We start from the raw sequence: 144,179 nt of genomic DNA, 5'->3' as shown, positions 1-144,179 counted from the left end.
TTGCTATGTGGATTGTTGAACAAGCTAGTAGTGGTCTACAATCAGTTATTATTTCAAACTCACCTCCATACAAGCAGAGATGAAAGTGTAAGATATCCAGAATCAGAATCATAGTATTGTTACAGCCCAGAAAGAGGCCATTCAGCCCATTGTGTCTGTGCCAGCTCTCCGCATGATCAATTCACCTATATCCACTCCCCTGCCTTCTCCCTGCACCCTGCACACTCTTCTTTTCAGAAAACAATCCAATTCTCTCTTGAATGTCTCAATTGAATCTGCCTCCTTTACATTCTCAGGCAGTGCATTCCAGATCCTAACCACTTGCTGCATGAAAACGTTTTTCCCTCATGTCGCCATTGCTTCTTTTTTGCCAATTGCCTTAAATCTGTGCCCTCTTGTTTCCAATATTTCCATCAATGTGAACCGATCATTTTTTATCTACTCAGTCCAGACCCCTCGTGATTTTGAATCACTTTATCAAATCTCCTCTCAACCTGCTCTTCTCCAGGGAATACAGCCCCAACTTCTCCAATCTATCTACATAACTGATCTGCTTCATCTGGGACCAATCTTGTGAATCTTTTCTACACTCTCTCTAATGGCTTTCACATCTTTCCTAAAGTGTGGTGCCCAGAACTGGACACAATACTCCAGTTGAGGCTAAACCAGTGTTCTATACAAGTTTAATGTAACTTCCTTGCTTTTACACTCTATGCCCCTATTAGTAAAGCCTAGAATACTGTGTACTTTATTCACCACTCTTTCAACCTGTTTTGCTAGCTTCAATGATTTATGCACATATAAACCCAGGTGCCTCTATTCCTGCATCCACTTTAGAATTGAATCCTTCTTCTGTAAAGCCTGTGTATGTGACCTAGTCCACTCCCACTTGATGGTCTCTTTGGTCAGATTGGTGGAAGATAACACAGCGAAGTCAGGCATGAAGTGACAACAGTGTAAGATGAGCCCTAGTAGACTCTGGACTTCCTGCACATTTGAAGGATCCTCAATGGATTCAACTTTCCATGGATCAGATGATACTCCTTCACTGTTGAACACATGACTGAAGAATTCAATTCTGCTTTCGTTGACCAAACACTTAGCAGTGTTCAAGGCGATGTTACATAGGCATGCATGTGGGTGTGCCATGAATTCATCTTCAGTACGACCATAGGTGAGAATATCATCATTGATGTTCAGCGTGCCTTCAAGTCCTTGAAACACGGACTGAATCATGTGCTGAAATTCCTCAGCTGCTGAACTGACTCCAAAGTTGACCCTCTCGATTCAAAAAAATCCAATGTTAGTGGAGAATACTGCAAGATACCAGATTCTTCTGAAAGCTCGATTTGATGGTATTCTGTATTGAGGTCAAGTTTAGAGAAAGGTTTAGCACCATGCACTTCCTCTATGATCTCATTGATTGCTGGTGACAAGTGTCTATCTTGGTGTCGGGCTTGGTTGGTGACTACATATCAATGCGGATTCTAGTCTAGTTCTTGCTCTAGGATTTCTTGAATACTTGTGTGGGTGAGATCAAAGGGGTAGGCTCATCCCCAACTTTCTCAATAATGTTAGCTCTGACAGCTTTCTGTCTTTCTCGAGTGCTTTGCAGCATAGTTGACTAGAAAGACAACCTTTGATTATCGGTGTTTTGATTTCTTGCTTGACATGTTCAACATTACCGATGCTGCATTTGGTTGCTAGATCTATCAGTCGCATGCGATATTGATCAATTGTCTCGTTTGCTTCTTGCTTGGTGCATCAGGAGCCAATTGTTAAGTATATTATATTTCTCTTGGACACAAAATAGGTTGTTAGTACCTCTGTAGCTGAGTCATAGTCATTTTGCTCAGGTGTAAGTGTTTCAAAAATATCTTCCAATTCTTCGCCTCTATAATGGAGGAGTAAGGATTTTATCCTTTAGTTATCTGATCACAGAACCTGCCACTGCTCCTTCAAAATGCCACAGCAACTTCTGTCACTATGGGAATCCAGATGATGTCTCCGAATGCACATTAAAAGGTGGTAGATTAGCAGCGACAATGCCATATTGAGCAGCAACACAGGAAGTGTTTGATCAAGAATCGGGGAATGTGTTTCTTCCAAAGACAAACATCACTGTAATGATCTGAAAATGATTCCTCTCTTTGATTAGATGGCTGTTTTTACGATCTCAGTGTTGTATGTGTGTGTGTGCGGGATGTGTGTGTGGGGGGTGTGTGTGTGTGTGTGTGTGTGTGAGTGTGTGTGCATGTGTGTGTGCGTGTGTGTGTGGGTGTGTGTGCATGTGTGTGTGCGTGTGTGTGGGGTGTGTGTGTGTGTGCGTGTGTGTGTGGGTGTGTGTGCATGTGTGTGTGCGTGTGTGTGTGCGTGTGGGTGTGTGTGCGTGTGTGTGTGCGTGTGTGTGCATGTGTGTGTGGGTGTGTGTGCGTATGTGTGCGTGTGTGTGTGTGTGTGGGTGTGTGTGCGTGTGTGTGTGTGTGTGTGTGCGTGTGTGTGTACGTGTGTGTGTGTGTGTGTGTGTGTGCGTACACCATGTGGATCTTCCTGTTGCTAACCCTCAGCCTCAATGTGTTCTGTAATTTCCAATTTAAAATGCTGTCTGCTGAAAGTAGACAAACACCTTCCAAAAGTTTCATCCCTGAATCGGCCCAGATCTGCACAAAGTGCGGTAGCGAGCGGGAAAAGGATGTTTTATCCACCGGCCGGTATGCCAGTTTTTCACGCCGTCTAGTCCCACCTCATTAATTATGCATTCATGGAGAACATGCCAGGTCGCTGCGGGCAGCCTCAGAGTAGCCCACCACGCCATGGCTTTAGCGATTCCTCAATCCGGGCACCATATTTAAAACACACCAGAGCACATGCCTACTTCATGTCTCCAGACCAGGACTGCTCCAGGTGACAGGTGGCCCTGAAAACAAAGGAGACGACTGTCCCCAAATTTAGTGACGTCTCTCTGGGGCACCTACTGGACGCAGTGGAAGGCCGCTGCAATGTCCTCTGCCCTTGTTCTGGCCGCAGGAGGTCCACCAGAGTCACCAATCTGGCCTGGGAAGCAGTGACAGCAGCAATCGCGGCCACTGGAGCACAGAGGAGGTCAACCATCCAGTACAGGGAGAGGATGAATGGTCTCATCCGTTCCGGCAGGGAAAGTCAACCACCTCATCACTCAACTCACACACTCCCAAACCCATTACACATCCACAGGGATCTCACACCTCAAGGGACAACACCACTAATCCTCAAATCTCTAACATCTCACGCTCAACTGTGTCCTCTGTCACCACAGTGGGAGCAGCTGGCCCACAGGAGGACAGCCAAAGCAAGACGGGGCCCTCAAGGCCTCGGCTCTCCAGAGGACCCAAGTCAAAGGCATCAGAGGCAACAGGGCCAACCATTGCACAGGCTGTCTCCCCACCTTCCTAAAGATGTCAGGGCAGCACCTAGAAGAAGTGGTAGGCCTAGGAAAGTTAAGAATTTCTGAACACAAGTGGTTGCACGGGTGAACACATTTTGTCACTTTATAATCTGAAAATATATTCACGTTCACTGAATCATGTGTAATGGTGTCTTTCAACTTCATTGACAGGCTTTGCGAGTCCTCCCACTGCATCCATCCCAACTAGCAGTTCAGCTGCACACAGCCAGCCCACAAGTGATTTTGGAAGGAGAAGTGTGTGTACGATAATTACTACTGAATTGGTTCTGACATTTTAATTTTGAAAATGCAAAAGTTCCTTGCCCTCAGACGAAAGTTAGTGTTGAATATTATTTTCCAACCTTTATTTTGCTTTCCGTATGTCATTTAGATCTAATTTATGCTTCCTGTTTTATGCATCCCGGTTTAGACACGGTGGGCAGGATTGTACCAATTCCATGATGGCGGAATCGGAAGGGGTGGAGAGGCTGGTAAAATGGTGCCGGGCTGGATCCTCAACGTCGTCCTGACACTGGCCAAACTTCCCAGATGCAGGTTGGCTCCACGAATCAGCCTTATGCTGGATGCTGGTGGGCAGGTAATTCAGGCTGTTAAACAGGCCACTTATCCGCGATTTGCCCAGCGATTTGGGTCTCGCAAAGGCAGCATGGGTTGCGCTGAGTGTCTGTGGCTCACCTCCTCAAAAGGGGTGAGAGCTCAGCAGCAAGTGAGTGGTGGATGGACGTGGCAGGCAGTGTTTGCCGAAGCAGGCAGGCTGGGTGGCGAAGGAGTGAGGGCTAGCAAGTCTGGCGCTGGTGCACAGGCTAGGGCCAGAGTGAAGGGCTGCTCGTGGAAGGGCGTCTCCCAGGTTTACTGCAGTGGCTGGAGGCAGGACCAGGTGCTCGAGAGTCTCATCGCCTTAACTGCTTCATTTTCCAATGGGGGCTCTGCATTCAGAGTTTGAATCTTCCCCTGAGAAGCAGAGTGGAAGGGAGATGGACATGCAGCCCTATGGAGCTAGCTGTGCAATGGCCAGGGGAGCTCAAGCGGCTTGAGGAAGTGATAGGATGTGGATGGAGAGGGCACCTCATGGTCGCAGGGGGTGCTGCCCAGGTGAAAGAATGTACCATTCGAGGCTCAGCTCGATGGAGATGCCTGAGCACCAGCGTCTCCGAAGGCTGCGCCTCTCCAGGCAGTTTGGTGGACCTTTGCAGAATGCTGGAGGAGGAGTTGACCCCATCGGGATGTGGTGGACCCCTATTACTGCCTGCAGCGAAGGTCACAGTGGTGCTAAACCTTTTCGCCTATGGGTCTTTCTAGGATTGGCTGGAGATATATGAGGCACCTCTCAGTCAGCAGCCCATTGCTGTATAAAGGAGGTGATGAATAATATGTATCGTAGGCCTGGTGAATATATCAAATTTACCATCGACCAGGCCAGTCAGGTAGGAAGGGAGGTCGACTTCAGAGTCATGGCTGGATTCCCTCCAGTGCAGGGGGTCATTGACTGTCCTCATGTGAAAATCAAGGCTCCCAAAGAGCAGCCAGGTGCCTCTTGCTGAATGTTCAAGTCTTCTGCGACCACTGTCAGCAGTGTCCACAAATGAGCATGAGCTGTCTGAGAAGCTGCCATGGTGCATTCATCCTTAGAATGACCCAGTTGCCTCAGTTTTTCAAGCCACCTGAACGCCTTCATGGCTGGACCCTGGGGGGCAAAAGGGATACACTGGGGACATGACTGCTGACACCTATACTCAACCGCAACACACAGGCAGAGAACACATACAACCCCTGCCATGTCAACACGAGGGCCACCACTGAGCAGCCATTGGCCTTTTGAAGATAAGTTTTAGATGCCTCCACAGATCTGGGGAGCCCTGCAATATGCCCCCTCAAGGATATCCTGCAACATTGTCATCCGTTGCACTTTGCATAATCTGGTGCTCTAGAGGGGAATAGCAGTGGACCTGGATGACCACAATGAGAGTGTCACCTCTTCCTCAAAGGAGGATGAATTACAGGAATTACATTAGCTATTCACCATTCCTCTGGCACTACACCTTTTTCTAAAGAATTATTAAGTACGAATAGTAATGCCACTGCTATCTCTTCCCTAGATTCTTTTAAAAATACGTGGATGCAATCCATGCAGACCAGGGCGTTATCATCTTTGAGTTTATTTAGTTTATTCAATACACGTCCTTTTTATTTTAAATGCACTTAGCTCATCGCTCATCCCATCATTCAGTGTCATGTCTTCCTGTTCCATCTCCCTGGTAAAAGCCAAAGTGAAATAATTATTTAATATTTAGTGATTTATCTCATTCCTGCTTGTGAAACTTTATTATGGTGAAATTGGATTCTGCGTTATCTACTTAACAGTGACTACACTTCAAAATTACTTTGTTGGCTGTGAAACACCTGGAGATGTGACAGCAATGTGAAGATCACTAAATTCTTCCTATATAGAGACTAGTAGATACACGGGTATGTAATCTGTAATCATTGTTTTTCTTTTAAACCCACTTATTTACTCACATCTCTCTTTTCATTCCTTGACCTAATCGGGTGCTCATTGCTGCTACACTTCCTCCTTCACCTGGACTGGGATTCGCACCACTTGTGACTCCTCAGGTACTGAAGCAGTCCATGTCCACATGCAGCAAGACCTGGGCAATATTCAGACTGATAACTGGCAAATAACATTTACACTACATGAATGCCAGGCAATGACCATCTGCAACAAGAGAGAATCTAACCTTCTCCCCTTGACATTCAATGGCATTACCATCGCTGAATGCCCCACTATTAACATCCTGGGGGTTACCATTGACCAAAAATTGAACTGGACCAGCCATATAAATACTGTGGCTACAAGAACAGTCAGATTGAGGCTGGCAATTCTGTGGAGAGTAACTCACCTTCTAACCCCACAAAGTCTGTCCACCATCTACAAGGCACAGGTCAGGAGTGTGATGGAATACTTTGCCTGGTTGAGTGTGGCTCGAACAACACTCGAAGAATTCAACACCATCTAGGACAAAGCAGTCCACTTGATCGAACCCCATTCACCAACTTAAACATTCACACCTTTCACCACCAACACACAGTGGCAGCAGTGTGTATCATCAGCAAGATGCACTGCAGCAACTGTCCTTCAACCATACCTTCCAAACCAGCGACCTCTAGCACCCTAAAGGATAAGGGCAGTAACTGCATGGGAACACCACCACCTGCAAATTCCCCTCCAAGCCACTCACCATCCTGACTTGGAAATATATCACCGTTCCTTCAATGTCCACTGGATCAAAATCGGAATGCCTTTCCTAACAGCACTGTGGGTGTACCTACACCACATGGACTGCAGTGGTTCAAGGCAGCGGCTCACCACCACCTTCTCAAGGGCAATTAGGGATGGGCAACAAATGCTGGCCTAGCCAGCGATGCCCACATCTCAAGAAAGAATTAAAAAGAAGACCGGGCCCCAGATTTCTCCTTGCCCAATTTCACTGTGACACTCTGCTTGGCTAACCTTGCATAAGTTTCCAGAGGGATGTTGGGCATTTTTCTTCTCCCGACCAGGTTTCACGCTTATCCCTACTTCATGGATTCTCATCCCAAAAACAGAAGGCAAAACACATCCCGTTTTCAGGCTGGACGCCAAGTCTCCATCGCAAGAGTTAGCAGAATCCTTCAGGAAAACACTGTAACATCATTACTTTCATAAGCAATTGATGGTGTGTTCACACCATGTGACTGTACCGTGGTGACTTGTAATAGACTACAATAGAGTACAAAAGCAAGGAAATTATGCCCAACCTTCGTTAGACTTCAGCTGGGGAACTCTGCAATTCGAGGCACCGGAGAGGGTGCAGAGGGGATTTGCTAGAATGGTACCCTTAGTAGTCAGGTCAGGAACCAGACCACACAGATTTAAAATAATTTGCAAAAGAACTGTAGGAGAAATGAGGAGATTTTCTTTTCACATAGTGAGTTCTTACAGTGCACTGCCTAAACGGCTGGTAGAAGTGGATTCAATAATAACTTTCAGAAGGGAATCGGTTAAAGGCTTGAAGTGGAAAAAACTGCAGGGCACTGGGTATTGGACTGGAGCATGGGACTAATTGGATAGTTGTTTCAAAACGCCAGCATAGGGTCAATCTCCCCCTTCTGCCCTGCATAAATCTATGATTTTATGATTCTGTGAAATGCTAAATGTATGTTGTTGGTTAAAAAGCGTTTGCTAAAGCTGACCTGCCTTAAAAGCAAAAACAAACTGCTTTATGGCCAGCTCAGTGTTTTCCCATCAGATGCGAGGCATACAGCAAGCAGCTACTACTCATTGTTTATTCTGAGCATTACATTCTGATCCCATTATGTCAATACATAATCACATACCATAGCTGGCAAGTGGCCAAAACCAAAAAACAATAAGGAAACACACACAATTTCTTTTTCATAAAAGGCCTACCTCAGCCTGGTGATTAATGCTACTCTGTAAAGCTGAACAGCTGTGAAGGTGGTTTTGCTTTCAGCATGCAGCCATATATCTTGAGAAAGCTATGTTGTAAAGATGAAAAAAACCTCTTCCCCTGTTGCTAATCTTGACTCCCCTCTTCGCGTCATTGAACAGGACGCGACTGGTCACGTCATTCCAAATAGATCTCACCCTACCTCAAATACATATAATGGATAAAATACCAATTAACCTAATTAAAACTGGGTTTTAAACATTTGTCTCAAAGCCTGGGTATATATCCTTTAAAATGGCGTCATAATAGTGGCTGCCGATCTGGCTCAGAGCAAGGATTTCAAAGTCCAAGGCAAAGAACTGCCACACCAGAGGAAGTCCAACCTCTTGGTCACTTCTTCCCTTATTGAGAGGAAATCCTACAGCTCTTGGGGCAAATATGGTGGGATCAGCAGGACACGGTGTTACGAGGTAAAGTGGCAACTGTAGGTTGGTTGTTAAACTTCTCACATCATCTTTAGTCCTTTTATGATTCTCTTTTGCAATTGTCCATTGATGTTGCCTAAAAGTTACCTATAGCATGGAAACCTGTTGCCATAGTGACATTTACTACTCCGGCAGTGTCTCAAATCGAGGTGTGTTCCACCTCTTCCGGTTCCATAGAAGAGTCATATTGGACTCGAAACGTTAACTCTGTTTCTCTCTTCACAGATGCTGCCAGACCTGCTGAGTTTTAACTTCCTGTTTTTAATTCAGATGTTTAGCATCCACCGTATTTTGATTTTATTTTAGAAATATGTTCCACATCTGGTAGCACAATTTGGAGAGTTGGTGGTGTAGTGGTAATGTCTCTGGATTCATAATGGGTTTAAGTTCGCATGGGTTTAAATCCCACCATGCCAACTGGTGGAACTTAAATTCAATTAACAAAATCTGGAATTGAAAGCTAGCCTCAGTAATAGTAAACATTTGAAACTGTAGTTGATTGTCTTAAAAACCCATCTGCTTCACTAATGCCTGACAGGGAAGGAAACCTGCCCTCCTTGCTCTGTCTGGCCTACATGTGACTCCAGACCCATAGCATGTGATTGACTCTTAACTACTATCTGAAATGGCCTAGCAAGCCACTCAATACAAGGGCAATTAGGGATGGGCAACAAATGCTTGCTGTTCTAGCGACACCCACAGCCCATGAAAGAATAAATTAACTTCATTATATGTCAGTGGACGTCTGGCTCACGGCCAATGCCACCCATGACCTCAGGATAGTCGTACTTGACCTCGACGTCATACTGGGTCTTGGCGTGGCGCAGGTGCGCGGTGGTCTCCCGTCTGAACTTACCCCAGGTTCAGACAGAATTCCACATTGGTTCCAAATCCCGAGCCCTCCCTCGGGATCTGGTACCCCACATCCTGAGTTGCCTCTTGGAAATGCCCTCTTTGCTCTTTAGCACGGAGCGGAGGAGTTTCCTGTATGGGCTGCTGCTGCACACCCTTCACTTCCCTCGCCCGCCACCTGGACACGCCCTAGCGTGCCTTGTTGCCGTCCAGCAGCGGAGGTCCCCAGTGCGGGGGGGCTCTCTACATGGGAGTCCTACCCTTTTCCACCGGGGGCCTGGGGTGGAGGGTGTTGCATGCAGCAGTCCCGTATAACCGTAGGATGTGTTGGTTCACAGACTCCCAAGATGCCGGCGTCCTTTGCGGCTTTGTGGTGTCCGTGGACCACGCTTATGTAGGTTGTTGTAGGCTGCAGCCCCTTTTAAGTTACTTGAGAAACCTTTTACTGCTGTTTTGGTTGCACTTCAGTCCCATGCTCCTGATCTATGGGCACCCGTAATGCGGAGGGGGAGCTGGGAGGGAGGAGGACCTCCCCCTGAAGCTGCTCCTGGACCTGGCCAAGTTGGCCATGAACAGGTCCAGGCAGCGGGTGATCGAAGGGGTCATCCGGCCCGAATGCCTGCCCCTCTTCCGCGGCTACGTTCGTGGCCAGGTGTCCCTGGAGAAGGAGCACGTGGTGTCCACTGGCACCGTTGAGGCCTTCCATGCTCAGTGGGCACCGTGGGTACTGGGGTGTTTTATTGACCACCTTAATCACATTTTGATTTAATGTTGGTAAGTTTCCTTTACATTTTGTCTTTTGTTTTTGCAGTTTCCTGTTAAGGGGCTGCCTTTTGATTTGCCCACCGATTTGTCAATTTAGTTTATTTAGTTTGACTCGGAAGAGTTACACCTATATTAACAAAGATGTGGGTGGGTGGGGCTTGTGGGCCAAACACTGCCTGTGATACCCAATCTATCAAAGCCCCTAGAGAGAATCATAAGAGAGAGAGGGTAACCCTGAGGTCATAAAGAGTGAACAATGTTTAGTACCAAAATAACAAATATCTTCTTGATCTTTGAATCCACTTCGACCTGGAAGGTGCCATTTCGTAACCCCGAATATCTCTTAACTGGCGTTTATTTCAGGAGGCTGAACATGACTGTGAGGGAAGTCAACGTTCAATCTTGGTCCTACAGAATGGGCTTTTGATCTTCAATAAGAATTCTCTGTGTATATGAGAGGCTGAGGCATGCTTAATGGTGTGTTCAGAGGATATTTGCAAACACATAACAATTATATATTAGCACAAAATAACTGTAAAGTTCTAACAATGAAATAAAAACAATGTGTTGAAGTCATTTGCTCGATGCTGCATTCCATGCAGAGAATGCACTGACCTGACTTCAGGACAGTTTCTTCTTGTCTTAACGCACAAATAGCTTGGGCTTTTCTGATCAGTGGAAGGCACGATTTGAACCACAGATATAGTTTTATGAAGTGAATCACAAATGGACCAAGCTAAACTGAATTGAAACAAATTGAAATGATGAGCAGTTGGAGAGAAAAGGAAGAGTTTGTTCTCATTGTGTTTATTTCAGTTTTCTCTCCTGTATTGTGCTGGGTAATGACTGTGTACAATTCCATTGACATTGTGGGCGAGATTTAATGGCCTTGCCTGTGACGAGTTTGGTGAGTTTGGGGGGGCATTTAATCAGGTGGGAGTGCGGTGAGTGGGAATCCCACACCCTTTCCGCCCTGCTGCCAATTAAGGCCTTTAAGTGGGCCACCGCCCTGCCTTTGCTGTCGACCCCTCTCAGTCTCCATGACCCCTACCCCGTGACCCCCATTCTGACATCATTCACCTGTGGCCTGCGTCCCTCGCTGATCTTGGGCCTCGGGTGGAATTACCTTGGGTGGAGGGTGCGGATGGAGCCAGGGAGACTGAAAATGAGTGACCCGCCTCGGCTGGCTGCCTGTCTGCCAGGTTCCATCGGGCGTTCTGGACACTTGGCGCCAGCCTCCCCCACCCTGGGTAAAGTCCCAGCGATGAATGGGAGGAGGCCCTCAATTGGCCATTAATTGGCCTAGGGGTGAGTGGGCCCCCTGAATCTTTCCCCACCACTGGTAAAATTGCAGTGTGGTGGGAAGGGGCTGCCATGGCACCCGATTTTACTCTCCCTCACTGCCCTCCCCACCCCCGCATGCCATCTGATTCCGCCATCATTCTGACTTTCGCTCATGCCACCAGACTTAGACTCCAAAACAGAAGGTTCTGGTCCATGCTTCCATCCTCATGCGGCCAGTTATTGAGCGGTGACATTTCACGACCATTAGCAGCTGGGCCACCTTCAAATTGCAAAATGTGTTTGCTAGGCCAACAGATTGAAGCGACCAGTTACGCTTTACCATGCAGCAAGAGCTACTCAGCATCACATCGTTAGTGGTATTAACATGGGAGACACCGGAGATACAGGTAGTGCACACTGATGATGTGAAAGCATTAACATCCCCACAACCAACAGATCATTTCAAAGCTCTGCAGTCCTACCACATTTAATCATGAATAGTGATAGGCAATTAAACAACTAACAGGAGGATGTTGTGTTGTTATAATGATATAATACCTTGAGCTATTTTACTGTACAAGACATAAGGCACCAGTCGCTCATAAGGGATTTGGTAAACACGTTGTGGGTTCATTTATTAAGACTAGGCACATGAGAACAGTTATACATAGGAATAAAGCTTGAAGATATCAGGGCTGTGTGTGTGCACTCTGCTCAAAGCAAAAGTGAAACTAAGACTGGATCATGTGACACATTTCCCTTGTATTGATGTCATGCTGATATCCCTTAAAGGCATATTCAACAGAGGAGACTCCATGAACACCTCCACTCCTCAATGTGAGTGCAAAAGACAAGGCAGAAGTGTTTGCAACCATCTTCAGCCAGAAGCGCTGCTATGGACGGTCCTTCTCAAAATCCTCCTAAGGTTCCCAGCATCACAGATGCCAGTCTTCAGCCAATTCACTTTCTGTGACGTCAAGAAACAGCTGTGTACACTGAACACAGCAAAGGCCATAGGTCCGAACAACATATGTTGTGCTGAAGACTTGTGCTCCAGAACTAGCTGTCTTTTAACCCAACTGTTCCACCCAGTACAGCTACAATATTGGAATCTCCCCAAAATGTGGAAAAATATGTTCTGTTCACAAAAAGCAGCACAAATATAATCCAGCTAATTACCATCTTACTTTATTTATTCCTGGGATGTAGGCGTTGCTGGCTAGTCCAGCATTTATTTCCCTTGAGAATGTGGTGCTGAGTCACCTTCTTGAACCACTCCAATCCATGTGGGCATCCAGGCATTTAAGAGTCAGCTACATTGCTGTGGGTCTGGCGTCACATGTAGGCCAGACCAGGTAAGGATGGCAGATTTCCTTCCCTAAAGGACATTAGTGAGCCAGATGGGGTTTTACGACAATCGAACATGGCTTCATGGTCATCATTAGACTTCTAATTCCAGATTTTCATTGAATTCAAATTCTATCATCTGCCCTCATTTGACTCAGTATGGCAACAAAGGGCCCTAGTAAAAATTGAAGTAGATGGGCAACAGGAGGAATCCTCTCCCATGGCTGGAGTTATGCCCAGCACAAAGAAAGTCAGTTGTGATTTCTGGAGGCCGATCATCTCAGCTCAAAGATATTACTGCAGGAGCTATTCAGGGCAGCATTCTAGGCCCAAACATCATCAGCTGATTCATCAATGACCATTCCTCCATTGTAAGGTCAGAAGGTTGTTTGCTGATGATCTCAATATTCAGCTTTGTTTGCAATTCCTTAGATAGTGAAGCAGTCTGTGTCCACTTGAAACAAGACTTAACTCAGCATTCAAACTTGGGCTGATAAATGGCAAGTAACATTTACACAGCACATGTGCCAGGCAAAAGAGAGTCTAACCACCTCCCCTTGACATTCAATAGCATTACCATTGCCGAATGCCACACAATTGATATCCTGGGGCGTCGCCATTGACAGGAAACTGAACTGGACAAGCCACATTAACACCATGGCTACGCGAGCGGGTCAAAGGTTGTGTATTCTCTGGCAAGTTGTTCACCTCCTGTCTATCCAAAATCTCTCCATTACCTCCAAGGTGCAAGTGTGATGGAATGCTCTCCACTTGCCTGGATTGCTGCTTCTACATCAAACACTCAAGACCTCAAAACCATCCAGAACAAAACAGTCTGCTTGATCAGCACCCCATCCACCACCTTAAATATCCATTCCTTCCACTGTGCGTTCTGTGGTTGCACTGTGTGCTGTGTGCACTGCGGCAAGCTGACCCAGCTTCTTCGAGAACACCTCCAAAACATGGAAACTCTACCATTTAGAAGGGCAAGGATGGCATCTACATTTTCCCTTAAGTCACACAACACACCAACTTGGACAAATATCACTGTTCCCATATCGTCGCAGGGTCAGGATCCTGGAACATCCTGCCTAACAGCAATGCAGAAGCACCTTTGCCACATGGACTAAGATGGTTCAAGAAGAGGGCCCACCACTGCCTTTTTCAAGAGAAACTTTGGATGGGTGACAAATGCCAGTTGCCAGTGGTTCACATCCCAAGAATGATTTGTTTTTAAAAGGATCCCAAGGGCTCGTAGTGAATGAGGGGCGAGCTACAATAAGTCCCCAAGCTGCAATAAAGCCTTCTGTGCAGCCAACCAATATACTCCTACCAACATGCCTCAGGAGATCCAGCACTAAGGCACTGCACACGCTGATACACCAACCAGAAAACCAGAACACAACAGATTGGGCTGGAACATTTTTTACAGTGGCATAAGGGGAGCAAATTTATCTTCACACATTTCCTCAAAGCTCAAGCAAGGAGCAATATTTTTGCAATGTTTCATGCAATCCTATTGCAAGCCAGGGAAGAATATATGTGGGTGGGAAGCGTGATGGGAGCAAAATGAAAAGGGTAAAAGCAGATGACTGCTGGAATGGGCCTGAAATTTTAACTGTAGCAACTCACCATGACAACAAGTGGGCACCTGAACCTAGGCTCCCCCAGGGAAAGCATTTATTGATTCTTGTAATGTACAAGCCATGATGTTGTTACCCATGAGTGGTGTTTATATAATTCCTTTTTTTATCACACTTAAGGCAGAACACAGGCAGTACCCATCTAGTTATTTATCTGGATGCAGTTGGTGAATTAGAGATGAACATAGTGGGCATTCATTGTAACAGATTCTGAGTGTGATCCTGTCATTATGATGGACTTTAAACTATACAGCAATCAAATCATTATATCAGAATTAGATTGCTGTTGTTGCAGTTTGATATGCACTGATTACAAATACTTTCATTGTGACAGATTTGGTTGAAATTCTACTGTGGCTCAGTAGTAGTATTCTTGCTTCTGAATCAGGATGTTGTGAGATCAAGCCCTACTCCAGGGGCTTGAGCACAAAATCTAGGTTAACATTCCAGTACCGTACTGAGGAGGTATTGTCAAATGGATGAGTCCTTAAACCAAGGTTGTGCGTGATCTTATAGCTTGACACAAGAGATCTTCTGGCACTACATTTTGAAAAAGGGTAGTGGAGTTCTCCCCGGTGTCCTGGCCTATATTTATACCACAACCAACACTAAAGAGCTAGATTATATGGTCATTATTGTTGTCATGAAGTTGCTGCTCTTTATTTTTTGAAAAACGATTTTTAAAAACCTTCAACTGAAATTCTGGAATTTGAAATGAGGACAAACTGCTTTAAAATGTGAGGCCATCTTCCAAGGTGAAGGTGAGAAAAGCAAACAAGACATAGCCCTGCCCCCAAGGGACTGTGAAGAGAGAGACATTTCAGATAATCTACAGGCAACAAAACCCAATACTAAGGAAGATATTAAAAATGCAAAGTGCTGAACTTTAATCAATTGTGATCCTATTAAGACAATGAGGAACTGCGAGCCAGCCAGGATACAACTTGCACTCCACCCAAGTGGGAATAGACACTCAAACCAACCCTGTGGAGTCTGAAAGACCTCCATCACCTATTGACTTTTACTATCTTAAAGCATGTCAAAAGGTTCCTGAGATGAAACATCAAAAAATGTGATTACCTGTTCTACCATAATGACTACAGCAGACATGGTAATCAAATTCCTGGAACATACAGGCAGCCGGGCTTGCTTCAGTTCTGCCGAAGGGCCATGAAGGCTCGAAACGTTAACTGATTTCTTGTCCGCCGATGCTGCCAGACCTGCTGAGTTTTTCCAGGTAATTCTGTTTTTGTTTAGGAACTGGTTTTTTGCCAAGCCAGAGGCAGACACCATCAGACAGATTGTTTAAAAAGACTTCAGCAGAAGAATGGGCTGAAGAGATCTCTCTATTTTCTCTTTACTGGAACAAGTGCAACACTCGGTTGCATACCAAAATCTACCAATGAACCGGGACCTTGAAGGATTGCAACATCTTCTACATCTGACCACCTCCAAAGAACCAGATAACTTAAATCAGCCGCAACATTTAACAATCTACATCTCAAGGGCAAGCCAAGGACACTTAACCGTATATTCTTTTAACTTCTTAACTGGACCCTAACTTTTCTTGTTTCTGATACCTGTGTGCGAGTCCTTTATTATTTTTTCCCTTGGGTTAGTAGCTAATAGATTTGTTCTTTCTTTGGCTCAAGAAAGCCTCGTTTGGTTGGCTCCTTAATGCTCACTGCGTAGATAGTAAAAAATACATTTGGATTCGGAAAAGACATCCATGTGAAAAACAAAGCGCAGAGCTGCCTCAGGCGAATGAAGAGTTTGGAAAATTAAAAATAAAGATTTTTGAAATGTTAAAAAACATGTCCTCTCATGTGGCTCTGTCACATGAGCAGGGGCATGTTAGAAATTAGCATGAATTTTTTTCTTTTAATAATGGATCGAAACCTCATCCTGCCTGTGGATGAGGTTTCGCAAAAAATGCAAAGGTCGCTTGGCCTTTTCGCCTGCCCGCCAACCGTAAGGTTGGACGGGCAGCAAAAAATTTGAACCAATTACATTGTTAATGGGCCTGAAATGTCGCGCGAGTGCGCGATGACGTCGGGAAGCTTGCCCAATGTCATGGCGTGTCATTTTACGCTCGAGCGGGTCGGGCATGCGCTCGCCCACTCAGCGAAAAATCCTGCCCATTATTTTGTTCTGACCAACTGAGGAGGCTGAACAGAGGGGAGCCAACCCATTCCTCCTCATCTGGTCATAACATTGTAGAGTAAAGGGTTTAGCTCAAATGATAGCTACTGAGCAGGACGTAAGGAGCTATGTCGTAGTGATGTCACTCACTGAGAGGAGATGAGTGTGAAGCATCTCAGACAGTAGCTCCAGCTATGGCTTGGTCTTGTTTAACCTTTGTAAATAGTCATCATGTAAATAAATGCTTTTGAACAAAAGGCCATTGCCTCTGGCAAGGTCTCTCCTAGAGTTAGATGCCAACGAATCCCGAGATAAACCCATAATAACAGAATTATCACGTGATTGTTTGTAGGATCTTACTGTGAGCAATCGTTTGCTGCATTTTTTTTTTATTCATTCACAGAATGTGGGCTTCGCTGGCTTGGCCAGCATTTATTGCCCATCCCTAGTTGCCCTTGAGAAAGTGGTGGTGAGCTGCCTTCTTGAACTGCTACAGTCCATTTCCTATGTTAAAATAGCGGCTACACTTAAAAGTACTTTGTTGGCTGTAAAGCGTTTCTGGGAGTCCTGAGGTTGTGAAAGGCGCTATATAAATGTAAGTCTTTCTTGCTTTTTTATATTAACTAAAGTGGATCACTTTGGTTAAACCAATAGCAAATGTAAAATCTGCAATAAGAGCCAAACCCTCACAGTGTGCTGAAGTCTAGCTGGATTTATTCTCTTTATGGAGCAACTTTGCCTTATGCTTAAGTAAGCCCCATTCAAAATGAGCAGAAAGAAACACCAGTAAAACTTGGAAATGAAGGATACCAGTAAACCTTGTCCAAACTGGTCTTGTATACCTTAAAATGGGACTCCAGTGTCACTGGTGCCATTATTAGTGATTTTTACTGGGATTCGAACATTTTGAACTGGTTTTTACATCTGATTTTATTTTTGGTATTTTTTTGGAACTCATCCAGCTGAATACAGTTGCTGCCCTCAGGATATCAGGAATTCACATGAGCACATCATTGCACGTCACTGTATCCCCGTTTTCATTTTCTCTTTTGCACCTCAATCATGTTCTTATTTTGGCTACATTTTGTCAGCATCAACATCTATAGGTCTGCTATAGCATGAGTAATGGAGTTTTCTCTGCACTGCCCCAACAATCTGCCTTAATCCCAGCTTCAGAGGAACATCCTAAATTGCGTCATTATTATGTTTATCCATCTTCTATGCCAGCCAGCTCTGAGTGAGCCTGCAGTGCATTCAGCGCAGCAGGCCCAAGTCCTGTAGAAACTGGGTTGTGCACTCTACCTCGTAGAGGCTGAGCGTCAACTCGCAGACACTTCCTCCTACCTCTCCCTGGACCATGACCCCACCGCTGAACATCAAGCCATTGTTTCAAGGACTGTTACTGACCTCATCTCCTCTGGAGATCTTCCTTCCACAGCTTCCAACCTGATAGTCACCCAACCTCGGACGGCCCGCTTCTACCTCCTACCCAAAATCCACAAACAGGACTGCCCTGGCAGACCGATCGTGTCAGCCTGTTCCTGTCCCATGGAACTCATTTCTTGCTATCTTGACTCCATTCTTTCTCCCCTTGTCCTGTCCCTTCCCACCTACATCCGTGATACCTCTGACACCCTACATAATATCAACAATTTCCAGTTCCCTGGTCCCAACTGCCTCCTCTTCACCATGGACGTCCAATCCCTCTACACCTCCATCCCCCACCGGGATGGCCTAATGGCTCTCCGCTTCTTCCTTGAACAGAGGCCCGAACAATCCCCATCCACCACTACTCTCCTCCGTCTGGCTGAACTTGTTTTCACACTGAACAATTTCTCCTTAAACTCCTCTCACTTCCTCCAAATAAAAGGTGTGGCTATAGGTACCTGCATGGGCCCCAGCTATGCCTGTCTCTTTATGGGGTATGTGGAACATTCCTTGTTCCAGTCCTACTCCGGCCCCCTTCCACAACTCTTTCTCCGATACATCGATGATTACTTCGGTGCTGCTTCATGCTCTCGTCTGGACCTGGAAAAATTTATTAATTTTGCTTCCAATTTCCACCCCTCCATCATTTTCACATGGTCCATCTCTGACACTTCCCTTCTCTTCCTTGACCTCTCTGTCTCAATTTCTGGCCATAGACTGTTCACCAATATCCATTACAAGCCTACTGACACCCACAGCTACCTCGACTACAGCTCCTCACACCCTACTTCCTGTAAGGACTCCATCCCATTCTCTCAGTTCCTTCGCCTCTGTCGCATCTGTTCTGATGATGCCACTTTCAAAAACAGTTCTTCTGACATGTCCTCCTTCTTCCTTAACCGAGGTTTTCCACCCACGGTGGTTGACAGGGCCCTCAACCGTGTCCGGCCCATCTCCCGCGCATCCGCCCTCACACCATCTTCTCCCTCCCAGAAACATGATAGGGTCCCCCTTGTCCTCACTTATCACCCCAGCAGCCTCTGCATTCAAAGGATCATCCTCCGCCATTTCCGCCAACATGATGCCACCACCAAACGCATCTTCCCTTCACCCCCCGGCAGCATTCCGTAGGGATCATTCCCTCCATGACACCCTGGTCCACTCCTCCATCACCCCCTATACCTCAACCCCCTCCCACGGCACCTTCCCATGCAACCGCAGAAGATGCAACACCTGCCCCTTTACTTCCCCCCTCCTCACTGTCCAAGGGCCCAAACACTCATTTCAAGTGAAGCAGCATTTCACTTGCACTTCCCTCAATTTAGTCTACTGTATTTGTTGCTCCCAATGCGGTTTCCTCTACATTGGAGAGACCAAACGCAGACTGGGTGACCGCTTTGCAGAACACCTTCGGTCTGTCCGCAAGTATTATCCAGACCTCCATGTCGCTTGCCATTTCAACACTCCACCCTGCTCTCATGCCCACATGTCCGTCCTTGGCTTGCTGCATTGTTCCAGTGAAGCTCAACGCAAACTGGAGGAACAGCACCTCATCTTCCAACTAGGCACTTTACAGCCTTCCGGACTGAATATTGAGTTCAACAATTTTAGATCATGAACTCTCTCCTCCATCCCCACCCCCTTTCCGATTTTCCCCCTCCTTTTTGTTTTTTCCAATAATTTATATAGATTTTTCCTTTCCCACCTATTTCCATTATTTTTAAATGTATTTCCATCCATTGTTTTATCTCTACCTTTTAGCCTTTTTCAATTCCTTCACCCCACCCCACCCCCGCTAGAGCTATCTGTACCTTGCTTGTCCTGCTTTCTACCCTTAATTAGCACATTCCTTAGATAATATCACCACCTTCAACACCTCTTTGGCCTTTTGTCTGTGACATCTTTTGGTTATCTCCACCTATCTCCGGCCCTCTATCCAGCTCTTCTCCCGCCCCCCCTTTAAACCAGCTTATATTTCACCCCTTTTCTATTTTTCCTTAGTTCTGTTGAAGAGTCATCCGGACTCAAAATGTTAACTGTGTTCCTCTCCACAGATGCTGCCAGACCTGCTGAGTTTTTCCAGGTATTTTTGTTTTTGTTTTGTGTCACAGGGCCCTTAGAGGAGACTTACATTCAGTGTGGGATGGATGAACTCTGCTCCCAGAGATAAAGTAAATGTTAACTCATTGTGTATCATCCAGCTCTCCTTCCCCAACCACCAGCACACCTCATCCCCTAAACCTCAGTGCCAGGAACCTCCTGCGAATTGTGCCGTATCCTCTGACTACACTTAGCTCTGTTGTGAACATACCATCTCTTTTACTCCCCTCCAGTAACATAATATTAGGAAAGTCAAGTATAAATGAACCTTTTCCAAAATTCTAAACAGCATTTAAAGAAAAGCCTGAGGTGGTTTCCTTCCAAAATGGAAATAGAAATGAGGGATCAGCTCCAGCGTTAGAGTTACTATCTCAGAGTACAACCTGGACATAAGAAATAGGAACAGGAGTAGACCATTTGGCCCCTCAAGCCTGCTCCGCCATTCAATAAGATCATGGCTGATCTTTTTGTGTTTTTATTTCCGCATTCCCATCTAATCCCGATAACCTTTGATTCCCTTGCCTAACAAGAATCTATCTACCTCTGCCTTAAAAATATTCAATGACCCCACCTCCACCGCCTTCTGAGGCAGAGAGTTCCAAAGTCACGCAACCCTCTGAGAGAAAAAAATTCTCCTCATCTCTGTTGTAAAAGGGTGATCCCTAATTTTAAAACAGTGACCCCTAGTTCTGGACTCACCCACAAGAGGAAACATCCTTTCGACATCCAACTTGTCAAGGCCGTTCAGGATCTTATATACTTCAATCAAATCACCCCTCACTCTTCTAAACTCCAGTGGAAACAAGCCCAGTCTGTCCAACCTTTCCTCATAAGACAGCCCACTCATTCCAGTAAACCTCCTTTGAACCGCCTCCAATGCATTTACATCCTTCCTTAAATAAGGAGACCAAAACTGCACACAGTATTCGAGGTGCAGTCTCACCAATGCCCTGTATAACTGAAGCATAACATCCTCACTTTTATAAAGGCTAAATACTGCAGATGCTGGAAATCTGAAACAAAAACAAAAAATGCTGGAAAAGCTCAGCATCTGTGGAGAGAAAGACAGAGTTAACGTTTCGAGTCAATATGACCCTTCTTCAGAGCTAAAGAGAAGTAAAAATGTGATGAAATATAAAATGCTTAAGGGGGTGGAACAGGTGAAGCTGGATAGAGGCAAAGGTGGAGGCAAAGGAGAGATTGCAAAATAAGTCATGAACAGAAGGTCAAAGGGTTGTTAATACTGGCTAAAGGAGGTGCTAATGGTGACATTAAGAGTGGAAAGCAGAATGTGATAATGGCCGGACCAGGGCAAGCACTCTCGAAAGTGATCAATGGCCCTAGTGGGGGTGGATGGGGGGAGGGGGTGGTGGTGGGAAAAAAGATTGAAAATAGGCTAAAAGCTGAGGATAAAACAATGAATAAAAATGGAAATAAATTTTAAAAAAAAATAATGAAAATAAGTGGAAAAGAAATCCATCTCCTGCGCCTCTGCCCTCAAACCTTCCTCTCCCTCCCAGAATCATGATAGGGTCCCCCTTGACCTCACTTTTCACCCCACCAGCCTCTGCATTCAAAGCATCATCCTCCGCCATTTCCAGCATGATGCCACCACCAAACACATCTTCCCTTCACCAACCACCCCTGTTGGCATTCTGTAGGGCCCGCTCCCTCTGGGACACCCTGGTACACTCCTCCATCACACCCAACACCTCAACCCCCTCCCACGGCACCTTCCCATGCAATCTCAGCAGGTGCAACACCTGCCCCTTTTCTTCCCCCCTGCTCACCATCCAAGGGCTCAAACACTCCTTTCAAGTGAAGCAGAGCTTCACTTGCACTTCCCTCAATTTAGTCTACTGCATTCGCTGCTCCCAATGCGGTTTCCTCTACATTGGAGAGACCAAACGCAGACTGGGTGACCGCTTTGCAGAACACTTTCTGTCTGTCCGCAAGCAAGACCCAGACCTTCCTGTCGTTTGCCATTTCAACACACCATCCTACTCTCATGCCCACATGTCCGTCCTTGGCCTGCTGCATTGTTCCAGTGAAGCTCAACGCAAACTGGAGGACCAGCACCTCATCTTCCAACTAGGCACTTCACAGCCTTCTGGACTTAACATTGAGTTCAACAACTTCAGACCATGAACTCTGTCCTCCATTCCCACCCCTTTTTGATTCCCCCCGCCCCCCTTTTCTATATTCATTTTTAGGTTTTTATTTTTATTTATTTTTTCCACTTATTTTCATTATTATTTTTAAAATTTATTCCCATATTTATTCATTGTTTTATCCCCAGCTTTTAGCCTATTTTCGATCTTTTCTCCCCCTGACCCCACCCCCACTAAGGTCACCTGTCACTTTCGAGAGTGCTTACCCTGGTCCGGCCATTATCACGTTCTGCTTTCTACTCTTAATGGCACCATTAGCATCTCCTTTAGCCTGTGCCACTACTATTAACAACCCTTTGACCTTTTGTTTATGACATCTTTTGCAATCTCTCCTTTGCCTCCACCTATCGCTAGCTTTCTTCCCAGCTTCACCTGTTCCACCCACCTTAAACAGTATATATTTCATCACATTCTTACTTCTCTTTAGCTCTGAAGAAGAGTCATACAGACTCGAAACGTTAACTCTGTCTTTCTCTCCACAGATGCTGTCAGACCTGCTGAGATTTTCCAGCATTTTTTTATTTTGATCCTTACTTTTATGTTCAATCTGTCTCATAATAAAGGATAGCATTCTATTAGCCTTCTTCAGTGAAGGAACGTCATTATATTTCCAAGTCAGGATGATGTGTGGCTCGGAGGGAACTTGCATCTGCTGCCCTTGTCCTTCCACGTGTTAGAGGTTGTGGGTTTGGAAGGCACTGTCTAAGGAGCCTTGGTGAGTTGCTGCAGTGCATCTTGTGGATGGTACACACTGCTGCCACTGTGCATCGGTGGTGGAGGGAGTGGATGTGGAAGGTGGTGGATGGGGTGCCAATCAAGCGGGCGGCTTTGTCCTGGATGGTGTCGAGCTTCTTGAATGTTGTTGGAGCTACACTCATCCAGGCAAGTGGAGAGTATATTGTTGTTTGTATTTTGTTGCCAATTCTCTCCAATGCTTTTTCATGAAGACAGTGTTCCCTTGGAGAGTGAGTTTTACTCTCAGTGCCACTACAGAGATTGTATCGAGTGTATAAATCACTATCCATTTTACCATTACCATCCTATAGGGATCTTTAAAGTAAATTTTTATTGCCAACTTAAAGATCCATTTTCTTTCAGGTTTTATTGTTAGTGGGAAAAATATAGGCCACAAAAAGCTGAGGTATAAATGCAGAAAACCAATTAGTGGAAAGAATTACTATTTTGAACATCACCAACACTCAAGTCAAGCCAGGGACAGAAAAGCTAAATGCAGGCTATATTTATCCATATAGTTAATGGAAGGGGCTCACCATCAATCAACCCTTAGATAGTCACTTTTTAATTTAAATTAAAACTGCAGAACATATGTTTACTGTGGATACAACCATATACCTGCCACCTTGATGGTGACTCACTAAAAATTGTTGGCAATAGGGAGGTAGCTGTGAGTTTTCTTTTAATACTTAATGTCCTGGTCGAATCAGCCTTTGATCTGTGACTGCAGTCACTGTACCAGTGCACTGCAATCACTTTCTACACACCTAACTTGGGAATGAGAGCCTGACATTGTCTGTTGGATATAGGATATGCATCCAACAGCAGTGCTACCAGGTGATTCAGGTCCGAATGACAATCAGTCATTTTTCTGTTGAGGCGCACACACATCACATAAGTGACCTGAGCCCAGTAGTACATATAACACAGTGTGCCTGCTCATCACGTGGGTGTAATTCATATACCTTCCAAGGCCTGACTTTTGTAAAAGGAACAATAAGGAAATTTGGGGGGAGTTTTGTTTTCATTCCTTGTTATAGCATACAAAATATATGGCCAGTTGCAGCTTATACCGAAGATCTGCAGGGAGATAATGTCCTCTTGTTCCACCAATGTGTGTAAAGCTACTTATATAACACACTGCATGTGACAATGTAGCATTAATGTCTCTCTATGCTGATTATCTTGACAATGGCAGTAAGATAACCTCCAAGTGACTGCTTCTCGTTGCCATGGGATGCTACCACCTCTGGCAGCTTTCATCCCATAACACACAGTGTATTGCTGAAAAGAGACACATCCGGCTGAAGCTTTCCATCTTGCACACGCCAGAACAAATGCAAGAACCCCAAATTTCAAACGATCATAACAATTTATACTACAGGAGGAAAGAGGTACTGATTGGCCAAGGTGTTGCTATGGAGAAAGCAACGGGCAAACAAGCTTTCGTGAGTTTGTAGAGTGTCGAGGTTCAATGTGCCAAATCACTTGCTTTATTCATTGTTACTGAAATACTGTGGAATAAAAGAATCAGAAAATCATTATAAACACCAGTCCTATTGACAATGGCGTGTGTTTGTCTTCATCAGTGCCAGGGCTTTTTATTCAACACATTTTGTTCTAAATTGTAAAACAAAGTAAGTAACATTTCAACATAGCAACCCCTATTGTCTGCATCCTGTATTGTGCTCCCTGCTGCCTGCATCCCAGCAGAACACCCACTACTGCCCATTCCCTGGTACAGTGCATCCTACTGTCTGTTTGCCAGTACATCACCTCCAATTGTCTGTGTGCCAGTACAGTATCTTCGACTGTCTGTGTGTCAGCACAGTGCCCTTACTATGTGGCAGTGCAATACCCCTGTCTGTGTATCAGTCCAGAATCTCCTATTATTTGTGTGCCAGTACAGCACCCTAGTGTGTCAGTGCAGTATCCTTGTCTGTGTGTCAGTACAGTATTCCGACTGTGTCAGTATCGTATTCCTGTTTGTGTGTCAGTATAGTACCCCTGTCCGTGTGTCAGTGCAATATCCCTGTCTATGCATCAGTGCAATATCCCTGTCTATGCATCAGTGCAAAATCCCTGTCTGTGTATCAATACAGTTTCCCTGTATGTATGGCAGTACAGTAACCCTGTCTGTATGTCAGTACATTATCCCTGTCTTTCAGTACAGCATCTCTGTCTGTGTGTCAGTACAGTATCCCTGTCAGTCCAGTATCCCTATCTGTGTCAGTACAGTATCTCTATCTATGTCAGTGCAGTATCCCTGTATGTGTCAGTACAGTATCCCTGTCTGTGTGTCAGTACTGTATCCCTGTCTCTGTGTTAGCACAGTGTCCCTATGTGTCAGTGCAGTGTCCCTGTCTGTGTCAGTACAGTATCCCTGTCTGTGTGTCAGTACTGTATCCCTGTCTGTGTGTCAGTACAGTGTCCCTTTCTGTGTCAGTACAGTATCCCTGTCTGTGTGTCAGTGCAATATGCCTGTCTGTGCATCAGTGCAGAATCCCTATCTCTGTATCAATACAGTATCCCTGTGTGTGTGTCAGTACAGTATCCCTGTCTGTATGTCAGTACAGTATCCCTGTCCGTGCCAGTTCAGTATGTCTGTCTGTCTGTATAGTATCCTTGTCTGTGTATCAGTACAGTATCCATATCTGTGTCAGTACAGTATCCCTGTCTGTCAGTACAGTATGCCTTTCTGTGTGTCAGTGCAGAATCTCTGTCCGTGTGTCAATACAGTTTCCCTGTGTGTATGGCAGTACAGTATCCCTATTTGTATGTCAGTACAGTATTCCTGTCTTTCAGTATCCCTGTGTTCCGGTACAGCTCCTCTACTTTTCATTGGACTGGGGTCCCCAAAAGTACCCCTGTCTGTCAATACAGTACCCCTGTCTGTGTCATTACAGTATCCCTGTCTGTGTCATGACAGTATGCCTGTTTGTGTGTCAGTGCAGTACCCGCTATTGCCTGTGTTCCAGTACAGCTCCTTTACTTTTCATTGGACTGGGGTCCCCAAAAGTGATTAAATAATACTGTACCACTTTTAAACAAAAAATTGTTAAAAGACCGTATGCGATGCATCCTCAGCTCAGTAGAGATATGCCTTGTTTCCAGTCAGATTGTTTTTTTACAAATATATTTCCCTTTGATATCATTATTGACACTGTTGGATGTTCTCATTGAGCAAGTATTGCAATTGACAGTGGTTTTGGTTCATGGAGATTTCAACAGAAGAGAAAAGTTGGTTGTCAATGTGAAACGTGCACAATTAATGTTGTAAAAAAGGTCTGGGCTGGTTTCTGGGAGGTGTGTTCCAACATCATCTTCTTGTTAGCCAGATGCCGAGTTGCTAAGTTCTTGATGGTAGCTCGGTCCTCATTCCTGACCATCCCAATACCAGGCCTGTGCTTTATAGGCTGTCACAGAAAGTCTACAAAAAAACAGCTATGAAAAACTGGAAAAGGGTCAAAGAAGTTACAATTCAGAGACACAATTAGACTCTGGTGTGTCTGCAGGTCCTGGTGGTTCCTGACGCGGTCGCAGAGGTCGAGGTCGAAGGTGACTCATCGTCTCCTGTGTCACTCTGATCGTCCTTATTTAGACCTTGGCTGCTGATGTGGCTCTGGAGAGCTGCAGGCGTGAGCCATTCCTTGGGAAGGCAACTCTGGAGGAATGGGATGCAGGAACTAAAGTATGCCAGCCTGTTCACCCAGCGGGGAATCTCCTTCCCACAGAGAATCTGGAAGACAACAAGAATGGCCTCAGACAGCGTAAACCACCTTTTAACCACACCGTGGGCGACAGAATGAAATTCTGAGTGCAGATCGCTTAACAAACTTACAAAAACAAAGGGAGCATCTCTTCTCTAAAAATAGTTTTTAGTTCATTTATGCTAAGGTAAGAAATGTAAGTCCCGAAGGATTTCAGGATATCCAGTATCAGAGTAAACCATTCAGAGTTCCAAGATTTAAAAAAATCTCATAGACCTAATTTTGATCGTTTTTTTAGCAGTTTGTGGATTCTGAATCTCTGCTCCACACACACACATGGTATTAAGCTGGATCTCACTTTTACAGGCACTGTCCCCCTGAAAGAATGCAATCAACATAACATATCTTCTTTTGCATGTCTTCATGTTTCTTTCTCCCCTGGAGAGAAAGGTTTTTAAAAATTCTTTCATGGGATGTAGGCATCATTGGCGAGGCCAGCATTTATTGCCCATCCCCAATTGCCCTTGAACTGGGGCAGTGAGTTCAACTGCCGTGGCCATTTCAGAGGGCAGTTGAGTCAACCACATTGCTGGGAGAGTCAGTGTAGGCCAGACCAGGTAAGGATGGCAGATTTCCTTCTCTAAAGGACATTAGTGAACCAGATGGGTTTTTACAACAATCGATGATAGTCATCATGGTCACTATTACTGAGAATAGCTTTATAATTCCAGATTTATTAATTGAATTCAAATTCCACCAGTTGCCATGGTGAGATTTGAACCCATGCCCCCCCTCTGCAAAGTATTAGCCTGGGGTTTCTGGATTACTAGTCCAGTGACATTACCACTAGACCCACTTTGCAGGCTGAATACCAGCCTATTGAATTGCATCGTGATCAAACCAGGCGTAAACCCAGGGCAGTGGTTCAGAGGCAGGAACACTACTGAGCCATAAGACCTCCACAGCATAGCTGATTCTAAAATATACAGCATAATACATGGAATTTGTAAAACTGCCTGTGATATAAATCGGAGCATCCTTCCGAGCTTTATCATGACGCAGTGTGAGCATAAATAGATGTCGCCTTACTTCAGAAAGTGTTACTGGTTCATGTCAGTTTTGAGTTAGCTTTATATAGATAGTTCCTCAACAATCTGACAACGTAGCAATTAGGCAGAAGTAGTGTCGCAATTAGTCCGTCTGCAAGGGTAGGAAGTGCATCATGAGTTGTCTAATGCAAACCATTCACATCAAAGCTTTTGACAGCAGTGTCTAAGGGAAAGCACTTCACCAACAAACAACAAATAAATGAAAAACAATTGTCAAACCTAAATTAACCAGTCAATCTTGCACAGTTACAGAAATGCTGCTGCATGTGAAGTTATCTTGAAGCCAAATAAAACTGTTCCATTAACATTCTGTCTTGACACCCCATCCACCAGCTTAAACATTCACTCCCTCCACACCGACGCATAGTAGCAGCAGTGTGTACCATCTACAAGATGCACTGCAGCAACTCACCAAGGCCCCCATAGACAGCACCTTCTAAACCCACGACTGCTACCACCTAGAAGGACAAGGGCAGACATATGGGAACACCACCACCTGGAAGTTTCCCTCCAAGTCACTCACTATCCTGACTTGGGAATATATCACCGTTCCTTCACTGTCGCTGGGTCAAAATCCTGGAACTCCCTTCCTAACAGCACTGTGGGTGCACCTACACCACATGGACTGCAGCAGTTCAAGAAGGCAGCTCACCACCACCTTCTCAAGGGCAATTAGGGAAGGGCAATAAATGCTGGCCTAGCCAGCGATGCCCACATCTGGTGAACAAATAAATAAAATAAATGCCTGTTTCAGGGTTTGGGAAATCAAACTGGACTGAGACCACGTACAGGCAGCCAGCAATTCTTAAAGGGGAGGTGTACTTTGACTGCAGGGAGCCAGCACCTCTTAAAGGGGAAGTGTACTTTGACTGCAGGGAGCCAGCACCTCTTAAAGGGGAGGTGTACTCTGACTGCAGGGAGCAAGGAAACATTCTCAAAGCCACAAAATGGCTGGAAGAAGCTGGAACCCAGGTTCTTGGACAGAATTTTAGAGGTGCTAGCCCAGACTATTGACAGGAGGAGGGCAGAGGGCTCTCCAGATGATGCATCCTCAACCAATGAGAAGAGGTCGCTAAGAATACCACAACATTTGCTCAGGGCATGGCTGAATTACAGAAAAACTTCAATGATCTCGGATGAATTGTCAAGCTAAGAATTTCACCTCTTACTTCAATTTCTCTCTGCTTACACTTGCACCACCGACAGTGTCATTATTCACAACACTCTCTTCTCCTGTTTCCCTTCACTCTCCTACGATTACTGCACTACACTTTATTACATCAACTTCTTTCCCTGTTCACGCTCTATACCTGTCACTCTCACCGTTATTTTCAACCCACACTTCCCCAAAACCTTAGTGCAGGAGAAGGTTGAACATAACTTGCAGCAAGAGTCAGCAGCCACAATAGGCCAAACCTGCACACCATTACCTCTCTGGAAAAGCAACATGCTGGACATCACGGACAGATGGAGCATCATTGTGACTGGTAGCAGTGGAGGAGGTATCATACTGCATTTCTTTACACCCTAATTCTCTTTGTCTCTCCTGACTCCTATCTCACCATACACACTCTGCCTGATGAACTGCAGTTACTGATTTCTCTCTGCTCTCCCTTTCCACTAAAAGCTAAGCCTTGTCCCCCCACCCCTTGCCTTTCAGGTCCAAATGCCATTTCAGAGAGAGGAGGTCCAGCCTTCCTGAAGATTCACTGTCACTTGATATGAACCTAGCAGCCCAGAGACTGGAATCCCATGCACTATAGTGGATAGTTAGAGGAGAAGTCTTCACGTGACAAATCACTGGCCACATTTGTGCAGGATCTAGGGCAGACGGACAGGTCTATCATTGAAGGCTGATGAGCATGCCATAGGAAATGCTAAGTATGCTATGGAAAACTAAGTGTGCTTTTTGGAGGGCCCTTCTCCAATCTTGGTCTATCCTAGGACCTGATTTGTCACGTGCTAAATACCCACCAATATGTTGTACTAACAGGCAGGAAGGATCCTTCACCAGCGCTATCTGAAGGAATTATGGGCAGAATTTTGCCCTTGTCGGGCGGGCTTGGCGGCGGCTGGGCAGGGGTGGTCAGGAAGCTGACCACCGCCCGCGATCAGGGCAGGACGGCGATTTTACGCTGGCGGGCCAATTAAGGCCCACCAGCATGAAACGCGAGCAGCAGCGCTCAGTGCTGCCTGTGCGGGCAGGGGGAAGGCGGGCGAGCATGTCCCCCTGAGGCACAGAGTTGCCTCAGGGAGATGAACAGTTTTAAAAATCAGACATAAAGAATTTAAAAATGTTATAAAACATGTCCCCTCATGTGACTCTGTCACATGGCTAGGGACATGTTGTAAATGAAATTTTAAAAAAAATTTATTTTATTTTTATTTGCTCTTGGAAACCCTATCTCGCCCATGGATGAGGTTTCCAAAAAAATGCAAAGGCCGCTTGGCCTTTTCGCCTGCCTGCCAACCATAAGGTTGGATGAGCAGCGTAAATTTTGTTTCAATGACCTTGTTAATGGCCTTAATAGGCCTTTTAATTGTTGGTGGGCGCGCTGCTGACTCTGACGCACGCCCGCCGACTGGAATATCGCGCGACTGCGTGTTGACATCAAGACACTCACCCAATGTCAATGCGCTTCATTTTATGCTCGAGGGGGTCAGACACCCGCCCACCGAGATAAAAATATGTAAATATGCCCTATGTAATAGTCACGGAGTTGCCGGTTTGTTATTTTTGGCCACAATTGACTTCTCGGCATTTTGTGGTCTGTTTCAGACTCTGGAGAGTTAATTTTTATTGCTGAGAAGAAGGGTTTGATTGCCTTCTAATGATGGCATGGTCTTGTGGTGCAGTGGTAGCATCCCCACCTCTGGGCCAAAAGCTCAGGGTTTAAGTCCATCTTCAGGACTTGATGGCCATGGAAGGTGCATTTATATCATTGCGTCATATGTCAAACAGGTTAATTACCCATGTTCAGCAGTTCCAAAGAAGAGTCATATTGGACTTGAAATGTTAACTCTGTTTCTCTCTCCATAGATTGTGAAGATGGATATTATCTTTTTTAATATATTTGGGGATATGGTGGTATTCTGTAAAGAAGGCTGTGTGTTTGTGCATCCATGGGTAATTAAACCGGGGGATGGTTAGTAAAGACAGCTTGTCTGTGGGAACTGAGAGAAGAAAGGTAAAGGTGCTAGATGCAAGCATTTGTAATGAGAGGCTATGGTGAAGTTGGAATTACAAGTAAATAAGTTGGATTTTAAAATTTGCATTAGGTGATAGGTAAGGACTTTATTTTTCAGCTGCTAAATTTCAAAGGGTTTTTAAGGGGCTTTTACAACTCACAAAGGTTTCATAAGCAAACAAGGGAAGGTTATTAAATTTTATCGGAACAAACAGTGGAGGCAGGCGGAAGACATGAAAGGTTTTTATATTTTGGAAAAGTTGAGTTCAAAGAAATGCTTAGGACAATAGAGTCTAGGATGAGAGGGGGAAAAAAAGATATTTAAGTGACATGTTTAGTCGAGTTGAGGTGGTGGGTGGGTAGATGCCCTGAGACCAGCTCTGTGTTGAGAAAAGTTATGAATGTGAAGCAACCATCCAGTTTCAAGCCAGAAAAGTCTTTGTTTCCAGAAAGCAATCTTCTTTTGAACTTCCTTCAGTTTTCCACTGCAGAGTGGAAGAGAGTGAATACTTTATTAAAGTAGCAGCAGTTTTTGCCTTGGGTAATACTGGATTTTTATGGTTAAAAATCTATAAGGGAGCTATTGCCAAGTAGTTTACTTGTGTGTTCTGACCAAGTGGGTTTTTTGGGGAATGTTTTGTAAAACTGTTTCAACTGTGTCATTTTAATCTTGTGTGTTTAAGTTTTTTTTTCTTCTTGTTAATAGATCTTTTAATTTTAAAATCCTAAAAGTGTTACTGGGATTCTATGCTTCTGGGGTCAGTTGTTTTCCCCTTGTTTTCAAAATACAGTTATGCTCAGTAAGACATGTTTCTTTCCGGGATTTCTCTTGCTCAGCGAATAACCCCAGCTGAGTTTTTCCAGCATTTCCTGTTTTTCTTTCAGGTTTCCAGCATCCGCAGTGTGTTGCTTTTATTTTAGGTTCATTATCAGCCTACAAATCCTTCCAAAGTACTTCATAACAGGCAGTAAGAGTGGGGGAATTTCCTGGTCAGGCATACTGCAGGAGGCAATGCTAAGCCACTGCAGTACTTTGCCAAGCATAATCATGGACCAATCCAATGGAAATCCGTGGTTGCCAATGCGCTCTTTGGGCATGGTACTAGAAAGAGGAGGACGAGCCTTATAACCTGTTTGACTGCAGCCATGAGACATATAGCAGGGCTGTCCTCATGACTAGAGTATGAAGAGAAGCAGCATAGAGGAGAGCAGGGACAAACAGCAGAAGCAGCAAGTGAAACACAGAGCTAAGCAACTCCACAACCAATGGATCAGATCTAAGCTCTGCAGTCCTGCCATATCCAGTCGTGAATGGTGGTGAACAATTATCAACTAACTGGAAAAGGAGATGCCACAAATATCCTCATCCTCTGTGATGGAGGAACTGTGCAAAAAATAAGGCTAAAGCATTTGCAGTAGTCATCAGTCAGAAGTGCCAAGTGGATGATCTATCTTGGCCTCCTTTGGAGGCCCCAAGCATCGCAGATGCCAGTCTTCAACCAATTTGATTCACTTCATGTGATATCAAGACACAGCTGAAAGCACTGGATACTGCAAAGGCTATGGGCCCTGACAATGTTCCGGCAATAGTACTGAAGACTTGTGCTCCAGAACTTACCACGCCCCTAGCCAAGCTGTTCCAGTACAGCTACAACACAGGCAACTGCTCAGCAATGTCAAAAAGTGCCCAGGTATGGCCTGTACACAAAAAGCAGGACAAATCCAACCCAGCCAATTACCGTCCCATCAGTCTACCCTCCATCACCAGTGAATTGATGGAAGGGTTTATCAAAAGTGCTATCATGCAGCACTTGCTTAGCAATAACCTGCTCATTGAAACTCAGTTTGGGTTCCGCCAGAGCCATTCAGCTCTCATTACAGCCTTTGTTCACACTTGGGCAAAAGAGCTGAACCCCCGAGGTGAGGTGAGAGTGACTGCTTATGACATCAAGGCTGCATTTGACAGAGTGTGGCGTCAAGGAGCCCTAGCAAAACTGGAGTCAATGGGAATCAGGGGGAAAACTGTCCGCTGGTTGGGGCCATACCTAGCACAAAGCAAGATGGTTGTGGTTGTTGGACGTCAATCATCTCAGCTCCAGGACATCACTACAGGGGTTCTTCAGGGTAGTGTCCTAGGCCCAACCATCTTCAGCTGCTTCATCAATGACCTCCCTTCCACCATAATGTCAGAATTGGGGATGTTCGCTGATGATTGCACAAAGTTCAGCACCATTCGTTACTCCTCAGATACTGAATCAGTCCATGTCCAAATGCAGCAAGACCTGGACAATATCCAGGTTTGGGCTAACAAGTGACAAGTAACATTTGTGCCACACAAGTGCCAGGTAATGACCATCTCCAACAAGAGAGAACCTAACTATTGCCCCTTGACATTCAATGGGATTACCATCACTGAATCCCCCACTATCAACAAACTGGGGGTTACCATTGACCAGAAACTGAACTGGACTAGCCATATAAATACTGTGGCTATAAGAACATGTCAGAGGCTAGGAATTCTGCAGCGAGTAACTCACCTCCTGACTCTCCAAAGCCTGTCCACCATGTACAAGGCACAAGTCAGGAGTGTGATGGAATACTCTCCGCTTACCTGGATGAGTGCAGCTCCAACAACACTCAAGAAACCAACATCCAGGACAAAGCAGCCCACCTGATTGGCACCCCTTCCACAAACATTCACTCCTTCCACCACCGACACACAGTAGCAGCAATGTGTACCATCTACAAAATGCACTGCAGAAATTCACCAAGGCTCCTTAGGCAGCGCCTTCCAAACCCATGACTGCTACCAGATAGAAATATAAGGGCAGCAGATAAATGGGAATACCACCACCTGGGAGTTCCCCTCCAAGCCACTCATCATCCTGACTTGGAAATATATCGGCCAAACTTCACTGCTGCTGGGTCAAAATCCTGGAACTCCCTTCCTAACAGCACTGTGGGTGCTCCTACACCACGTGGACTGCAGCAGTTCAAGAAGGTGGCTCACCACCACCTTCTCAAAGCCAATTAGGAATGGATGATTAATGCTGGCCCAGCCAGTGACACCCTCATCCCGTAAATGAATTTTTAAAAAATCCCTCAGTGTAAATCTGGCTTGTGACCACAAGCAGTAGATCATGCTGGCTTGTTTATTCTAGCAGCAGACAATGACCATTTCATCTTGCACCTTTCATCTTCTGAGCCATCTTTATTGCTATCAGACCATCAGGTTACAGGCTGGCTATAACTTAATAATACTCAAAATAAAAATGGAAACTTTAAGCATATGAGGTTTCCTTCAGGCTCAGCCTGGAGCTGGTGTCTGTCTGCTGGGAAATATGGGATAGGTCTCTGGGTATGGTCCATGACTCCCACCAGGAACCTCAGGCACAGCTGCAAAGCAGGCCTAAAGTGGGAGCCTTGCTGTCATTACTTTCAGAGAACAGCTCATGGAAGAGTGCTTCACCTGAATCATCCCTCCCATCTCACAATCCTTACTACCACCATCCGATTGCCTTCCTTCAGTCCAGCCTTTTGGGTCTTGCTCTCACTTCACTGTAAAAACCAACGACAAATGTGGAAGAAAACGCAAATTTATCAACCAGTTCAATGCCACTTGAACCTAACAGTGAACAGAAATACAACAAGAGCTTGTATTTATATAGGGACTTCAGTGTGACAGGACATGCACAACAACATTATAAAACAAAATATGACAACGAGCGACACAAAGAGATATTAGGGCTGATGACCAAAACTTTGGTCAAAGAGGTAAGTTTTGGAGAGTGTTTTAAAGCAGAAAAACAAGGTTTAGGGAGGGAATTCCAAAGCTTAGGGCCTTGGCAGCTGAAGGCACAACTGCCGATGGTGGAGTGGCTAAACTTGCCAAGAGGCCAAAATCAGAGGAGCACAGACATTTCAGAGAGTTGTGGGACTGGAGGAGATTACAGAGGTATGGAGAGGTCAAGCCACAAAGGAGTTTGAAAACAAGGAGGGGAATGTTAAAAATCGAAGCATTCCTCAACCTGAAGCCAATATAGGTCAGAGGGCTCAGGGGTGATGGGTGAACGGGATCTGGCGTGAGGAAGCAGAGTTTTGGGTGAACTCATGTTTATGGAGGGTAGAATGTGGGAGAGCAGCCAGGAGTGCACTGAAAGTGTCAAGTCTGGAGGTAACAAAGGCTTGCATGATGGTTTGAACAGTGGAAGAGCTGAGGCACGGGCGGAGCCGGGACATGTCACAGAGGTGGAACCAGGTGGCATTAGTGATGGTGAGGATATGTGGTCAGCAGCTCATCTCGGGGTCAAATATGACAGTTGCCAGGGAGAGAGATAGTGGCGTAGGAATGGAGTTAATAGCTGGAACCAAGGACAATGACTTCAGTCTTCCCAATATTTAATTGAAGGAAATTTTTGTTCATCCACACAGGTGCTGGATAATCGGGCTGACAATTTAGAGACAGAGACAGTGGTATGGGGGGGGTTGGGGGGGTGTGGGTTGAGAGAGGCGGTGGTGTTAAAGCTGAGTGGCGCCAGTGTACATTTTTTTATTTTTTCATGGGATGTGGGCTTCGCTGACCAGGACCAGCATTTATCGCCCATCTCTAGTTGCCCTTGAGAAGATGGTGGTGAGCCGCCTTCTTGAACCGCTGCAGTCCACGTGGTGTAGGTACACCCACAGTGTTACTGGAAAGGGAGTTCCAGGATTTTGATCCTGCAACAGTGAAGGATTGGTGATGTAATTCCAAGTCAGGATGGTGCCTGGCTTGGAGGGGAACTTCAGATAGTGCACCTTCTGCCCTTGTTCTTCTAGTTGTTAGTAGTCACAGGTATGAAGGATGCTGCTGAAGGAGCCTTGCTGAGTTGCTGCAGTGCACCTTGTAGATGTGGAAACCAATGTTGTGTTTTCCAATGATGTCGCCAAGGGGCGACGTGTGGATGAGAAACAAGAGGGGACTAAGGATAGATCTGTGGGGGAAATGGAGTGGAGTAATGGAGGGAATGGAGTATAAAAATAGGAAAGTCTTGCTAAAACTATGCAAGGCACCAGTTAGGCCACACCTGGTGAATACTGTGAACAATTTTTGTCCCCTTATCTAAGCATGATATACTGGCATTGGAGGCAGTCCAGAGAAGGTTCACTAGGTTGATCCTGGGGATGGAGGGATTTTCTTATGAGGAGAGGTTGAGTAGGTTGGGCCTGTACTCATTGGAGTTTAGAAGAATGAGAGGTGACCTTATTGAAACATATAAGATTCTTAGGGGGCTTGACAGGGTAGATGTTGAGAGGTTGCTTCCCCTTGTGGGAGAGTCTGGGACCTGGAGGCCTAATCTCAGAGTAAGGGGTTACCCATTTAAGACAAATGAGAAGGAATTTCTTCTCTCAGAGGGTAGTCAATCTGTGGAACTCGTTACCGCAGAGGGCTGTAGAGGCTGGGTCATTAAGTATATTCAAGGCTGAGATAGACAGGTTTTTAATTGGTAAGGGAATCAAGGATTATGGGAAAAAAGCAGGAAAGTGGAGTTGAGCATTATCAGATCAGCCATAATCTCATTGAATGACGGAGAAGACTCGATGGGCCGAATGGCTCTGCTCCTCCATCTTATGGTCTTATGGAGCCCAGAGATAATGGTGCAGGAATGGGAAGAGATGCCATTGATGGCAGTTCTCTGGCTACAATCAGCTAGATAAGAATGGAACCAAGCAAGCACAGCCACACCCACTATGAGACAACACTGGAGGAGGATGGTATGGTCAATGGAGTCAAAGGTCGCAGACGGAACGAGGAGGGGTAGTTTGTATTTGTACAGTCACATAGGATGTCATTTGTGACTTTGATAAAAAGCTATTTTGGTAGTGTGGCAGATGTGGTAACCTGATTGGAGAGATTCAAACATGGAATTCTGGGAGAGATGGGCACAAATTTGGGAGACAGCAACACATTCACGAGCCTTATAATGAATAATTAATTATGAATCACCCTTGTAACTGGCCTTAGTACCCATCTTGTGTGCATATTTATCCTTCCTCATATTCCTACAAAATGTGTTTTCCCAGTGGCTGTAGTTTAGGAGGTGAAGGTTGCTGAGCTTCCATTGAGGACACTTCAGATGGCCTGTAGTTGGTGAAGGCGAGCAGTTTTGGGCCTTGAAGGCCCAGCTGCAGACTTCAGCATCATGCATGGGTTGAGATGGCACTAACAAGGGCAAGGTGCCACTGTGTGGGAGACCGAATCGTCCTGAAAGAGGTATTTTCCATGGATCCAGAGCCACCTCCTGGGGTTGTGCCTCAGCACCTCCTTCAGCTTTGCTGGAGACCAGAGTTCAGGAGTGATGTGACTCTCTGGAAACTTCTGTTAACAATGACCTCCAAAACCAAGTTGGTGGCCATCTGAGCTTCTACAGCAGGAGAGGCTCCATCATGGTCATGAGCACCTTTGTAATGTCCATTGGGCTGACCACTTAGAATCATGGAATGGTTGCAGTGCAGACAGAGGCCATTCGGCCCATCATGTCTGTTCTCACTTGGTTCATTTTAGGTAGAATGCTGTGCATAGAGCTGGACCCCTCCAGGCTTTGTAGCAATGTGTGCAATACATCACTGATGAGTTTCATAGTACACCTAGCATTTCCTGATATATTCCTGTTGTAGGATGGCCGAGTTGTACTATTAATGATAGAATTGATCTGCAGGCACTTCTTGGGTGGAAACATTAATTTTATTTACAATATACTCAGCAGCAACTACACGTGTGCTTTCAACCCCAACTCTATCTCTGCACTGACTGCTGAGGTAGCCAGTGCTAATCTCCTATTGGTTACTACACATCATGTGATCTCTCCTAACAAATATTCTTCTTAAAGGTACATTGCACACTAAATAAAACCATAATTACTACAATTCTCAAGGGCCTGCTATGGTAGGCTGAGCCATCAAAGCACCAGAGTCCTCTGCAGCAGAGCTTGTATGTGATCTTGCTCAACAGTGAAGTGGCACCTATGGTGTCCGATCCTGTACCCTAGCTCCTGCGCACTTCTGCCTAGTGAGTCACCATGTGAAGACCCTTCTCCCACCTCCTTCTTTCCCGAGGAGAATTGAAAGTAGTTTTTATCAGTTCACCCTTTTCCAGAACACAGTGGTATGCACTTCAGTACACTTGGCAAATTATTTGCTTGTAAGTTTGTGAAGGGAAATTTGCAAATGTTTCCATTTGGTTCAGTAACCATTTTCCCTGCTCAAAATTACAATAGGTTCCTTCAGACATACAACAGCCTGTTGGGGTAGAGTTAAAACTAGAGCAGAAGTTCCACACTCTGTGTAATGTTACTGGTGGCTCAAAGGCCTGTGGCTGAAAGCCAGCACTGCTTTTTTCCCTTTATTCTTTCATAGGATGAGGGTGTCACTGGCAAGGCCAACATTCATTGCTCTTCCCCAATTGCCCTTGAACTGAATGGTTTGCGTGACCATTTCAGAGGGCAGTTAAGAGTCAACAACATTGCTGTAGATCTGGAGTCATATGTAGGCCAGAGCAGGTAAGGATGGCAGATTTCCTTCCCTAAAGGACATTAGTGAATCTGGTGGGTTTTTACAACAATAGATGTTAGTTTCATGGTCACCACTACTAAGACTAGCTTTCAATTCCCGATTTATTAATTGAATTTAAATTCCACCAGCTGCTGTGGTGGGATTTGAGCCCATGTCTCTAGGGCATTAACGTGAGCCTCTGGAATACTAAAATAAAAGCAAAATACTGCAGACGCTGGAAATCTGAAATAAAAACAGAAAATGCTGGAAAAACTCAGCAGGTCTGACAGCATCTGTGGAGAGAGAAACAGAGTCATACAGACTCGAAACATTAACTCTGTTTCTCTCCCCACGGATGCTGCCAGACCTGCTGAGTTTTTCCAGCATTTTCTGTTTTTACTCTGGATTACTAGTCCAGAAATATTACCACTATCTAAGAGGTGGTCAATGTTAAGAGGTAGTTATGTTCACACTTCTATTTAGGAAATAGGCTTCTCTGGTCAAGGGGGCTACCTTCTCCATCAATTGTGCACACTTGCTAACAACTGTATCAAAAACTCAACATTGAAGAAGTTGATCAAGGGGTTTCCAATGGTTGGAATACCTGCTTCTCTTAATTGGTTCTATGAAACAAAATTACAAAGCAACAGAATGTGTCAACAATAGAGTAATGAAAATAATTTAGAGAATATTGCTTTTCCAATTCTGAACTGTGGGGTAGTTTACTGCTATGTTTATGTCCAATGTGAGCTTGGTTAAGATTGTGCCAATTGAAATGAGTTTGAGACTACTAAAATGGGAGTGGGCTAAGAGCGGATTGGGACTGCTGAAGATGGGAGTGCACTGAGAGTGGATTGAGATTGTTCAAGATGGGAGTGCACTGAGAGTGGATTGGGACTGCTGAAGATGGGAATGCACTGAGAGTGGATTGAGATTGTTCAAGATGGGAGTGGACTGAGAGTGGATTGGGACTGTTCAAGATGGGAGTGGATTGAGAGTCGGTTGAGATTATTCAAGATGGGAGAGTTGAGAGTGAATACTGAACTCAAATAGTCATGGGTTAACAAATGCAGGATGAAAGCCAAGGCTGAAAGCTGTGCAGATTTGTGTGAAAGGTATTTATAGAGTTTAGATTAATGGAGTATTTGTATTGTCTCCCAGGGTTATCTGTGAACTGCCACTAACATTGCCCTCTGGATGTGCAAAATATCATAACCTCTTCAAATATTAAACAAAGAAGGAAAAAGCCTTATTTTCCTTTGAGATTTACAGCAGGGCATGAGAGCAAATGAAAAGAGATATTAAAGAATGAAAGGCAGCATGCTCTTGTGCTGCATGCTGTCTAACTGAATCACTTGGTAAGATGACAGCTCTCATTTGACATTCAGTTTGTTATCATGGGCAGAATTTTACGTTGGGTGTGTGGGCGCGCGCCCAAGCGTAATATGACGCGCAATGACATTGGGCGTGTGTCCCGACATCATCGGGCACTCGCACGACATTTCGTTTGGCGGGTGCGTATGGGAGTCGGCTGTGCACCGGCCGATAATTGAAAGGCCGATTAAGGCCATTAGCAAGCCAACTAAAATCAAACTAACGCTGCCCATCCAGCTTTACGGTTGGCGGGTGGGCGAAAAGGCCAAGCGGCCTTCACGTTTTTAGGAAATCTCATCCACGAGCGGGATAAGGTTTTCTAAAGCAAATAAACATTAACTAAAAACTTTATTTTTGAATTAACAACATATCCCAGCTCATGTGACAGAGTCACATGAGGGGACATGTTTTAAAAAAAATTTTACTGTCTTTATTAATTTTTTAAAAAGCGCTTCAATCTCCCTGAGGCAGCTCTGTGCCTCAGGGAGATTGAAGCACTCTTTCGCGTGAACTGCACGCCAGGCCCACTCTCCCTCCCTCCCCCTACCCGCACAGGTAGCGCTGAGCATTGCCGCCCGCGATCCATGCAGGGCGGGCCTTAATTGGTCCACCCGCGTGAAATCGTGGCATGGAGCTGATAGCGGGCAGTGAGCGGCGGGCGGCTTCCTGACCGCCCCCTCCTGCTCCCGCCGAGCCTGCCCGACGAGGGAAAAATTCTAGCCCATGTTTTATTTCATTCTTTCAGTTTTCTTGTACATCTTTCAGTTTTCACATATCGTCCGTCAAGAGCAACCTCTGACGTTTTAGGCTTCTTTTCATGGAGCTCTGTTAGTAATTGCACTGGTTCAGAAGCAGAATTTTGTTTCATTTACCCGGGGGCCTTATTGTTTACACTTTGGCATAAGTTGGAGCTCGGTCAGCAGTAACTTGAGTGTCTGCACAAAATAGACATCCAAACAATACCATAATGCTCTCGTTAGATTACTTCACTTAACTGATGGGATGGCTGGATCAATGTGTGCCTCATGATGGGACTGATTCCACAAAGATGCAGCAGAAGAAGGTGTTTGCAGTGTTTATTCCCAGAGGTATATTGGGTGCATTTCTGTTTGGATGAAAAGGGGGGATCTGATGTAATTTTTTGGGGGGATGTTTTCAGTTCAGCAATGTGGTGGACTGGGGAAATTTGATCTTGTACCGAGCGACAGATGGCATCAGCAGCAACACCACTGACAACTCATCAGCAATTTATTTATTTTGCATTATTGTTTAATGTGCTTGATTTAAGAGGGCAGAACAAGCATTGCTCTTTCTCTTTCTTGCTTCAGTATGAACTGTGCATGTTGCAACTATTGTGCTAAGCTGATCTTGTCCAGAAAACTGCCTCGCAGTGCGCACTACATCTGGACATAAAAAGGCAAACACCCCAAGCTTGCTTGAAATTCGGCCTCAGGCCTCACCTACATCATGCCGGCAAGTGGTGGATGCCTATTGGATATTCCAATGCAGCTTGTTGATTGGGGCCTTCTCAGGATTGGCCAGTTCAGATGCTGAGCCAGCCTGCAGATATGGCTTGGGAGAGATGAGGGTGCAGTTAAAGTAAACAGGGAAGAGGCGAGTGTGAGCTGGTACTGACCTGTGGTATTTCTTTGGAGCTGAGAAGAACACTCCAGCTCCACCTTAAGCTAAGGAAAGAAGTTGGCCTGGATTTTGTGGTCAGTGGTGCAGTGACAGGGTTGCAGCTGACTTTAAAGAAAACATCCCTTATAGATCTCCGTGGTGTGGATTGACCCTTTCCAAATATTAATTTAATCTTAATGCTATCTATAGGGGATCTCTGTTGACCAGCAAGAGTGATGTCATCAAGTAGGCTGAGCAGCCAATCATGTTGAAGAATTCTCACAGACAGAAAGCCAGGAAGTAACAAACATGTTTTATCATTCATTCAAAATTTTATAATTTTACAGAAAATGAAATAAAAATTGGGACTTACACAAGTTATTAAAGTAGAAGCTGAAAAATCATAAACATTTTTTTAAAGTGCTTTTTACTGTTTTGAAAATCTTCAGCAAATTCTAGGCTTTTTTTTAACATGAGATAACAAAATTTCACATTTCACAAATATAACATTTGTTTTTCTAGGTTAAAGAGGGTGTTTAGCAGTAATTATGAACATCATGCAACATTAAAAGCCCAGTTACATCTCATTCAAAAAGGTGAGCTTTTCATGAGGTTTTAAACTGATCTATATGGGGCCTATGGGCTATATCAGCTGTGGCACAGTTGATAGCATAGTTGGCTTTGAGTCACAGGTTCTGGGTTCAAGTCCCACTCTAGGACTTGAGCACAAAAATCAAGGCTGCGCTCCAATGCAGTCTTGAGGAAGTGCTGCAATGTTGGAGGTGCCGGGTGTGACATTAACCCAGGCCTCACCTGCCCTCTCAGGTGGACGCGAATGATCCCACGGCGCTGTTTGAAAGGAGAGCTGGGGAGTTATCCCTGGTGTCCCAGACAATATTGATCCTTAATCAACATCACAGAACCAGGATTACCTGGTCATTACCATCTTGCTGTTGGTGGGAGTTTGTTGTGTGCAGTTTAGCTGCCACATTCCCTACATTACAATGGTGACTACATTTCGGAAGGTTAAGATGTCCAGTAGTCATAAAAAGTGCTACATAAATGCAAGTCTTTTTTTCAGCGAGGCTAACAACATAAAAAGGGAATGGTCACGTCAAATCTGTGATTTCCATCTGCGAGGGCTTTGCACCTGGTGGTGGAGCTGGGAATCATCGACAGCAGCTTCTGGATCTCCACATATAACAGCTCATATGTGGATGCCAGGAGCTGTTGCCAGTTTCACAGAGTAATGAAATGGAATGCTAACAAATCCAGTCCTTTTCCTGATCTTCGATAGCTTCCTTCAAGGGATGCTGGTTCTGCCAAAGAACACATGGAAATGCTGAGCGTGGGGCAGAGCAGAATATGCCCTGAGCACTTTCTACTGAATTTGGCAGGGGGATCCTTAAAAGAGGCAAATTCAAGGGGTCTAACGCATGTTCTAGGCCAGCACACCCAGACACGTGGAAGGTGCCTCCAGTCAATTTGATGCACTTCTCGGAAGGAATCAACATGTGGGATCATGTCTGAGAATTGGTTCCCCTGCCTGACTTCTGCGCACAAAAATCAAACATAACAAGGAACCCAATTCTCCCCCAAAGTGCTGAGGAAGGTCTTTGTGTTGTTAAGAGTGGGTCAAGGTAGCAGTGGTCAGGCGCAATGTACATTTCTCGATGCAGTGGCAGTGCAACCTAAGAAGTCCACCCTTTACTTACTCACATCATTGCACTCCAAGGGTTAAAAGTGGGCGGAATGGACTGAAATGCTGTCTTGACTACAATCTCAATTCATGCCTTATGGTCACGTTTCTTATTCTTAACACATTACTCTTGATCTGTCTCCTGGTTAAGTACCCACTTCACCATGAGCCAATTGCTGTCTATCTCATTAATGTGCGTGTCCTGATACTGGACATTCCCAGAGTTGGGCCTTCCCTGTTATTCACTACCTCCTACTCACACTCCCAACAATGCATGTGTTCTGTTATTGACTGTCTTGTACTGCTGACCTCAGCCAAATGGCACTGATTGATGAATATACATTGGATTGGGCCAATTCTCATGCTTTTTTTTTTACAGTATTTGTGTTGTGGCACACAATGTAATCCTACTGTATGTCCTGTTGTGCAGTAGAGGCGTTGGCATGTTTGGAACATTTAATAAATGCAATTGAAATGCAGCTTTAATGTTGGTCAGGTGCCAGCTATGAATTATTAACTAAGTCAAAGCTCCAAAGTTGTGTGGCTTGGCCCAGCTAACAGTTTCTGAGGTTGCTCAAATGTTGCGGATCAGAGATTACAGAAAGCAGAATAAATAAGTATCTTTGTACTTTAACAACTGCTGCACTCCCATTCCTCCTCTCCCCCCCCACCATTATTTTCCAAATTATCCAGGGTACTGAGGCACTTTGTCTGGGAGCAATCTATGTCAGGGTCCAGTAAAACGATAGGTGCGTTAAACCATTTCTTACTGTTATGCGGGTCATGTGACTGTATAGACCAATCAGCCCTAAGCGTGGGGAATCTTAGGGACGGAGATTTTTAGCTGTTTTCTTGGAACAAACATGTAGTCTCCTCTGAAGCCTGTTAATGAAGTGCACTGCTCCTTACAGCAAACCCGTCCAGCACTCTCCAAGTTTGTTATAACTGGTGATGAGAATAAAAAGCGCCGACGCAGCATTCCGATATTTTAAGGGAATAAAAGAAGTATACTCACCAGCAATGCCTCACCTTGGCAGAATTGACCCGTCTGACTCACCTGTCAATACATTGAGCAATTAAGGTTCTACTTTGTAGCTAATGAATTAACGGCGGAGGAGAAACAGAAAGCAATTCTCCGGCGTGTCCGCGAGAGTAAAGCCTATAATCTAATCCATAGCTTGACGGCTCTGACTGCACCAAATTCCAGATCCTTCACCAATCTGGTCGACCTCGTGAAAGGACATTTTCAGCCTAAACCCTCTGTGATCGTGCAAAGATTCAAGTTTATTTCTCGAGTTGATTGCAATGTACACAGCGAAGTTACAACAGTTAAAGGAGCACTGTGACTTTGGTGATACTTTAGTCGACATTTTGCGAGATTGTTTGATAAACAACATAAATGATGAGGCCATTCAGCACCATTTGCTTGCAGAAGTTGCGATAGACCTGAAGTGCGCCATGGAGATAGCGCTAGCAATGGAGAGCGCTGAGACGGACTCGCAGGCTCTGCAGAGTGTGCAGCATGGCGCCGTTTTACAGCTAGGGTGAGAACCTGACCCTGGGTGTGGTGCGAAGATCAGGGAGGCTGCAGTGAAGCAGGACACAGTCCCTAATAGAAAAACAAAAAGAAATACTGGGGGCAGCTCACCAGTAACCCAGAAGTTAAAGTGTTACCGTTGTGGGGGAAATCATGCACCCGATGTCTGTAGATTTAAAGAGGCAGAATGCCACTACTACCACAAAAAGGGCAAGTTGTTAAACAGTGCAGGACTCGATCAAGACAGCCATTCAGACAACAGGACAAGTTAAATGAAGTGCACAATATAGATGAGCCAGAAGTTACTGAGACTGACGTTTATTCCCTACACAATCTGAAGGCCAGGAAAACTGAACCAATCACTGTTACACTTCAAATAAATGGAAAGCCTCTGCTTATGGAGGTGGACACAGGAGCATCGACCACAGTTGTGGGAGAACACATCTTTAAATATCTCAGAGAAGATACCCAGCCAGTTTGGGGAAAACCTCTGCTCAGTTAAAAACATACACAGAAGAAGCAATACAAGTGATAGGCATCACCTCTGTACGTGTATCATACAGACAACAGCTCAGCTGACAATAATTGTTGTGATTGGAGAAGGACCTAGCCTTCTGGGCCACAATTGGTTGAAGGAAATCAAACTAAATTGGTCAGAAGTTTTTCGGGTCAGGACTGGAGGAATTCCAAAGTTGTTGAAAAAGTATGACAGGGTATTCCAAGATAAGTTGGGGAAAACCAAAGGTGTACAAACTAAAATATACGTTGACCCTGAAGCAACTCCCCGGTTTTTTAAGGCAAGACCTGTGCCTTACGCTCTGAGAGAAAAGGTTGATATGGAATAATGTCATTTGGAGAAATTAGGAATAATATGGCCAGTCCAGTTTTCAGAGTGGGCAGCACCCATAGTCCGTGTACTAAAACCAGGCCAAACCATTTGCATCTGTGGGGATTATAAATTAACTGTAAACAAGGCTGCGAAATTAGACCAATACCCAATCCCAAAGGTTGAAGATCTGTATGCTAAACTTGCAGGAGGAAGATCCTACACTAAACTGGACATGAATCATGTGTATCATCAGCTCGAGCTGGACAACACATCAAGAAGTGATGTCACCATAAACACGATTAAGGGCCTGCACCAGAATACACGCCTCCCCTTTGTTGTGTCCTTCACCTGTGCGATTTTCCAGAGAACAATAGAAAGCTTACTACAAGGACTCCCCCGAGCTATAATGTACCTGGGTGATGTCCTAATCACAGGATCCACAGAAGCAGAGCATGTGGCAAACCTGGAAGAGATTCTGAAGAGATTTTTAGAGGCTGGTGTTAGTTTAAAAAGAGAAAAGTGCACCTTCCAAGCAAAGGAAGTTGCATATCTGGGTCATTGAGTGGATGCCCAAGGGTTGCATCCATTATAGGAGAAAGTCAGGGCCATCAAGGAAGCGCCCTCTCCGACCAACGTCACGGAGCTCAAGCCTTTTTTGGGCATGGTAAACTATTATGGTTGATTTTTGCCTAATTTATCTGCAGTGTTAGCCCCTTTACACTTATTATTGAAGAAGAACCACGGATGGTCCTGAAAAGCTCAGCAAGAGGAAGCTTTCACTAGAGTTAAGAAGCTTTTACACTCGTCGTGTCTGTTAGTGCACAATGACCCGTCTAAGGAATTGATGCTGACTTGTAATGAATCTCCCTATGGAGTAAGAGCAGTGTTGTCACACAAGATGGAGGGTGGATCTGAAAGACCGATAGGATATGTATCCAGGACCCTCTCTGCAGCCGAGAAAGGATACTCGCAAATTGAAAAAGAGGGCTTATCTATCGTATTTGAAGTAAAGGAGTTCCAGCAATATTTACATGGTCGACACTTCAACATTGTGTCAAATCACAAACCACTGTTAGGTTTGTTTAGTGAAGATAAGGCAATCCCACCAATAGCTTCTGCTAGAATTCAAAGATGGGCTTTAATTTTGTCAGCATACGAGTACACCTTTATGCACCACCTAAATGCAGACACCCTCAGTCGTCTCCCTTTGTCAGGTAGTATTACACATGTTCCAGTACCTCAAGAGGTAGTACTTGCATTAAATTTCCTGGACTCCTCATCAGTCTGCATGAGACAGCTAAAGAATTGGACAAATCGGGTTCCAAATTTATGAAGAGTCCATGAACAAGTGTTACAAGGATGGTCAAATGCACAAGTTCCTGAAGAATTAAAATCCTTCTTTGTACATAGATCCGAATTGAGTTGACAAGAAGGTATCTTATTATGGGGAGAAAGAGTAGTTATCCCTATGCAAGAAAGAGAACCATTATTAGTAGAACTCCATAGTGCGCATCCTGGTATTTCGAAAATGAAGATGCTCACACAAAGTTATATCTGGTGGCCGGGTATAGCCAGTGATATCAAAAAAATGGTGAAACACCATCTCCAGTATCAGCAACACTGCAGCAACCAAGCAGAACTTGTCCGTTTCAGCCCCACTGCATCCATGTTAGTGGCACACAACTCCTCCTGCGACCACCGGTTTAACGCCTTCAGAATTGTTAATGAAGTGCCAACTCTATACGAGATTGAGTCTATTATTTCCTAATTTAGAGGGGAAGGTGGAGAGAACCAGGAAGTCAAAGTAAATCATGATGTTCACAGTGAAGGTCGAGAGTTTACTGTGAACGAAATTGTGCAGCAGGGCCGAGATGGGTCCCTGGAACAATCGTTTCTGAAACAGGTGCTTTATCTTATCAGGTAGAAGTGGAAAACAGGACTATTAGGAAACATGTGGATCATCTCAGAAGTCGAGAAACCCTCCAACAACCAATTAATCCACCTGAAACCAAAATCAAGACTTCGACACCTGAGGTGCCAGATCGACAAAGAGACATACCTGATGTCTCTGCTGAAGTAAATAATTCTGAACTACCATTGCCTAGGGATGTCCCTGAGCTGTAGTTCCTGTTCAAATCAAACCTATAGAAGAACCTCCTGTTGTAGAGTTGTGTCGCTCTACCTGAATCCGAAAACCTCCTCAAGGACTGAATTTATAATGGCATCAACTGCTTATGATTGTATATAATATGGGTTCAGATGTTTTGTAAATAAGAGAGTAAAACAAATGTAAAGGGGGAGGAATGTAATGATTGTAAATTAAACCATTTCTTACTGTTATGGGGATCATGTGACTGTATGTACCAATCAGCCCTAGGTGTGGGGAATCTTAGGGGCGGAGCTTTTTAGCCTTGGTCTTGGAGCAAGCATGTAGCCTCATCTGGAGTCTGTTAATAAAGTTCACTGTTTCTTATAAGAAACCCACCCTGCACTCTCCAAGTTTATTACATGTGAGTTGTTGATTGATTGGGTAAACAATGTTGAGTCAACAGCACAAGATGGAGCCAGCCCTGATTTCAGAGGTAAAGTTTTGAATCTTGCTGTGACCAGCAGAATGAAACTGACTTTTCAAAATGGGATTTTTCTTTTGCTGTGATGTTTTCACTCATCCAGAAAAGAAATATCTTTTCTGCTTCATACATGGATGGGTCAATCTTCCTGAGTATGAGCTACCAGCAAGAAGCCTCGTCCTCTGGCCCAGGAGCTTTCATTTGTTCATTTTTAATGAATGCAACTCGGAGGCAATCGACCTGTGTTTCCAGCCTAAGGATAAAGCTCTTCAGTTGTACCATGAACTTGGAAAATGACCCCTCATCCAATGTCAGCATCAAGCACTCACTGGTAAGGCAAAGAATAGGTTATCTCAATGTCTGGTTGTGCTGGGAGTATTTATTAAAAACTGGGCCACTGTTCTACTGTGTCTCCATCTTATGGAATAACACTGTCAACTTGCTACTTATTTGGCATAAGAAAGGCTGCCCTTGGAAAGGTGACTTTGGTGTTGGGTTTATGCAGCTAATTGTCATATAACCTCCACCTCTACTTCAGGTTAGAAGACGAGGAAACATTGAAACTCTGGTATTAACTTTTTATTAATTCAAGTCAATTGGGTAATGAAATGCAACCCTTTACATTAAGATAAAAGCAAAATACTGCGGATGCTGGAAATCTGAAATGAAAACAGAAAAACTCAGGAGGTCTGGCAGGATCTGTGGAGAGAGAGGAACAGAGTTAATGGCAGGGATTTCCCGGCCCAGTTGGCGCGGGCGTCATGGCGGGCGATGTGGGGGTGGGGCCAATATAGCAAGAAGGCCAAAATTCCATTGTGAAACCAGTTTGCAATTGTCTGATTCCCCCCTTCAATAACGGGCTGCGTTTCCCACTGCCGCACATCGGGAACCTAATTTCAATACTTTAGCATCTCATTATAAGCCCTGCTCGCTGGAACCATTCCCCCCCACCCCCATGATGGATCATTCGGGCACGTCAGGGTTTCACAACTGTACATTAGCAACGTGCACCTGGCGAGCTGCACTTCACTCAGGAGTTCGAGGCTTGTTTGCCTATCTTGCTTTGGGCAGCACTCACGGTCATCAGTGGCAGGCTTCGCAGGCAGCACTACATCTTAGGGGGGGACTCACAGGCAGGTCTCTACCTACCAGACCAGTCATAAGGCCAGGGGTGGCTTTTCAACAGTTGCAGGGCTATGGCTTGCTTGGGGAATGGGGTGAAGTGGCCTCGGGCAAGGGAAGAGGCTGCAGGGCGAGGGCTGTACTGGGGAAGGAGGGTATCCCAGGGTGTGTGTGGGGGGGGTACAAGTTGATCTATGCAAGTGGCCTCAAGATGCTGAGGGCTGAGGGGGCAGTCTCCAGAGGAGATGAGGCCAGATGGAGATGTGAGGGTGTGTGTGAGAGAGTGAGTGGTGATGTCCCTTGAGCTGGCAGTGAGTGAGATGCCAGTGAATGTGTGATGGGCTTGAGTGTGTGAGTTTAGAGTGATGAGATGGTTGCCTTACCCTGGCTGCACGGATGAGATCATTCATCTATTTTCTGCATTGGTTGGCCAACCTCTTGTGTGCAGCATTGGCACTGACCACCTCTGCCACCGCCTCCCAGGCCAGAGTGGTGAGACTGATGGGCCTCCTGCGGCCAGAGTGGGGGGTAGAGGACATCGCAGCTTCCAGAAGGCATCCCAGGGATGCGTCGTTGAATTGGGGGGGCTGCACTCTCCTTGGCTTTTGGGGCCATGTCTTCACTGAATCAATCCTGGGTTGCAAGCATTGAGAAGCGTGCGCGCAGCTGCAGTTTAGATATGGCACCTGGCGTGAGGGAGCGGTGAGGTAACGGCGTGGTGGGAAAATTAGAGGCCGCCCACCAGCGAGGCAGAGTTTTTCCTGTGGCTGCATAATTAAGGAGGTGGGGAATGGGACAATACATTGCGAAAACCCCGCCTTTGCGGCCGGGGGGTAAAACGACTTTTTTCCCGCCCGCTACTGCACTTTGTGCAAGTCTGAGATGATTCTGCCCAATGCTTCGAGTTCGCCTGACTCTTCTTCAGAGCAGCTCTTAGTGAGAGTCATACGGACTTGAAACGTTAACTCTGTTTCCCTCTTCACAGATGCTGCCAGACCTGCTGAGTTTTTCCAGCATTTTCTGTTTTTATTACTACCCTTCGCATGCAGTGTATGTTGTATACAGGTACTAATTGGAACTTTATACCTTACATACCAGGAACTCTCTTCAAGAGATTGAAAGCATGTTTCATTAACTTAGACTAGCCTCAGCAAGACTCAAAAAGTCCTTCAGTGGCCTCAGTGGCTGTATATTTTATATGCATTATTGTGTCTTTAAAGCAACCCATTCTAATTACATTTGGTTAATTTCATGTCAACGACCTTTATTCACTAATGAGAAACCATGGGTATCACTTATGGCTTTGCTTCTTATCCCCTTCCTAGGTACCTATAACAAAAACCCTATTAGTCTGGCATTACCTTCCCTATAATTGTTTAACTAATTTACAATATCTTCTCATGGCTGGCTAACAAAGTAATGTTTCCAGTAGCTCCAGGCCTAGCCTTGCATCTTTTCTAACCGCTGCAGAATCAGGCTTTAATATGTGAGCGTGTGTTTTTATATTAATGGAATATATAGCTATGCTACCTTGTACAACTATTATTACAGTTGGTATCGAGCCTCTGGGGTTTGTTCTACAGTTTGCACCAGACTTAAGAACAATTGATGCTGACATAACGACATAGGAAATTCTGTCTGGCTCTTGTATAGTTCAAACAGGAAGGTACAAAATGGAAAGGCAGAGGCAGCCCGCCTTGTCTTTTTCTAAACACAAAGGCCCAGATTTTCACAGAGTCGGGCCAATTCTGGAGGACTTTGAAAATGGCAGGTGGGACCCAATTCTGGGGGTTCCGCCCCCATTTCCCTTTCTGGCAATTTTCACCGGCACAGGATAAGGGTTTCAGGTTGCGAGTCCACATCCTGCACTTCTGACCTGGCCGGCTGCAATGCCAGTTTAGGTATCTCGTGTCCCCATAAATTTTTGTGGTGTCTGGCCAGTTTCTTGAGGACTCATGGTTCATGGCTCCTCAGAGGTGTCTGAACTATAGTCTGGATTTAGGAAACCTATGACAGGTAAGTTTAAGAGGTCTCGCCCATGCCCCATTATATCCTCCATGCCCGCTCTATGCCTCCTCCTGTTCCCCATGCCACCTCCATGCCATCTCATACTCCCATGCCTGCTCTATGTCCCAATGCCCCCTTACATTGCCCAAGCCCCCTCCATGTCCTCTCATAACCCCCATGTCTGACCATCTGTTTCTGTTAATACTGTAGCCAGATGGCCGCTTTATGAATACTTGGCTGAGCACAGCTTCTATTTAGACAGCTTAAGAATGGCTGTTAACATATTTATGAGGCTATAATAATTTTTTTTTTCTTTCACATGGCATTTCAATGTCTGTATGTTTACTTGGAGAAGATTAAAAGGTGTGAAGAGGGGTAAAGCTTCTGTATTGATACTATGAATGGCTGCATCTGACTGACACTTACATAAGATTGTCAGAACCGCAGTTTTTTTCAAAGGAGATTTTCTGGGGGGTGTTTTTTGATGAGCATTTCAAACACTCGCTACTGTTATATAGTTCATTGGTTCTATATATAGTGGATACTGGGTGGATGGACATGGAGGATGCAGGAGGCATGGAAGGGGAAAGGGGTACTGGAAAGTGTATGAAAATGGCATGGGGCATGGGGGTTATGAGGGGGCATGGAGGGGGCATGGGGTATATGAGAGGCATGGAGGGAGAATGGGGGTATGGGGGGGGTACAAAGTGCCATGGGAGATATAAGGGGGCAAGGAGGGGCAATGGGGGTTTGAGTGGCTGGCTGAGGGTGGTGTGAGGAATGAGGGCTAGCGGTCTAACAGGTAATAATACAACTTGTCCGAAGTCCCAGAGAACCAAGGTGGGCCTTCTAACCCGCCTTTCCCGACACTCACCCACCTCCATTGTAGAGTAAAAGGTTAACATCAGAACATTAACATCAGAAGCATACATGATGCTGATGTAAGGCTACCTCTGAGCTGCCTCTGGAGGGGCTTTTTAAAGGAGATGGAAGTTTCCCGACTTGACCTTCCTGTTTCCCCAAAAAGCCAGCCCAAAGCAGTAGAACAGGGAGCGAGAGTGAAAAGCAAGGAAAAAATTCCAATTAAATTAGGGATGAGTTCGGATAAAGGTGCTTTGAACTAGGTGTAACTTGAATTGCATATTTTAAAGACTGGGTGCTGGTGTTTTAAAGACGGGTGTTTGGGTGCTTGTGTCTTATTAACATTGTATTGTCATGATTGACTGACAGCATTAAAATGTCTTTCAAAGATCAGCAGTTCTGTCTGGGGCAAACCAGACACCACAGCCATTTAATATTCACCTTTTCTGTGTGTAACATCTCCTGTGCAGCGATGAATAAGAGAAGTCCCCATTGATTCAACTGAAGAACCTGTTCCACTTCAAGAAACTGTTAAAAGTCAGACATCTGAAAAGGACATTTCAACACCTAATAGACAATTTGCGGCTCTTTCTCTCGTATCTGCATTGTGAGGTTTAGAACCTTGACTGTGCCTTTTCTGATTCTATGATTTGTTTTTTTTTAACTGTCGCCACTTTAACCAGTTTATTACACATCGTGAATAAAATGTTTTATTTGAAACAGATTTCTTGGAAAGCACTGCCTGGATATTAATAAGTTGTGACAGTTTCAGCCACTCAGTCAGTGAAGAGCAGGCAGAGAAGTTTAAAAATTCTTTGTCAGCAAAATAAAGTATTTTATTCTCGTCGTCAGGTTGAAAAAGGAAGGCAAACAGAGAAAATACGAAATGATTTAGCTATACCACAAGAATGAAAGAAAAATTGGCTAAAACAGAGTGATTATGTTGTTTGAAAGGATTAAAGGATTAATTCCAAGGTAATAGCAGTGATGGCCACATGTAATATATATTATATATATTTATTTTCTTTATTGTTTCATGAGATGTGCTCATCGCTGGCAAGGCCAGCATTTGTTGCCCATCCCTAATTGCCCTTGAACTTAATGGCTTACTCTGCCATTTCAGAGGGAGTTTGCTGTTTGCCTGGAGTCACGTGTAGGCCAGACCAGGTAAGGACAGCAAATATCCTTCCTTTAAAGGACATTAGGGAACCAGATGGGTTGTTACAACAATCAATGATAGTTTTCATGGTCTCCATTACTGAGACCAGCTTTATATTCCGATTTGCTAGTTGAATTTAAATTCCACCCGCTGCCATGGTGGGATTTGAACCCACGGCCTCAAAGCATTAGCCTGGGCCTCTGGATTACTAGTTCAATGACATTACCACTAAGCCACCATATACCCCAAAATATAAATATATAATATATTTGTGATGCTAAAAATCAGACTTCATACCAAACATATAGCTTCATTGTAAAGAAGTTTGTGTATTTGCATATCACACTCAGGCTTAGTTTTTTCAAGATGGACATGGTTTCCAACCTTACTTACTATCCAAGATCTCATGTTGAAAAGTATTTATGGTGTAGGAGTCAGGTGAGTACATGATCTGACTATATTCCGATGACTGCTAACATTCACCATATTGGCTCTCGCGTGAAGAACAACCACCTGAACATGAAAATTGAGGACACATTCCTGAGATTTCCTTATGTGCACAGCAAGTGGCAAAAGCTGACCACCAACTGCACAAACTCAGAAAATTACCCCAATGATATTATCGAACTAAACTCAACCAAGCAGGTTAACCTGCAAGCATGGGTCCTGTTAAAGAGTGTGCTGGTTCCCCTGTTTAATCTCCAATAAGATGTGCCATAATTTGGAGTTATTTATTCAGCCTAGGAATGTTAATCCTGTAGGCAATGGAGAAAAAAGATGCAGTTTTCAGTCCCTAAGATGTTCCTAATGGAAACTATTATGTAACAAACATGAGATAAAGTGCGACCTTAAAACATGCAAGCCTTAATGTCTGGAATTCCATCAATTGTTATTCTATATGAACACTTCAAGGTAGCACAAACAAATCCATTTTTGTAAATCTGTTGTACTCTTATTCCATATTTGTTGAACCTACTGCCAATATTTTGATACCTGGGAATAGTACATGCGAGAGGATGAGATGGTTTCATTCAAGGAATTTTTAAAACAAAACTAATACTAGCTGTTTCTGGACTAAGTTTAAAAAGTATTCTTTGTACTTTCTTGAATTGATGAAATATCTTTGCTTCCGTAAATTATTTAAGGTATAAATAAATTTGATTAATAGTTTTAACCTGCACAAATCTAAGTTTCAAACACTTCCTCTCCCTTGATAGATTGAAGATATAATGGGAACTTTATATAGATTTCAGTAAACAATCTATCTCAATTATAGCTACCTATTAGACCTGGGCTCATTAACCATGCAAAGCACAAGTGATAGCTTTAGATTGAAGACTGTCAAGTACACCATTTATTTTGAAAAAAAACCTATTGCCAAATCATTTGAACGAGCAAATACAATGATTTTAGAAACCCTTCCATAACAGACGCAAATAGATGGAGCAGATCTCTCCCCAGCCTTATAGACCTTGAATAATCTTCCCCTCTCCTGACCACTCTCCCCCCCACACCTCACTTCCTAGTTGTGCAACAGTTTTATACATGTTACAATTAAAAAAAAAACACCTAATTTCCAATTGTAAAAACTTTAGGGTGAGCTGACTGCAAAGGTCAGAATTGGCATTGAAGAATGAGCAGCATCTTGCATTTCAGGAACCACAGTATAACGGCTGTCTGACAGTAGAAGAGGGAAGTGGTTGTAAAATAATTTGTCTCCATTGAAGTACAATGACACAGATCACAGGCCTGCATTTTTGAGGAAACAGGACAGTAGACATACTATATGCCCCATTTAATGAGTTTGGCAGTGACTTGGGCTTGACTAAACACCCATAGCATCTCCAGTTTTATGCCTTCCCAGGAGAAGGAACAGTTGGTATGTGGAGCTAGATTCAGCCAAGGATGGAACCTGATATCCTTTTCTCTTATGTAATACATACATCTAACCAAGATTAGATTAATAGCTCTGGCATTGTGAAATTCTACGACAAAAATTGGATTATGATGCAGAACAGATGAGAATGTATTCAATTCACAGTGTCATGAAACATAAGTTAAAACCATTCCACAACTTGCAAAGGGACTTTGACATTACTCCTGTTGTTTTATTATTAATAAATTAATATATATTCATTGCTTCATGTGCAGATTCATTTTTTATCACACTGCAGTGTTAGAGTACATAAACAAGCCCCATGTTATCATACCTCTGCCAGGCCTGCAGAGAAGTGGTTACAGTTCTTGTGCATGAGATGGTAGGCATTGCCCTTGAACTCCTTCCCAAGCTCTTCAATAATTTTGTCGACGTCTTCCTCTGTGAAGTCTGTGGTGCCAAGGGCGATGGCCTCTCTGAATAAAAACAACAATTTTGTTTTCAGGAATATATTTGGTATGTTCCAATTTCCCATGGCATTGATCACTGTGAGTCAGAGGATAGGCTGTACATAACAGTAGGGATGTCCTACCATGCATTACCGGGGCTCACTGATTAACACCGATAGAATAAATCAGTTTGCATATTTACTACATGGCATTCTGTGTTATAAAGCTGACACTTTCATGATTCAGTAAATTTCTGTGACAACTCTAAATCAGTAGCTTTGATTTTTACTGCATTTTCTTTGATCAATATCATTCTTTTTATCTCTTATATTATATTTATTATATTTGAGACAGATGCCTGGGCTGTGAAACTATTGCATCAACCACCTTTTCCTGCCCCAGCCCATCCCTGTCTTTTTCCTAATTTCCTCCTCTCTCAACTCCTTCAGCCCCTGAAGACATTTTTTTTGGTTGAAAAAAATGGTTTCCAGTGCAAAACTGATAGGTTTTTACCACCACATGAACTATAGTATATCTCTCTCCTGGCTCAAGCTACTTCACATGTCTGCCTGTTTTTCAGGGGTGGGCCCTAGTTAAGAACGTGACATGAGAAATAGGAACAGGAATGGGCCATTAGGCCCTTTGAGCCTGCTCCATCATTCAATATGATCGTGCCTGATCTTCCACTTGTTCAGGGGTCTCATAATAACAATAGTATTAGGTCAGCCTCATACAGAACTAAAGCCACATGCATTATCCAGCATGATCAATAGATAGTCATCAGCAAAGACTTTGGGTGGAATTTTCCAGCCCCTCAAGCCAGCGGGATCTTCCAGTCCCACTGATGTGAACAAAGATTTCAATGGCTCGCCAGTCCCACTGCAGGAGAACCTTCGGAGTGCTGGAAAATTCGTCCTGTGTTTCTAATCTCTAGGTGAAGGGCCCTGAGAATATTTTTAATGTCCCATCATTACTTTGGGTAAAATGATAGAGTGAGCGAGGCCTGATAGGGTGTGGCCTGAATCACAGATTGAGACCTAGGGCAGAATTCTTACCTCAATGGGCGGGCAGGCAGCCGAACCCTGCCGCCAAAACGGGGCCTGCTGCCATTTTGAGTGGGCGGCCCAATCCCCATCTGTCAAAGTGCGCTCTTTCGTGCATGTCCTGTCTCAGGGAGATTCGTGAGGGGTAAGTAAAGTCTAAAAATAGAAAAATATTAAAATTATTAACATGTCCCCCTCATGTGACAATGTCACATGAGATGGGACATGTTAATAATAAACACAAAATTTATAAAAATTTTTAAAAACGGACATGAAACTTCATCCCGCCAGTGGATGAAGTTTCATTAATAATCTGGAGCCCGCAGGGGCTCCTGGCCTGCCCACCAGCCTTGAGGTTGGCCGGGCAGGGTGTTTTATAAGGTTAATTAGCCTGTCAATGGCCTTAATTGGCCATTGACAGGTCGGCGGGCGGACAGCTGATTTCCCTGTCCGCCTGCCTTCGTGAATATTTAAAGAGACTGGGCTGATGTCGGGGATTCCTCCCGACATCATCCCGTGTCATTTTCCCCTCGGCGAGCAGGCCCCGCCCCCAAATCGCCGAGGGGAAAATCCTGGCCCTAAGTTGCAAAGCGAGGCCTGACAAAAGCGAGGCCTGAATCACAAAGTGAGGCCTGACTCACAGAATGAAGCTTGACACAGAATGAGGCCTCATACAGAGTGAGACCTGAATTACAGAGTGAGATCGCAGAGCAAGGCCTGAATCACAGATTGAGACCTGAATTTCAAAGCGAGGCCTGACACAAACGAGGCTGAATCGCAAAGTGAGACCTGACTCACAGAGCGAGGCCTGGCAAAACAAGGCCTGAATCACAAAGTGAGGTTTGACTCACAGAGCGAGACCTGACACAGAGTGAGGCCTGACACAAGTGAGGCCTGAATCACAAAGCGAGGCTTGACTCATAGAGCGATGCCTGACACAGAGCGAGGCCTGAATGACAACTGAGGCCTGACTCACAGGGTGAGGCCTGACACAGAGCAAGGCCTAGCTGAATCACAGAGCTGACACAGAGTGAGGCTTAATTCACAGAGAGAGGCCTGACTCACAGAATCAGCCTGCATATAACAAACAATCACAGCCATGAGCTGGAAGTTGAGAATTTTGGCGTGGCCTGACAGCCTGAAGGGCTAATTTGAGAAGCAGCTGAAACCAGATAAGTGGCAGGAAACTGGTTTAAGCAAGCATTAAATTAAATTAAAAAGTTTGATTGAGATAAATGAATCATAAGTCCACCGTTAAGTCGGGGATTATTTCTGTGAAACCTCCTGGCTGAGTTGCAGCTTTTACAAAGTTTTTGTGAAGTTCATTTTTTGTTTAACCATGGTTGGAAGCTTTGATAACCTTGATCACTGAGTCAGGCCTTGGCCCATTCTTCGCTGGAGGTTTCTGCTGCAATCTGGAGCTTTTCAGAAGCTATGTTTTTGGGTTTTCTCAATAAATGCTTTGTTGGAAATCCAAGTGAGTGACCGTGCGATGGGCCAGTTGTTGAATGCACTAATCAGTCTGAAACTAAGCCCTACTGACCAGAAGATTTATCTCTGAATAGGTACTGGGTCATTTAATTTTACAGAAGATGATGACGGGGCAGTAAAAATGTTTATTTGATAATGTGCTATGCTACAGTAGAGCTAAGCATAAATATGAGACTAGTACCAGGGGAATAAAAAACTAACAGTCAATGTAAATAAAACACAGGAGCCTGTGAATGGACCTCCATTATACAGAGTTTATAAGAGTTGTGCAATGTGCTTTCAGGCTCCGATTAATTTGGAGTCCTGAGCTCAACAGTTGTCAGGAAAGGGGTTTGAAAATTGAATTTATATCAATGGGAATTAAAGTTTGCATTAAAAGCGAAAAGAAGAAAGACCAGGGCCAGAATTTTACTTTTGGTGTGCGGGCGCGTGCCCAACACGCCCGAGCATAATATAACGCGCAGTGATGTCCGTGCGTCCCGATGTCATCGTGCGCTCGCACGATATTTCATTCGGCGGGCGTTCAGCTGGCTCCAGCGCTTCCGCCAATAATTAAAAGGCCTATTAAGGCCATTAACAAGCCAATTAAAATCAAATTTACGCTGCCCATCCAACCTTACGGTTGGCGGGCAGGCTAAAAGGCCAAGCAGCCTTTACATTTTTTCGGGAACCTCCATCCACGAGCGGCATGAGTTTTCCTAAAGCAAATAAACGTTAACTAAAAACTTTATTTTTGAATTAAAAACATGTCTTACTATCTTTAATAATTTTTTTAAAAAGCGCTTCGATCTCCCTGAGGGAGCTCCGTGCCTCAGGGAGATGGAAGCGCTCTTTCGCGCGCATGCTCGAACTGCACGCCAGGCCTGGCTCTCCCTCCTCCCCCCCTGCCTGCACAGGTAGTGCTGTTCGCTGCCGCCCGCGATCCACACAGGGCAGGCCTTAATTGGCCCACTCGAGTGAAATCACGGCGCAGAGCCGATCACGGGCGGCAGTCGGCTTCCCAATTGCCCCCGCCCGCTCCCGCTGAGCCCGCCCGATGAGGAAAAAATTCTGGCCTAGCATTTATATAGCACTTTTCACGACCAATGGACAGCTCAAAGCACTTTCGGGCCAATCAGGTACTGTAGTCACTGCTGCATTATAGGAAACTCAGCAGCCAATTTGCACTCAGCAAACTCCCACAAACAGCAATGTGATAATGAGCAGATAATCTGTTTTTGTGATGTTAATTGAGGGATAAAGATTGGCAGGGACCCCAGGAATAACTTTCCTGCTCTCTTTCAAACTAGTGCCATGGGATCTTTGTACATCCAATCAAGCAGCCAGAGCTTCAGTTTAACATCTCACCCACAAGGCTGCACCTCTACCAGTACAGCACTCCCTCAGTACTGCACTGGAGCATCGGCCTTGATTTTTGTGCTCAAGACCTGAATTGAGACTTGAACCTAGAATATAGGGGTTAGGAGCAGCAGTAGGCCGTTCAGCTCTTGTGATTTAGAGGCGAGAGCGCTACCAACTGAGCTGTAGCTGATACCAGTGAGTCAGAAGGCTTTGTATTCAAGCCCAATCATGAAGCTTCAGTCCAAGATGACAATTAAGTGCTGTATTGAGCAAGTATTACAGAATTGATCTCGCAGTTAAGATCACTAAAACAGATTATCAGGACACTATCAAATTGGTGTTTTTGGGCGATTGCTACGCATGCAAATTGGCTGCCACATTTCCGACATTACGGCACTGACAATACTTAAAAAGTGCTTCATTGGTTTGGGACACCTTGAGATGTTGAAAGGTGCTATAAAAATCTTTTAATGAGATGTAATTATCTGAAAAGGAAGAGTGTGCAGGGTTACAGGCAGAAGCCGGGACAATGGCACGAAGTGAATTGCTCGTTGGGAGAGCCAATGCAGGCACGATGGGCCGAATGACCTCCTTCTGCACCGTAACAATTTTGTGGTTCTGTTTATGTTAGACTGAGGCCCTGTCTACTTGTTCAAGTGAATGCATCAGATCTCATGGTGTTCCTCAAAGTACAGAGGAGTTCTTCCTGTGTCCTGGTCAACACTTATCCCTCAACCAATATCACCAAAACGGATGAACTGGTCATTGGTCACTTTGTTGCTGTGGGATCTCGTTACTTAAGCAAACTCTGCAACATCAGTCGCTGCACTCCAAAAGTAACTCGAGCTGTGTAATGCTTTCAGACATCACAGAATCAGTGCAGAAGAGGCCCTTCGGCCCATCGGGTCTGCACCGACATGTGAGAAACACCTGACCTACCTACCTAATCCCATTTACCAGCACTTGGCCCATAGCCTTGAATGTAATAACATGCCAAGAACTCATCCAGGTACTTTTTAAAGGATGTGAGGCAACCCGCCTCCACCACCCTCCAGGCAGTGCATTCCAGACTGTCACCACCCTCTGGGTAAAAAAGTTTTTCCTCACATCCCCCCTAAACCTCCTGCCCCTCATCTTGAACTTCTGTCCCCTCGTGACTGACCCTTCAATTAAGGGGAACAGCTGCTCCCTATCCACCCTGTCCATGCCCCTCATAATCTTGTACACCTCGATCACGTCGCCCAACAGTCTTCTCTGCTTCAACGAAAACAACCCAAGTCTATCCAACCTCTCTTCATAACTTAAATGTTTCATCCCAGGCAACATCCTGGTGAATCTCCTCTGCAACCCCTCCAGTGCAATCACATCCTTCCTATAATGTGGCGACCAGAACTGCACACAGTACTCCAGCTGTGGCCTCACCAAGGTTCTATACAACTCCAACATAACCTCCCTACTTTTGTAATCTATGCCTCGATTGATAAAGGCAAGTGTCCTATATGCCTTTTTCACCACCCCACTAACATGCCCCTCCGCCTTCAGAGATTTATGGACACATGCGCCAAGGTCCCTTTGTTCCTCAGAACTTCCTAGTGCCTTGCCGTTCATTGAATACTTCCTTGTCAAATTACTCCTTCCAAAGTGTATCACCTCACAATTTTCAGGGTTAAATTCCATCTGCCACTTATCTGCCCATTTGACCATCCTGTCTATATCTTCTTGTAGCCCAAGACACTCAACCTCACTGTTAACCTCCCGGCCAATCTTTGTGTCATCTGCAAACTTACTAATCCTACCCTCCACATAATCATCTATGTCATTTATATAAATGATGAATAATGGGGGACCCAGCACAGATCCCAGCACAGTGACCACTGGACACTGACTTCCAGTCACTAAAGCAGCCTTCTGTCATCACCCTCTGTCTCCTACAACTAAGCCAATTTTGAATCCACCTTATCAAATTACCCTGTATCCCATGTGCATTTGCCTTCTTTATAAGTCTCCCATGTGGGCCCTTGCCAAAGGCTTTCCTGAAATCCATATAAACTACACCAACTGCACTACCCTCATCTACAGACCTGGTCACCTCCTCAAAAAATTCAATCAAATTTGTTCAGCATGACCTCCCTCTGACAAAACCATGATGACTATCCCTGATCAAACCTTGCCTCTCCAAGTTGAGATAGATTCTCCTTCAGAATTTTCTCCAATAGTTTCCCTACCACTGACGTGAGACTCACTGGTCTGTAGTTCCCTGGCTTATTGCTAAAACCCTTCTTAAATAGTAGAATCACATTAGCTGTCCTCCAGTCCTCTGACATCTGCCCCGCGGCCAGAGAGGAATTAAAAATTTGGGTCAGAGCCCCTGTGATCTCCTCCCTTGCCTCCCTCAGCAGTCTGGGACACAAATCATCTGGACCTGGAGATTTGTCCACTTTTGAGCCTGCCAACATCTCCAATACCTTGTCACTCCCTATATCAATTTGCTTAAGAACCTCGCAGTCTCTCTCCCCGAGTTCCATACCTTCACCCTCATTCTCTTGGGTGAAGACAGATGTGAAGTATTCGTTCAACACTCTACCGATGTCCTCTGGCTCCACCCATAGATTGCCCCCAACATCTGGGGGAGGATTTTCCTCTCGTTGGGCAGGCGCGGCAGGCGGGTAGGCAGGCCTGGGAGTGGCCGCGCAATGTTCTACTGCCTGGGCTCGGGCCCCAAGCGCGATTTCACGCTGACTGGCCAATTCACGGCCAGCCAGAGTGAATTGCACGCTGAAACGCCCAGTGCTGCCCGGGTTGCGGGGTGAAGAGGGTGAGCGCGGAAGTCAGCGCATGCGCGTGGGTGCACTCAGTGAAACCTCCCTGAAGGCACAGAGCTGCCTCAGGGAGCTGAAGGTTTTCCACGTGAAAAATAAAGAACAGAAAAATAAGGAAAACATGTCCCCTCATGTGACTCTGTCACATGGGCAGAGACACGCTAAAAATGAGTTTTAAAAGTTTTTTTTTTAAATCACTGATCGACACCTCATCCCGCCCATGGTTGGGCGGGCAATGAAAAATTCAATTTAATTAATTGATTAAGGACTTTAATAGGCCCCTTTTTTGTCGGTGGGCAAGCTGCCGCCTCTCTTACACGCCCGCCGAATGAGATATCGCGAGAGTGCGTGATGATGTCGGGACACTCACCCAACGTCGTCGTGCGCTATTTTACTCCTGTTCAGATCAGGCGCATGCCCGCCCGACAAGGGAAAAATTCTGCCCCTAGTGGTTGTTATTTACATGGCAATCCAATTGTTTGGCAATGAATTTCTGGAACTTGCATGAAGAGGCGCATGCAAATGAAATCAGTGCGGGTGCTTCAGAGTGCCAGGGTCAAAGTGAGACAGATTTGCACTGACCCTGCAGTTCTCTGGATGAGGATCCCTCTTAACATCAGAAGGAAGGCAAGTAGGAATCTTTGGAAGAAGGAGCCTCTTAGTCTACTTTGCTTTGGAGCCAGTTCAAAGACTGAATGCCCAATATACATATCATAAGTTTATTATTATCTCAAAAGCCAATATCACTGCACACCAACACTGATCAGAGGTGTCAGTTTGAATATAATGACTGGCAAATACATTGCCCAATGTAACGGTGAATGATGGCAGTTTATTTACACCAGTGTTTTTGTGATGAAAGCGACACTAAATGCTGAAAATCTGAAATCAAGCGAGGAAGTGCAGAGAATGACAACAGACCTGACAAAGGGAGACAGAACAAGCTTTGAGAATCTAAAACAAAAACAGAAATACCTGGAAAAACTCAGCAGGTCTGGCAGCATCGGCGGAGAAGAATAAAGTTGACGTTTCGAGTCCTCATGACCCTTCAACAGAACTGAGTAAAATTAGGAGAGGGGTGAAATATAAGCTGGTTTAAGGTGGAGGGGGTGGGGGGGGGGCGGGGAGAGAAGTCGGGTGGTGGGGGTGGTTGTAGGGACAAGCAAGCAGTGATAGGAGCAGATAATCAAAAGATGTCACAGACAAAAGATCAAAGAGGTGTTGAAGGTGGTGATATTATCTAAGAGAATATGCTAATTAAGAATGGATGGCAGGACACTCAAGATACAGCTCTAGTTGGGGTGGGGTGAAATAAGACTAACAGGGCATAAAAGGTATAAATTTAAAAATAATGGAAATAGGTGGGAAAAGAAAAATCTATATAAATTATTGGAAAAAAACAAAAGGGAGGGGGAAGAAATGGAAAGGGGGTGGGGATGGGGGAGGGAGTTCAAGATCTAAAGTTGTTGAATTCAATATTCAGTCCGGAAGGCTGTAAAGTGCCTAGTCAGAAGATGAGGTGCTGTCCCTCCAGTTTTTATCTTTGAGAATCTAATCCTGATTGTGGGTTCCAATCAAATATGTAACTGGCCCTTTCCATTTCAAATCTTCAGGCGCCTGTTGCAGGTTTGGGTTTTTCTTTTTCTTCAGTTTTTTGCCCGAAGGCAGGTCCTTGACGATTATTCAACTAACCATGACGAAGCGCTGTGATTTTTTTTTTTAACTACAGGGTAAGGAGACAGATCCCAAGCCTACCTCAGCCAGAACAGGGATCAAGCCCTGTGCTGTTGCTGTTTGCTTCATCCACACACTAGCTGCCCAGCCTACAGAGGCAAGCAGCTTTCCCATCACCACCCCATCACCGCAACTTTGGATTAATATGCAGTAATCACCACGATTGTCTTGATGCCATTAGACTGGGCGTTAATACACAGTAATGACCGCACATATCCTGACACTGTTAGGAAATAGAGATAGCTTAAGTAAGTTATATTCATATTTGTAGGTGTTGGGAATGAGTTTTTGCTTTGAAATTTAAGCTTGATTTGTATTTCTGTGTCTGTGTGTTAAGAAAGGTCAAATGGAGTTTTAGTTTCACGTTAAAAGGGTGCTTGCATTTCTAATGAAGTTTTTTATGACTGTTGCTGCTAAGTTAAACAAGGGTAGAAGAATTGAACTGTTGTCTAGCAACAGGGGGCTAGAGAGGAGGTCCCTCCCACAAACACGCACACAGCAGAAGTGAAACAGCAGTTTTGATTTGGAAGCTGTGGAATTCAGTTGTTTTTTTTTAAAGTAGCTGCCAGGAGATACTGGAGCAAAGGGGGCAGATAGCCAGTCCCAAACAAAGGAAAACCCCAAAAATCCAGGGGAGTGGAAGAGGGGAAAGTCCCAAGCAAACCTTCTAGTCAATGGAAGGACAGGAACCTGGAAAAGGTCCTGTTAAGTGAAGTTAAGAATGAGCAGAGAAAAAGGCTCCAAGCTTCAGATTTAAAGAGCCGAAAGCTGCAGAAAGCAGATTTAAAGTGAGAACCGTTTGCAAGAGGCAGGTAAGTCCAAAGAGATGGCTGAAGGTCTGTATCTCTTTGTTATGGGCATGTGAAACAGTGGTGGACTGTTGACAGCTGAGTTAGTGCATGAGTATGTTTGGAAGACAGCTTGAATGCATGTGGTGACCTAGGGAAGAGGAATATCGGATGGAGAGTTCAAAACCCTGGAGGTGAACACTTGTGGAAGGTGTCTTGAGAGAAAACATTGGTTTGGGAGAAGGTTCCAAAGCGAGTTCTTGGAGAGTGGAGATTGGAAACCCTTGTGTGAAAGACGGAGTTCAGTGAGGCCAGTTGGCTCACAGTGTGACAAGTGTCTGAGGGAAGTTGAGGAGAGAACCATAGCGTTTGGTTGAGGTGGCATCTGTCACTTGGTTTCAGAGTGTAGTGTGTCTGACTACAGGGTGCCATAGGTTTACATGGACTGTATATTTACTGTGTACATTAAAGTATAAGATAACTTTTGTAACTTGTGTTTTCCTTACAAATCTGTACATATCTATAAAGGTATAGTTGTGGGTAAAGGAGTATTGTAATATAGTTCATCTTTTCTTGTTGAATAAATGTTTTATTATTTTTTGTTAAAAGTTCATCAGCTGACTTTGATGACTCTGTTCAGTAGCCACTCTCCACATATCTAAACAAACAAATAAAGGTTAGGATCTATTAAGCTGGGTTCCACTCTGGGATCAGGCTTGTCCAGGGGTAACCTCAGCTGGGGAGCGTAAGAATACTAATAGACTGGGGTGCGGATACACAGTAATCACTGCACTTACCCTGATACTGATAGACTGGGGTTTGGATACCCAGTAATGACCAGACACATCCTGACAGTAATGGACTGGGGTTTGGATACACAACACCACACACATCCTGATACTAACACACTGGGCTGTGAATACACAGTAATCATTGCACTTTCTCTGATGCTACTAGATATGGGAATTGATAAATACACAGTACCATAGATTACAGTGTATAAGTGAACCCCGTGTATAAGAAGATCCCAAGTTTTGGTGTCAAAAATCATGCTTTTGCATGTACTTGCCACATAAGTCAACCCATCTTTTCAGCTATGAAATGCCATGTTCGCATTAGTAATCGGCCTCAATTTTCCACCCCTGAAATGCATGTTTTACTTAACCTTATGCTGTAAGTCGGCACATGGGATCAAGCAGGCGATACATTCTGTGTTGTGAAGAAGATGCACAGGAGTTTAAGACATGCCCACACAGAGCAAGACTGCGCATGGCATGGTGAGTGAAGCAGGCAAATTGGTCTCCAGCAAAATGAATGAAGTATGAAGCTGCTTTCAGGCTACAAGTTGTAACATTTGCTAACTGGTCAAATAACTGTGCTGCAGCGTGGGAATTCTGTGTGTGACAGTGAAAAAGCGTGTGAGAATGGAAGAGGATGGAATCCACCCTGAAGAAGCTGCTCAAGACCGAATGCATCATCAGAACAGGGTGCAGCCATTGGCCTGATCTTGAAGAGCACATATCGGAGTGGATCCTCGAAAATCGTCAGAATGTTTACACTGTCACTAGAAATTCAATGTGTACTTGTGCACTTAAGTGGCCAAATGAAATCCAATCCTGAGTCCAGCAAAGGTTTCAGAGCAACAGCTAGTTGGTGTAGCCACTTTATGGAATGACAGTCTAGTGTTGCGGCAGAAGAGTGAGGGTGGAATCATCCCAGATTTGCATTAAGTCCGATAGTGGGCAGGAAAAACGTTTCTTCCTGCCAGCCGCAATGGTGGGTTTTCATGTCATATTGTCCCAATCCTGCCTCACTAATCACGCATTCCCGGGAAACACGTTGTTCCGATGGCGGGTGGGCTCTCATTTGCCCGCCACAGCATCACCTCACTGCTCCCTCACGCCGGGCAGCATATTTAAAGTGCAGCCATGCACAGCTCTCTCAGCGCTTCCAGCCCAGGGCTGCTGCAAAAAAGACATGGCTCCGAAAAGGAAGAAGATTGCAATCCGCACCCCCACCCCCCCCCCACCCACTTAATGGCATGTACCTCAAGCACCTTTTGGACGCCATGGAGGCCTGCTGTCTGCTGTGATGTCCTCTACCCCCAGCCCTACTATGGGTGAAGGCCAGCAAGCAAGGTCACCAATCCAACATTGGAGGCAGTGGCAGCGGTGGTCAGTGCCGATGCCCTGCAAAAGGGGACAACCACCCAATGCCACTGCAGGATGAATGGCCTCATCCGTTCCACTAGGGTAATTCACTCTTCTCACCACTCTCAACTCACACACTCACAAACCCACCACACATCCACAGGGGTCTCACACCTCAATGGACAACACCACTAACTCTCACACACGCGCTCACATCTCCATCAGGCTGATACCCTCTCGAGCTTGTGTCCTCATCCTGCCCATGGCCCCGCTCACCACACAAACATTCCACACAGTGTCATGTGTCCTGCTCACACTCTCTCCATCTGTTTTCATACAGGAGAAACTGGCTCACATCAGCAGGGTGAGGTCCTAGACCAGGGTTGGAGTGGCCCACATTAAGCCTCTCACTCACTTTGAGTAGCGTGCCATCACGCTGACCGGTGAGGACATGAACCCTGCCTGCGGTGACAGTGAGTTCGATGGCGAACACCCACATGAGGATCCTGCACCACATCATCCCTCTCTCAACACAACTGTGAGTGCTCTCTCTCCTGCTTTTGACTCTGCTGCCATGCACTAATTATCTCTACTTTGGTTCACAGGGAGCTCTGCCAAGCGGCTGACACCCTCAGCCAGCCAGTCCCTCAGCTCCATCCAGGTCCTCACCTCCAGCCAAGAGGACACCTCCTCCATTGAAGAGCTAGAAATAAGCAGCCAGGAAGACCCGTCACAGCGCTTACCCACACCCTCCACCAGCACAGAGACACATACCTCGGTGGGACCAAGATCTAGAGGCGGCTCGGGTTCACAATCTGGTGGTCACCACACGGACACGTGTCCACAGCAGGAGGAGGCAGGTTCAGCCGAACTCCCTGGCACTTGGAGGACTGCTGGGGAAGAGGCATCTGTGAGGTCCGAGTCAGATGACGATCCTCTGGATTCGGTCTTCCAACTCATCCTGGAGAGTCAGCAGAAGGCGGGAGAATGTCACGTAGAGCTGTGTGCCTTAAGAGAGTGGCACACGAGTTGAAGGAGTTCGTCTACCTGCTCGCTGATGAAGTGGTACCCACATCTGCACATATGGAGGTCTCCATGGGAAGGATGGCGGACATCATGGAGACCCTAGAATGTGGAGATGTGCACAGACCTGAACTCCATCATGGTAGCCATGGGCGAGTTCCTGCAGTGGCAATGTGAGAGGGAAACGGGGCACCTCAATGTCCCCCCAGTTGCTCCTTCCCCTCAAGGAGTCAGGCACCCAAAGGGAGGAGGAGCGGCAGCTGGATTCCCCTGGGTCATCCACTCAGGAATCGCAGAGGCTGTCCTCTCCCTCCGAGTTCCCTTTGCCTGTGACCCCTTCAACCTCGACCTCTGTCACCACAGAGGGAGCAGCTGGCCCACAGGAGGACAGCCAAAGCAAACCAGAGCCCCCAAGGCCTCACCTCTCTACAGGACCCATGCCGAAGTCATCAGAGGCAACAGGGCCAGCCACTGCACAGGCTGTCTCCACCCCTGCTGTGGATGTCAGGGCAGCACCTAGAAGTCTAAGGCGTAGAAAAGGTAAGAAATTCTGATCACAGTTGGTTGCACAGATGAACACATTTTTGTCACTTTACAATCTGAAAATATATTCACTTTCACTGACTAATGTGTAATGGAGTGTTTCAGCTTCATTGTCAGGCTTAGCGAGTCCTTCCACTGCATCCGACCACCACACTCCACCGCCCACTAACAGTTCAGCTGCATACAGCAGGGCCACGAGTGATTCTAGAGGGAACAGTGTGTGTGTGACAGGGCCCTTCAGAGCCTTGTGCAAGCACTCTGCCACGCACATGTATCCTTCACGTATCATACTCATCTCACTGTCCCGAGCGTTTTCAATGCTGCCTGCTGGGCTTCTCTTTCAGTTGTCCATCTGAGCTGACCTGCATCTCCACAGCCCCACCCCCCCACCCCCCGCACTGGTCTCACTCCCATGCTGCACCTGTTCTCACCCACCATGAGTCTCATTTCGCTTTCGATTTTACAAGCATGGCAATGCTGCAGTTTTTCTTGAGGGCTCCTGTCCTTTCCCCTCCCCCAGTCACCCATTTCCTTCCCCTCATCACTGTTGGCCGCCCTGGCATCACCTTCCACTTCCCCTCTGTGACCAACCAGCCACAATTCTTTTTTTTCGGGGATGTCTAGGTGAACATGCCTACCTTCCCGAAAATCCCATCCCTGTCCACATTAACCTCCCCGACATCCTCCTTCCCACTCCCAGGGTCCGTGTCTGCCTCCAAGTCCCCACCAACCACCCTTGCCGTCCCTTCTACCGATACCGTCACACACTCACTCTCCCACCCTACCGCCTCACTCTGCCCTCGGTCATTTTCACCAACACCTCCTACCACACCCACCCTCCCCAGGAGGCAGTCATTGACTCCACAAACCCCTCCCTTGCATGTTCACCTGGACATCCGCCTCTCCAGACTCCTTCCCCTCTTGGAACTCCTTCCCCCTTGGAACTCCTCCCCTTCACCCCGACTCCTACCCCGCCCCGACTCCTAACCACCCCCCACCCCCCGCAGACTTATTCACCTCCACCCCGGACTCCTTCCTCCCTCTCAGTCCTTCTCCCTTACTGACTCCTTCCTCCACCCTTACTCGTACCCCTCTCTGGACTCCTTCCTCCAGTCTTACTTTTTCCTCCAGCTTTACTCCTTCTCCCGTCCTGACTTCCTCCACCCTTACTTCTCCCTCCAGCCTTAATTCATCCTCCAGCCTTACTACCCCCCCAACCCCTCCAGATTCCTTCCCCGCTCCAGATTCCTTCCCCTCTCTGAATTCCTTCCTCCCTGAGGACTCCTTCCTCTCTCTGGACTCCTTCCCCTTTCTGGACTCCTTCCCCTCTCCAGACTCCTTCCCTTACACCTTTCTCCCTCCTTACCCCTACCCCCCCTGTTGGTATATTCTTCCCCGTTACCCCCTCCTCCCCTGTACTCCTTCCCCCCTCCCAACCTCACTCCCCTGACACCTTTGCTTCCCCCTCCCAAACTCACCCCCCTGACACCTTTGACCCCCCACTCCCAACCTCACCCCCCCCCACTGACACACCTTCTTCTCCCGGTCAAAACTAGACCTTCCTCTCCACCCCCTCGCCAATCAGCCATTGTAGACCATAGCCAAGACACTGAGCAGACCCTCAACGGTGACTTTCCACCTTCCGTGAGCTGCTTCGCAGCAAGAGCCATGTCCATGAGAATCCACCCAACATGGACGTTCCTCCAGGGTCCTGTTGCTGTTGGACTCTAGAATCTTCTGCTCCTTGGATATCTGTGATATGAGCAAGGACCCGATGGTAAGTCCTGACTTCTGCACATCACACTTGTCAAGACGTGTTCTGCACCGGCCTGTTTTCCCGCCGATGTGCTCGGATTTTGCAGCGTGCGGGGATGATTCCAGTGAGCTGGGCTTATAATGATATGCAGATGTTTTACAATGAAGTTCCCAATGTCCGACGGTGGAAAACGCGGCCCGCCATTGACGGGCAAATCGGATGATCGCAAACTGGTTTCACGATGTCGATGGCCTTCTCGCTATATTGTCCGGTCATGCCGCCAAACACAGCCAATGCACGGAAAATTCCGCCCTAAGATTGCTCAGAGACGACCAATAGACCTTGATGCCAAGTGACCAGTTTCCAGTGATTCATCATCATATAGCAGCAAAAACATAAATACCCATTGTGTCACATTGGCAACATGGATGGCATGTACTTCAATAGGCGCCAGTAACCAAAAGGTCCAAAAACAATTCGAGTGAAAACAACACGACATGCGAAGACAAAATTCACTGTAGTTCCTAGCTTGTACGACCAACAGAACAAAGTTAAAACCTATGGTAGTTTTTAAATATAAAACCATGTCGAACATTAAATTCCCTGCAGGAGTTTTTGTGTATCCCCATGACAACAGTTAGACAGATGAGAATGGAGTGAAATTATGGACTGATAATGTGTAGGAACAGGCATCCTGGTGGCTTATGTGAAGAATGCAGCTTATTACTGTGGGTCATGTTCAGATCCACTATAACTGATGAGATCAAGAGGTGCTTGCAAAGAAATAATACCACTTTTCAGTTACACCAGGGAGTCTAAAATCCATAGTTCAACCTTTGAGTGTAGGCCTCAACAAGGCATTCAAGGATCATGTTTGTGCTGGACATGGAGGAGAAAAAGCCTCCACAAAGAGTGGAAATATGCACACTGCCCTGTTTGATGTTTTGTGTGGTTTCATTATTAAATCGTGGGATGCTATTAGTGCATCGACTGTCATCAGATCGTTCAAAAATTGCAGAATATCCAATTCAATGAATGGAGAGAAAGATGATTTGTTGTGGAGGGATGATTGGGAATGTGAAAGTGCCAAATCTGACCCAGCGTGGGATCATCACTATGATGCTATTGCCAAAGTGACTCAGGATGAACTCGATGAACGCTTTTGTCAGACGCTAAAGACAATAAATTTGACAGCTTTAAAATGCTTTGATTGCAGTTAAAGGTATATTTGTACAATTAATTCATTCACTAAACCATGCATATTAATTTAATATTACTTAGCGGTGTTTTTTTCACATTTCAGAATGGCAAACGCCCACACTGGTGGCTCACACTTTATACTCATCATATAAATTGGCCCAATTTTGGAAGGATTTTTGGAGGCTTCAGAGGTTGACTTATATGCCGTAATCTATGGTAATCACTCACCCTGATGCTAATAGATTGGTGTGTAGAGAAATACACAGGAATCATTGAACTTACTCTGACACCTGCATCACCAAAACTCACATTTTTCTAACAATTCCCAGAATTTACACAAGGTCCCAGGTTTTCATGGAGGGATGGAATCACTGTGCGGCTTCCAAAACACGAGGTCCCACCCGCCCCACATTTGACTCACTTTGCGCCATATTTTTGTCTCTGAGAGACTTGGGTGGAGGTGGGAGCTCAGGTTTAGCAAACCGTGATGCAGTGTGGGTACTGAGGTATGCTGGTTAGAAGGGCCCGTTCAGTTCTTGGGGACAGCAGCCTAGCTCCCAACATCATTCATATGCCCCCCCCCTACACATCACCCCTCACCTCCATGCCCACCCAGGCCACCTCCATTCCCGTTCATACTCCCCATGCTCCCTATATGCAATCCCCCATTTATCCTCCGTAGCCACTCAGCCATTATCCACGATGGGCAGACCTCAGGATGTCTTTGAAATAGACATTTAAAAAAGAACATCTAACAACCTAGTAGAGCTGTCACTGAAACACACGGACTCAAAACGTTAACTCTGTTTCTCTCTCCACAGATGCTGCCAGACCTGCTGAGTTTTTCCAGTATTTTATATTTTCATCTCAATCTCATACAGAAAAAAAAAATTCATTCAAAAAAGCCATTCAGAAAAAATTAAATCCCCTCAATAGCGAATCTGTTGTAAAAACAAACAAACACTTATCCATTTACCACATCAAGGCAGACAATCCTTTAATAATCCCTTGAAACTGTCAATAAAAAATGTAATACAGCTCCCTGATGAGCTAAGTAGTTCTAGAGATTTTGAAAAATAAACAAGCATTCATAATAGGCTCAGCTGTCATATCAACCCTTGGGAATGTAAACATTGGAGTCTATTGAAACTGAAAAGATGCCTTATTTTTTTTTTAAGCTGTTCTTTTTCAAGTCTCATTGCCCATCTCTCAGTGGAGTGGACCAGCTGCTTAGAGTTTTTCAACTTTCTGTAGCAGGGCATTTTTTCAGTTAATGATTTCTGCACATTTAAATCGCAGCCGAAAACATGACGGGAGAATTTCCCAGTACAATTTTCCACAGTTCCCAATGAGGAAAGTACTCTAATGCATCTCAGCATTTAAACAAAGTTGGTCATTGTAATGGTCAACTTACCTTTCCAGGACAGAACCCTATGATGAATCACTGCAGTTAAAACACATCTACATCTACAGCATCTAATAGTCACATTTGAAGTTGTCAAAATATTTAACACTTACCTATCAGAATGTTCCTGACTCTTCAGCAGTGTTCCCCCACACTGGTCATGCACTCTCAAACCTGACAGGCTTTTTCAGGGCTTCAGGACAGAAATAGTGTGGGGAAGGAAATTCAAATCTGCTTTGGTCCTCACAATGGTGACCCCGACCTCAGAAGAGGTATATGTGCATTTTGCATCCAAGGCCTTCCTGACCCCTCAAAAGGTGGGGTGGGGCCCGCTCGCCGACACGTAAAATGACGCGGGATGACGTCAGGTGGAACTCCCGACACACCCCGCGTCAATTCAATTTTCAGGTCGGCGGGGGCGCAGCTGAATCAGCTGTGCGCCCGCTGACCTGTCAACAGCCTACTGAGGCCATTTAAAAACTAATTCAAGTAATTAATGGACCTGCCCGTCCAGCCTTAAGGTTGGCGGGCAGGCCGGGAGCCCTGGCGGGCTTCAGGAAAAGCATGAAACCTCATTCATGGGTGGGATGAGGTTACATGAGGGTTTTAAAATATTTAATAAAGGTTTCAGTGAAAGTGATGGACATGTCGCAACTCATGTGACAGTGTCACATGAGGGGACATATCAGTGAAATTATATTTTTGTACACGGGCCATTTTAAAATTTGGTGCCGATCTCCCTGAGGCAGCACATAGCCTCAGGGAGATGAGTGAGCTCTTTCACACACATGCGCGAATGAGCGCACTCCCAGCTGAGGGAATCCCCCACGCCCGCACAGGGAGCACATCGCATTTCCTGGCAGACATCACACTGGGTGGGCCTTAATTGGCCTGCCCACATAAAATGGCGGCGCGCCCCCAATTAGGGACGCTGATTGGAGGCACGCCTGCACGTGCCCACTCCTGCACTTCTCCCCTGACCGGGGGAAACTTCTTCCCTGGTGCAGAAAATCATATTCAAACTGACCATATGAAGAAGAACCTGATTGTAAAACTGCCCTAGGTTCCTAGACTCGCATGAAAATCGCAAACATTGGCAATATTGAACACTAATGTATCCTAGGGATGAGAGGGAGATCAGAAACATGGGTCGAAATTGATTTAAAATATTCACTAAATGTAATTTTTATATAAGAAGCTATCTAACCCAACATGGATAAATTGTTAGCACATCCTAATATTTTTGATTTCAATAACTTGATGGGATGATATGCTTCTGCAATTCTAATTGTCCATTCCAGCTTATTACATCGAAGAATCCACCGTGCGCATCAGGTTTGTACAGAATTGTTTTATATTTGCTTCACTGAATCCTTACTTGAATTTAAAGGTTTCTCCCAACTCAGTAGCATTTCCGGGAGTGATCTCAAATATTCCACTGAAAGAGTAAGGATGGCCACCGTAGGCATACTCTGCCAAAGAGAATATAGAAAAGGTTACTGAAGCAAAGGTCAGCCACTTAAAAACTTACAAATTCTATTCCAGCAACGTGCTTCATTTGCAGCAGCAGGCGAACACTCTGTCCCCACCAATGTGACATTTCCATCTACCACAACAGCTAGCTTTGTGGGGCAGGATTCCCGATTTATATTGGGAATATTATATATATTCCCAATATATATTACATTTATATTCCCAGTTTTAATTTAAGGTTGAATTGTGGGCAATTTTGAGCCCATAAAAGACTGAACTTGCCTAAATGCATTACGTTTGGGACCCTGATTGCTGGCAGGGAGAGGAAACTTCCTTCCCCAACCTTGGCTGGATGCAAACCCAAGTACTAGGGCCTAAAACAGCAATGTTCAAGATCACTCTTCCACCCAATTCTTCATAACAACCTGCATAAAATTAAAGGTCAAAGTCACGTACAATGTAAACATGAAAACAGTGCACAGTAATGTACCTGTACGTGCCAAACAGTCAACATTGTCCCTGAATTTCCTGGAACACAATGATTGCTGACATAGATCCTAAATTACACTGTTTTGTTTCACAATCGTCCGGTTGCAAATGTACACATTAATTCCTGGGAAAGTAATTTGAATATGCCACAGTAAGTGTAATCTCGACTCAGGGACCTTGAAAGTAGTGCAAGAATAGCTTATGCCATTTACATCAATAATCTAGTTAAGCAGATCAATTTTGGCATGGCCTGAATTTCAAACTCTTTCACTGTGCTGAACTCGATCACTTGCAGAAAATAGTTTGAGCTATGATTGCACTCAGTTGGCCTATTCAGTTTTCAGAAACTTTTGAGATTAGATTTTTATTAACTTTTGATTTGGGGATGATATGGATAATTTAAACGACTTTAAAAGTCTCCAATTAAACAAACCCTCACTTCCATCAACGGTGTGTGCAGGAACCTTAGTGTGCTACATTGCAAACCACATACAATAAACCAGCAACACAATGACGAGGAAGAAATGTTTTGATGGACTTAGCTCAGGATTATGAATACCAACCAAAAATAGAGATTTTATTTTACTTTATTTAATTATCTTGAACATATGAATTGAAACATATTCACAGATCAAATAAATTGATTTAAAGATTTTGCACTCACCTTGAAAACTCTACTTTAGAATGAACACAATGATAACTTATCTTTAATGGTGGCATGTCAAAGACTATTTTATAATATATGCATAAATGTGATCCTAGACTGCAGTGATAAAGCATCGTAGCTTTTATCACTCTCCCATACTGAGAACCATAAGGTGGCCAAGCATCCACCCTTTATTTTTTAGCCTAAGTGGCTGCAGTGAAGAACGAGCTGAACTATAGAAAATTCACCATTTAATTTTGCTTGATGGGAGTGGAGCAGGGGGTTATGATAATCAATTTTCAAGATTTGGCAAGGCGTTTGGTGAAGCGGTGTAAAAGTCCCAGGAAATTAGTAGGTTGGTATGAATTAATGGCTTAACTCACTTACCCCCATAACTTCCTCTGTAAAACACGTGCAGCATCATTGAATATCTAGGACCAAGTTTTGTATTACCTATTATGTTGTGTTTTATCTCACCCTGTCCCTTATCCTTCTCAACCCATGTCTTGCAGTTAAAATAAAGTCAGTTCACATCATGCTGCCACTTTTGCCATACTAGTGCAAAGTACAAAGCAAAAAGGGAGCCAGTGGAAGTGGATAGGGCTGGAAAATTAAAGAGAGAAGACTATAGATATTTTATAGGGACTATTATTCAGGAATGTGAGAGATAGAGTTGTATATGTAAGATTAAGTTGTGGGACTGGACAGGTACATGATAATGGTTCCTACTAATTCTGTACATTCCTTTGTTACTGTAACCCTATGATATATTTGTGCAAATCTGAGATAGATAATAGAAATATAGACCACTTTCGAGCCCAATATTGTAAGATAAATGAAGTAACACATATTTTAGTCTGAATTGCACTTTGATTCTAACATTGACAGAAATGATTCTCGGGTGTTTTTGGCTGTCTGTGCAAATTACTCCAAAGAAATTTGTTAATTTGAAACCTGAGACTAAACCGAGAAGCATTGTGGTGTGATGCAGAGTACACAATACAACATCTCTGTGCTTACCTCTTCCATAGATCTCAATACCAGAATGAAAAACCCCTATTCCAAGTGTGGATGTGTACTCATTAATCCAATACTGCAAAGGAAACACAAAGGTTAAATAGTGTATTAATGAGATGCTCATGAAGCTTAGCAGTGCCCTACCTACATGCCAACAAAGCACTAAAGTCATTGTTATCTTGTTCATCCCTTGCAAAATGAATGCTTAAATCTCTTTATGGAACTTAATTTTCAATTTTAAATATATTATCACACACCACATATAGCATTGTAACCTTCACTCTGATGAATAAGCTCTGGTTCTTTGGCTAAATATTGTATCAGCTACTGTAAAGACTAAGTGTTGTTGCAATAAATTAGTCCCATTGGACAGAGTATATCATCCATGTGTGATGATACCTCAGTCAGGCAAGTCCTGGGTTAATTTTAGAAGACAAATTTCAAAGAAAAATCACCAAAGATTAAGGCCTCCTGGGAAAGCACTTATAACTCAGAAGGAGGCGATTCAGCAGATCGTATTCATCAGGATTCACTAGAGAGAGCTTTAGTCTACACATAACCATGCTGTAACAGAACTGGAAATATTCTTGTACTTGTAACCCCAACTACAATAAGCATAAATGATCACAAAAAAATCAAATTTGTGATTAGACATCATCACTCACACAAGAAGAATTTGAATCTGCTTTATTTAAGTAGCTTAAAGCAGCCCTGTGAATAGGTATTTCTGACTTTAATGTCCTGACTACTTGACAACATAGAAAAAGGATGGGAGTCCAATGTTTCTCAGCTGTTTTGAAAGCAGCAGCATCATCCAGAAGTTCGTCAGAAATGTTATTTTAAAAATGGCAAGAGGTTTAATTTTGACCGCTATCTTTAATAGACAGAATCAAAAGATCCCATTATTAAAAATATTTCTACAGATCTTTTTACTCACAGCCTTTGTTAACACAGAAAAAAAAGCTTTGCGGAAACATTAGGTGCTGCCAATGCAATGACCAGTGCCAAATATTAATGAGCATGAAAGGCTGAGGCCTATATTGCATCTAATCTGCTCTAATGTAACCTTGCAATGCATAGTGAATTGGGACAGTGAGCACATAGTATCCCCCAGGAGTTACCTAAATCAGATGTGACTGGAGGGCTGAAACAAAAACAGAAAATGCTGGAAAAACTCAGCAGGTCTAACAGCATCTGTGGAGAGAAAGACAGAGTTAACATTTCGAGTCCATATGACTTTTCTTTGGTGCATTAATACACCTGACCACAGTGGAAATAACTTTTGAGCCTTGACATAGGCCCACCCTCGGAGTTCCTCTTTGCTTTTTTGGTTGTTCATTGCTCAAACCCTGGAAAGGGGCAACTCAAGTTTCCAGAAGCTAGAGATCAATGGAGAAACCAGCAGCAATGAGTGGGCAGCTAGAAACCCTCTTAAGGCATTTTCAGCGTCCAATATCCATGGTGCTATTAGTGCATCTTGTACTTTTCCTGGAAGTGCTGTCAAATTATGTTAAGTGAGCTGAACTCAGTTTCAGGAGCAAAGTCAGATCATTTGGGTACAGGTGAAGCCAGGGCTCCCAGAAGGTTGCTGACAGACAGAAGGTTGCTACTGGCCCCACTGTGTAACAAATTGGGAATGTGTGAAGCTACTTATTTCATTGATTTTGATCTTGCATGTGCTTGAGTGTCAAGAAGAAGCCCATCTGGATGATAGGATATGAAAATTAAGTAGATAAGGGATTTGAACATTAAGTAGATGATTTAAACCTAAAACAGAATATCTAAGCTGCCACATTAAGCTGTTAGTTTGATCTAATTCAGAGGTAATTCTAATGTGTACTTTTCTCATTCATCCTTCTGGAATGATTGGGCTAATCGCATCATTTTGCTTGAAGCAAAGGAGAAAAATATTCGGAATTCTAATACTGAATATTTTTAGAGGAGTTGTTTTTTTTAAATCTCATTAATACAGATTGGAGACACCATTCAAAGTGAAAGAGCAGTTTAATATATTTAATGTATAGCTTAGTGGGGTTTCACAGTATCCTTTTAACACTGGATCCTGAGTTTGAATTCAGTCCAAGATGAAAGCCTACTCTCTCTGCCAACTGTTTTAGATCCTAAATGAGACTAGCATTGGCACTCTTCACTTCAGTTGCTACTGACTGTGGATCCACAGTATAAAACTGTCATAATTTAGCAATATCTGCCAACATTACTGGGAAGAAGCAATAAGACTCTCTCCGAGTCATGATGGTACAGCTCAGACATTTTTTCTTCTCTCCAAGTCATGATGGTACAGCTCAGACATTTTTTCTTCTGAGATAGACTAGAATGAATGATAGTTCTTTGCACTCAACCTGATTTAGAGGGTGCTTGATGCCAATATTAGGTGCTGACTGAAGCTGGACAAATGTGGCCATCCCTCACCACAGAGCCACTGTAAAAAAAAACAAAAGCTCACCAGATGTAAAATTAATGAGTCAGGATAATAAAGCTGCAGCAATGCTTCTGCATCACCAACTGTTCACCAAAACATTCAGCACCTTTCCTGCCAGCTTTGCTTGTCAGGAAATTTGCCAAATAAATCTAAGCTCCAATTCTCTGAGTTTATGTTGGAAAGTCCACAACTCCAATGGTTCCGCTAATACAAACTACTTAAGGATTGTTAAAATAAGCAAATAGAATCTGGATGGAGCCTTAAACCAGAAAGGTTGCTTGCTTTGCTGCAATCGGTCAATCACCCGCTGCTAAATTCAGAATGAAGAAGATTGAATTTTATGAGCTTGATGCTCTTTTTTTATTTAGCACTTGAACAAGCTTAAAGGAGCTGGACTGGAAAGTGATCTATTTTCAGGTTCACATTGTCAGCTTCAATTCATTTCACTCCCTAGCTGAAGAGCATGGATGGCATTCATAGGACCCTTCCTGATGTCCCAGCACATGGACTCAGTTCAAATCGTGCAGTAAACCTGGAATCTTGAAACCCAGCATTATAAGTCCTGTGAAGACAGCAAGGCTACTGCTGTCAGCTGAGTCGATCCCTGTTTGCCCAGCTCTCTCTAATGGTCAAGACCCAAGTTGCGGATAAGCAGAAATAGGAAGAAGGGCTATTGATGGATCACTATCTTAAAGGAGCTGAGGGAACATTCAGCTCTGCATCTTGAGGCCTAAAACTGGATGAGTGATTTTCCAGGCCCCCCTCAGGCTGACCGAAAAGCTTTGGTGTCCATCTCCATTTGAATCTTTATTGTTGGCGTTTAGTATAATTTCTAAACTAGAATATTATTTTTGATGCCCTAAGATCAGGACTTGTTTGGGAAAAGTGGGCTTTAGGGAAATCAGGCAGAGTTGGCATAGGAGAGGAAAGAAACTGACCGTATCAGTCCACTGTCAGCAAGCAGAGAGGAGATGGGGAAAAGACCACTTATAAGAGGAGAGGAAGAATGGGCAACAGCACAATGGGGGAGCTGGTTAGGAGATCTGAGGGAGAAAGGAGGAGTGGGGGAGGAGAATGAGACTGACAGCAATGAGCTACTGCAGGGTGAATGAGTTTGAAAGATGCTTCTTGTATATAGTGAGATGGTTTTCAGAAACAGAGAAAATCTTTCTAAAAAAATTGTGGTTGGTGGGGGAGGTGGGATGGTACTCAGGATTTGTGACAGCCGAATGAAAATTGGGACTGTCTCCAAAAATATCTATGAAAGTTGGCAAATATGTGACTATTTCACCCATGCAGTCCCAGCTAAGTTCAACTCAGCCCAGTCTTAGAAAAGAAAGCACCAAAGATATTATGTAAGAAGTTGAAAATATTTTGAAACCAAAGCTTTAAGGTGAAATAGCCTTAACAGTCTGACAGTCCCATAATCCTGTGTTCATATCAGTCCCAATTAAATCAGCTTTAAAGTTTCATCAACTAGGTCTTTGTAATCTATTTCAAAAAATATTTTGCACTCTGATGGATTTATGTTAATCCCAGATACAGCAACATGTTCTAAGAACTAAGTTAAATTCTGAAATCACTCTCAGCTACCACACTATCTGTTCATAATCAGGTTGCCAACCCTCTAGGTTGAAAGCAGTCTCCAAGAATTGAAGATCAATCTCCAGGACACTGCTTTGTACAACCCTGGAGAAAAATCATCGGGGCATTAAAAAAAGTTGTTATTTTGTCATTTTTTTGAACTTTTATCTTTACCAAGTATAAAAATATTGAAAATGGGGAAAAAAGAGGCTGTTTGGCTGACAGTCAAATATCATCCAATTTGGTAATACGTCTTTTTGCTTTCCAGTTGGTGTAGGAAGGCAGTGCATCACAAGGATGGATGTGTTGGCCGACTAATGGCTGGAGCGTGGGGTCAAGTCATGTGATGATACCTCCAAAAATACATTTGATTGCAGTTGGCAATCCTAATTACCATGTGTCTTCTAAGAAACACATAGGGCAGAATTTCCTACCTGTCGGGCGGGCGGGCCTGACCCAATCTCCGGCGGGTGGGGAGCCGATCCCCGCCGAAGGAGCGGGCCCCGCCGCCATTTTAAGTGGGCGGGCCAATTAAGACCCGCCCAGTGTGACGTCCGCTGGGAAGCACGAAAGAGCGCACATCTCCCTTAGGCTAAGTGCTGCCTCAGGGATAACGCTGACAGCTGTATAAACTTTAAAAATAGAAAAATTTTTAAAATCCTTAACATGCCCCCCTCATGTGACAATGTCAATAAATTTCACTGAAGCTTTAATAAACTTTTTTATACCCTACATGAAACCTCATCCCGCCGGTGGATGAGGTTTCATGTTTTTTCAGAAGCCCGCCAGGGCTCCTGGCCTGCCCGCCAGCCTTAAGGTTGGATGGGCAGGGCCTTTAGTTGTTTTAATTATCCTGTCAATGGCCTCAATTGGCCACTGGCAGGTCGGTGGGTGGACAGCTGATCTCGCTGTGCCCCCGCCTTCCTGAAGATTTAAATAGGGTGGGATGATGTCATCCCGCATCATTTTCGTGTCGGCGAGTGGGCCCCGCCCCCTGCTCACCGACAGCAAAATGCAGCCCATGTTATGCCAATGCTATCAGGTTTCAGCCAGAGGCCGCTTCCCAGATTGTGCCCAACTACGGACAGGGATGTTCAACTGTACTAAACACAATCAGGGTGAATTTAATTCTGTTGAATCGGGGCTGAAATTAGCTGGGTGGGTAGCTAAAACTCACTGGGTGAATTACTCACGAATGTCCTGCAGTGATCCTGCTGCCTTGAATACTAACCCGCTCAGCTGCCTGTGTCTTAACTCTCAGCAAGTCCTGTTCTCTTACTACTCCCATGCTCACTGAGTGACATTGGCTCCCTATCAATCAACTTTAAAATTCTCATCCTTGGTTTCAAGTTCTTCCTCCGCATCTCTGTAATCGCCTCTGGCCTACAACTCTCCGAAATATCTGTGCCCCTCTAATTCTGACTGTTTGTGCCTTCCCAATTATAACTGCTCCACCATTGGGTGGCCTTGCTTTCAGTTGCCTAGGCCCCAAGCTCAGAATTCCCACCTTAAACCTCGCCACCTCTCTACCTCACTTTCCTCCTTTAGGGTACTCCTTAAAACTTTGGGGAACTCTAGAAAACTTTTCAAGTTTTTGGTCATCTGAACTAATATCTCCTTATGTGGCTCAGTATCATACTTTGTTTTATAATGCTCCTATGAAAAACCTTGGGACGTTTCATTACATTAAAGGCGTTATATAAATATATGTTGTTGTTATTGGTGTTTTGGCTCTTCTGAGCAGGTGACAGGGCCATGTGCTTGCAACTGTCAGGTTCGTTCCTTAACTATACAAATGGAGGGTCGATGGTGTGACCGGGTGCTGACTGCAATCTTAATAGATGGTCTGAGAGGTGAAGCCATTGAGGATTTCCAGCACGATCCCACATAGGTACATTTTCAATTTAATTTTTAAACTTTCCTTCTGGGCCAAGTGAAACAGGAAAGTTCAGGCCTCCCCTGACCTGGGCACCCTCCCGCTTCCTTCCCTCGAGACCCTATCCAATCCCCCCCCCACCGCCCAGGGTGTATTTTGTTGCCCACAACTTTTTCTGAGGTCAGCCTCCTTCTGCCAAAAATCCCCCCCTGCCCTGCCCAATTAGCTTGTGGTTCCTGCCCATTTTGGGTGAGGAGCTGGGCAGCAGCACATACGAGACCTGGAAGTTAAAATCATCCAGGCATCACATTGTTGTGGTCATGGGGTGTACGGCACTCCCTGTGATTCCCATTGCTATTATAATCAAGGCTTATATTGACCCTTTCAAGGGAATGCAGGGCTCATTAGTTCATAAACACATGCACCACCCTGAGCTCCAGCCTTGCTGGCTCATAATGCTGGGTGTCAAGATTCCAGGTTCACTGCGTGATTTGAACTGAGTTCATATGCAGAGACAGTAGTAACGGTTCTACGAATACCATCCGTGCTCATAAGCTAGGGAGGGAAATGAATGGGTGAGTGTTCCCATTCCTAATCAGCATCTGATAAGTCCTGCTGAAAAGTGTCCAAACGGAAGTGATGAGATAGTCGGGAGTGACTATGATGCCCTCCGCATCGTCCCTTTGCTTTTTTTTAAATGTATGTATCTAACAAAATTGTCATATTTTATGTGCTACAGGCACGGTCGGCCTCATTGACACCGGCCACTCATCCAAGCAAAAGGTCCTGTAGCATTTTATTTGCCCACAAAAACTGAGTGACTGCTGAGTAGCTAAGGTGTGCTGCTGTGGGATTTGTAAAGAAAGTTTCCTATTAAGTCTGCTTGTTAGTTGATATGTAAACACAGGAAGAGATATTTAGATTGGACCAAGCATTGGTTCCTGTCCAGCTTGACTCCTGTGTCCTGTGCTGGGCAGCACAAAATGGAGGGTAAAAAGTCCCCGGCTTTGGAGGGAGTGCAAAGGAAGGCAAGTAAGGTGATAAATGGGATTGGGCAGCTGAGCTGTGAGGGAAGATTAAGGTAAGTAGATACGTTAATGTTGGAAAGAAGGTAGCTGTGGGATTGGGCAGCTGAGCTGTGAGGGAAGATTAAGGTAAGTAGGTATGTTGATGTTGGAAAGAAGGTAGCTGTGGGAAACCTGATTGAACTATTTAAAAATCACCAAGGGAATGGATAAACTGGATCCCAGCTAGACCAAGATTAATACAAATTCAAAGAGTGATCATAGCCTGTGGAGGCAGTGGGATTGGAGGATGCTGTAGGCTGTTAGGACAATGACAGATACATTTTTGACAATAACAGAGGTAGAATGGATTAAGAAGTCCGTAAACTTTGAGGCAGGCCCAGAGTGGTTACACCCGGACCTGTTTGGTCTGTGTCACAAAGAACATTGAGAAATATGGGGGCAGAAATAATTTAGTTCGAGCGTGTCTAATGGTGCATCATGATTTAACAGAGCTTGCTTGATTACTTTAGGAAGTTGGGAGTCCAAAGTATTTGTTGACTTAGATTTCTATAGGGTTTTTTGCCTTATCAGTGAATTTGACTCCAGCTTACTTAGTGTTGCATTTCCAACTTACCACAGTTTCTTTTGACACCTCACCAAGTTACAAATTTCATTTGAGGATTTTTCCATTCTGTACAAAATGCTAACAAGTGATTTAAAGCAACTGAAAGCTGGTGAATAATCAGCATCATTACAATGCAGATTCCTTTCTTTTACTGCATTCCCAGTCTTATGATTTATCAACCTTTAATAGAGTGAAAAATCTGCTATGAGTTCCCTTATTTTATGCATTCTCATTGTCTGCCAGCTATATTTTTACTTTTGCTTTGAAGGCAATATTAATAACTGAGATTTGTTTCCCACCAAAGGAAAAAATATTTGCTGCTGCTGCAGCTTTTAACCAGAGACAATTCACAATCATACCTCTTTGTGTTTGACCTCTCACAGGCAGTTTGACAAAAATGCTGGAGCCCACCTCACAAATCGATTCCCACAACACAACCTTGAACGCCCACCTCTGCTTGCAGTGTTCAATTGTTCTGTGTTCAATTATGTGAGTCTGGTAACTGATCTATGTTCACTGTGTTTGATTGGTTAAGCCTGGGTATGGACTCAGAGCAAAGTATACAAGCACCACAGAAGCTATTAGAAGCTGAGCTGTAACCATGAATGCAGACATTTTGTGATTGCAGAGATATTTTAAAACTCTTGTAAATAAACCTGTTGCACACTTAGAAACTTGTGTCATCTCGGCATAGCTCTGAGATATATAAAATATGCAACACTGAAAACCTTTACTGTGCCTTTGATACCTTTAGACTCAACTTCTGCAGTTCTCTCCTCTGACCTGGAAATTTCTGACGAGAGCTCTCCAAACCCTGACTATGGTCGCCACCTGTATTGCTGCAGATCTTCCCTTGACTGGCTTTCCTGCCTCATTACCGAGCATAAGTCTGTGTCAGGGCTGAACCTATGCTGGGCGCATGCCCGCAGTTTGATGTTCACTTCTCCAGGCCCAGACACGGGCTCTCAAGGTGGACAAGCGTTCTTATGATTTCTACTGATTTTATTCAGAACTTTTTATTTTATACCTCTGTACAGACAGGCCGCATAAAAAGAATCAAAAAGGAGATTATTTAACATTTGTGATTTTAAGTGTACCATAACATTAGTGTGCTCATTCAATGAGTGTAATCTGACTGACCCAATTATGTAACATCTTTGGTAAGTTATTGGTAATAAAAGTTATTGGTAGAACATGTTCACATGATTTTAGCTATTTCTGTTTTTGCATTGGCAGAAATCCTACAGAAACAGCACAAACATGACTGAGGTAGAGTGGGTAAGAGACCATAGCAGAATACAAAGAATGAACAAAACTCAGACCATCCTTTAAAAGGTGAGGAGAAGTTGTGTCCAATCCCCTCACATGCAACTGTTATACTGCGCGCTATTCCACTCCAACATCTCGCTATAAAAACCCTGTAAAATTGATATATGTATTCATTGCATACATCTCCTAATAGCTCTTCATCTTCTAACTTAGGATTTGTCCACCAGTGGGTCACAATGTTAAGAACAATCCTCTTTAAACCTGCAGGTCCAAAAATCAGCAAGTTAGTAGACCTGACCCAGTGCTGGCTGCAAGGACTTGCATGCAGCCAGTGTGTATTAGGGAATGACAAGTGTGCAGGAGGCTGCAGTCTGTCCGTTGATGATGCGCTGACTGCATTGAGACATTGCCAAACTTACTGTTATAAGTAGGGGCCAGATGAGCTCTGTGTATTTTGTGCGCTGGATTATCAGAATTTGTGGCTCATGTCGCACAGGCCACAGTTTGGGAACAGGATGATATGTAACACAGAGGAAACCACAAAATGAATATTTTCAACTCGATGCTAATACTAGACCTAAATGCAACTCAATGTATGGTTTATAGGAAAGGATTTTATGGCCCCACCACAGCGTGTCTCCCCTGGTGTAACATGGTGGAGCCATTTAAATCTGCACTCAGTTCGGCAGGACCGTAATATCCCACCAGGTGGGATGGGATGTAAAATCCTGGCCATAATTGATTAAGATATTTCTTTTTTTTTAAATTCTGTAATAGAGGACTGCTGGAGTGAGATTTAGCCATAGATATTGGTCACTCAGTGAAATTACAGATGATCACTGAGAAATCGGGAACTATTAGGGAAGAAAATGAATGGGATTTTTTTAATGGATTAAATATAAAAAGAATGCTTTGTTTACTAGTCCCTTGCCCTAGGGATATAACCAGCTGCCAGTTTGATTACATTGCAATCTTATTTATTTTCAAAGTGATTAGAGATGCAATTTGTTAATAAAGGAATGCACACATTTCCAAAGCTGGAACCAGTCTAAACTGGAGCCAATCCAGATTCAGCTTCCAATATTTACATTTTAGATTGCTTCAGGTTTGGCTATTTTCAGCTTCAGTACTTGCTGGAAATTATATAAAAATATCTCCCTCAGGCAACATATTAATCCCATCATCTGGAAGGCAACCAACTTTACTTGTGAAAACCACTGCAACTTTCTATTTTGGTGCATCGCTAAAGAACGCCGAAGGCTAATGCTTTTGTATCACACCATGGCCTAAATATTTACAGGAGTGGGGTTATAAGTAGCTGGAGGGCCCGGGTTTCAGGCGGGAAACCTGGAATTGTGGGTTCTGGAGCTAAAACTCCCCATGCTTGTACCATTTTGGCCCATCAGGTTCCCTACTGGCATGTCAGCCTGATTGACAGGCTTGGCATCCAGTTAGGTGGGGAGCAATCTGTAGTATAAAGGGTTAATAATTATTATGCTAACAGCTAGCATACGTCATCAGTGATGTCGGATCATGTGTCACTGGGACTCAGAGAGAGATGCTTCTGGAATTGATTGATATAAGATCCTGAGGGATCTTGACAGGGTGGATGTGGAGAGGATGTTTCCTCTTGAGGGAGAATCTAGAACTAGGGGTCACTGTTTAAGAATAAGGGGTCACCCATTTAAAACAGAGATGAGAATTTTTTTCACTGAGAGGGCAGAGAGTCTTTGGAACTCTCTTCCTGAAAAGGCAGTGGAAGCAGAATCTTTGAATATTTTTTAGGCAGAGGTGGATAGATTCTTGGCAAGCTAGAGGGTGATACTTATCGGGGTGTTGTAGGGTGGCCGAGTTGTACTGTTAGTAATAGAGTTGAACTGCAGACACTTCTTAAGTGAAAACATTAAGTTTATTTACAATATACTCAGCAGCAACTACACGTGTGCTTTCAACTCCAACTCTAACTCTACGCTGACTGCTGAGGTAGCCCATGCTACTCTCCTATTGGTTACTACAAATCATGTGATCTTTCCTAACAAGTATTATTCTTAAAGGTACATTACACACTAAATAAAATCATAATTACTACATTCCTCCCCCTTTAACTCGGCTCTCCACATTGGCCAGAATGTTCTGGTTGGCGTGCAGGGGTGGGCCCCGCTCGCCGACACGTAAAATGATGTTGGGCATGCGCCCTGTTGTCACTGCGCATCATTCCAATCTTCAGTTCAGCGGGCGCACACTGGAGTCGGCTGAGTGCTTGCCAACCTGTCAAAGGCCTATTGAAGCCATTTAAAAACTAATTGAAATAATTAACAGGGCTGCCTGTCCAACCTAAATGTTGTCGGGCAGGCGAAGAGCCCAGGCGACCTTCGCATTTTTCATGGAACCTCATCCACAGGCGGGATCCACAGCTCAGCGCTTCCAGGTGCGGGACACACTGGGTGGGCCTTAATTGGCCTGTGCACATAAAATGGCGGCGTGCAGCCGATCATGGGCAGCGATCAGCTACACACCTGCCAGCGCTACTCCCAAACCACCCGCCCAACGCAGAGAAAATTCTCACCATTATATTTACAAGTACGTATTTTTCAGGACAACATTATATTTACACTGGGTAAGGAATTTACAAGTTCAGTCTTTCAGGTGGTTTCCTGGTACGTGTGGAACGTCTCAGCTCCACAACTTCCGATTCTTTGTCAGGAACCTCCTTTTCCGGAGTTGCCTGAACATCAGGTGCTTCGGTGGGCACTTGCAGTTCTGTATCCTCAACTCTTACAGGAACATCAGACATGTCAGTCCTGGGTTGAGTATTCTCAACAGGAAACGCAGACCCGGTCATGGTCATTGGTGGAACCATATCTTGATTTGTCTCTCTCTTCCTTAAATGGTCCACATGTTTATGGATGATCCAGCCTTCCACCTCCACATGACCAGTCACCATGCTTATTTCACCAGGTAACCACTTTGGTCCTTCCCTGAAGTTCTTCATGTATACCAGCTCTCCCATGATAAATTTCTTCTCAAGACTATGCCAGTCATGTATAGTTTTCTGGTTTCCCCGATTCTTTCCCACCTTCCCCTCTAAATTTGGCATTATTAAACTCAATCTTGTCTTGAGACGGCATTTCAACAATAACTCCACTGGTGTGGCACATGCTGTTGTGTGAGGGGTAGTCCTGTAATGAAAAAGAAGGCATGCTAGGTTGGTTGCCATAGAGTCACCAGTTAGCTTTTTCATGCTGGCTTTGAACTGCCCTTTCGGGGCCAATCCGTTTGGGGAAGGGTGGTACGGTGCAGTTTTTACATGAGTGATACCGCTGAGGCTGATAAAGTGCTGAAACTCAGCACTCGTAAGTGCTGTGCCATTATTAGAAATGACTACTTCTGGTAGTCTGTGACTGGCAAAACTCTGATGTAGTTTCTCAATTGTAGCGCCCGACGTTGGTGACTTCACCTCATATACATCCAACCATTTTGAATGGGCATTGACAATGAGCAGAAACATTGTTCCCAGGAAAGGTCCAACATAGTCAATGTGTAACCTCACCCAGGGTCTACCTGACCACTCCCATGGGTGTAATGGAGCTGTCATTAGCAACTTTTGCAGTTGCTGACATTGCACACAGTGCTTTACTAAACTCTCCATTTTAACATCCATCCCAGGCAACCATAGATAGCTGCATGCTATGGTCTTCATTTGGGAAATTCCTGGATGGGCACTGTGTAGTTCAATTAAAAGAGGCTCTTTACCTCTTTGAAGGAATTATCACTCGTGCTCCCCACAATAAGATGCCATCCTGGCTGGTTGTTTCGTGTCTTCTGTTGCAGTACAGCTTCATTTTGTCAGATACGGGCTCCTGTGATCAACCATGTAGCACTTGTTCTCATACTTGAGATAGGACTGGGTCCTGACTTATCCAGTTTCTGATCTGCCGAGCACATTCCGGCAAGGAACTGGGGTGTGCTCATCATTTTCTTGTAAAGGCAAACGACTAAGGGCATTGGCGTTTGCGATTTGATTGCCAGGCCTATGTATGAAAGTGTATTAGTATGCTGCCAGGATTAAAGCCCTATTAGTATGTCTCTAGCTTCTTTCTACGTGCCTTCTCCTTTCTAGCGCAGGCTTTAATCTCGGCCTTCATTTTGACTTCACTGTTGGCCAGATTTCTCTTAGATGGAAACTCAACTTATCTGAGCTCAGTGGCTGAGTCTCCCAAAATTTCATTGTCTGTCTCTGCTTCTTGGAAAATTCAGCAATTTTTGCTTCCAAAGCCTCTTTGGCTTCATTTAGCTGATTCTTCAGCTCTTCCGTCTCTTTTTTGTGTTTGTTTGCTGCCTCCTGGAAAATTGAACAGTATTGTGTCTTCTCTGCCAACTCATTCTTCAGCTTATTCAAAGAAGTGCTGAATTCTTCCTGTTTCTCTTTCACACTTCTCCAGAGGTACGAACTTTGACCTAAGGGAATCTTGTTGTGTGTTAAGGTCTTTCAGCAGGTTTTCTTTTTCCCTATGAATTTTGCTCACCTCATGTCAAACTCTGTCATCAAGCAGGGTCTCTTCGAGTTTCTTCTGCTGTTCTTTGAGGGTTTGGCTTAAGACAGCCTGCATTTCTTCAGGTTGTTGAGTCGTTACACACTCCTTTTTCAAAACAGGAATGCTTCCAGCTTCCTTTTGGATTCTCAGTGGCCAATCAAGTTTGATTTCCTTTAGCCAGTTTCACCCTAGAAGGCTTGGTCCTCTGCCTCTCAATACCAACACCGGTAGCTTTGCTGATTGGCTTCCATAATGGACAGTTGCTCTGCTTATGCCTTTTACTTGATTGTCTTTATCCATATATGTTTTTAGCTTGGCAGCTGTTTGTTCTAAGCTTAATTGATATTTACCATTATTCAAATGTGTGAAGGTATGTTCCCCAATTACTGTAGTGGAAGCTCCCATGTCCACTTCCATTCTAACAGATTTGCTATTTACTTTCAGTGTGACAAATATTGGTTCTGTGTTTCCAAATTTCAGATTAAACAACAAGTAAATGTCTGAATTTGTTGTTTCAGGCTCTTCTACATTGTAGATTTCATTGGGCTTCTTCTTTTGTTTACAAGGCTGCTTGAACCTTTCCTTGCATTGCCTCATCATATATCCACTTCTGTGACAATAGTAGCAGTCGATTTTTTTTAACTGCCAATCACTAAAGGACTGATTGTTACCACCGCTATTAAAATTATTCTTTGATTTTGCTGCTAAGTTATTTTTCTTTATTCTTCGCTAGCGGGGACTGTTTCCCTCTTCTGAGCGTAGTCTCGCTTATTTGCGGCACTTTCGGTTGAGGTTTCCTGCCCGATGTGGAGGATGGCGCCATTTTGCACACCCTGTATTGCTTGTGAATCTCTTACTGCGCTTTCCATGGCCGGCACTATCTCTAGCGCCTTCTTGAAATCCAGATTCACTTCGGACAATAATCTTTTCTGAATAGTGTCCTCTTTCACACCACGCACTAAACGATCTCTGAGCATGTCATTCAGAGTTGTACTGAATTCACAGGGCTGGATTTTACCGTCGGTGAGCGGGGGGGCGGGGCCTGCTCGCCGATGCGTAAAATGACGTGCGGTGACGTCGGGCGGAACTCCCGACTTCACCCCGCCCCATTTCAATTTTCAGCAATATCAGCTGCGGGCCCGCCAACCTGTCAATGGCCAACTGAGGCCATTAACAGAGCAATTAAAGTCATTAGTGGACCTGCCTGTCCAACCTTAAGGTTGGCGAGTCGGCCAGGAGCCCTGGTGGGAACTAAAAAAAACATGAAACCTCATCCACGGGCAGGTCCCCTCATCCATGTGGGGTTTTAAAAATTTTAATAAAGTTTTTTTTGGAAATTATGAACATGTCCCAACTCATGTGACATTGTCACATGAGGAGACATGTTAGGGAAATTTAATTTTTCTATTTTGAGCTTTTGCACATTTAGAGCTGATCTCCCTGAGGCTGCACTTAGCCTCAGGGAGTTGAGTGCGCTCTTTCGTGCGCATGTGCGAGAGAATGCACTCTCGATTTTAGGAATCCCCCCCCCTCCCCCCCGCCCGCATAGGGAGCGCAACGGGGGGAAAATTCAGCCCACAGTTCCATTAGTTGCTTCAAATTTGCCACATAGCATGCAATCGTCTCACCCAGGGCCCTATTTTGCGAATTAAACCTGAACCCCTGCATCGTGACTGAGGGCTTGTGTTGAAAGTGACCCTTCACGTGGTCCACCAATTCATCAAAATTCTTCAAACCTGGGGCACTGGGTGCCATCAAACATTGAATAAAACTATAGGTTTCGCTCCCACAAGTACTCAAGAGGATCGCTCGTCTCTTCTCTTCCCCCGTAATCTCATTCACTTGAGAAAAAGAACGTGAGGTGTTCTATGTATTGAGACCAATCATCAGAGGCTGGTTCAAAAGGATCAATTCTCCCAAACTGTGGCATTTTGAGAGAGGATAACCTCTTGAATTCTAACAGAGCTTGCTACTTACAACCACCGAGCGAGGTACAGTGCCGATTTCTTTCTAACTTGATTTCTTCTGTTTAATCCTGTTTTATCCTTGTCACCAGTTTGTCATAGGGTGGTCGAGTTGTACTATTAGTAGTAGAGTTGAACTGCAGACACTTTTTAAGTGGAAACATTAAGTTTATTTACAATATGCTCAGAAGCAAATACACTTGTGCTTTGAACTCCAACTCTAACTCTACACTGTCGGCTGAGGTAGCCCACAGTACTCTCCTATTGGTTAATACAGGTGGTGTGATCTTTCTTAACAAGTATTATTCTTAAAGGTACATTACACACTAAGTAAAACCATAATTACTACACGGGGGGGTAGGTGGGATGCCGATTTCGGGATTACTATCAGATCTGCCATGATCTTACTAAATAGCGGAGCAAGCTCGAGGAGCTGAATGGCCTACTCCTGCTCCTTGTTTGTGCGTTCATATGAGCCGCGTGCTTATCTATCCCTGTGCATAGTTGTATATAATTATTGCTGGGAGTTCTTGGACGCCCTGTTTCCAGTGGTCTCTGGGATTGTTCATGATGATATCTCACACTCCAGAACAGATTGTAGGGTCAGGTAGTACAACCAAGAAGCCTGGGGTGGGGTTAGATCCTTGGGGGAGGGGTCAATCCTGGGGAGGGGAGTAGGGGGGTGGTGTGTGGAATCCAAACCCCGGCCATGGGGTCAGATGGGAGAAAGCTTGGAGGGGCTGGGAGGAAGCACTAATACTCGCCCCCAAAGGCATCCTCACCTCATTTCAGCTGCTGGGTTTCTCAAGCCCTGGAATACACAGCGACTCTTAAAGCTTAAATCAGCGGCCATCAGCTTCATCACAATATCTTATTTATCAACCTGCTCCCTGGAAATGGGCGGGTTAAAAGCAGTTTGCGGTCAAGATTCAGATTTTTAAACTTTTTAACATCTGACCTGCATCCAACCCACGTGCTTTTGTGTGCTAAAATGTGACCTCGCCCCCAATTACTCCAGAAAGAAAGCTGGGATGAGCATTCAGATGTTGCGACAAGGTGGCACAGAGCCAAAGTGCAAACAACTGTTTTCTTTTTCTTTTATGGTTTACATGAGGCAGTTGCCAGTTATGTTCAGGCAGAACAATGAACAGCAATGTCACACAGTACACCCCCGAGTCCACAGTTTGCCTGGAGGAGTAAACAATCAAATAGAGACCTTGCATTGGTCTAGTGCCTTTGACCCAATTGGCTTCAAAGCCAGTAAATTACTTCTGAAGTGTAGTCACTGTTGATATTTAGCGGCTAATGTGTGAACAGCAACTTCCCACAAGCGGCAATGCGACAAGTGACATGTTTGTCTGCTTTAGGGACAAGTATTTCCCAGGACAGTGGGAGAACTCTCTTCCTTTTCTACAAATAGTGCCATGGTATTTTCTACATCTGCCTTGAGAGAGCAAATGGGGCCTTGATTTTAATATCTCTGCTGAAAGATGACACCTCTCACAGTGCAGCACTCCCACAGTACTGCACTGGAGTGTCAGCCTAGATACTGTGCCTAAGGCCTAGCATGGGATGAAGAAGAGCTTTATTAAAGGGACACTCAGCAATTTTAATCAACCTAATTGATTGACATTCAATAGTTGCCACTGCATCTGTTGTGAGATGATTGAATGGAGTACACAGCAAACACTTTTGTCCTTTCAATTCCCAACATACAGCTGACATGTTATTTTCACTGTAGCCCTCATTTCTGCCAATGTGTAGTCTAACCTTGAGAAAGCCTTTGTGGATCCAACTCATCAATATGCTGCTGCCTCCTGTGTGACTGTGAGATACGATGAGCGCCAGTATTAATGATCACTCCGTCAGAGCCATTATCTGATAGACACAGCTTTTCACTCTGCTCCACTTAATCCATAAATCAGATTGGGTATCCCTGTTTACCTGAGAGACAAACTTCTGTCTTTTTCAGGAGAGTCTGGGCTGACTAAATACAGCATAATGTCTTACGGCACAGAAGAAGGGATTTCTTTGAAAGCGCTATTGGATGAATTCCTCACTCTTATGGCCTGAAAATGTTTCCATTTAAAATATTCATTAAATTCCCCTTTGAAAGTTATTGAGCCTACTTCCATCACTATTTCAGGTAGATCATTTCAGATCATAACAACTCTTGGTAAAAAAATAAATTCTCCTCTAGTTGTTCATAACATCGCCCATCTCCCTTCCCTCCCTCAGCTGTGCTGCTGAAACCCTCATCCATACTTTTGTTACCTCTAGACTTGACTATTCCAATGATCTCCAAGGCTCCCACTAGCCACCCTCCATTAACATGAGCTTATCCAAAACTTTACTACCAATACCTTAACACACACCAAGTCCCATTCACCCATCACGCTGTGTTCACTGAGCTATATTGATCCTAGTCTGGCAATGCCTCAATTTTTAAAATCCTCAAACTCATTTACAAATCACTCCTATGTTAAAGAAAAGTCCTTTCACTACAGTCCAATAAAAGTGTCAATCATCCAGACCCTTTAAAATATCAATAACAGAAAATGCAGCTACTTAAAACCTCTTAACCTTGTGTAAATAAACATTGTTCAATTGACCGCAGAGATCAAAGAGCCAGAGTTGCCAATCAAGCAATGTATTCTCTGGGCTCAGGTGTTTTAGTACTCTAATGGATGTCTGGGCTCTCAGCCAAGAATACATAATGAGCCATTTTTAAAGGGTTCTGGAGTCATCCCAACTTGGTGAAAATCCAGCCCATTCTTTCTCTCTCCACAGATGCTGCCTGATGTGCTGAGTATTGCCAGCATTTTCTGTTTTTATTACATAGTTCCAGCATTTCTGCACTAGTTTACTTATACGTGGGTATGTGTATATATTTTATACATGTAATATAGAGGAGGGTTTTTAGCCCATGATGGAGGCTAGCATGGAGGCAGGCAGGCATGAAAGTTATCCTGGAGCAGGAGGGGGTCATCAGGGTTGCAGGCCAGCAAGCAGCAGATGGTCAATTGAATTTGTTAAATGGCTACTTAAAGCCAATTGCCAGAGGCCAGGCAGGCTTAGAGGCCCTCCAGTCTGCCTGATGCAGCTGCAGCTGGAGCGCACAATGGTGGTCTGGGTGCTAAGGGCATTTTTATTTTAAAGTTAAAAAAGTTGGAGAGAAGGTGCCTCCATCTTGGGATGCCTCTCTCTCCTGCCCACACACTTACCTGAAAAGGCAGCCTGTTGCTCCTTCGATGCTGAAGGACCGTCCAGCATCCAGAGCCCCCCCTACTGCCCTTAATTGGACAGCGAGCCCACCCTCTGGTCATTAATTGGCCGATTTGGGGAAAATAACAGCTGGGTGACTGTTCTCCACACAGTGTGGGCTTTTGATCCCCATGTGACCCTAACATTGGGGTCCTGAAACCCGTGAGGAAACTCCTGCTGATAGTGTCAGCTGTGGCTCAGTTAGTAGTTCTCTCCTCTCTGAGTTAGAAGGTTGCGGGTTCAAGTCCCACTTCAGGACTTAAGTACAAAATGTTTGAGGCTGACACTCCAGTGCAGTGCTGAGGGTGTGCGGTACTGTCACAAGTGCCACCTTTCAGATGAGATATTAAACGGAGGCTCTGTCTTCTCTCTCAAGTGGATGTAAAAGATCCAATGGCACAGGTTTAAAGAAGAACAGCAGAATGCTTCCCAGTATCCTGGCCAATATTTATCTCTTAATCAACATCACAAAAACAGATGATCTAGTCACTATCAGATTGTTGTTTGTGGGATGCTGTGCTCAAATTGGTTGCCATGTTTCCACATTCCAACAGTGACTACACTTCACAGGCACTTCATTGCCTGTAAAGCACTCTGGGATGTCCTGTGGTTGTGAAAAGTGTGATAAAAGTCTTTCTTTTTACATGTATGTGGTGTTTGTGATGAGCATATGTGACCTGATTGACTGGAATAAGCATGAGATTTGCTTCAAGCTAAACAGGTAGAAAAAGCTATGACCAAACGCATTAGTTCCGCATATCCCAACTATTTATCTGTACAATAACATTTATGAGGTAACAAACACATAAAATGCAAGAATTCTGAAAAACAACTACAAAACTTACTAATACAGTTATCCATTATACCTCACCATACATTCACCATTTACTTCTCCTCCTTCAATACTGTGCCTACTCTGTATAGGTCAATTTTACCCTCATGATTACCCTAAATGTAACTCCTGTCCCTACCTTTCATGCCTCTCCTCCCATGTGACCTTTGGTCCTCTGCATGCTAGTGCACTTTTTCCTGTTGATCATAAGAGCTTAAGAAACAGGAGTGTAGTAATTGTAAGTTAAACCATTTCTCACTGTTATGGGGATCATGTGACTGTACAGACGAATCCGCCCTAAGCGCGGGGAATTTTAGCGGCGGAACTTTTTAGCCTTCGTCCTGGAACAAGCATGTAGTCTCATCTGGAGACTGTAAATAAAGTTTACTGTTTCTTACAAGAAACCTGTCCTGTACTCCAAGGGTAGAATTTTCCCCTCTGTTGGGGGGGTTGTGCGGGGGCGAGCGCGGGCCCCTGATCGGGTCTGCGCCGCCATTTTACGTGGCCAGGCCAGTTAAGGCCTGCCCAGTGTGACGGAAGTGCTGTGCGCTCCCTGTGCGGGTGGGGGGTTCCCTGAGACAGGAGTGCACTCTGCAAAGAGCACAGGAATCTCCCTGAGGCACAGGGATCCCTCAGGATGATTAGTTTTAAGTTTAAACAGTTCAATAGTATTGAAAAATTTTTTATGACATGTCCCCTCATGTGAAACTGTCACATGAGCTGGGACATGTGCATTAATTTCAATAAAAATTTTTGAAAAAATTTAAAATCATTCACGAAACCTCATCCCGCCCGTGGATGAGGTTCCATGAAAAATGCGAAGGCCGCCTGGGCTCTTCGCCTGCCCCCCGCCAACCTGAAGGTTGGATAGGCAGCTCCATTATTTATTTTAATTGATAGTTAAATGGCCTTAATAGGCCTTTGACAGTCTGGTGGGTGCGCATCGGACTCGGCTGCGCGCCCGCCGAACTGAAACTCTAAATGACACGCAGTGACATCGGGACGCACGCCCGACGTAACCCGCATCATTTTACGCCTCGGCGAGTGCGCCCTCCCCCGCTCGCCGTGCCGATGATTCTCCCTCAAGTTTATTACAATTGGCGATGAGGATAAATAGCACTGACGCAGCACCTCGCCACATGACTGGGAGTACTCTGATATTTTAAGGGAAGAAAGAAAAAAAGTATACTCACAAGCAATGCCTCTTTTTGGCAGAATTGACCCGTACGACTCATCCGTCAAGGACTGGAGTCAATACATTGAGCGATTAGGTTTCCACTTTGTAGCTAATGAAATAACGGCAGAGGAGAAACAGAAGGCAATTCTTCAAAGTGTCTGTGGGAGTAAAACCTACAACCTAATCCGTAGCTTGACAGCTCCAAATGCACCAAATTCCAGATCCTTCACTGAGCTGGTAGACCTCGTGAAGGGACATTTTCAGGCTAAACCCTCAGTGATCGTGCAAAGATTCAAGTTTAACTTTAGAATAAGGGACCCCGGTGAGTCGATCACAATGCATGTTGCAAAGTTAAAACAGTTAACGGAGCATTGTCACTTCGGTGATACTTTAAACAGCATGTTGCAAGATCGTTTGGTTTGGGGCATAAATGATGACGCTATTCAGCACAGTTTGCTTGCAGAAGTTGCGATAGGCCTGATTCGCGCCATGGAGATAGCGCTAGCAATGGAGAGAGCTGAGAGGGACTCGCAAGCTCTGCAGAGTGTGCAACATGGCGCAATTTTACAGCTAGGGTGGGAATCTGACGCCAGGTGTGGTGTGAAGATCAGGGAGGCTGTAGTGAAGCAGGACACAGTTTCTACCATTAGTAAAACAAGAAGAAATACTGGAGGCAGCTCACCAGTAACCCAGAAGTTAAAATGTTACCATTTTGGGGGAAATCATGCACCCGAAGCCTGTAGATTTAAAGAGGCAGGATGCCACTACTGCCACAAAAAGGGCATGTTGTTAAACAGTGCAGGACTCGATCAAGGCAGCCATTCAGACAACAGGACAAGTTAATTGAAGCGCACAGTATAGATGAGCCAGAAGTTACTGACGTTTATTCCCTACACAATTTGAAAGCCAGGATAACTGAACCAATCACTGTTACACTTCAAGTAAATGGAAAGCCTCTGCTCATGGAGGTGGGCACAGGGGCATCGACCACAGTGGTGGGATAACACATCTTTAAATACCTCAGAGAAGGTACCCAGCCATTGAGTTTGGAAAAAAACTTCTGCTCAGTCAAAACCATATATAGGAGAAGCAATGCAGGTGAAAGGCATCACCTCTGTACCTGTATCATACAGACAACAGACAGCTCAGCTGACAATAATTGCTGTAATAGGAGATTGTTTGGGCTGTAATTGTTTGAAAGAAATCAAACTAAATTGATCAGAGATTTTTCAGGTCCGGACAGGAGGAATTTCAGAGATGCTGAAAAAGTATGACAGTATCTCGAGATGAGTTGGGGAAAATGAAAGGACTACAAGCTAAAATATACATGGACCCTGAAGCAACAGCCCGATTCTTCAAGGCAAGAGCTGTGCCTTACGCTCTAAGAGGGAAAGTAGATGTGTAATTGTGTCATTTGGAGAAGTTAGTAATATACCGCCAGTCCAATTCTCAGAATGGGCAGCACCCAGAGTCCCTGTGCTATAACTGAACCAAACCATTTGCATCTGTGGGGATTATAAATTAACGGTAAACAAGATTATGAAGTTAGACAAATAACAAATCCCAAAAATTGAAGACCTGTATGCTAAACTTGCAGAAGGAAGATCCTAAACTCAATTGGACATGAATCATGTGTACCAAGAGCTCGAGCTGGACAAGACATCAAGAAGTTAGGTCACCATTGGCACAAGGGGTTGTACCAATATACACGCCTACCCTTCGATTTGTTGTTTGTCTGTGCGATTTTCCAGAGAAATATGGAAAGCTTACTACAAGGACTTCCCCAAGTTATAGTGTACCTGGACAACGTCTTAATCACAGGGTCCACAGAAGCAGAGCATGTGTCAAACCTGGAAGAGGTTCTGAAGAGATTTTTGGAGACTGGCGTTTATTTAAAAAAAGAAAAGTGCACTTTCCAAGCAAAGGAAGCTGTGTCCATTACAGGAGAAAGTCTGGTCAATCAAGGAAGTTCCCTCTCCTACCAATGTCACTGAGCTCAAATCTTTTTTGGGCATAGTAAACCATTACAGTCGATTTTTGCCTAATCTATCTACAGTGTGAGCCCCTTTACACTTATTACTGAAGAAGAACCACAAATGGCCCTGAAAGTCACAGCAAGAGGAAGCTTTCATAAGGGTCAAGTAGCTTTTACACTTGTCCTGTCAGCACATGCGCTATGGCCCGTCTAAGGAATTGATACTCACTTGTGATGCATCTCCCTGTGGAGTGGGAGCAGTATTGTCCCACAAGATGGAGGATGGATCTGAAAGACTGATAGGATATGTATCCAGAACACTCTCAGCAGCTGAGAAAGGTTACTTGCAAATTGAATATCGTATTTAAAGTAAAGAAGTTCCATCAATATTTGACATTTCACCATAGTGTCAAATCACAAACCACTGTTACGGTTGTTTAGTGAAGATAAGGAAATCCCACTGATAGCCTCTGCTAGAATTCAAAGATTTTGTCAGCATATGAGTACACTTTTACTCATCGTCCAGGTGTGCATATAGTAAATCCAGATGCCCTCAGTCAGCTCCCTTTGCTAGATTGTATTACACGTGCACGGGAAGAGAACCATTATTAGAGGAACTTCATGGTGCGCATCCTGGTATTTTGAATGAAGATGTTTGCACGAAGTTATATCTGGTGGGCAGGTGTAGACAGTGATATAGAAAAAATGGTGAAGCACCGTCTCCATTGTCAGCAACAGCAGAAGTTGCCCATTTCAGCTCCATTGCATCCGTGGGAGTGGCCTGGGTGGCCCTGGGTTAGACTGCATCTCGCCTATGTAGGTCCATTTTTAGGTACCATGTTTCTCATGATTATTGACGCACATTCCAAATGGATGGACGTGTTTGAACTGAGATCATCCACTTTGTCTGCAACCATTGAAAAACTGCCCCAGAGTTTATGTTCATGGTTTACCTGAAGTTATTGTGTCAGACAGTGGTACTGCTTTCACTAGCATTGAATTCCAAAGATTCATGAACTTAAATAGGATTAAACACATCAGAACAGCACCGTATCATCCCTTGCCTGATGGGTTAGCAGAAAGAGCAGTACAAACCTTTAAAATAGGCATGAAGAAACTGACAGAGGGAACATTAGAAACACGAATTTCAAGATTCCTGTTCCACTTTTGCACAACTCCTCATGTGACCACTGATTTAACACCTTCAGAATTGTTGACCAAGCACTGACTTCGTACGAGATTGAGTCTAGTGTTCCTAATTTTGAGGTGAAGTTGGAGAGAAACCAGGGTAGTCAAAAAGTATATCATAATGTTCACAGTAAAGGATGAGAGTTTACTGTGGGAGAGACAGTTTTTGTACGAAATTGTGCATGTACGAGATGGGTCCCAGGTACAATCATCTCTGAAACAGAGCCGTTATTTTATCAGGTAGAAGTGGAAAACAGGATTGTTAGGAAATACGTGGATGATCTCAGAAGTCGATGAACCCTCCAACAACCAGTTACTCCACCTGAAATTGAATTTCGACCCCTAAGGTACCAGATTGGCAAGGAACAAACATACCTGATGCCTCTGTTGAAGTAAATAATTCTGAACTGCCATTGCCTTGGGATGTCCCTGATGCTGCAGTTCCTGTTCAAGCTGATCCAATGGAAGAACCTCCAGTTGTAGAGTTGTGTCGCTCTACCCGAATCCGAAAACCTCCTCAAGGCCTCAATTTATAATGGCATCAACTGTATATAGTTGTATATAATATGGGTTAAGATGTTTTTCTAGATAGGAGGGTGAAACAAAAGTAAAGGGGGAGGAGGACTGTAGTAATTATAAGTTAAACTATTTCTTACTGTCATGGGGTATGTGATTGTACAGATGAATCAGCCCTAAGTGTGAGGAAATGTAGGGGCGGAGCTTTTTAGCCTTAGTCTTGGAACAAGCATGTAGCCTCATCTGGAGTCTGTAGATAAAGTTTACTGTTTCTTACAAGAAACCCATCCTGCATTCCAAGTTTATTACAAGGAGCAGGGGTAGGCCATTCGGCCCTTAGAGTCTGCTCCACCTTTCAATAAGACCATGGCTGATCTGATTGTGGCCTTAACTCCATTTTCCTGCCTGCTCCCCATAACCCTTGATTCACACTAATGGCAATTGTATCCAGCTAAACAATGCCACAGGAGATCAGCTAACGAATAACAAAAGCATCAAAACATAATTTTGTCTGGATACATGCTAGACGAGATCCAACACATCACAAACTGTCTATGATACATATCTATCTAGCAGCTCACCTTTCTACCTGGAATACTAATTTAACTCAGCTCGTTAGCAGCCATAATATTGACCATGTGGTTTCCTTACTCCTCAGAGGACTGACGTGAGGCTGTTAAGAATCCAGCTTTATTAATTACTCTTTGAAGATAAGGATTTCATAAAAATTACTCATCTCTCACAATTTTCAATGACGTGTATGTGAGAATTCAACTGTTACTTTGACAGACAACACTCTGAATGAGCAAGGTCCAGTTACATCTGTGGCTGAAAGATTAAAACCTCCTTGCTGTCGCGCTCAGGCAAGTCAGATTGAAATCCAACATACTGTTACTGATTTCAGTTAGCCATTGGTTAGTTGAAGATTAATTACACTTTACAAAGCTTTATTTTTCACTTGTACTATACAAAGCAGAAACCATTCAATTTGGACTGTTCCTTAAGGAGGAAGAATAATGAACGATGATACATCGATTACAATTGTTTTAATGAAGGTTTCTGTTGTGTTTTATTGTTAGTTTGACCTAACAGTTTCACAAGTTCTTCATTTAATTTCTTAAAAATTCAATCTGGAGTAAACTCATTTAATGCTCATCTCTAGTTGCCCTTGAGAAGATGGTGGCGGGCTGTCTTCTTGTACCACTGCAGCGGACATGGTGAAGGTGCTCCCACAGTCCTGTTAGGTAGGGATTCCTAGATTTTGACTCAGTAACAATCAATGAAGGTCAATGTATTTTCAAGTTGGGATGGTATGTGACTTGCACTCCTTGCAACTGAAGAATGAAGCTGGGAAACCTGAGTAGAACATCTGTCTAAATCATTCGATTTTCCACACAAATAAAGATCCCAAGGAAACACACATACTTTCCCTTTCCCTTACTTAAAATAGGCACCCAGGTTAATAAATCTCATTATTTCAATCTACCTTCAAAGAATCATAGAATGCACAGCACAGAAGGAGGCCATTTGATCCATCATGCTCTTTGGTGAAGCTATCCAATTAGTCCCACTCCCGTGCTCTTCTCCCAAAGCTCAGGCAATTTTTTCACCTCAGATATTTATCCAATTCCCTTTTGAATGTTGCTATTGAATCTGCTGCCAATTCAGGGAGTACATTCCAGATTAGAACATCTCGTTGCGTGAAAAAAGGTTTTCTCATGTCGCCTCTGGTTATTTTGCCAAACGTAAATCTGCGTCCTCTGGAATAATCTGGAATAATGATTATTTACATTATCAAAACCGTTTATGATTTTGAAAACCTCCAACAAATCTCTTAACCTTCTCTGCTTGAAGGAGAACAGCCCCAGCTTCTTCAGTCCTTCTGCATAACTGAATTCCTTCATTCCTGGTACCATTCAAGTAAATATCTTCTGTTGTCTCCTAAAGGCCTTAGGCAGAATTTTCCATGTCCGCTGGCGTTGGGCGTGCTCAGTGGCGCAAGCGGACAATATGGCAAGAAGGCCAAAAATCGGTTTTGCGACGTCGTGAAGCCAGTTTGCGATCGTCCGCTCAGCTCTTCGATAGCGGGCCACTTTTCCCACCACCAGACACCGGGAACCTCACTGTAATACATCTGCATGTCATTGTACAGCTAGCCTGGATTCTATTAGCACACCAACGTGTTTCACCACAGCACATAAGCGACATGCACCTGGTGAGCTGCACTTCATTTGGGACTTTGAGGTTTGTTTGCCTACCTTGCTTCGGGCAACACTCGCAGTCATCAGCACCAGGCTTCACAGGCAGCACCACATCACCTTTAGGGGAGCTCACATGTAGGCTTCTACCTACCAGACCAGCCATAAGACGGGGGTGGTTTTTCAATGGCTGCAGGGCTAGGGCTTGCTTGGGGAAGGGGGAGAAGTGCCCTCAGGCAAGGGAAGAGGCTGCAGGGTGAGGGCTGTACTGGGGAAGGGGGGGTATCCCAGGGTGCGTGTGGGGGCACAAGTTGATCTGTTCAAGTGGCCTCAAGATAGCGAGGGCTGAGGTTGCAGTCTCCAGAGGAGATGAGGCCAGATGGAGATGTGAGGGTGTGTGTGTGAGAGAGTGAGTGGTGATGTCCCTTGAGCTGGCAGTGAGTGAGATTCCAGTGCATGTGTGATGGGCTTGAGTGTGTGAGTTTAGTGATGAGATGGTTGCCTTACCCTGGTGGCATGGATGAGATCATTCATCCTCTATCTGCATTGGATGGCCAACCTCTTCTGTGTAGCATTTGTACTGATCACCACTGCCATCGCCTATCAAGCTGGAGTGGTAATGTTACTACCCCTCCTGCGACCAGAGCTGGGGGTAGCGGGCATCACAGCGGGCCTCCATGGCATCCAAAAGGCGCTCAACTAAACCTGGAGGCTGTAGTCTTCTTGCCTTTTGAGGCCATGCCTTACTTGCAGCAGTCCTGGGCTGGAAGCACTGAGAGGTGTGCGTGTAGCCGTACTTTAAATATGGTGCCCAACGTGATGAAGCAGTGAGGTGACAGCGTGGCAGGTGAATCAGAACCCGCCCACCATCAAAACGGCGTGTCTCCTGGGAATGCATAATTAATGCGGCAGGATTGGGATGATACGGTGTGAGAAGCTGCCATTGCGGCTGGCGGGTAAAACATTGTATTTCCCGCCCGCTACCATACTTAGTGCAAATCCGGGATGATTCTGCCCTTTGATATCTCTCCTAAAGCTCAGTGCCCTGAGTTGAACACAAGACTCTAGCTGGGACCTAACCATTGGTTTGGCAGAACTTCCTGGCTTTTGTGCTCTATGCCTTTATTAATGGAGCCAATGATCCCAGGTGCTTTTTTTTAAGTTGACTTTTCAACATGTCTTAACACCTTCAGAGATTTGTGTAGATACACCCACAGGATGTTCTGTTCTTGCACCAGAACTTAAAATTGTACCATTTAGTTTAAATTGCCTCTCCTCATTCTACCTACCAAAATGTCACTTCATACTTCTCGGCGTTAGCTTTCATCTCTCATGTGTCTGCCCACTTCCCCAGTCATCCTGAAGCCTGTTAGGATCTATGTCATGGCTTACTACATTTCCAAGTTTCATATCATATGCACACTCTGTAATTATGTCCTTTATCTCCAAATCCTGATCCTTTTTTTAAGTATATCTGCACACACTGTTTTTCCCCTTTGGGCAAGTGGTGGAAGGATTCCCAGGCTGATTCTCAGCCCATTGAACCACATCATGAACACTCCTTCTGAGGCCAACAAGTCCTGGCATGGGACCTGAACCCAGATTTTCTGGACCAGAGGTAGGGAATACAACAAATGCATCAGAAGACCTCCATACCCTGGTCATAAATCTATATCAAAAAGAGCATCATCTCCTAATGCTGGCCTCTGAAGTACATCTTTGTATGGTTCCTGCTAAGGGGAAATTAAAAGTGCTAAAAGAGAATACAGTAAGAATTTGCTGAAAAACCCCTAAAATCTCCAGGCAGACATGGCTGCTAAACATATTAAGAGTTGAAGATTACCAGATGAACATTGAGAGTCAGACTGGAGACAAGAGTGTGACATAAATTCGATTAAGTATACTCCCCTCTCTCAGATAGGGAAGGGGCAGATGGTTTTAGCTTAGATATGGTAAGATGAACAAGGGACAAAGAAGGGGCTTTGATGAAACACAAACAGTCTTGAGTTGTAAGAACCAAGGTCTTTGTGTACCTGTTTTAATTTTGATTGGATAATATAATTATGTATACATCCTTTAGAATAATTGGTTAGCCAAATCACATGTTTCTGTACTCAATGGGATAGAGATACCATGAAACCAGTGTAAAACAAAAACAGAAACACCTGGAAAAACTCAGCAGGTCTGGCAGCATCGGTGGAGAAGAACAAAGTTGACGTTTCGAGTCCTCATGACCCTTCAACAGAACTAAGTAGAAATAGGAAAGGGGTGAACAAGGCAAGAGAGAGATTCGAAAATCCTGACGGAGAGTAGAACAAAACTTCTTCAAGGTAGGCATTTCTTGAAGAGAAGTGGCAGTCAATTAAACACAGAGGTAAAAACAAAAAACTGCGGATGCTGGAAATCCAAAACAAAAAATGAAATACCTGGAAAAACTCAGCAGGTCTGGCAGCATCGGCGGAGAAGAACAAAGTTGACGTTTCGAGTCCTCATGACCCTTCAACAGAACTAAGTAGAAATAGGAAAGGGGTGAACAAGGCAAGAGAGAGATTCGAAAATGTGTGTTGGTTACAGTTTGGATGTATTCAAATGTATTCAAATGTGTTATGATAAGAAAAGGTACAAAAGTAGTGAAATGTAATCAACCAGGGAGCTGGGTCTCCATTCTTAGGAATGATTGTGACTCCCTTGCATATGCTTGAATAAAACCGGTTAAAAGGAAGCCTGAGTCTCTGTGGTTGTTGCGGGATCGGAGAGTGTAACATCTCCTCTTCAGTTCCCTTCAGCAAACAACTGTTCATTACAACTCTCTGCTTTCTGTCCCTTGGCTAATTTGGTGTATACTTTACCGCTGTCCCTTTAATCCCAAGGGCTTCAATTCCTAATAAGTCTATCATGTTGTACTTTATCAAATGCCTTTTGAAAGTCCATAAAGACAACATCAGCTGCACTAACTTTATCCACCCTCTCCGCTACCTCATAGTGACAGGCAACGAATTTTAAGATCAATTCACGTATTGTGAGACGCTTCAACTATATAGGTTGAAAATAAATAAATGACTTAACCATGGCAAATGCAGGTTCCAAGGCTGGACAACAAAATGGCAGAGTAACAAAGCTATTACTGTAGCATGTTGTAACCGAGTTAAAATTATATATAATGAGCATCCCCAATTTGTACTAACTCACCACTGGCGATAGCTGGCTATGGCCCTAAGCTCCAGAATTCCCCCTCTATTTCATTATCCTTTTTTAAGGTGCTCCTTAAAATCTACCTCTCTGACCAAGCTTTTGGTCGCCTGTACCAATATATCTATGTCATTCAGCTGATTTTTTTGGAAAATACTCCTGTGAAGAACGTGGGGAAGTTTTACCACATTAAAGGTGCTATATAAGTGCAAGTTGCTGTTGAGGCCTTTACTATACACCCAGTAGGATGGAAAAGCGGGAGAGCTATCCTGAAGTCTCTTAGGATCTACAAACAATGTCCGAGCATTTGCTGCAGTCTTGTGAATGGCATCCTAAGCTTCAGCCCATCACCTCAGGATCTAATGGCTGAAAGAACTGTGCTGCTGGTTCCCTGCTTTCTACCTGGTTTCAGAGCTATTGCAGTATCCATGGAGATTTGGATGTCTTAAGCCTGTAGGTCAGTGCTATAATGTGAAAGAAAGGCATTTCATTATCATTGTAGATGTTTGGGTAGCCTGATATACAGCTTTCTCTTTCTTATAAATAAGGAAAGAAAGAAATTTCATTTATATAGCTTCTTACATGTTTCTCAGTACCAAAGCACTTCGTATACAATGAACTATTTTTGAAGTCAAGTGACTGTTCTTAATTAGGCAAAAACACGGCAACCATTTTGCACTCCATAGAACCATAGAAAAGTTGTGGCGCAGAAAGAGACCATTCAGCCCATCATATCTGCGCAGGCCAAGAAAGAGTAAAAAAGAAGCCAAGCTGCTTATTTGAAAACCACTTTCCAGCACCTGGTCTGCAGCCTTGCAGGTCACAGTGCTTCAGGTGCAGATCCAGGTAACTGTCAAATGAGCTGAGCGAGACTCAGCAAGACCTCTCAAACAGGAATGAGATGAATAACCTGTTCTTCTGTTTTTGGTGATATAGATTGTGAGAAGAATATTGGCCAGGGCAGTAAAAGACTGCTTCGCTCTTTACTAAATAGCACAATGCTGTCTTTAATGCCATCGGCCCAAACAGAGTGGGTTTGGTTTAATATCAGATGAATTTTGCCAAGTTGCCCAATTAAAAAAAAATTAGAATGCAGATTGGGGAGACGATTAGGAGATTTTTTACCACACAGCAGAACACACAGGGAAGGAATAGCCTCTTGGTTTAATAAGATAGCATGATGAGATAATGAGGAGTTTTCCATTCAAGTGTAAACCGATTATAGATGTAATGTGATTGACCTGGAAAGCTATCCAATGGAGTTAAACCAATCAAACAAATTAAGCTTAAGTTTATTATATTACTTTATGAGGTTATACAAGCAAAACTTTCATTGATCAGAGCAGACACATGAGGAAAAGGAAATGGTTTGTATTCAGAAAGGGTTCATTTACACTGAAAATAGCTTTACTTCACAGGAAGAGGTCATTAATGAATATACTTATTGATCTGCAGTTGGCTTTTCCCATTTTTGCTGGAAATAAGCAGTGCTGCTTCGATCTTCTACTTTGTCCTGTTCTCTTTCAAACGGTAACCCCCACAGTTAGTGTTGCTAAAATTAATAGGGTTTGGCTAAATGTGAAAACTAGCATACAAAAGGACAAATGAAAAAGCTCATTTTTCTTTGCTCAGATGGGAAAGTAGATGCTTTGGGTTGCAGTTTTGTTCCACTTGCAGAACCTAGTGAAGGACCAAGCTAAGATGAGTTAGATTAGGAACTTGTGATAAGTGACAGTAGAAGTCAATGGATTGTAGGAGTAAGGCAACTTTGAGGGGGGGTAAGGCATCCCACAATGTTTGAGAGCCTGGGAATTGACCAAGTTGTGGTTTTAGAGACTGAACAGAGATTGCAGATTTGTTTTTTACAAGCATTTGAGTTTTTTTTTGAACTTTCCGTGTTGAAGGACTGCAGTTAGATGTTGCGGAGGAATTTATTGCCCCCCCGCAGCGTGTGGAGGTGGGAGGGCATTTGATCTGGAGTCAGGGTGGGGGATGGGGATCCCGTTGCCTTCTTGCCTCGGCCTCATTAAGTCCAGGGTGGAAGGCTCACGGACAGCCTTCCCACCCGATGCTAATTGAGAGCCTGTGGGAAATTAGTGACCACTGAAGGGCCTAATCTTCCTACCACTGGTATTCAGCTGGGAGTTACTACTCTTCCAGGGCATTCCCTTGTTCAAATGCACACAGTGCCTGATTGGGGGGCCCGGTATCATGAAGGGATGGGCCGCTGAGAGCCATCCGTTGCCCTTTCTTCCAACCTCCCCTCCTCACCCCTAGCCAGCAGCACCCTCCCCGTGATCCCTATCCCACCCACAGTCTGCTGTAGCCTGGGGTCCCTTGGCGATCCTAGGCCTCTGGTAGGTGCATTGCCAGCAGCTGCCAGTTCTCCTGGTAGCGCTGATGGGCAATAGAGAGCTTCCAGCCTCTGATTGGCTGACAGGTCTCAGAGGACGGGATTTTCGCCCTTGAGGTCCTAAACCCAGCGAAGACTCAGCAGTGGCCAGCTAACTGCCTGATGTGCATTCAATTCCAGTGGGCCTTCCCCAGCTGAGATGGCATGGGTCTCATGTCAGTGCCCAAGCTGGTGGGCAAGACCCCCATCACTAACATTAAATTCCACCCTTGGTTTGTGCATTTTAATACAATTTTTAGTATGTTATTTTTGGGGAAAGGATCTCTTTTGCTATGTTAGAGTGGCTTTGTTAATAGTTGTCCATAAGTTTCTATGATTCTATACCCCTTCCAGGATTGGAAATGAAGGCATGAATGTGTCCCAAGTATTCTCATTGGCCTTCCTGCATAGCAAAAGTGAGATATATTGGGCAGAATTTTACGGTAGCGGGACTTTAAGTTCCCGCTGAAGTCAATGGGGTTTATAATGGCTCCCCACTGAAACGGGGCCATAGTTATAAAATCTTACACCCAAGTGTCAATGAAACATACAATTTAACAAGAGCCGTAATCAAATTCTGGAAAGCAGGAACTTTAGTGGCCTATGGAGTACTTCATTGTATCAATTTGTACCTTTACATATTAACCTCTCGTCACATTCCCAAGATATACAGCTCTATTTTGAAGGGATTATTTGATTCACCCTCAATGGTTTTCACTGGGACTCTGCTCCACAAACTCTCTGCCTGGGACGGGAGTGGTTAGGGATTTTTTTCTAATCACATTCCAATTGAGGTGGCAGAATTCAAATGGGTTCTGGGATGAGGTTTGAATTTGGGTTGTCAAAGTTGAAAGTACATCATCAAATTGGCTCAGTTGGTAGCAATCATGCCTCTGATTCAGAAGATTGCAGACCCAACACCAGGAATTGAGCACATTATCCAGGTTGTCAGTGCAATACTGACGGAGTGCTGCACTGGCAGAGGCCCTGTCCTTTGGATGAGATCGAAACGGGGAGATCCACCTTTTGGGTGGATGTTAAAGATCCTCTGGCACTATTCAACAAAGGTGAACATGATCTTCCTCATCAGCATTCTTCCCTCAACCAACCCCAACAACAGTTGATTGATCAACTGGCTTTTCAGCTTGTTGCTGTTTGTGTGATCTTGCTATGCACAAAATGGCTGCCGTGGTTATCCGCACAGCAGCAGCCGTGCTGCAAAAGATAACTCATATTGTGAAGCACTTTGAGGTCTCCCAAGTGATGGGGGAAAAAAAATTCTACTATGATGCGAGCACTTTCCTCTTTTCCAACTGTCTTTGCCTGGTGTCACAGGGCAGAATTTTCTGGATGGCGGTGGGGGGGGTGGAACGGGAGGTGGCATGGGTGGGTGCAGACCTGATCGCCGCTCATGATCGGGTCTGCGCCACCATTTTATGCGGACGGGCCTATTAACGCCCGCCCAGCATACATCGCGACTCCCGTGCATAGCGGGAACGGGCGGATGGCGACAGGCATGCTCAGCCCGCTGGGTCCAATGGCGACCTGGCAGCCTGTATAAAGAAAGGCCTGGCAGCCTTGGAAAGGTTGCTCACAATGGCTGGGCGAAGGGCTCTGCAGAGGGGCAATGGAGGTTATGCAAGTCTGGAGGGTAGTCCATCGGGGCAGGCCAGGCCGGAGGGTAGTCCATCGGGGCAGGCCAGGCCGGAGGGTAGTCCATCAGGGCAGGCCAGGCTGGAGGGTAGTCCATCGGGGCAGGCCAGGCTGGAGGGTAAGGCGGGGGGCCAGTGCGCCCCTCGTTTTTCTGATGACTGCCTTGCTGCCCTCCTCGAGGAGGTGGCGGCACGGTGGGAGATGCTGGTTCCCCAGGACGGGAGGAGGAGGCCCCCCCCCTCCCCCCCCCCCCCACCAACATGACGAATCGTGCCTGGGAGGAGGTGGCGGAGGTGGTGAGCTCCCGCGATGTGGTGTGGCGCACTTGGATCAGTGTCGCAAGCGCTTCAATGACTTGTTGCGCTCTGGGGTGAGGACAATGTTGGCATTGGTCACTTAACCCAGCAGGTAGGCTTTCCCCCCTGCTGTACCCCCCAACCCAAGTCTGAGTGTAGTGATGGCATTGAATCATTGACAACATCTGTCCTTTGCTGGGTGGGCCAGCAGATATTGCCCATGCCAAGGTCAGCCTGAGAGGGTGGTGAAGAGATGGGTTCTGCACCCGTAGCATGTGGTGCACTGAGACCCACATGACTGTTTTAGGGGCAACCTGGAGGAGCTGCACTTGGGCGTAATGCTGGAACTCCAGGACATGTCCAAGTCAGGGTGATGACATGCTGGAAGGGGAGCTTCAAGGTGGCGTGGCAACGAACCATCTGCTGCCCTCTGCGCTCCACATGCTTGCACCTCCTTGCTATGGAAGGATATACCGTGTGGTGCCTAATGTGATGTAGGCAGCATGTGGCCAAGGCGGTGGGGGGGATGAGAGTTTGGCGAACAGGCCTAGCACCTTTGTGCGAGTGTTCGGCAGCAGTGGGGTGAGGAGGCTCTGGAGCCCTGATATGTCCCACTCTGGTTGGGGTGGGCCGTGCGTGAAGAGCGTCCATGTACAATTTGCACAAATCAATGCTCGTCTCTCATTTTCAGGAGAAGAATGCTCATAACGCTGCAGATGTGCAAGGATTGGTGGCGGCCAGGCGCAGTTAGCCACTCTCAGCCAGTTTGAGCAGGAGGCCCTGGATTTGGAGAGGCGCCATGCACCCAGGTCCACTGGTGTCGGTGAGACTGGGGTGTCACAGCCAGGTATGTATACCCAGCAGTGAGGTCAGCATTGTCCTCCCAGCAGCCAGAGCAGTGCTGAATGTTAAGTGATTTAATTTTGCAACATGGCTTGACCATTGGTTACGGAAGGATGAGCGCGTAATGATCCGGGGGACAGGGATGCACTTTATCATTGTCTCAACATTAACTGATCCAATGTCCTTATTCTTCCTTTCAGCAGCAGTGGAGCAGGGCCGGGAGGAGGAGCAGCAGAGGCCCCCCATCACACCTGAGGGCCCTGAAGTCTCACCAGCGTCACACCATCTCTGCCAGGCAGGCACCAGCGCAGATACTAGCACCTTGGTGGGAGTTAGAACATCGGCTAATGTCCCGGGGCACAGCGGTGAGGCCACTTCACAGTTGCTGGAGGAACTGGCAGAGACAGTAAGTGTCCACGGCGCTAGCAGTCAGAGGACTGCAGGGGACCGGGCACATGTTCAGTCGGCGCCTGATGATGTGCCTCTGGAGTCGTCTGCAACCCAGCAGGGGCATGAAATGCAGACGGGTGTATGGGAGCATCTGGAGGAGATACATGAGGCTATGCTTGGCTTGGTCTCTGTGGTGGAGGAGTCCATGCGGATGATCACCGAAGCAATGAGCCACATGTCCAAGCGCCATGTGTCATCCATGGAGAGAGTGGCAACTCTCGTGGAGAGCCTCCTCCAAGAGACCCATCAGGGCTTCCTGGGAATGCGCTCTAACCAGCAAGCTGGTCACTGCCAGTGAGGGAGATGGTGTGGGCACTAAGTTTCCCAGCTCGGTGCACATCCATCCACGGTGAGCAGGGAGGTCGGAAGCGACCTCATGTCAGTGCAGCAGCTGCCTGGCATCTCTGCGGGCACCTCTCAGGGCGCTGCGGATGAGGGCGGCAGCTCCTCCACCCCTCTCCCAGTGACCATGGCATCTGGTGAGGCTGCGACGACTGGGGAGACGCCAGCTGTGGAACTGGCAGCTCCCTCCCAGGCGGGGCCAGCATGGGTTCTACGGGCCAGAGGACAACCGCCAGGGTCACCGAGGCCAACAGGACAGCAGAATCAGCAGGCTGTCTCAGATGCCAGTCCGAGTGATGGGGCGGCACCTAGATGTAGAACCAGGAAACGTAAATATAAGGCACCTTAAGCACACCACGGGTTTATCACTAGTGCTTTTGAGTTGGCCCGAGATGAGGTCTTTACGATTTGCTTTGAATTGGAACACCATTGTCATTTTGTTTCATTAAGTTTCTTTGCCTGTGATATTAAATTCAGACATGTGACCATGGCTGAGGGTGTCTCTTTTCTTCTCCATGTGCCTGGTTTCCAAAAATGTTAGGAGTGCTTTGTGGGACATTCAGCTTTATTAACAAGGCCCTTAGTTACTGTTCCTAACCTGGAAGATTTGGCACTTAGGTATCGAGTATGGAGCCTACAGCCCAGGCTTGTCCTGGAGGTCCACCTGTGGTGTGCTAGCTGAAGGATCATTGAATTAAAGCCTCCTGCGTGTCCCGGCCTCCCTGGAGTATGTCCGGGTCAGCGTCTACCCCCTCAGCATTTCCCTGTGCATGCTCATCCTCGGACTCGCTGCTGGACTCATCGTGTGCAGCCGCAGCCACTGTGTCGACGTCTTCGTTGTCCACTGCATCCCCCCTTTCCAGCGCAAGATTGTGGAGAGCGCAGCATGCAACCACTATCACCGACACACGATCTGAGAAGTACTGGAGTGCGCCCCCTGAGCGGTCCAGGCATTAGAAGTGCATCTTGAGAAGACCGATGGTTCTCTCCACCACAGCCCTTGTGGTGCCCTGGCTCCTATCGTACCTCTGCTCAGCTTCTTGGATGGCGGAGAGGTGTCATGAGCCACCTTCTGAGGGGATAGCGCTTGTCACCCAGCAGCCATCCATCCAGCCAGGCTGGAGCACTGAAGAGCCCCGGCACCTGTGAGTGTCTGAGGATGTGGGAATCGTGGGAGCTGCCTGGGTACCTTGCACAGACTTGCAGGATCAGCATCCTGTGATCACACACTATCTGCACATTCATGGAGTGGAAGCTCTTCCTGTTGGTGAAGGCACCGGGCTCACCTGCTGGCGCCTTGATGGCCACATGTGTACAGTCTATAGCACCCTGGACGCGGGGGAAGCCAGCAATGGCCGCGAAGCCTCTGGCTCACTGTGTCTGGCTTGCCTGGTCCCAGTGGAAGTGGATGAAGGTCAGTGCCTGTCTGAACAGAGCGTCTGTAACCTGCTTGACACAAGTGTGGACAGCTGATTGGGAGACACTGCAAAGATCACCCACCGAGCCCTGGAAGGAGCCAGATGCATAGAAGTTGAGGGCAGCTGTGACCTTCAGAGCCACTGGGATGGGGTGTCCGCCCACGCAGTTAGGGGAGATCTCAGGGCCAATCATCTGACAGATATAGTTGACTGTCTCCCTTGACAGTCGGAGCCTCCTTTGGCACTGCACCTCAGTCATATTGAGGTAGCTGCTTCGCCGCCTGTATACCCTGGCAGCAGGATAGTGGCATCTTCTGTGGCCCCTTCCGCCTTGGTCTACCTCTTGGCCCTGCGCCCCTTTTGCCTGCGCCTGTCTTCCCAAAGGTGGCTCCCCTGGAGGCTGAATGTGCACTCCTGGCCTCCTCCCCCTTCTAGCCCTCCCTTCCTCCTCAGAGGAGCTGCCTCCAGTGGACAGTTCAGCTCCCATTCCCAGGCTAGGGGAAGGCTTCCAGAAACCTGCAGGCCCAAAAAAGATTCCTCATTGCAGAGAGCTGACCCAGACAAAGCAGCTGGGATGCGTTTTGAAGTATTGCAGATCACACAGGCAAGTTTCAAAAACTTTGAAAAATCAATACTTGGCTGTGCACACTCGTGACCCCACTGAGCCCTCTTATCCCCCGTGGATGAGGTTTATACAAATGTGTCCTACCCACCTGTCCGTTGCACCCGTGCGCCGATCCAAAGGTTGCACAGGCGCTGAAAAATCGGCGTCGCGATTGGTGAGTGAAGGGCCTTAAGTGGCCCGTTAATTAATGGCGGGCGCGCAGCGGATATCATCACGTGCCCACCGAACGAAATATCGCGATGGCGCGTGGTTACGTCGGGACACTCGCCCGACATCACCCGCGCGTCATTTAACCTGCAGGGCCCGCCATCCCCCAAGGCCAAGGGGAAAATTCTGCCCACTGAGTTTTCTTTGTGACCATTACAAATGTTAAGGCAGAATTTATTTTTCTGTGCTAAATAATTTATGCCGAGCGGTGTAATAAAGGTAATCGATTGCAGTGGAGAAGAATAGTCTCATAATTCTTCCCATGTCTTGCTATCATGCCTGAAGTGATGGTAATATTTTTTTGTGCTGTCTGTACTTACTCCCAGTACAGGGATGCCATCGTGTGCTCACTCATGCAGAGGAACACTCTGCTCCTCAAGCTGAAAAGTACAAGATCTTACTTTGCTGATGCAGCAGGGAATGCAGCTGAAATGCTAGATGATGCCATGACTAGTACCATCATTCCTTCAAATGAGCAACAATTTATTTTGAAGTTTAGGAGGCTTTGGGCAGGATTTTACACCCCGCGGGTGGGTGCGTGCCAGACCCGATTGGGCATAAAACAGTGCGTGATGACATCGGGCGAGCGTCCCGACATCATCGCGCACTCACACGATATTTCTGTCGGCAGGCGCGCGTGAGAGTCGGCAGTGTGCCCGCCGACAATGAAGAGGCCTATTAAGGCCCTAACTCAATTAATTTAAACATATTTATGGCTGCCCGTCCGACCTTATGGCAGGTGGCTGGGCGAATCGGCCAGGCGGCCTTTTGATTTTAAGCAAACCTCGTCCACGGGCGGGATGAGGTTTCCACAATGAAATAAAAAACATCTCTTCCCATACAGGAGAAGCTGGCTCACATCAGCAGGGAGAGGTCCCAAACTGGGGTGGAGTGGCCCAAATTAGGCCCCTCACTCACTTTGAGGAGTGTGCCATCGTACCGATCGGTGAGGACGTGGACTGTGCCTGTGGCAACGGTGAGGTTGGCGGTGAACACCCACATGAGGATCCTGCACCACATCATCCCTCCCTCAACCCAACTGTGAGTGCTCTCTCTCCTGCTTTTGACTCTGCTGCCATGCAGCACTTATCTCTATTTTGGTTCACAGGGAGCTCTGCCAAGGGACAGACAGCCTCAGCCAGCCAGTCCCTCAGCTCCATCCATGTCTTCATCTGTAGCCAAGAGGACACCTCCTCCATTGAAGAGGTGGAAATAAACAGCCTGGAAGACCCATCACAGCGCTTACCCACACCCTCCACCAGCACAGAGACACACACCTCGGTGTTACCTAGATCTAGAGCAGCCTCGGGTTCACAATCTGGTGGTCACCTCTCGGACATATCCGCAGCAGGAGGAGGCAGGTTCAGCCGTGCTCCCCAGCACTCGGAGGTCTGCTGGGAATGAGGCATCTGTGAGGTCCAAGTCAGATGATGAACCTCTGGATTTGGTCTTCCAACTCATCCTGAAAAGTCAGCAGAAGGCAGGGATCATCATGCAGGGCTGCTGGAAAGCCTCAACAGAGCGGCACACGAGTCGGAGGAGTGCCTCCACCTGCTCTCTGATGAAGTGGTGCCCACATGTGCGTGTATGGAGGTCCCCATGGGGAGGATGGGGTGGACGCTATGGAGACCCTGGTCCAGCAGAATGTGGAGATGCACGCAGACCTGCCCTCCATCGTGGTAGCCATGGGTGAGTTCCTGCAGTGGCAATGTGAGAAGGAAATGGGGCACCTCAGCGTCCCTCCACGCGCCCCTTCCCCTCAAGGAGTCAGGCCAGGGCCTCCTGGCACCCGAGGAGAGGAGCAGCAGCAGCTGGACACCCCTGGGTCATCCACTGAGGAATCTCAGAGGCTGTCCTCTCCCTCTGAGCCTCCTTTGCCTGTGAGACCTCCGACCTCATCCTCTGTCACCACAGAGGGAGCAGCCAGTCCACGAATGATTCAAGGGGGAAAAGTGTGTGCGTGTGGCAGAGCCTTTCAGAGCCTCGTGCAAGCACTCTCTCACGCTGGGGGATCCTTCACGTATCACACTCATTTCAATGTCTTGAGCATTTTCAATGCTTCCTGCTGGGGTTCGCTTTCAGTTGTCCATCTGAGCTGACCTGCATCTCCGCCCACCCAATGATCACACTCCCATACAGCACCTCATCTCACTAACATGACTGTCATTTCACTTTCGATTTGGACAGCATGGTCTGGGTTCACTTTTTTGTCAGCTCCCCCACCTTCCCCCACCCTTCCCCCCCCCCAATCACCCATTTGCTTCCCCCATCACAGTTAACTGCACCCCCATCCCTGGCACACCTTCCGCCTCCCCTCCGTGACCTACCAGCCACAGCCCTTTTCCTTTGGGGATGTCCAGGTAAATGTACACGTTCCCTTCCTTCCCGAAAATCCCACCCCCATCCACAAACACCTCCCTGACCTCCTCCTTCCCACCCCCAGGATCCGTGTCTGCCTCCGGATTCCCACCAACCACCCTCGCCACCCCTTCTGTCGCGACTGTTGAACCACCCTACCGCTTCACTCTGCCCTCGGCCATTCTCACCATTCCCTCATACCACACACACCCTCAGTTCGATCCCCAGGAAGCAGGCATGGACTTATCTGACCTCTCCCATGCACATTCATCTGCACATCCCCCACCCCTGCGCTCCTTCCCCTCGTCGCACCCCTTCTCCCCTTTGCATCCCTTCCCCCACAGGTCCCCCCCTCCTCAGTCCTCCCAATCCCTGGACTTCCCCCCTCCCTGCTTAATCCCTCCCCCCCCCCAACTCCTTCCTCCAGCCTCACCTTTTTCACCAGCCTCATTTCTTCCTCCAGCATCACTCCTACCCCCTTCCTGACACCTTTTCTCCACTCTTACTTCTTCCTCCACCTTTACTCTCTCCCCTCTCTGCACCCCTTCCTCCCCCAGACACCCTCCCCTCTCCATACCCCTTCCCTTACACCTTCCACCCCCCCTTACACCTACCTCCCCAGTTGCCGTCTTCTCCCCCATTACCCCCTCCTCCCCCTGTTCTCCCTCCCCACTCCCAACCTCCCCCTTGACACCTTCATTCGCCCCCTGCCAACCTCAATCCCTGACACCCTCATTCCCTCGATTCACGTCCTTACCCCCACCTGAAACCTCTTCCTCTCCTAGCCAATCCTAGACCTCCCTCTCCCACCCCCTCGACCATCATCCATTGTTAGCATCAACAGTGACTTTCCAATTTCCGTGAGCTGCTTCGCAGCAGACCCATGTCCATGAGAATCCACCCAGCATGGCATGGATGTTCCTCCAGTCTGCCGTTGGTGTCGGGCTCCAGCATCTTCTGCTCCTCGGGATGTCCGCGAGGTGAGCAAGGCCCTGGCGGGTAAGTCCCAACTTCTGCACATCACACTTGTCAAGGCGTGTTCTACACCAGCGTGCTTTCCCACTGACGTGGGCAGACGATCCAGAGGGGGTGGTGGGGGTTGGGGGGGGGGGGCGGAGGGGGCGGTGAGGCGGGACACGATTCTGGCGGGCAGGCCTAATAATGATACGCTGATGTATTACAATGAGGTTCCCGATATCTGACCTGGAGAATGCGACCCGCCGTCGGCAGGCTGAGCGGGCAGTCGCGAACTGGTTTCACACTGTCGTGAAACTGATCGCGCCATATTGTCTGCTCATGCCACCGAACACACCCGACGCTGGTGGGCACAAAAAATACCAGCCAAAGACTTGCTAGACTGGTTGTAATCAGGCACATTTACTGCACAGTCCTCATCAATGAACATTCAAATAATACTTTATTCAAATTACAGTCCAATCGTCGAATAATTAAAGTTAATTTACCACTCGACAATGGTGAAGTCAGCTGCTTAAGCCATAGGATGAATGTACTATCCTCCTTGGCAGAAAAAGGCAATGAAAATGTAGACTCATCAGAGAACGCATTTTATCAAAGTTGACTGGTTTCTATTAGTGAAAAAAACAAAGCATCAAAATGCAATTCTATATCCTTTTTGAAGCATTCTGTATAATAGAAAGCCTTCAACTGCTCCAGGCGAAACGTCCACAATTCTGAAAAGCAAAAGGCCTTTCGAAATCAATTTATAACCGCGCGCTGCCAGGCTGATTTTTGTCTGCTATCATAAATCAGTCCAGTATGGTTAAGTAGTGCAAATCTCTCCATAATGGTAAGAAGAAAACAAAAAGCTTTTCATTTATATAGCGCATTTTGCAATGTGTCAACCACTTGCAATTCTCTCAGATTTGCCGATTATCTTAATTATTCATAAAATTTGGAGGTGTTACGAGGGGTAGCCCTTTGTCTTAACATTCTCACCTCTGAGTCAGAAAGTCATGGGTTCATGTGCCACCCCAGAGATTTGAGGCATAATAAGGGAGTGTTTCACTCGCAGAAGTGCCGCCTTTAGGATGGGATGTTAAATGGAGATCCCATCCGCTCTCCCATTGGTTGTGAAATCCTCTTGGAACATCCCAAGGTACCTTCCAAACCCATGACCACTACCACCTAGAAGAATAACGGCAACAGATGCATGGGAACACCACCACTTGTAAGTTCTCCACCAAGTCACTCACCATCCTAACTTGGAAATATATCGGCCGTTCCTTCACTGTCGCTGGGTCAAAATCCTGGAACTTCCTCCCTAACTGCACCACAGGGACTGCAGCGGTTCAAGAAGGTGGCTGATCACTACCTTCTCATGGGTAATTAGGGATGGGCAATAAATGCTGACCCAGCCAGCGACACCCACAACCCATGAATGAATAAAAAATATATAAGTGCAAGTTTTATCTTTCTAGTGGTGGGAAAATAACCATCCAGGTGGAGTGGAGGTAAACAATTAAAGAGAAATTGCAGAATTAAGCAACAAAAGCCCCTAGAGCCTTAGTAAAGGCTTAAAAGGCACTTCAATCCATTAGCAGTCTTTACCAAGCTAAAGGAGGCACAGGGCATGGGGAGGGGAAGCTAACTAGTGCCAGGTAAAAATGAAAGTATATGAACTCCACCCCACAAATATGAAGACATGAGTCTGCAACCAAGTGACAGTACCATCTAGCATCTGATCCCTGTCTGATGGCTACTGAAGTTCAGGTGCATGAGGTGACTTGAAAGAATGTGACCCTGTCTGACACATCACAGCATCACCTTCATTTTTAAGTATTGCAGTTTGCTTGGTAGGACAGAGGCTGGAAGCTGCAAATAATGCTTACTGTTGCTAACGGTACTGGCCCTTATAAGTAGTTTCATCGCTGTCCAGGAGCCTGCCAATTCTGACAGTAGCCGTTCACATCTACACAGTGCAAATCATGAAGAGAAAAAAACATCCCAAGGTGCTTCACAGAGGCATAATGATGAAATGGATACTCAGCCAAGGAATAAGAAATTAGGAGCGATGACCAAAGGGGTGAGTTTTTAGGAGAATCCTAAAGGAAGGGATTAGTGAGGGAATTCAGTTCACAGAGCCTAGGCAGTCAAAGGCATGACTACCGGTGATGTGACGAAGGAGGTAAAATGTAGGCAAATACTTTGAGAGGTGAGGGGGAGGAACTAACCGAGATTCTTGAATCAAAAGATGCCAAAGAGGGAGAGATCAAAGCGCAACTTGGTAATAAGGAAAGTACCATTACTATGGCAATTTGGATGTGGTATGCAAAGGATAGGGAGGCTCAGTAAGGGCTAAAGTGTCACATGTAGATAGTTTTGTTCAGAGCCAGCGGACACTCTAAAGGGAATTATGGAGAAGGGTAGCAGTTGAGTCTTTGGTAGAGTCTAAGTGGGAATTGGTGGATGGGGTAAACAGGATGGAAAGGAAGTTAGTGAGTCCTCAGAAGGTGCAATGTGAGCAATGGTTGGTAAGAGAGGAATATGAGGTAGTAGGTATGCAAGGCCCTAAAGACGTGATTGGTGGCATCATGACAGATTTAGCCAATCAGGTTATGTTGGCTGTTAGCCAGACTTCTTCTGTGATTACAGTGTATAACTATCTGGCATTATTGTTATTCAGGCCTTCCTATGTTGTCTTTGTAACATTGGGGCTGCTATCATGTTTTTCATTTGATGAATGAAAAACATTCCTGTCCTTGCATATACTAATCTTCTGTCAAAGTTAAGGATCTGCACCAACCTCTGTATATGTGGCTGTAAGGGTGGGCAGAAAAAGCATATGTTTCATCCTGAGCAGCATGACATCGTTCCCCTTGTCCTCCTCTCCCTTCACCAAAAAGCACCTAAATAATCTTAACCCAACCCACCTGGCAGAAACAATGGGATTGGCGACTTTATTACTTGCTGTTCAATTTTGCTTTCTATTGACTATATGGGGGTTCCCAATGAGAAGGTCATTGGTGGCACTAATTCAGCTATATGATAAAAATAGCAGAGCAATTAGCACAAAGGCTCCTGAAAAACCTAGAGAAAACCTAAAAAAAAACACAAAAGAAAATAAAGAAAAACAATGCAGAAGTGGCCTGAAAATTATACATTGAACCTTCTTCCTGGGTGCCCTGTAAATGTATTTCTGTATATAATTCGTTGTCTAGAAACACTAATTGCCCATTACACATTGGGCGTACTGTACAAGATTGGAACTTCGGAATATTGAGTGAACATCAAAATGCTATCACCTAAGCTTTATTTTAATCTTGCCATGAGTCCCTCTGCCACCAGTTTTCTTCAACCCAGAAATGTGCCCATGATGATTTTGTGGACCGCAATGCCACCAAGTTTCCAGCCTGTTGCATCCCATTAGCTTATGTGCACCAGGCATAGTAACTATCTGCAGTCCATGAAGGAGCATGTGCATCTCTCTCCATTAGAGAGAGACAAGTGGTTATATAGTTTGAGGGGCACAACTTCACATCAAACATGGGGCAAAGCAAGTCCTCCATGAACCATTACAGCCTGTACAGGAATTGAACCCATGCAGTTGGTGTCATTCTACGTCACATTCTAGCCAACTAGCCAATTGAGCTAACCAATGTCCAAAAGATGACTATCATCTCTCATATTTTGACGTTAACTTAAATATACAAGTTTTTTTTTAAAAGGTTAGTCGTAGAATTGTATAGAATTTACAATATGGAAGCCGGTTATTTTATGCTCCCCACAAGCCTCTTCCACGTGTTCTTCACCTAATCCTATGTAACCAAAAAGGATCAGTTATCCCACGAAAGTAGAAGTCATTGTGTTGTGATTCCCATGAAGACCAATAACTTGTTAAAAAAATGAGTTCGCCAGCAACCAATGAATAGAATCACAGGACAAGATTTCACATTTTAAGACTTTTACTCTAACAAACAAACTAAAATCAACATAGACTAAATGTTACTTGCCAGACAACTAATACACAAAACTAAAGAAAAGGTATTTTCACACTAACTAACTAATTGAACCTGAAATATGCCTTATGAAATGTTTTTAATTTATGCTATGCTTCTGGCAGATATGTAGCAATGCAAGATTAAATCCCAAATTAATCCTAGCTTTCCAACAGGCTCACTTCTCCTTGCCTCGCCAGGTTGAATCCTCCTGTGTCCTTCAAAAATTGTTCTACTCAGTCTGAGTATTCCAGATCTGATTTCCACCAGCAAAAGTTCATCTTGATGAATTCCCCTTTCCTTCAGGTTACCACAGTCCTGATGATCCGGAATTCTAGAGATTCCTGTATCCAACCCCTTTAAATGGTTTAGTTGATTCTGGGAAATCTATTTTCTTCTGCTCCCCACTATTTCTTACAGAACAGCAAAAACCTAATCTTGGGAGAGTTCCAATCCTTCTCTAGTCTGCATCTCAAAAGTCACCATTCTTCTTTCCCTGTCAAGGTGTGAAAACTGTCACTTGATTTTCGGTTTGGGTTTCTTTCCCCATGACAGCCAGATCAGATGGGCCCGTCACCGGGCAGAAGTTTAGTATGAGCTCTACAGAGCATTCTGTTTCACTTTAAGTTAAAGGAGCCATTTTAAAACATAACCATTTTGTAAAGTCCCACACTCATAACAACTGAAGCGCTAAATACTTTCAGTTTCTATTGTTCTCTCTTCCTATTTCACACGAGGATTGAAATGCTTTTGCATGTTAACCATTCATTTGGCACAACTCTTACAGCTTGAGATTGTCCGGTCACAGAATGCTCATTTATCCTGTGGATGCTGATTTCATTGTGACATTCATGTAGCAGGTACTTGGCCCATATGCCCTGAAACATCATCCATTAATTTCTGCACAAAAATGTCAGTTGCTGGAAACAATATTGACTGTCAATTTACAGTGGTGCACTTACATGATGTAATGCAAATCAGTAAAGCACACAAATTGGACTGAGCAAGAGTGCTGGGGTGGTGGGGGGAGCAGTAATATGTATTCCACTATGATGCATCAGAACATATCAGTAGAAAACACAAACTACAGTAAATTAAATTTGTTCAACAAAAATGTAAGCTGTTCAGAGTGTTGCTTAGAATGCGGGTGGTGTAGAGGTTTAGAAATACCAGAAGATCAAGTGCTACTTAAACTAATTGGATCTGCTTCTCACTGACTAAAGTGTTTTTTATTCCATTGAGTTAAACTATATCAGAAATAACACTGCTAAAAATACCCTTACAAGCAAGACTCCATATTTTCCTTGGCAGTAAATCAGCAGTGAGATTTATATGCTGTTCATACTGTTTGTACTATCAGTGGAAATAAACATTGTGAAATATTTCCTATATTATCCTTGCATTTATATAGGGACTTTCGAGTCGAAACATTCCAAAGTGTTTTGCAGAAGAAATTACATCTTCATGCACAACTATTGTGGATATGCAGGAATTATAACAATATCTGCTTATAAGATAATGGAAGTTTAATAATCAGGCCATTCAGCTCCTGCCCCTTGACTGACCGCTTTGGGGTATAAATGCCTTGGGCAGTAGCAGCAAATGGGCGATCACAAACCAGCAGCCCCCATTTTGAACTCTGCTGAATTTCCTTTCCTATTGAAGTTGATACAAAGCAGGCTGTCAATTCATCATTGCCAGTTTTGCCCAAATTGTCCATGATAAACATCTTTGGTTTCGGTGTGTAAATGCTACAAATGAGAAGAAAAAAAATGTCTCCTGCAATAGCAAAGAATAGGTTGGTTGAATTTCCAAATAAAATCCTTATTGTTAAAAAAAAAATGTAGGTGTTTTAATGGCTATCTAACCGAATGCAACTTATTCATCAAATTCCCAGGTACGAGTACAATCTTCTCCAGACTATTGGTCACCAGGGTTGGGCTCATCGCAACCACTGGATATGTCATTATTTCTTTCCTTCCCAAATAATTTCTTTTCTCCTATCTTTATGCCATAATATTTCATTTTAATTGGTGAATGTATGCTCAGCGGAAGGCAAGCTATCAATGGGATGGAATGGAACACTGGTGCATTTGTCACATTTTGACGATTAGAAAACCGATGAAAGGATGTTATCAATCTCTCAACGTGTGCTCCCAGCTGATGACACTCATTACTAAGAGCATGTAATCAGAAAAATGGTGCTCTGGTGCCAACATCTAACTATTAAATCAAGTCCTGCTGGGGTTAGATAGTGAGTGAAGCTTCTCCCATTGCCTTAAAGCCAGTTAATGGCCAGAATTTTACATTTCCCCCACTGGCAGGTTTTTCGTTGGACGGGGGGAGCGTGAGATTGAAGGGACAGGATTCCCTCTGGATTCCTGCCCACCCCGACCACACAGTGATTTTATGCTTGCCCCATTTGAGGCCCTTAAGTAGCCAATAATTGGCACTTAAGGGCCATCTCCCACCTAACCTCAATTTTTAGGCTGGCGGGAGGATTGAATTTGCATGGGGGAAGCCCGAGAATCAACGGAGTTAGATCCCAGGTGGGAAGCGGAGGGGGGCGGGGGCACCTCCATCAGAAGCCCCCTTCTGAAGTCAGACGCCCCCCCACCTCCCCACTCCAGATCAGGTGGCCTCCGGTCCTCCCTCAACATTGGCCTCTCCCCTGAGACCTCGAGTGCTGCCATTGCACGGCTACCACCACCCCCCCGCCCCTCACCCAACCCCTCAGGCCTTCCCAGCCTCCCCACCCTGGGACCCATTAAAGTTATATGGGCCTCTGGTGCCTAGACTCAGTCTCTGGCATCCTCCTGTATTTCCTCACCAGTCCATTGCAACTCTTGTCACTGCAGGGACAGGAGAGCTGCCGGATAATCAGATTGGCCACTAAGGCGGGACTTCCTCTTGAGTGGAGGGGTGGAAGTCCGTCCTGCAGCCACTCAACGCTCGTTTGAGTGTGAAATGGCTGCAGGCCACTCGGAGTCGGTGGGGGCTTTTCGGATGGCAGGAAGCGAAAGCCCGCCACCCAAAAAATTCAGGCCCATATATTGATACTTTCTCAAATGATCCATTGCTGTGAAGATTCTGTCTAATCCTCGAGCAGTAGCATGTTTTTGGCATGGCCATTCCGTTGGTAACTTTACAGCTGAGTACTATGGTGATTCTCAGGTAAATAGGAATGTACAGGATGGGAAAAGACAATTGCCAACTATTTGACATAATCCAATATTTAGGAAATGCTTCCCACAATATCTCTCATGCTCTGCCACCAAACTGTTTTTCTGGTACTTACACAATTCGAGTTAGCCTCCTCTTGCCTCCCTTGACAATGCACTTCATACATTAACCAACTTTTCCATAATTAATTAAATCTAAACTGTCTCTCCAGCCTCCATTCCATTCACTTTTATCAATTTCTTAAGGTTACATGTCTTTGACAGCTAAGCTGCTACATCTTAATTTCCCACATGACTGTGTTATACCTGTCAATTCTGCTTCTCACAAGCCTAACCAACAACAATCACTGTTTACCCCAAAACAAAATTGCTGCAAATCTGCAATAAAAGGAGAAAATGCTGGACACACTGATGGGGTCAGACAGCATCTGCCTAGCGATAAACAGAGTTAATGAAAGGGAGCAGGGTGGGGTGGGGTGGAGGGGATTTTAACTCCCCTTGACAAGTGACAGAGGGTCAATGGGTGGGAGGGGGAAGGTGTTAAATTATCAAAAATTTGAAATCTGAGCACATCTTATCCCAAATATGTGCACTGTGTTTTAACAGGGGAGGGATGGACTGGGGGCAGTCTACTAACCTGCTCTCAAGAGGCGAGCCTGTCATTTATAATATGTGAATGAGGCCTCAGGCTTCCAGACTTATTTGCTGCACTCTGTGTTTTCCGAGAACCCAGCGATTGGGAAAACTGGAAGTTGGAGAGGGATGCGAAAGTCCAAGTCCATAAAGTAAGTGCCTTTGCAGCACTGCTTGTGAGTCAGGAGGAGCATGAGTGCTTGTCTCACTCCTCAAACAAATTCTGCTTCCTAATCCATGATCAATTCTCCATCCCTGACCTTTCTCCCCGCAAGCTGCAATCTATTCAACCTCACCCCCAGCCCACTGCAATTTCACATCCCCCACCGTCCACACCCCGCAATCTGTTCAATTGCTCCTCGTGCATTCTCCCTCCAATCCACAAATCCCACCCGCCCCTCCCTCCTAACTCTACACAAGCCTGCCATGCCCTTCCAGCTCAAGCCTTCCCACCTGATAGCCAGCCATCCTCTGAGTCCAGCCGGTTGCATGGAAATGGTGAAAAAAAATCAAATGAGCTTCTGCTGTAAAATCCAGCGGGACCTCCAAAATACTCATGTGTCCCAACCACTACAAGCCTCATGCACCCACTCCACTCCCTCTCCCATCACCACTAATAAGGGGACTAATGTTCAGCTCAATGACCTGCCATCAGATCATGTGCTACTCCTTTGGCTTGTAGCACAATTACTCCACTTTGGTTACTTGCATTTGTTTTATTGCCTTTCTTTTATGTGTGCAGGTCTATTCACTTTGTTAAATCCTAGTTAGACATAGCAGTCAACCATGTGCAGGAAAGGACCTCATCTATTTCTGTAGGAACAAAACGAAGCATGGAACTTGGAACAGCACAGGTCCCACCTGGCTCCCTTTCTACCGGCCGCTCCTTCATGTCTGTAATCCAAAGTCAAACTGGCTGGTTGCGTTCCATATAACCTGTGGTCACAGATCCCATTAAGAGAATTGGATTATGTCTTCATATTTATCACCATAGTGTTCAGTAGCATTTCTTTGTTTTTATTCATTTATGGGATGTGGGCATCGCTGGCTAGGCCAGCATTTATTGCCCATCCCTAATTGCCCTGGAGAAGGTGGTGGTTAGCTGCCTTCTTGAACCGCTGCAGTCCATGTGGTGTAGGTAGACCCACAGTGCTGTTAGGAAGGGAGTTCCAGGATTTTGACCCAGCGAGAGTGAAGGAACAGTGAGATATTTTCAAGTCAGCATGGTGAGTGGCTTGGAGGGGAACTTCCAGGTGGTGGTGTTCCCATGTGTCTGTTGCCCTTGTCCTTCTAGATGGTAATGGTCGTGGGTTTGGAAGGTGCTGTCTAAGGGGGCTTGGTGAGTTCCTGCCATGCATCTTGTAGATGGTACACACTGCTCCACTGTGCATCAGTGGTGGAGGGAGTGAGTGTTTGTGGATGTGGTGCCAATCAAATGGGTTACTTTGTCCTGGACGGTGTCAAGCTTCTTGAGTGTTGTTGAAACTGCACTTATCTAGGCAAGTGGAGAATATTCCATCACACTCCTGACTTGTGCCTTATAGATGGTGGACAGGCTCTGGGAAGCCAGGAGGTGAGTTACTCGCTGCAGGATTCCTAACATCTGACCTGCTCTTGTAGCCACAGTATTTATATGGGTAGTCCAGTTCAGTTTCTGGTCAATGGTAACCCCCAGGCTGTTGATAGTGGGGGATTCAGCAGTGGTAGTGCCATTGAATGTCAAGGGACAATGGTTAGATTCTCTCTTGTTGGAGATGGTCATTGCCTGGCACTTGTGTGGCATGAATGTAACTTGCCACTTATCAGCCTGAGCCTGGATAATGCCCAGGTCTTGCTGCATTGGACATCTTCAGTGTCTGAGGAGTCTCAAATGGTGCTGAACATTGTGCAATCATCACCAAACATCCCCACTTCTGACCTTATGATGGAAGGAAGGTCATTGATGAAGCAGCTGAAGATGGTTGGGCCTAGGACACTACCCTGAGGAACTCCTGCAGTGATGTCTTGGAACTGAGATGATTGACCTTCAACAACCACAAACATTTTTCTTTGTGCTAGGTATGACTTCAACCAGTGGAGAGTTTTCCCCCTGATTCCCATTGACTCCAGTTTTGTTAGAACTCCTTGATGCCACACTCGGTCAAATGCTACCTTGATGTCAAGGGCAGTCACTCTCACCTCACCTCTGGAGTTCAGCTCTTTTGTTCATGTTTGAACCAAGGCTGTAATGAGTTAAGGAGCTGAGTGGCCCTCGTGGAACCCAAACTGCGCGTCAGTGAGCAGGTTATTGCTAAGCGTGGCAAGTTCTGGAACATAAGTCTTCAGTGCTGTTGCCAGAATATTGTCAGGGCCCATAGCCTTTACATTATCCAGTGCCTTCAGCCATTTATTGATATCACATGGAATGAATCAAATTGGCTGAAGACTGGCATCTGTGATGCTGGTGATCTCCGGAGGACAGCAAGATGGATCAGCCACTCGGCACTTCTGGCTGAAGAATGTGGCAAATGCTTTAGCCTTATCTTTTGCACTGATGTGCTGGGCTCTCCCATCATTGAGGATGGGGATAGTTAGATGGGGTCAGAATAAAGGGGCAAGTTAAAATGTCTAAATCAGGGCTATGTGCATGTATGTGAATGCACAGAGTGTGGTTAATAAGATTGGTGAACTGCAGGCACAGGTTGACGAATTGAATTATGATATAATTGCTATAACAGAGACTCGGGCTCAAAGAAGGGCAGGACTGGGCATTAAATATTCCTGGGCACAAGGTGTTTAGGAGAGACAGGAAAGGAAGAAAAGGTGGGGGTGGGGGTGGAGTGGCAATATTGATTAAAGATGGCATTCCAGTACTGCAGATAGAGGATGTTCCAAAGGGGTCAAGGACAGAATCTCTCTGGCTAGAGGTAAGGAATGAAAAAGGTGCAATAATATTGATTGGTGTAATATATAGAACACCAACTCATGGAAGGGATGTGGAGAAACAAATTCTCAAAGAAATTATTGGGAGGTGCAAGAATTATAGAGTAATCATAATGGGGGTCCTCAATTATCCAGATATAGACTGGGATAGGAATACTGCAAAGGGAAAAGAGCGGCGAGAGTTCCTGGAATGTGTTCAAGATAATTTTCCATAGCAGTATGTTTCCAGTCCAATGAGAGGACATCCACTTTTGGACCTGGTTCTGAGGAATGAGTTGGCCCAAGTATTTGGATCAAATAACAGTGGGAGAGGCTCTAGGAAACAGTGACCATTGTATCATAAGGTTTAGGTTAATCATGGAAAAGGACAGGGAACAATCCAGAGCAGGGGTAATTAATTGGGGGAAAGCCAACTTCAATGGGATGAGAGTGCACCTGAGTCAAGTGAGTTGGAATCAAATGTTGGCAGAAAAGATGGTGGGTGAACAATGGGCCGCCTTAAGAGAAAAAGTATTGCCGGCAATGTCAAGGTATATTCCCTTGAAATGGAAAGGTGGGACAAATAAATCCGGAGCACCCTGGATGAGGAGAGAGATAAAGGTAAAGATGAAAAGGAAGAAGCACACATATGACAGATATTTGGTAGAAAATACAGTGGAGAATCAGACTGAATATAGAAGGACTGGAGGGGAAGTGAAGAAACTAACAAGAAAATCAAGGAGTGAGCAGGAAAAGATGCTGGCAGTGAACATAAAAGGGAATCCCTAGGTCTTCCATAAGCATGTAAATAATAAAAGGGTGGTAAAAGAAAGAGTAGAGCTGATTAGGGACAAAAAAGGGCACTTGCATGTAGAACTAGCAAATGTGTTGAAAGAGTACTTTGCATTTGTCTTTACAAAGAAAGAAGACGCTACCCAGGCCGAGGTGAAAGAGGAGGTAACTGGTACACTAGAAGAACTTACAATCAAGAGGAAGGAGGTGTTGGAAAGGCTATCTTTACTTAAAATAGGCAAGGTACCAGGACTGGATGAGATGCATCCAAGGGCACTGAGGGAAATGAGAGTGAAAGTTGCAGAGGCACTAATGATAATCTCCCAGTCTTCCTTAGACACAGGGGAAGTGCCAGAGGACTGGAGAATTGCGAATGTTACACCTTTGTTTAAAAAGGGACGTAAAGCTAAAGCTGGCTACTACAGCCCAGTCAGTTTGACCTCAGTGATAGAGAAACTTCTGGAAACAATAGTATGGTATAAAATCAATAGTCACTTAGACAAGATAATTAAGGAAAACCAGCATGGATTCATTAAGGGGAAATCATGTTTAACTAACTTGCTGGAGTATTTTGAGGAGGTAACAGAGAAGGTTGATAAGGGAAATGCTGTTGATGTGCTGTATATGGATTTTCAAAAGGCATTTGATACAGTGCCACACAACAGACTTGTGAGAAAAATTCTAGGTCATGGACTAAAAGGAAAAGTAGGCACTTGGATAAGAAATCGGCTGAGTGACAGGAAACAGAGTAGTGATGAATGGTTGTTTTTCAGATTGGAGGAGGATTTGTAGTGGTGTTACCCAGTGGTCAATGTTGGGACCCTTGCTCTTTCTGATATATATTAATGACCTAGACTGTGGTGTGCAGGGCATGATTTCAAAATTTGCAGATGATACGAAGATTGGAAATGTTGTCAACTGTGATGGGGATAGTCCTGCACTTCAAAAGGACATAGACATGTTGGTGGATTGGGCAGAAAAGTGGCAGATGAAGCTCAATTCAGAGAAGTGTGAGCTGATTCATTTTGGCAGGAAAAATATGGTGAGACAGTATAAAATAAAGGGACAGCCTCTAAAGGAGGTGCAGGAACAGAGGGATCTCGGTGTAAATGAACATAGGTCATTGAAGATGGCAGGGGCATATTGAGAGAGCAGTTAATAAAACATATAGTATCTTAGGCTTTATTAATAGGGGTATTGAGTACAAGAGTAAGGAGGTCATGTTTAACTTGTATAAGAGTTAGGCCTCATCTGGAGTACTGCGTCCAGTTCTGGGCGCCATACTTGAGGAAGGATGTGAAGGCTTGGGAGAAAGTACAGAGGAGATTCAGAGGAATGATTCCAGCAAAAAAGAACTGTAGCTATGAGGACAGATTGGAGAGGTTGGGACTGTTTTCTTTGGAGAAAAGAAGGCTGAGAGAAGACTTAATAGAGGTATTCAAGATCCTGTTTATGGACAGGGTAAATAGTAAGAAACTGTTCCCACTCAAGAGAACATCAAGAACTAGAGGCCAGAGATGCAAAATAATTGGCAAAAGGAATAAATGTGATGTGAGGAGAATTTTTTTTCATCCAGAGGGTGATTGGAGTCTGGAACAAACTTCCAGAAAGGATGGTGGAGGCAGGTTTGATTGAAGTATTCATAAGGGAATTGGATTGCTACCTGAAGAGAGGGAATGAGTAAGGTTACCGGGATAAGGCAAGGGAGTGGGACGAGGTGGAATGCTCTTTCAGAGAGCCAGTGCAGACTTGATGGGCCAAATGGCCTCATTCTGCACTGTAATGATACTGTGATACATGGAGTCTCCTCCAGTGAGTTGTTTAATTTTCTGCCAACATTCACGACTGGATGTGGCAGAACTACAGAGCTTAGATCTGATCCATTTGTTGTGGAATCGCTTAGCTCTGTCTATCACTTGCTGCTTATGCTGTTTGGCATGCAAGTAGTCCTGTGTTGTAGTTTCACCAGGTTGACACCTCATTTTTAGGTGTGCCTGGTGCTGCTCCTGGCCTGCCCTCCTGCACTCTTCATTGAACCAGGGTTGATCCCCTGGCTTGGTGGTAATGGTAGAGTGGGGGAATATGCCGGGCAATGAGGTTACATATTGTGGTTGAGTACAATTCTGCTGCTGATGGTCCACAGCACCCCATGGTTGCCCAGCCTTGAGTTCCGAGATCTGTTCGAAATCTATACTATTTAGCCAATAATCCCATTTATCCCATCTCATTTGTAACCAAATACTGCTTCTAAGCATTTTTTTTTCTGACAAGGTACAATGTTTAGTCAGAAAGGAGCTAATCCAAGCAGCAGTATTTGCTCAGGATGAATCCAATCCCAGGGCTGGAATTTTGTGTTCCAAAAAAGTAGGGAACGGGTGTGGGAATCAGCAAAACTGAGACCATGGGACAAGAAATTTGAATTTCCCCCTAAAAAAAAGCCCCACACAAACTTCTCATATCAGGGAAGAGGTCTGGTTTAGGTTCAGGTTGTGACCCCTCACGCATTATGACACTGGGGTCATGTGGTAATTATGGTTTATCTAATGTGTGGTACACCTTTAAGAAGGATGTTATAAAGGAAAATCACATGAATTTGTGTAACCAATAGGATAGTAGCACGGGCTAACTCTGTAGCCAGTAGTCTATAGTTAGTAGTCGGTAGTATGGAGATAGGGCTTGATGTGAAAGCACACATGTGTAACTGCTGAGTACCTTGTAAATAAACAGGATGTGTTCCACCTAAGAAGTGTCTGTTGAACAACTCTATCTATAGTACCAACTCGACCACCACCCCACAACAAATTTGCAGCTAGGATCCACAAGATCCAACAGGTCACCATTAACAGAAGTAAGGGAGATTTGTTTTTCACGTCCCATGGTATTTTCATTGAATAGGGTGGGTTGTGGGGGCGTTTGGAAAACCTGACAGGTAAGAGAGTTCAGGGATCTTGGGGGAAGCCTCCTAAGGGGTCAGCTGCATTCTGACAGGTAAGTGTTAAATATTTTGACAACTTCAAATATCATTATTAGATGATGCCTTTTAAGTTAGGTGTGTTTTTACTGCAGTGATTGATCACAGGGCTCTGAACTGGAAAGATAAGCTGTCCGTTACGTTGACCAGCATTGTGCAAGTGTTGAGAAGTCTCGTGTATGAAGTGATTTAAACATCCTCAATGCTTTAATTTTGAATAACAGGTGTTATATGGACTCGAATCATTAACTCTGTTTCTCTCTCCACAGGTGCTGCCAAACCTGCTAAGTTTTTGCAGCATTTTCTGTTTTCCTTAAAGGACCATCTGTCTTTGATGTTCCTGAACAGATTTTTGTTTTACAACTCAATGATCACTTGAGAAGATTTAACTTTTCTTCTGGAGTTTTTTTGCGTAGTATGAATTTTGTCTGTTGGCTTTCAAAGGCTACTCGTCCATACCAACAATACAATTACTGCATTGCTGCAGGAGGCCTATAGCCATAAAGTTTAAATCATATGTTTAACATTTAAACAACTGCACACTGAAAAATGCCTGCAATGCAAGTAAGGAAGAATTGAAGGCAACAAGAATCATAACCTAAAGAATTACTTACCTATGGTCCTATGCAAAATGACTGTCAGGCAGCAATTGCTGAACTTCTTCAAGGGCTGCTGGAGTGGAACTCCTTTAAACAGCAAATTAATATATGTGATAATTAATGTAAATACATCAAGGGTGAGAGATCAGCACCAAATTGTGTAGGAGGCATTTGACAGAAAGAATTGTAAAGTTTTAGCAGGTGGAAATTTAAGCATCTGTTTTGTAGTAAACCATGTAAAATCAACAGAATGTAATTATTGTTGGAATGTTTCCCAAAAATATTTTTCTAAAGAACATAAACAAAATATAAATGTAGTAACAAAGTGGAATTTATATCATGAATTGATTTGGTATTTTCTGGAGACTGTTATGTTTTAGTAATGGAACTAATTTATTGAAGCTTTAGTATCTGAGCATTGAGGTTTTATAGTGCAATAGGAGGTGATAATGGATAATGGAGAATGGAAATGGAGAGTGGGAGAGAGTGGAAGAAAGATGAAGGAGAGGGAGAGGGAAAAATGGAGTGAAGGATGAGAGAAAGGAAAAATTACAGAGTGGGTTGGTCAGGAAGTGAGGTGGAGAGAAAGGATGCAGCAAGGAGCAAAAAGATAAAGGAATAAAAAAATGAGGAAAATGGAAGAAGAGGGTGTAGGCAAGGCAAGGAGTGGTAAGAAACAGAGAGAAAGAAAGTGATGGAGAGAGTAAAGGGCAATATAATTTGAGTATTGCTGAAAAAAGAGACATGTCGAAGCTTTTCATCTTGCACTCATCAGGACACCACAATATAAGGGGAAAATAATAATTTATACTGCATGTGAAGAGAGTGTTGATTGGTTGGCAAGTGGACTCTGATTGCTATAGGTATTGCCATGGAGAATGCACTAGTGATGGTGACTGACAGTTAACTGCCAACCATTGTTTGAAATTTAAACCTGATTGGTCAAGGTATTGCCCTGAGGAGTGAGTCCATAAGACCATAAGACATAGGAGCAAAAATTAGGCCATTCGGCCCATCGAGTCTGCTCCGCCATTCAATCATGGCTGATAAGTTTCTCAACCCCATTCTCCCACCTTCTCCCCGTAACCTTTGATCCCCTTACCAATCAAGAACCTATCTATCTCGGTCTTAAATACACTCAATGACCTGGCCTCCACAGCCTTCTGTGGTAATGAATTCCATAGATTCACCACTCTCTGGCTAAAGAAGTTTCTCCTCATCTCTGTTCTAAAAGGTCTTCCCTTTACTCTGAGGCTGTGCCCTCGGGCCCTAATCTCTCCTACTAATGGAAACACCTTTCCATTAGTCAGCGAATGGCTGTCACTTATTTTGTTTAGCTGAAACAGGTGCAATGTGTGTACATGTTCTTTCTGTCTGCAAAGAACAGGGCCCTGTGTATTAATATATGTAGCTTCCAGTACATGCAAATGCATCACATTGTGAGCCCGACTGACAAACATAAATTTGTTGTCAGCATAATTCTTAGCACATTGAGGATTACTTAGCAAATGTTGTTGAATTGCGGAATCATATCTAATGTTGGACACTGTGTTTTGAGTTTTGCAAGCACAGGGTGGTTGAGTACAGTCTGTACCCTACCCATTGCGTCCAGCGCTGGGACATGCTGTTTGATATGATCCGCCAGTCTTTGGGACGTACAGCTTATATACCTAGCAACACACTGGCACTGAAGTTCATATACCATGTTACTCATTTGTGTGATAGACAGAACGTCTTTTTGGCTTGATCACAGCATCCTGTTAGTGGTGAATACCACTCATGTTGCTACTGCATAGTAGCAGTGTGAAACAGCTAGATTCACCTGTTGCTCAAACTTTTGAGATACCTTGCCCTTCCAGGGTAATCTGAGGTAGACTGGGTACTTTTCAGGGCTGAAAATGATGGCCTTCAGTCTGTTCATGATATACAGCGCAAAATAATCTGGTCAGGGTAGCCATTATCCTGTAGGATGCCTTTGATGCACCCTATTTCAGCTTGCATGGTGAGCAAATGGCTTGGGCCCTATTTACAAAGCTGTCGATAAGACCAATCTTATAGCACGTGGAACTGTAAGAATGCATATATTGACCAGTGAAGGTAGGCTTGCGGTAGACCATGGTAGAGAAACCCCTGGCAGATTTCTCAACTAGGAAGTCAAGGAAGGGGAGTTTATTTGACTGCTCTATTTCGAAGGTGAATTTGAGCGCAGGATGGAGCCCATTAAGACATGTAAGGAAATTATTATATGCAGCTGCAGATTTAAATAGAGCGAACATATCATCCACATATTGGAAAAACGTGAGGGGTAGGAGGTTAGGTGTCATTCCATTGAAGACATGTTTCTCATGGAACCCAACAAAGATGTTTGCGAGAACTGGGCCTAGAGGGGATCCCATGGCAACACCATCTATTTGGGTATATGTGGTGTCATTAAAACAGAACTCAACTGAGCAAGTTGCCGAGTTCATCACTTCAATAAGTATTCATTCACACAATGGTGGTGGGTCTAGATCACCATGATCTTGTGCTGCAGTGAAAATATCTATGGTTTCCTTAAGTGGAACATTGGTGAATAGGCTAGTAATGCCTGATGGACGTAGCATTGCTATTGATATACAAGTAGTAGTGTGCAATAGTAATTGCAGCTACTGATGGCAATGTTAGCTGATGAACACAATTATTTTTCTATGATGTTCTTCTGTCCCCTATTTGAACACAGACGTTAATCCATTTAAACCACTGAGTTTAAGGTGGCTATTAGTAAAGTAGACAAAGGAATGTGATACAAATATTATCCTCCTATGGCTAATATCACCAGCAGAAATATCTAGAACTGAATCGTCTCAGATTTGCACTAAGTCCAGTAGCGGGTGGGAGAAACGACTTTTTACCCACTGGCCGCAATGCGGATTCTCATGTCGTATCATCCCAATCCTGCCACATTAACTGTGCATTCCCGGAAAACACGTCGTTTTAATGGCAGACAGGCTCTGCTTCACCCGCCTTGTGCCGCTTCAACATACCAGGCACTACATTTAAGATATAGCTGCACGCACACCTCTCAGTGCTTCCAGCACAGGGCTGCTGCAAAGAAGACATGGCTCCAAAAGACAAGAAGATTTCAGCCCCCAGGTTTAGTGACGCATCCCTCAAGCACCTTTTGGATGCTGTGGAGGCCCAGCTCTGGCTGCAGGAGGTCTGGCAATCTCACCACTCCGGCTTGGTAGGTGGTGGCAGTGGTGATCAGTGCCAATACTGCACACCAGAGGCTGGCCATCTAATGCAGATAGAGTATGAATGATCTCATCTGTGCCGCCAGGGTATGGCAACCATCTCATCACTCTAAACTCACACACTCACAAGCCCATCACACATCCACTGGCATCTCACTCAATGCCAGCTCAAGGGACATCACCACTCACTCTCACACACGCCCTCACATCTCCCATCTCGCCTCAATCTCCTATGGAGACTGCCCCCTCAGCCCTCACCATCTTGAGGCCACTTGCACAGATCAACATGTGCCCCCACACTCATCCTGGTATACCCTCCTTCTACAGAACAGCCTTTGCCCTGCAGCCTCTTCCCTTGTCTAAGGCCACTTCACCCCCTTCCCCAAACAAGTCTTAGCCCTGCAACCACCATCTCCACCTTATGGCTGGTCTGGTAGGTAGAGACCTGCCCGTGAGCCCCCCTAAAAGTGATGTGGTGCTGCCTGTGAGGCCTGGCACTGATGACTGCAAGGGCTGACCGAAGCAAGGTAGGCAAACAAATCTTTAAATCCCGAGCAAAGTGCAGCCCACGCACTGCGCGCCTTAAAATGCTGTTGTGAAACACACCGGCGTGTTTTGCTGCAGATGTGACTGGATGATCCAATGCGGGCGGATGATTCTGGCGGGCTGGCCTTATAATGATATGCAGATGTATTACAATGAGGTTCCCGGCGTCTGATGACAGGAAATGTGGCCCGCCAATGATGGGCTGAGCGGACGATTGCAAACTGATTTCAGAACGCTGTGAAACCGATTTTTGGCCTTCTCGCCATATTGTCCATTCACGCCACCGAACACGCCCGAAACCAGCAGGCACGGAAAATTCTGCCCCTAGACTCAGAATACAGAGAGACGCGCAGAGAGGGATTGGAAGAATGGAGAGACATGCTGGCGAGAGACTATATAAAGAATGAAAACACTAATTCCTATTGCACTGCATAGATCTATTACTTAGTGCTGCTTGTTTTCAAAAGTCTTGCCTGGGATCCTCAAAGCCACATCAGAAATATAGATGTGGTTGATATCCTTCACAGGTTGTGTAAGGCCCATACATTTTCACTACCAGTGTTTTATTTAATTTGAGGGTTATTTGACTTTTATATACAAATTATCTACAATGATAGTTATAGGGCAAGCCTTGTTCTGATATTAACTATTATAGGCATATACATTTTTGTCCAAAAGTGGATTAAAAAATACAGTGTAATTATATAAAATTTTAAGTTGCAACCAATTATAATATGATGGGAGTATAATTTGTGGACAGGAGTTGGACAGCACATGGAATGAGTGCACCAACCTTTCATTTATAGAAATCGAGGTTTGAACTACATCTAAGGTCTTGAGATTGAAGGCTCCTCTCTTTGTGACCTAGAAGACTCGGAAATGGAATGATTTTGTGGTAGTGTCAACCCAGTTCTCAGTAGTTTACTTTTACTTCAGACTGAGGCAGTATAGTGCTGATGGCCGGGTTGACTGAAGAATTTTCTGAACCTTTGAACAAATAATCCTAAGACCTTCACCACAGAAGCTCAGCTTGTCCACGATCTGTCTCCTTGGCTCAGGAAACTTAGGGCCAAACAAATAAGGTCAGATGTGCAGAGCATAAAGATTCTCTACAGGTTATTGGAGGATCTGTTTGTGAATGGGCACCAATTCTCTAATATCTCTCTTGTACTTTGGATCTATGTCTAAAGCATAATTTAGCAGCAAAGCCATTAACTGTGATTACTAACTGCTATATTTGAAGCCAAGAATAGGAAGTCCCTCAATAATGACTGGACCTCTGTCTATCCATTGCTCTCCTATGCCTCTCATTCCATCATTGTCACCCAAAGCCATGCACATGCTGTGGCCAAAGTGAAAGGGAGGGTAGCACATGAGTGGTCATTGGAGTTTGATCTCCCTTGCACTGCAGGGAGATGCCAGTGTTCAGTGTTTTGCATCTGTTCAGGTACTGAGGCTGAGTTCAGAAGCACTTAGGGGTACACTGGCCCTCCAGAATCACCATGTTGGCAGCAGCAGGTTGAATAGCATCAGCACCACCCATATGTTCATGATGCAGCAATGGCTATGCATTGGAAATTAACTAATGCCTCACTTCCATGTTGCACCAAGGCTGGCAAAATGCCTCTAAAGCAATGAATTCATGAATTAGGAATCTGAGATCCACTTTTATTTCTACCTCTCTGTAAATAACAATTCTCTTAAAATAGGCCATCAATGAACCACGATCCTGAAAAATGTGGAATGGTATACATCCCGTAAAGGAAGCCTCCCTCTGCTCTGCCAAAACCTACCTAGTAAATCTACTTCAGCAAACTCAATTCGTATAGGGTTACGGTAAACATGAGGGCACCTAAGTAATTATTTCTCACTCATCCTTTTACATTAAAACTCTCCTTAGAAAATTGAGAGGCATTCGTCAAGCCTTAACTTTTGGAAAGAGTCGATTGCCAGTGTGGTTCGGTTACTGGCCTTCACAGTGCATGTTCCACATTGGTCTAACATTATGGGTACTGTCTGTCCCAGGTCATCAGTAACATGATGTTACCTGAAGGTCTTTAGCTGCATGAAGTCAGATGACTGGAACATAGCCATCGCAGGGTTTGGATAGAAAGTGCAGAGAAATTACTGTCATTTCAAGAAAAGAATCGATCTACCAAATGTTTCTTGCTGGTTAGAATCATAGAATCTTGCAGTGCTGAAGATAGCCATTCAGCGCATTGTGCCTGTGCTCACTCTATTTATATCATCAGTAACAAAAACTCAATTGAAACGAATTCTTTTCAGTTTCAACAAAAACTAATTCTTTTCAGTATCTGGTCACTGGTATAGGAGGAACAGGAATAAGTTCCTGCTTATGCCAGCACCATTATTAAGAGTTACAATTAAAACTCTAGCTTGTTCAAATCTTTAGAAAATGAGATAGATTCCATAATAATATATTTTATTTTTGTTCATGTCAGTGGACAAAAGCTTAACAATCGCTGAGTTAGATTTGGAGGAACGTGGGACATCAGTGGCATCAGTCCCTTCTTATCATAAGTTAACACATTTGCTGCACAAAACTGCTTTTAAAATTATTACATTCTGTAGCTCATGGTCGTCAGAACAGAAACTGAAATATTTGGGAGCTGGTCACTGGATTATAGCTGCTTCAACGAACAGAATCAATTAAATCTGTAGATGCTTAATATGATGTTCTTCTGTCCAGTGTTGTAGTTCCAAAACATATGTCCACACAAAACAGTAACCTGTTTTCCTGTTTCAGATGCTGGTTGCCTTGCTGCATATTTCTGTGATTGGGCAGCACTTGCTGAACAATCTTAAGTGTGCTAATGGCTACACTAACAACCAATTTAAGATAATCAGTTAAGTTGTAACGTGGCTCAATTGTGCTAGCTAGAAGTGACATACACTCACACAGAGGGACCCATTCTCTGCAAAAAAATGGAATATGTTCAAGCTTGGTGCCTTTTTTGAATTACTTGGGAGCTCAGGGAGCCTATTGGTGGAATCGTGCTTGTGAGTAGTGGCGGGTGGGGGTGGGCAATCATGCAGGCACTGTAAAATCAGTATCCTGATGGCGGGAATCGACACTGGGAATTTGCAGTCCTGTCTATCGTGGCGGGATAATGGCTGGTTGCCATTCCCACCAGCTGTAGGGAAGCCCTTTTGCATTCCATTGGCGGAACATGTCTGAGCCAGCATGGCATGCATATGTTAGAAATTACCTGGATGAAGGCCTGAGGCAGCTTGTGGAAAGTGGAAGAGGTGGAGGCCTCTTGGGCCTTGGACCCTGGGAGATCAGGTGCAGCAGTGGGTGGGTGGGTGGAGTATCCATCACCTGGATCCTCGAGTTGCAGGTGCTCCCAGGACATGGATCCTTGAACTGCTGGTGTTTTCAGGATGTGAATCCTTGAGGTGCTTGTTCTTCCAGGACCTGGATCCTCTAGCTAGAGGTAGATGGCTGAATGAGGTACTGTTAGGCGACGATGGTCTGTGTTGGTGGGGGGTATGGCATTAGATTGGTAGAGAGCAATGAAGAGGTGGAGCAGGTGTGCAGACCTAGAAGGGGACAGGGGAGGTTGCGGGTCATAGGGGAAAGTGTAGGATGCTGCGGGGACTATGGAATGGGTGAGATGGTTTAAGGAGTGGGAGGGTGGGAAAGGCTGTGTTGAAGTAAGGTAAGTGAGGCTGTGGAGGGGGCAGGTGAGTACAGACTGTTGTCCTTGATCATTTTGGTGGGCGTCATCTGTGTCCTCGAGGCGTGGAGGGTCCTGGCTTATTTTGGGTCTTCTGCTCGGGTGCAGCTCTCACAGAGGCCGAGGCTGATGGGGTCACAGACTAAGGGGATTTCGAAGGGCCACACACCCTCTGAGAGGCCTGAATGGAGGGCCAATGGGTGTCTTCCTGCCTCTCTTCTTCCCTTGGGGTGCCCAAGGGCCCCTCCTTGACTCCTTGAGGAGAAGGGGCACCTGGATGGAGGTCAAGATGCCCTGCCACCCTCTCGTGTAGCCACTGCAAAACCTCACCCATGGGTACAGCGATGGAGTGAATGTCTGTGCTCATCTCTGGCAAAAACTGGTCATTTTGCTGGACAAGGGCCCCATGGCGTACACCAGCCTCCCCATGGAGACCTCAATGTGTGAGCATGTCGGTACCACTTCATCAGACAGCAGGTGGACGGACTCCTCCACCTCACGTGCTGCTCTGTTCAGGGCCTCCAACATCTCTGCTCCCCTGCCTCCTGCTGCAGGTCAAGTTTCCTGTGTAGGACCAGCCGCAGAGGTTCATCATTTGACTTGGACCTTGCAGAGGCCTTTTCCTCAGCAGTCCTCTGAGTGCCATCCCTGCCTCCTCCTGGTGTGGAAAATGTGTCCGTGTGGTGACTACCAGAATGTGAAACCCTGTGAACTAACTTTTGAACCTACCAAAGTGTGTGTCGCTGGGCTGGGGAAGGGTGCTGGTGACTGCTGTGATGGCTCTACAGCTGAAATGTCTTGTGCACCCTTATCTTCCTCACTCATCTGCGGGCTGCCAGATGTGGTGGACCCAGCCTCGGGGTCTGGCCTCACCCTCTCCTTGGTGGCGCCTGCAATTGCGAGAGGAGAGAGTGAGTGACTGCATGGGCTGCCTCCAATGTGGCACCATGCATGAGCCTTAGGTTTCTAAGTACAGACATTAAGCTTTGTTCCTTACTGGATGGAGGCTGGATGCCAACCTTGCCATCTCCACATGCCCTGGTCCCGATCCTCCCCTGCCAGCTTGGCATCCCGCTCTTCGTATGGCTTCTGGTGCTGGAACACAGCCATGCCTTCTCCCATCCTCTCTCTCTTGTGCTCATCATGTGCCAATTTGTCTCGCACAAGGAGAGAAAATGGTCTGAAAGCACTTGGGATGCAGGTGGCATACACATGCTGCCAGTCAACAGCAGCAACCCTCTGGCTAGTATATGCCATGTGAAAGCTCCACTGCACCTAGACCACTGGGGTTCTTTGGCAGCGTTCTCCAGAACAGTGAGCTCATTCGCATAGAAGGAATAGGCATGAAGAAGCATGGCATCTGCTGCTCTTGCTGGTGTCCTCTATGCCAGTCCCCTCACCCCGCCCCTCCACAATATGAGCTCTCTGTGTGGCAGGATCAGTGACTCACAGTCACCTCTGTACCTGCAGACTAAATGGACTGCAATATGGCTATGAGACATCAACACTTCATGTTGAGAAGCCTTTTATGCATAGGTAGCACCGATGGTTGCCTGTCCACTGAGGCCCATCATCCAGCTCCCACTCTATGATGTAAGTTGGAGCAGTAGAGCGTTCACTTGCCCTGGTGACTTGGATGAGGTTGTTCATCCTTTTCCTGCACTGCAGGACGGTCCTCTGGTATGAGCTGTTCACACTCAGCATCCTGGCACCTGCCTCCCATGCAGGGTTGGCCTCAGACGGGCCTCCTCGTTCCATCCCTGGGGTACAGGACGTCCCTCCCCTCCTTTCCTGCTTCAGCAGTACCTCCAGGGACATGTACTAAATCTGGGTGCCTGTGCAGCTTGCTGTCTCCGGGCCATTACCTAGACGGCTGTTCAGATTCAGCGAGAGCAGCAGTTCTCCCAGCACCTTTTAAATATGGCGCCTGGATATGATGGCGGGGTGCCAGGTAAAACATTGGGGAACCCCCGGCTGTATAACTAATGAGCCTAGCATCACACGATTCAGCACAATTTCCTGCTGGGCTCTTTGGAGGGAAATACTCCCACTTCCCACCCCTACCATGGGATTTAGGCACAGAGTGGAAAACCATTCCTTATTGCTTCTTCCATGGCAATGCCAGAGCCAATCAGAGTCGACTGGCCAACCAATCAGCACCCTTTTCTCCTGTAGTATAAATTGTTGTGATGGTTTAAAATTTGACATTCTTGTGTTTGTCCTGATGAGTACAAGACAAAAAGCTTCAGCAACATGTCTCTCTTTTCAACAAGATGCATAATTTTATCTACATCTCCAACATTTTATGTTTCTCCTACCTGGATCGTATCTACAAAGAAACCCTGCAGAAGACTTTTGGATTGGGTGCCAAACAAATGCATTATGGCATATAGGGTTCTACTGTGGGTGATGGTCAAATACGGGCAGTGGGAAGTGGGTTGAACCCCTTTTCAGTTTGGAATTCATTAACACTTCATTAGCACCGATTAGGTGTTGCAGCTGCAACCTGCTAGTTTCCTGAGGCGGAATATTGACTGGCTATACCGCACAGCTGGCCACTAAGACCAGTTGGGGTTGGCAACAAATGCCTGGGAGAGGATAGAGGAGACATTACGCTAGCAATGGGCCTGCAGGTATCCAAAGGACCATGCAAGCTCTGCTCATTCCTCCTCATAAGTTGTAAATAGGATCCACAACTGGTGTTGGACCCTCATTTACATATTTAAAGAGCCTCTTGCTTACGTTGGCCAGGAGTACTAGGTACTTATTGAAAATTCTTCCTAATTAGGCTACCAACTGGATGCACAAAGCCCTCACTAGACTTTCAACTGCTGGCTGTCTGCTTTTCAGGTAAGAAATTATGTAAAATTAACAGCACAGAAACAGACCATTCAGCCCCGAAAGGTCTATGCCGGAGTTTATGCTTCACATGGGCCTCCTTGCATTTTATTTCATCTAATCTTATCAACATACCTTTCTATTTATTTCTCTTTTAAGCTTCCCCTTAAATGCAACTGTGCAAATTACCTCAACCAGTCACTATGGTGGAAAGTTCCACATACTCTGGGTAAGGAGGTTTCGCCAGAATTTTATATTGGATTAGGTTTATTGGGGTGGGAAAATGGGTGAATGGCAATTGGAAGTCACCCCCCCACCCTTCACCCCTTGAGCCACACAATGATTGCTGCCTCTTAACTCGGCTGGGTGCGTGTTCCCGATGTTTTGAGGATAGCAGTAGTGTTTAATTTCTTCTGCTAGGCCGTCTTATTCATCAATCAGATCATCTGCAAACTATTCAGTACCCATACGGAAGATACCTTGTTCACAGTGATGTAGCATGAAGCTTTCTAGATCCATCAAAATGCCTGTCAGCAAATCTAAAAAGAGGAGTTCAATCCCATGCCTCATTACCACAATGGAACTTGACAACATGTTTCCTACTTCTCCCCCACTTGCATTGTAAAACATCACATAAAAAAGCAGTGACAGTGAATGATCCCGAAGGAGGGATATACTTTAGTTTGTGCCACAATTCTCTTTTATTTCTCTGTCCATCTGGACTAAATCAAGCCAAGTGAAAAGCTAAAAATTTGGAGCTAGAAATTTGTTCTCAATTTCCAGGTGGAAAATGGAAGGAATAAAGACTTAATTCTGCGGGGCTGTGTTCTGCACCCCAAAGGTGCCTGGTCGTCACTTGAAACAGGAGCTCTGGCCTCTTCTATATGTTAATCAGGGGCCTAACTCCTGTTGTAGGACCCATCCTGGAAACTTACCTGATCCAGACTTGCTCTAGTAGTTTGGTCCCTAATGCAGTCTGACCACCAGTCCCTAAAGGTACCATTAGAAGCTGCCAGCAGAAATTATGCCTCGATATGGTGCAGATGTCTTGTAAGGGTTTGTCCCAGAAGTCACAGATTACCCAAGGGTGGAGGAGTTACAAGCGGTTTATTGAGAAGTGTCAAAAGCAGTAGTTCAAATACAAAATATAATCAGAAAAAAGTAAGCAGCGGGAAGGGTTTTCTGCTCCCCTGGATGGACCC

At 45.1% G+C, this 144,179-nt stretch overlaps 1 protein-coding gene across 1 annotated transcript; it reads right to left on the bottom strand.

Moving 5' to 3' along the window:
• Positions 1-26,312: 26,312 nt before the first annotated feature.
• Positions 26,313-141,249, bottom strand: LOC144693422 (deubiquitinase DESI2). The gene is made up of 7 exons (XM_078563299.1): positions 141,159-141,249; positions 140,869-141,029; positions 139,669-139,890; positions 76,407-76,479; positions 74,157-74,250; positions 55,371-55,512; positions 26,313-26,587 (listed from the first exon to the last, which is right to left on the bottom strand). The coding sequence occupies exons 1-7, from the start codon at positions 141,247-141,249 to the stop codon at positions 26,342-26,344; spliced, it is 1,029 nt and encodes a 342-aa protein (XP_078419425.1). The 3' UTR covers positions 26,313-26,341.
• Between the last annotated feature and the right edge of the window lie 2,930 nt (positions 141,250-144,179).

This window comes from Cetorhinus maximus, chromosome 18 (assembly GCF_964194155.1).
Source record: "Cetorhinus maximus chromosome 18, sCetMax3.hap1.1, whole genome shotgun sequence".
Taxonomy (NCBI): domain Eukaryota; kingdom Metazoa; phylum Chordata; class Chondrichthyes; order Lamniformes; family Cetorhinidae; genus Cetorhinus; species Cetorhinus maximus.
This window is presented reverse-complemented; position numbering and strand designations above follow the sequence as displayed.

Bases quoted from the DNA above. Each gene is read 5' to 3' on its own strand.
- LOC144693422 (XM_078563299.1), bottom strand. From the start codon at position 141,249: ATGGCTGTGTTCCAGCACCAGAAGCCATACGAAGAGCGGGATGCCAAG. The intron at 139,891-140,868 runs GTAGGTTCAAAA...ATCTACCTCTAG, and splicing joins GCCCAGCGACACACACTTTG to CTAGAGGATCCAGGTCCTGG. The intron at 55,513-74,156 runs GTAAGGATTCAG...GTTTTTATTCAG, and splicing joins GGAGAAACCTTTAAATTCAA to AGAGGCCATCGCCCTTGGCA.